Here is a 142,921-nt window from a genome sequence, read left to right as displayed (position 1 = left end):
GAAAATGCCCCTGTCCTCAGAGTTTGAATCCAAACTTAAATTGCTCGACATTCCTTGTTTACTTTCTTACCCGGTATACCTTCCACGCAGGTCACGATCGGAAGCTAGGGAGAGATTCGACGTCGCACTATCAGAGAGGAAAAAAAATTCGGCGTCGCCGACCCAAAACGTTTTATGCCTAGCCATCAACAGCTTCGGGGTCGAGGACCCGAAGTCATCTGGCCATTTTTCCACTCTAAAAATTTCCCCAACGCCCAGCTGCGTTGACACCGGTGCTGCCGTTGTAAGTTGCCGTCGTTGTCCTATTGTGGCTTTATACCAGTTTTTTCATACATTAATGTGGTTTTTGTTTTTAGGGTTTTGAACACATCTATGGTTGATTTTTGCTTGTTGGATTGATTGTCATAGGCTCCGGGTTGTTATTGTTGATGGGTGGTAATCTATTTCAAATAATTTTTTTTTTGTTTGTTCCATTTGTACAAATCGTGTCTTATTGTTACTGGTTGATTTCCAGGTTTGACAGTGAGTACATGTATTCTCAATTGTCAATTTTGTTAGAGCATTACAATCCACAACTAATCATCATGAATTATGTTAAGGAAATCTCTGTCACATATGTTTCACATTGGATCAATTGGTGTGGTCATCAAGGTTTATTGGAATCACTTTGATCATTGTTTTCAATACCATTGAAGATAGATAATTATGATTAGATCAAAATATATAATTATGTTATGAGATGCTTGCTTGTTTGACATGCTTGGTTAGTTGGATGATTAGTTATGAGGTACAAAATGTTATGTGATTGGTTGGACGAGGTACAAAATGAGATTTTTGCTTTTGTTGGTTGGTTGGTTGGATGATATGTTATGAGGTACAAAACGTCTTTTGCGTAGGCACGACCAAATGTCGACAAATAGTGATGCGGCAACTGTACGTCCGTTATGTTATTGTGGAGTACCTGCACGTGTAAGGTACGTTTGGACTACGTCTAATAGCGCTAGGAAGTGGTATGGGTGTGAAAATTACAAGGTAATTTCTGAAACAAAGATTGTGTTATACTTTGTTCGCTTGTCGTATGCTCAATCATTTTTGCCTTTCTTTTTTCATGTAGAGAGATGGTGATTGTGATTTTTTCGCATGAGCTAATAATGAGATGTCGCCATACGTGGTGAAAGTAATGGAACATTTCAAACGCATGGAGGATAGACACCAAGCAAATATTGATAGACTTGAGCAGTTGATTGAAACAAAATGTAATGATCAATATGTTAGACTAAGGCGGGAGTTGGAGCTGCATCAATCTAATTGGAAGATGTTTCGGGCATCGATAATAGTAGTCATTTTGCTTGTAGTTTTTTACCTTAGTGGCTATGGCCAACCTAGAGGCACTTACTTGATGTTAAACTGATAGTAGTTGAATTTGATGTTTTGTAATTTTGTTGTAGACATTAGTGTGATTTTAAAGATGGTCACACTTGTAATTGAGAGTTATGCAAATTTTAGTGTGATTATTAATATGGACTTGTAAGGGATGTAGAAAATTTACAATTCAAACACAAACACAAACTCAAACAATTCAAATACTAAAAATAGTTGACAGCAAATACCATAGCCATTCCACTTGCAATCCTCAAAATAGTTGTTTGTCAACAAAACATATCCAAAACATACTTACACTACACCAAAGCTATTCCACTTACAATCCCCAAAATAGTTGTTTATCAGCAAAACATATCCAAAACATACTTACACAAAAAATATGTTGTGTCATCCAACAACATACAAATCACACCGCAACCCAACAAACTGTTCCATATAAGTTAACAGTTGCATATGTAACACCACATAAGTTAAAAACAAAACAACATTGATGCTTAATCACTTCCAATCCGGCCTTTTTCTCTTGTTCGTCTTAGCATCAATCACTTCCATTGCTTTGTCTACTGTTGGAACAATATTTCTAGATCTAGTCACCGGCCTTGATGAAGGCATGTTAGAATGAGAAGAACCTGATGCCTGAGAACAACCTAATGTTTGAGAAGAGCCATGTGGCTGTGAAGAGCCAGGTGGCTGTGAATGTCCTGTTGTCTGAGGAGGTCCATACAATTGTACTGTATTGACAGTACCCTGGAACTGTAAATTCAAAAGGAAATCAGTGCTCACAATGAGTAAAAAATAAATCAAAATCCAACACATATCATGGGGAGTTTGAATGCTCACAATAGCATTAGTATGACGCTGAGACTGTGACTGATATTGGCTCCTTATCTGTGGAGGTCCATATAGTCTTACTGTATTAACAGTACCTTGAGACTAAAATTTAAACCATTAATTAGGGTATTGATTTATATAATCTAAAATGCAGTAACAAACTGAAATAAAAAGCAGGTTGAGTTAAAAGATGAGTGCTTACAAAAGAATTGGTTTGAGGCTGTGACTAGCATCTTGGTTGTTGAGGTCCATACCACTATACGGTATTGACGGTACCTTGTGACTATAAAGACACATTAATTGGTGTAGGCCAATATTACAGAAAGCATATAAAAAAAATAAAAATGTAATTGTAAGAGATGCATGTTTTTGAGTGCTTACAATCACATTTGTTTGAGTATGAGGCTATGACCAAGGCTGACCGATCGTTTGGGGTCCATACCATCTTACTTTGTTCACATTACCTTCAGGCTGTAATTTATTTCAAAACAAAATCAGTATTTTGAATAAGAAATAATTAGAAATCAACACATAAGAGAGGAGTGTAGATGAGTGCTCACAATGATATTGGTTCGAGTCTAATTCTGTGACTCATATTGACTTCTTGTTCATGCAGATGGCATCCCTTGTGGGGTAGGTTGACCGCTACCCCTACCCCTACCCCTACTAATACTCATACCCTTACCCCTACCTCTAGATGAAGCAACAGTAGTATGTGGGGCATTATGGGAAATTAATGGTTGCAAAATGTGCACATGTTTTCAACATTAGTGTAAAGTGCAATGTAAATGGTGGGTCAAACTATGTGTTTTGAAACTCACCGGTTTAACGTCAATTGTAGACTGGAGATCAGATGTTTGACCACCATCATCAACTTGTGCCTATCACAATAAAAATTTCAAGGGGGTGATATACTTTTAAGTAGCCCACAAAACTGAAAAAGTAGTAAAAAAATATAAATCAAACATGATATAATTTCACCTAAGATGCACTCCTGCCCTCTCCTCTGTAGTTCTCTTCTTATCCGAGGACATATCCTTGCATTATGTCCAACCCCCTACATCTAGAGCATCTCATAGTAACCCCACCCTTCCTCATCCTATACTGATTTTTAGGCTCGTTTGGTCCCCTTGTCCTTACTTTTCTCGGCCTCCCGGGTTGTATTCTAGCCATTGGAGGGTCTACATGCTCGCCGTTTGTCTTTGTCCAATGATCTTCTCCAGGCATTGGATAAACAATATCATTATATGCCTTCTTAAGCATATCCACAGTATACCAATCATCAACATAATCAAGAGGGTCAGCATTATCACTCCAAATTGCACAGATTGCATGTGCGCATGGGATACCTGTCATGTCCCATTATCTGCAGCCACATGTTCTCCTCACTAGGTTCACCACATATTGTTTCTCCTTGTGTGTGACTTCAAACAATCCATCCCCAGCGTATGTGCAGTAGCAATGACTAGCATCCTGCCCGCATTCATCTAACCGTGCCCTTATTTTTGGACAAATCCTACCGTCCATGGTACTGATGCCTTCCCTCTTCTTCTGGTATTTTTTCATCATTTTCTTCCTCAACATCTCCATCATCGATATGATAGGCAAATCACGCGACTTCAAAATCCAGGCATTGAAGCCTCTGATAGATTGTTCAATCAAATCACATTTGGGGAATGTGCTAAACCAAGCTCTAGACCACGTACTTGGGTCTATCTTCGACAAGTAATCGTACGCATCCGGGCTTATCCCCTTTAATACATCCATTTCCCTAAAAAAATCAGCCTTAGTGTAGGCTGCAGCCGAGCCCCATAGCTTGTCCTTCAATGCCAAACCACGATGTCTTGAGTCTCTGTAGTTTACATACAGATGTCTTACGCAAATCTAATGTTCAGCACCAGGAGCAACCAAATCCAAACTCGGAACTAGACCCTGCATACAATGAAATTAAAATGTCAAACATTCATAGCAAACCAATCAATGAATGAAAAAGTAATTGAAGTGTTACCTTCTGACGATCAGAAATGAATGTCCATTCTTTTGCAGAACCATTGCCAAGGTTCGATAACAAAGCCTCTAAAAACCAAGTCCAACTGTCTTTTACCTCAGCTTCTACAACTGCGAAGGCCACTGGATACATCTGATTGTTGGCATCCCTCGAAACTGCAGTCAACAGTTGCCCCTTGTACGGACCCTTTAGGAAACATCCATCTAATCCAATGATTGGCCGACAACCAGACATAAAACCGCTTTTCATGGCAGACAATGAGAAATACAATCTCTGGAATTTTGCAGGTAGATTAGGTATAGGTCTCTCCAACTTCATCATTATACAACTACCAATGTTGGTTCTCCTTATTGTTTCATAGTAATCCCAAAGCTTCTAGTATTGAAGATTCACTTTCCTACGAATCTTCTCTTTCACAAGTACTCTCGCTCTATACAACCTATTTTTTTTTACATCCACCCCCCAACGATCCTTCACCTCCCCTAGGATTGCCTTTATAGGCATGTTAGGTTGTGTCCTGAACTTGTCGATTAGTTTATCTGTAATCCATGATGATTTTACAATCGAATTCTTATGATTCCTCCGGCAAGTGTGTTTAGGCTGGAATGATCGTATTTCAAACGATTCTTCCTCCTTGCATTTACGACCATGCAACCTATACTTGCATTTTGGATCCCTACATACAACTATACACTTCGCGAGGTAATTCTTCTTGAATTTAATATCCTTCCCCATATTTAAATTACATTCTCTAACAGCCGTTCTAAAAATTTTAATGGATGAGAATTTCTGACCCACCACGAACTCTGGGTGCCCCAAGTCAGCCATCTGGAACTCAGATGACTTTGTAACATACTTACTCTGAAGTGCTACCTCTTCCTCCTCATCACTGTTGGGAGGAGATATTAGAATATCACTGCGCGCCATGTCTGAGTTGGCGTCATCGTCGTCATCATCATCCTCAACACCATTTTCACTCTCCTCGCTCTCTTCACTCTCCTCACCCTCCTCACCATCCTCATTGTCTACACTGCCCTCCCCCCGGACATCTTCACCCTCTCTCATGCCCCCCCACTAACATGTTGACCAGCTCCTATGCCACCACCCATGGAAGTCTCAGGAATATCATTATCTTCAACAAAAAGATCCGGTTCATATACCTCATCCCAATACGGATCATCTCTCTCAATCCTAGAATACCCGCCATCATCACCATCATCATCATTGTATACATACTCACTGTCGGGTACAGGCTCATCAAATGAAACAATGTACAACTCCACAATTGGCAGACCTTGGTAGAGTTTAACCATTTCAATTACATCATGGTTTGATGTAATTAATGTCAAACCATTTCGAATAGTACTACCCGGCAATAAGTAGTACATTAAATCCCCTAATTTATATCCATAAGTTTTAGCAATATTTTCAACCATTGAATATGACATCTTACCCTCCACAATGACTTCCTTGAATACATCAACATCCCCCCCAACATATGAATTCATAAGCCGCCTATCTACATGACCACCAAAATGCACCTCGAAAACAAATTCTCGTACAGCCATCTTAACAAAAAAGCATAGTAAATAAATTAGCATTAGGCAAATATATAAGTAAAAAACTAATATTTAGGCACTGATATTTACATATCGGACGACTGCATGCATGGTGTGCATTTTTAATATGCACAATGACTCACCATGGCCCTCATATTTACTTTGGCAAAATTTAAAAGTGCACTGCCAGAGCTGGACCACACACAATTCAACAGATATTCAATTATTAGTGAACCACATGAAATGCACACTCACTTGGTTAGGGGACCACCAAACATAGACTTAGTACTCACACGGTTAGGGGACCACCCAACACAGATTTTTCAACATTTATTTTACTCACAATGCCTACCACAAATCAAACAAAGCACCAGACAAATGGAATTTGTCCCTACCCGAAATAACAGATTAAACAATGTCTCAACACCCAACAGGTTTTTACATGCATAACATAAGGAATCTGTCTCTACCCCAAAAAGGAGTTGTCAAGTAGGCCAACATGCCGATACAAATCATAAAAAACAACAAAAAAAAATAAATAAATCAAAACCAAATATATTGGACATTATATAAGAATCGGTCATTGTTATTTTTGGTGACCGAAAAACCACTTTCTTCTCCAACCAAGCACTGCAGCGAAAATCCAGCAAAGTAGGGGAACTTACTCCGGCAAGACGACGCAAGGCAGCTCCAGAAAAGCGATTCAACTTCGGCGAGGCGATGCAACCCACACGATTTTAGGTATTTCACGAAAGAGGGCTAAAATCACACCACAACAAGTACACGATTTTGGGTTTTTACCGAAGATGATTTCCGACTAGCACAACAACACCCACACTCTGGCGAAGACCCAGACTCCGGCGAAGATTTTCAGCTGGTTTTTTCACAAAAGAGGGCTAAAATCACTGAGCACCATGTCCACGATTTTGGGTTTTTATCGGAGACGATTTCGTCTACCACAACAGTACCCACATTTCGGTGAAGACCCTCCAGCGAAGATTTTTCGGCCAAACCCTAAACACCCACACTCCAACAGCAGCTCCGGAAACTTCTAGGTGTAAAATGGTTCTAGGTTAAAAACGATATGGCCATCTATTTACCTGAATGGCATTTTTGTAAAAACATTTTACCAAATACCACTGGATCAGTACAAGGGTAAGCGCTTGTTTTCTTTAGAAGGGTAATTTCGTAATTCAAACTCTGAGGACATGGGCATTTTCAGTGGTTTGATTCCTAAAATATCATGTCCCATGCACGTGATGTGTTTTCCATCCATTTTGACGGGAAGAGCTAACAAAGTGGCTATTTTCGGAGTCAATGGCAGTTTGGGGGGCTGGAGTTGGAGTGTTGGCAATTTAGGGGGCTATCCGCAAAACGAGTGGTAATTTGGGGGGCTAAACTGTAATTTTTCCAAAAATTTAAAACATCTACAATTACCATTGATTATCATCGATATAAACTCAGAGCTTTCAAATGAATATTTCTACAAATCACAACTGCTTTTTATCTACACAAACTAGATAATGCGTGTCATTTTGCTTGGCATATTCTTCCCAGCAAAATGCTCAAATCTATAACCTGAGAAACCCGTTAATCTGCAAAACACTAAGGTTTTTTACAATAAAAAAGTTACTGCATAAGTCCACGACTTACTAGTAAATGAGCATGGAACTTACTATGCAATTAACCCTTGGTAGTCATTTGAAATCCTCATCTTTGGCAGCCAGAATGTCATATGTTTTTGCAAAGTTAATAAGTTTTGCCTCCGTTATTACTCCAATAGAAAAATTAGTTTGTTTTCAAGGTAGAGTAGACATAATATCGGGAATAATTGACTTTATATTTTAAAGCAAGTAACCATGCATAATCAGTAAATTATATATTTGATGGTCATAACTTTCCTATGTATGGTATTCAAGCCATCCCCTTCTTGATAGGGTTGGTGGCTTGGTTCTGTCCCGAAGGACTTGCGCACCCCCATCATCCGTACATTACAAACTACACAATATGTTCAATTATTATAAACAATAATATAGGCAGATATTTGTTTTGAAGCGTTTATAAACATTTGATAAGTCATTAGGCTCATGGCCTAATCTCTTAATTGAAACATGAAATTAAAGTATGCTCAGTTTATTAAACATATCGCATAGTAAAATAAAAACAATTTCGTAAACATTTACTTACCTCGGACAATCATCGTCATTCTCGAACATCTTAACATCCATATCACTACAAATCTTACTCTAGTATTAGACATGTAGCACACTAAAACCCTGAACTTATGAACAAAAACCCTAATCATGCATTAAGCAACCCTAAAAGCAGTTATTGCCTTCATCGATCGTTCACTCTTGAGGATTGATTGTTCGATTTATAAGCATCAATTTTTTAGCCTTAGTGATGGAACGTTTGATGACTGCCATAATGCATAAATAACTAGAATTTCCATACAAACCTATTACCCAGCTCAACCATAACTCTTAATGATCCTAAAAGGCTTAACAAAAATTGTCAATGTATTATAACGTGGAAATACAAGCAAGTTTAGTCCTTTTCAAAAATATAACCAACACATGCATGATTCAACATCAAATCTTATGATAGTAAACCTAGATGTTTTAAATCCACAAGATGCATGCCAATTTATGATAACAGTAGATTATGTATAACATAGAAGGATAATATTATTAAAAGAACGAGGTGGAGGACTTAGGGGTGACCTTCCTCTTGAACATGAAGTCCCAAGAGTCACCTTCTCTCTCTTTAGAACTCTCTCTCTCTCTCTCTAGGGTTTCTGGTGTGAAGGGGCAATGAAAATAGCTTCATTGATTGTAAGGATGGTTATATACGATTTCATGCATGCTCACTAGGACTGAGGTGTCAAAAAATTAGATGCTTCCACACTATGTCGATCGTTCAAAAGGAAAGATCGATTGTGGAAGTAGGGTTGGAAATGTATAGAACCGTTACCGAACAGGCTCAGATCAGAATCGATTCATTTATTAAATGAACAAAGCCTAAACAAAAAAATTAGGCTTATTCATACAAAAAATTATTTTTAATATAATTTTAAACTTTGCAATGAGAACATTTTAAAGTATTGTAATTATGAGTCTCAATATAAATATATGTGTATTTATGTGTATGAGTAAGTTTATGTGCATGTATGTGTATATATATATATATATATGTGTGTGTGTGTGTGTGTGCGCGCGCGTGCGCATGCAAACTTGTGTGTGTAATTAATGTATCTACAAACTATAAGATAAAAATATAAATACGAGATTAAATTGTTTAATATTCAGGTTAATTTATCTAATTACTCAATAATAAATCTTAACAATAATTGAATAACAAATAATTAGTATGAACTTACAAAAAATAAAAATTCACAAAATTTACTTTATATATGAAATGAATAACTGTAAAATAAAAATAAATAATGGAATGAATAAGTTAATTGTGTAGCTCATGAACAAGTCGAGCTTGTTCGAAAAATAAATGAACATAGCTTAAGCATATTATCTAGTTCGGTAATAAACTCGAGCTCGGCTCATGTTCGGAAAAAAAAATTAAGCGAACTAAACTCGAACATTCAATACTCGGCTCGACTCAGTTACAGCCCTATGTAGAAAAATACAACACTCAAGGCAAGTAAAACATATATTTAGAGAGAAAAATGAGAATTTTTTACTTAAGCATGAAATGTAATATTTTATTCATGATGTGAGCCCTAAATTACTTGGTTTGGAAATATATGTCTTCAATTACTTTATTGAAATCACCTGTTTTGTATGCATATTTCTTAATTAAATAAAAGACTTTAGTATGACTTGGTACAAATTTTTATGCTTGAACATGTACATTCTTCTTATACCATACAAGCATGACCCTAACGCATATTATATTTACATTGTATCCGCTTCGTACATATTATATTTGATATATGTAGCCAGTTGGCACAACCAAAATATGGTGTGAGGCTACTTTATGTGTATCCTAAGTTGTGTGAGCCACCCAATGAGAGCATTGGTTGATCAACTACGGTATGCGGTAATATGCATTCCCCGTGGCACGGGATGTGCCAGAGGTCCTATAGGAAATGTCAACCTCAATTGTACCAGGGCTAATGTAGGAGTAGGCGAAGGGGAAAAGTAACTTTAAAATGTCGTAACTCATGCCTTGTTTGTATAAATTATGTTGCCTTACATTTACAAAGGATCCATAGGAGTACATTTGTGAACTTGGAAATTATAGCATGAAATGTTCATTTACGTGATTATAATAAGGGCTCATCTCATAAATTACTTCCTTATGGTGTTTACTTATTAAGTCGTGAACTTTTCCCTTCCACCTGTAAATCATTGTTTTATAGAGGACTCAACATTAGAGTTTGGACAAGAGGAACATAAGTTAGAAGCAACTACCTAAATTGTTACGGTTATTTATATGTAATGCCTTTTGGGGACCTAGTGTAGTACTTCAAATATTAAATATGATTAAGTGGGTTTTATTTGGAAACTAATTCTACTTTGACATTTTGTGTTGATTGAACGTTTGCCGTGAATAGGGGTGGGCAAAAACCCGCCCACTAGCACCGATTTGTTCACCTCGCCCCGCCCCTAAAAACACAGTTTTTAGTGTTTTTTTTAGGGCTACGGGTTGGATTTTAACCAACCTGTGTGGGGTGTGATAAATGCTGAATGTTATACATTCAAGCCCTTTAATTTACATATGTTATGCTCTTAGTTTTGTTATAATTTGATGTTTTGTGTTGTTTTTGTGTTTTCTTATATTTTACAGGTTTTAGAAGAAAAACCGATCAAATTCCAAGATTATAATGAAGTCAGCAAACTCACTTTTGGATAGATTCAAACTCCAAATCAATTTTGAATTTAAGGAAAGAGAAGTTGGCAAAAATTCGTTATCTTTGGAAAGAATCCAGAATGAGCACGTCTCAGTAATTTAATCATAACTTTCGGCTCAAGTATCAGATTGCAACAAAATTGGTGGCGTTGGAAAGCTAATAAGAAAGGAAACAAATATGTCAGAAATAGGTTTTTCCTAATTCTGACGTTTTCCATGCCACAATCGCCCTGCAATAAAAGACCACAAATCTGTACGAATTTTGGAATCCTTTTCCTACTTGGATAGAAATTTCAGAAAAGGAGAAGACTTGTAATTATTCTTTTTGGACTAGAAAACCTACTTAGAATTGTAATAGGAATTCTAGAGCTTCTAAAGCTTCTCTAATCCCTATAAATAGGCCTCTAGCCTTTGAAGAAACACATACAAGCTTGGAGGAAGAATCAAAGACTACATCAAGGAGGTTCTTTCTAGTTTTTATTTTCTTCCTTTATTTATTTTCTGTATGTATATAATTTTTGTTTATATTAGTTGTAACTAATACTTTAGTTAGGGCTCGATTGAAGCCCTAATCATGTCTTTTTAAGTTTTTCAATTTGCCTTGCTACAATTTATATATTGATGTTTAACTTGATTAATTCTAGTTTCTTGAATTCCTCATATGTTTATGTTTGGTCATCATATGCATGTGGTATGGATTTGTTATTTATGTCAATTTGGATGACCGAGTCCTGGGCATAATAGAGTAACAAAAGAACCCCGACACAGGTTCTTGGATTAATCAACATAAAGACAACTGGAATAGATACCATATTTCAATCTGAGTGTGTTTACCGATTTCCATAGATTTATGCTTCCTTGAAGAACAACTTAGTAGATACCATGCTAAATCCTTTAAGGAATAAAAGAGTTAGAGTAGATACCATGTCTAACTCGTTGTTTAGGGAAATCAATAGCTTTAGGAGAAGATACCATTCCCTTGTGGCTGGTAAGCATTAAGCATCATGTTATGATTGTAGTATTGTGCATATTGCGAATCTTATTTGAGTATGATTAGCGGTGTATATCGAAGCCCTACCTTTTCTTCATAGTATTTTTAATTCAATCTTTTATCCTGTCTTATTCAACATATCGCTTTTAGGAATTTCTCTTTAAACACAATTTATACCAATCCTCGTGGGAATGATCTCGTATTTGCCTGCTATACTATTGTTTTGATCTTGTGCACTTGCGAGTAAAACGTACAAGTATTTGTCTATTTATTTAGGTAGATATTTGCACAACAGGGTGGGGAGGGTTGCGGATTGGAGTTTTAAAAAACCCCTGGGACCCGCCCCGACCTGTCCCTCCCCGCATGAAATAAAACACAAACATAAAAAAACCCTAACCCTAGCACCGCACGCCTGCACCACCCTCTTCATTTTTTTCCTTTTTTTTCTTCCTACTTGCTAACGTTGCACCCCGCACCCCTTCGCCTCTTCTTCTTCTTCACGATTTCCTGCATCTGCTCTAATGGTGCTCCATATCTGGGTTGACGAGGAGACCACGAAGATTGTCGACGCTGGCTTCAAGACCTTCGGTTGTGGATCCGCGAATCACAATTGCATCCTCTATGATATGTTGGTGTTTCTCTGAATCTCTGTTGCTATAAGTTCTTTATGATTTGGTTGGTGTTTCTCGTTGATTTGTTTGGGATTTGTTTGGTTACTTGGTTTCTCGTGCTTCTAGACTTCTAGGTATTGAATGAATCTGGCTTTGCTAGCTTTCTAGGTATTGAATCTAGCTTTGGTTTAATGGTTTCTCATGTTTTGGCTTGAATCGTGGACAACCACACACATTCTCCAATTCCCGCTTGACAACATTGGCCAGCCATTGAGGGTAGTCCACTTCTCGGATGAAACCGGCTTTCAATAGTCTCTCCACTTCTTCATGTATGGCTTGGTTTCTTTCTGGAGCAAACCTTCTTCTTTTCTGCTTGGTGGGTCGGTAGTTTGTGTCGACATTTAGCCTGTATGAAATATTCTTTGATCTCCAGAGATAACAGAGACACGACCTTTACTCTTCTCTCTTTACCCCCTACTTCAAATTCTTCCATCTCCTCGGTTGCTTCTCCTGGCTGTGATTGCTATTGCTCACCTTTCTCCCTGCAATTACCCCGTGAAGGGGTTCCTTTCATCGTTATGTTGTAGCACTGGCATGCCATGCCCTGCTCTCCCCTTACTTCCCCAACCCCTCTCTCGGTCGGGAATTTGATCTTCAAATGTGATGTGGAAGTAATTGCCTTCAGATCATTGAGGGCTGTCCTTCCAAGGATCGCATTGTAGGCCGAGGGTCTATCGATCAACAGAAACTTAACCATGATAGTTTTTGTGACCGGATAATCTATGGCTGTTACAGGGAGTTCGATAGAACCGACCGGCTGGACTTGCTCCCCGGAAAACCCCACCAAAGGGCAGGTAGCCGGGATCACTTTTTTTCGGGCTAATCTCCATGTGTTGAAAGGCCGACCAATATAGGATATCAGCCGAGCTCCCGTTTTCGATGAACATTCGGTGGATTCGGTGGATTCAGTGGTTAGCTACCTGCAGCGTGACCACGATCGCATCGGTATGAGGAAGTGAAACTCCCGCATAATCTTCATCTGAAAACCCCACCACCATGGACTCCCTTCGGTGGGATTTGTGGGGTCTTTCTATAGTCATCACCTCCTGATGTTTCTGGTACCGAGCGTAGGCTTTTCTATCTGCGCTCGTTTCTCCTCCCCCGCCAAAGCCTCCAAATATGGTTCGGATGTCGGCGATAACCGGTTCATTACGTGGGTCACGACCTCGTGTGCCTCTGCTGTTTCTTCTGCTTCTATTTCGTCAAGGTTCTTCCCGACGGGGTTCCTCCCTTCTTCTGTCTCGATGATTTTCTTGGTGCTTCTGAGGGGAGCGATCTCTGTGTCTCGGCTCTTGGTCTTGATGCCTCCGAGATTCCTGATTCTGCCGAGGCTGGCCTTGGTTATCTGCTATAAAATGGAGTAGTTTCCTGTTTTTGATGAACTTCTCGCTAAAGATTCTGAGGTTTGTGCATTCCTCGGTGATATGGCCTCGTGCATTATGGAACGCGCAGAATTTGTTTCTGTTTTCTTCTTTCACGTACTTGTTGTGAAGTGGATAAGGCTTCTCGTACTGCAAGTCCCTTTTGATTTCCTTCAACACCTTGTTAATGGGAGAATTCAAAGGAGTCCATTCATCTATGGAAAACTGGTAATACTTTGCAAGCTCTTTTTTGGTGTCTGTCCGTTTTTCTTCCTTTCGGGCTTTTTCTTTCTTCTCGAGGTTGCTTGACTCACCAATCTTTTGTTTTTGAGATTCCCTCAAAGCCACGAGGATTTCTTCTTGGTTTACGTATTTCTCAATCACATCCGTGAGATCAGCCAGATTCTTAGGATGATTGAGAGCAATCTCGGACATGAGGGGCCCTTCCACCCGTAATCCTTGGTAAGGAGCAGCATAAACCATCTCCTCAGTTGGGTTATCAACCGTGAGCTTTGCTTGATTAAATCGGATCATATAATCCTTTAGAGACTCGTCCCCCTTTTGGCGCATCACCATCAATTGCCCGGACGATATGCGTACATATCCGGGGCATCAGCATTGTATTACAAGTCCATTGGGACAGCGCCAACCCTGCTGAGAACGGCTTAATATCAAGAGTAGACCATATGGTATTGAACTTTGACATGATCATTTTGTTATAAGAATATATTTTATCTCTATTATATCCATGACTATCTTATGAAATGAGAAACTATAACTGTACACTACTGCATGTGATTAATATCTTGACATATAAGTTTGCCATATGATAACATATACATTATACGTATTATTACTCACTAAGTTATAGACTTACGCTTATATCTTTTTCACCTATGAAACATGTGTTGTTTTATAGATAGTTTTGTAAATGATGACCCCTGAGAAGCATTTGGTGTTGAGACTGGTGTCCAAAACTCCAATTGCATTAAAGTCGTTTTTCTATAATTATATAATATTGAACATTGGACATATATAGATTATTGCTTTGCATGTACATATATGTTTTAATATTTCATATAATATACATGTAAGGTCCCTAAGTTACATTGTATTTAACTAAGGTGTGAGTAATAAGATTATCACACAGAATATCATAGTCATAGGTCCTTGTAATTTACAAAAGATTGTTCGTGGTCATAAATGGAACTGGAAAATCCATCTAGACTATAACATGTCAATCTTAACGATCTATCTTGATTAAGAGAAGCCAGAAGGGCTTCGGGTTGATATGTTAGTGTAAGAGAAAAGTAGTGCCATGCATCGAACGGACTACGTAAGTCATCATTCTTTTAAGATTGTGATTAAAATGATATACATGCACGACGACTTATAACAGTTACTCTAAATTCTAAGAAGATTGTTAACTCATATAAAGTGTAGGTCACTTTGATAAACAAGAATGTGATCTTGGTGAACACTTCTCTGAATTGGGAGATCGCATGTACTATTGTAGGAACACTTTCTTTAAGAATGAATCTAAATCATTTGTCATGCAACAAAACGATAAGGAATATTCTCTTTGATGTAGATTTAATGAGATTGATTATCCTAAAGCTCAAACCTGAGTATTTTCAATGGTATTTACAGAAAATTTGTTTTGTGCAAGGTAAGATGAAAAACTTACAAAGTACAAAAAGAATATTATGTAATTAAATCAGGAGTATCAAGGAAAAGAAATAATGAACTAAGTAACATGGTATTGAATTTGGTTTGACTACGAAATAATTTCTATGGAGGGATAATATATAATAAATAAGTATAGGCCCCGTTTGAAAACCCCCTTACTCTCCCCTCCCCTTGTGTTTTTTTTTTTTTAATGATTGAAAATTAAAATTGATGTGATATAAAGTTGAAATAATTTATATGGAAAAGTAAAAAAAAAAAAAAAATTGGATTGTAATGAGTTTTTTATTTAAAAAGTAATAAGAAAGTGTTGATGTGATATAAAAAAGTAAAAAAAGTTAAGAATATTTTGAAGTTGATGTTTTTTGGGAGAAGTGAAAGGAAGGGGATGGGAGGGGAGGGAGAAGTGGTTTTCAAATAGAGCCTATATCGCGAGGATTGATTCATTAATTTGAAAATACATATTAGAATGCATTCATATTTATTTAGTAGAATCAATTAAATCGTCACAATTATTAGAAAGAGACATATCTACCTTCATCTTGATAATACATCGACAATTTTTGATAACTTATTGGAATAATTTGTAAAAAAACGTCACAAATTTAGTAATAGTTGGAGGGTAGGTTGACTTGTCCAATATATCTTTCTTATCTTTGTTTAAGACAATATTCCGTGTCAACTTACGGAAAGCCCAAGACCGACCGTTTTCGGGTAGCAAAATGTTCTGTTGTGACACGTGGGCATCGTCCAAGTGTGGTGTCGAATTCTCATCGTTTCCCTTTCCTACATATCTTTCCCTCCTTTTACTTTTCCTTGCCAGATTCCTCCCCCTATTTCTCTCTCTCTCTCTCTCTGAATCTTTCCTCTCTCTCTCTCTCTCTCTCTCTCATGGCGGAAACTTCCTCTCTGCGCTTCTCTCCATTCCCATGGGTCCCGTCGATTTCTCGCTCCAGAGAACCCTCTTCTTCCCTCCCCGCATTTACTCCCTCTCCCAAATCCTCAGCTTCTCGTCCTCGGCCCTCCCGTCTCCTACGTTTCGCAGCGAAAGCTTCCGATTCCGGCAACTCCTTCGCCGAAGAATCTTTTGGCTTCTTTCCATGGAATGAAGGTGATAGCGGTAAGTCATTCGAATATTTGATTTTTGCTTTGTTTTGTTTTGGTTTGGTTCCTAGTAATCACACGGCTGTCGGATGATTTGATCCCAAGCCTTGAAGCCCTCCAGCTATTAGATTAGAAACACAGAGGATTTTTGTTGTGGTCAATCAAGTTTTGGTTATGGTAGAGAACTCACCAATGGCAGCTGATTCTGCATGGGTTTGACCAAAAATGACAAAACAATTTATTTCTGCTCTCTTAATTTTTCCGACTTCAACGAAATTGATGGCTTATGATTCTTGGGATACAGAAATTCAATGGGTTCCTGAGGAGAGAGTAACGTTGTTCACTGCTGATGGTCTCATTCAGATTGGAGGCTCCATGGTCCCTCGGCGTGTCTCTTCGTCGGAAGTATGCCACTTTTATTTAGGCAACTGTAATACTTTGAAGAATATAAATAAAATTTTATTGTAATTATTTTTCAGAAGAATCAGTTGTTTATTGGCTGTTTGTAAATGGTACATGGTATTTGGTACCTCTTCATTACCCCCATTGATATGGATACTTGAGCATGATGGATATTGGCTTGGATGCTTATATTTCAATTGCTATTGTGTACAGTCCATCTTAGTTTCGAATGCATTATTGGATCAGCTAATAAATGTGTATGCTTCACAGAGGAAGCAAGGAGGATCAAAAGCTGCTCAAAGATTTCAACGCTTTCAAGAGAGCGATTACATGGATCCAAAACAGGGCCTATGTCTGGGGGCACTCTTTGATATTGCGGCTACAAATGTAAGCAGAGTACCCTTTGCTGTTCTCTTACCAGCCTCAGTTTATCTCTTATTAATGTTGAAACTTTTCATTCAGGGACTTGATATGGGCAGAAGACTTTGTATCTTTGGGTTTTGCCGTTCCATCGAGATGCTAAGTGATGTTGTGGAAGACACTGTCTTGGAGCATGGTGGGGAGGTATGTCATATATATATTTCCCCGTGAGTTTGTTTGCATACTGTATATACAAGTCAATTTTATCTTCCATTTGATCGTTGTAGATGTTGTGCAGAATAATCCTAGTTTGGACTTGTGGCCCCATCAACAACTGTAGGCCTAAGATTATACCAAAGAGATTCAGGAGATATTTTAGGATTGTAACAATTGTAGGCCTAAGATTATACCAAAGAGATTCAGCTATCTTCGAATTCTTCATGTTTTTGTGGTACTTCTTAGTTTTTATACTTGCCAAACATATATTTATTCAAAGATAAAACTTATTCAAGAAGGAAGATTATGTTGGACCACTGCATTTCTAGTTGGATCACTTTTCCTTTCAATAGATTAAAGTTTTATCGGCATTTTTGAGGAACGAACTCAACTGGCCGGCCCCTTGTTGATGGAAATTAGGATTCAGCCTCATCTTTGCGGGTCAGATTTGTTTCTCTACTTAGTTTCCATAAATTTTGTAATGTGTTGGGCTCTCAGGGTCTTTAATATTTGTCAGGGCTATCTAGGAACAAAACTGGTTTAGAATTGGTTGCCCTAAGGCGTTGTTTAGGCAAAATGAAGTGGTTACAATAGCCATACAAATGTGGATCTGAGACATCTGGGCAACGTATTTTTATTCGGTATAGGTGATGGGAACCATGCATTAGTGGCTCAACCTCTGGTTCAGGTTATAACCACAGGTTCTTGTCTACTTCTTCAAATGGTTCTTTCACATGTTTAACAGTGGGTTGCATTTTTGTGAACTTTGCAGATCTGCTTTTTAAAATATGCGCAATAGCTCATGTTTTGGATTATGTTGGATTAGTGGTTAATCTGAATCATTTGTGAAGTTCAGGTTGTCGCTGCCCAGAAGGCAAGCAAAGGTGGTTTGCATGAGAAGCTAACCATGACAGTTGCAGTGCCATTACTTTGGGGGGTTCCTCCTGTGTCTGAAACGCTTCACCTTGCTGTCCAAAGTGGTGGAGGGATTGTTGAGAAGGTCTATTGGCAATGGGACTTTTTGTAGATGCATATATTTGAATTCTTCCCACCGTCATTTGTGCATTTTGTACATAGATTTGTTCTGTTCCTACGCACAAAACCCAAATGTTGTACTGATCAGTTCTTATTATCACATGCTGTCAATATCTAATTGATTATTTAGTTCGTTCCATCAGCCACCTGGATGTCTTGGAAGTGATATGTTTTATGTTTTATTTGACAACCTCATACTTCCCACTGAAAATGGAAGAGATGCCTTTACTCATCCAGAAACGGGGAAAAGAGGAGGAAGGATGCCACACAACTAGTACGAAGGCAGGAGTAGAAGTAATGGGATAAAGGAGTATGTCACCGGATGAGACTTTTGATTAGCTATTTTACATACAAACCCAAAATACATAAGCCATTGGGAATATTCTAAAGACTCAAGAAAAGTGTTAGGCACATCTGTACTATCATTTTAAAATAACTAGTCAAGTTATAATTTAAGCTTATTAAAAGTGCTTATAAAGTATAGTCTCACCTACTAAGTAACTAATGTGGGACTTAGCACCCATTAACTTTTATATTATTCATTTACTCTATGTGTGTTAATCATCTTCCCAAGAAGAAACTTGGGATCACAATCTCTACTACTTAAATCCTTAACATCCTTATCAGCGCTACGTCATGCAGTACTCTAACACCACATGGTGTAACCAGGTTGCTCTTATACTATTTGTAATGACCGAAAGTGTTACTAAAGCCTAGTTTTACCTAGTAAGAAATCAATGTGGAATTTGGTACCTATTAGCTCTTTTATAATCCACCCACTTTATCTGGGCTAATCATCTTCCCAATGTGAGATTGAGGTGTTTAGACCCACTTGTAACACCCATAAAATTAACCAATTAATAATTAACTCGATGCATCTCTCCAACCTTATTTAAGTAAATAAGACGAAATGATAATTAGAACCCTCGTCAAAGGGAAAACAATGGAAGTCTAAGTCACTTGAACTAAGAGATCATAGCCATCGCTACATCACATTACAATAATAATCAGAGCAAATACTAAAACATCATAACATAAATTAACCGAAGGATAACATCAAGTATCTCGGTCGAAGCCCGATCTCCAAGCTAAATATTAAAATATTGCAACCAAGTCTACACGTCACCCAGTCATCAAATACCAAAGATAGGAAATACTACAACCCAAGTCTAATAATCAGGTTCACCAATTCCAGCAGATGACCACTCCAAATGTCGATACACAACACAAATAGTACCACAACATCAAAAGAATTATGAAACCATCACTAAGAAGTCCATTGCACTTAAACCATAAGAAATCGAACAAGCCAGGCTCCAACTCATCAAAGACTAAGCCTCACAAGGTCATCAATGTCCTGCTCGATTCCCCAAATTCCATCTTCTAAAAGGTAATCCCCTCTAAAATAAGAATGTTTTACATGCAAAAAACATATTACAGTTAAGTCCACGACTTAGTGAGTAAAGTACACAAGGAAAATATCATCAAGTGGTGAACTCAACAATATATAAAAAGATATATAAAACTCATGCAATATTATGCAATATAGGCATTGTAAGGATAAAAATGTAGAAAATCATGCACATGTATTATGAATCATATGAATAAGTCATAGCTACTATTCCATATAATCTATATGTACCCTTAACCCTTTTACGGTGTGATTTGTGGGTTTTCGAAAGAACCTTTAGTACAACACCGATGCCTTGGTGAGATACAATAGACAGCCACCACTAATGTTCCAATCGAGCTTGACCTGGGTGGCCCACACCATAACAAAAACTCGAGACCATAAGGTCATGCCTATATAATGTGATACATATGCTCCAGATGCTTCACACATTTTTTACATGGAAGTCATGTCATACAATGCAATTAATCATTTTATGTAACATTTATGCATTTATAAAACTCGCATGATGAATTATTCATTTTCCAAACAACCATTTACATAAAATAGAGTTCACATTGTTATACAAAATATTTCATGTGAGTATAAGGCATGCAAGTTTGATAATAAACGTAGCACCCCAGATTTTAATTCCCAAATATAGAAGTCTTAATTTTGAAGATTAAGATAGATTATAATATTTTATATAGGCAATGATAATTCAAGAAGAATTTAAAAGATTTTATGGATATTTACAGAGATTAATATTGATTGATCGAGTCTAGTTTATAAGCTCTGACTTTGTTAAAAAGAAGCTTATTTGAGGTCTTAGTTTTATTTCGAGAAGTTATATTGAGTTTGAATAATAAGGTGTTTAAGGGGGTGATTATTGGTAAGCGGTGAAATTGAATAATAGCGATTGATTTATAATAACTGGAAAAAAAAAAAAAAAAAAAAAAAAAAAAAAAAAAAATCAAAGTATTTAGAGCATATTATTATTATGTTCTCTTTTGGTTGTCCAATTATTCTAAAAATTTGAAATTAATCAGGATGGGTTTAAAGTCGTAAAAGAGATGAAGTGAATATTTGCTCGGAAACTTTGATCACATGAAATCTAGGTCAAACGAACTCCAAATTCTTCGAGTAATATATCAAAACGTTTAGCTCAAAGTCATCTAGATACTCTTAAAATTTCAGGTCAATTAGATTTCTTTTAAGGGTCAAAAATAGATTGTAAAGGATAGGTGTTGGCGGCTGGCCCTGATCCTTTAAAGCAAAGTCGTAAGTGAAAATATTTCAATTTCCACAATACATTAGTACATATATCAAAGATTAATAAATCTTGTAGCATAATATTTTTTTTCTTATGATAACCCTCACAAAACATATCAGATTTGCTGTATAAACATCTATTTGAATAAATATTAACATTGTGCTATCACATGGTTAAAATACACACTAGTGCATTGCTCAATAAAAAGTGTCACAAGCGGCATATCGACATATACATATCAAAAGTAAAATCCTGGAAAATCTAGAGGTAATCCTAGAAAATCTTCCAAGAACACGTCTGGATATTCCCTCACTACTAGAATCTCTCATGACTTTGTTTTTGTAACGCCTAGAGAAATTAATTAACTAGTAATTAATTTGACGGTTCGCCTTCCAGTCTCATTCCAAAAGGAATAAGACTCAAGGACTACTTCTCAAAAGAGAATACTACGCAGCAAAAACATAAAATATTTCTGTCAATATTAATTATTACAACCAGAGCATCTACTAAGAGTCATCACATTAACTAAAATGACACTATACATATCATCGATATAAAAGATCCAAACTAAACCTTAATATACAATCATGACTCAAATTTTAAGTCTACAACGTCACTCAAAAGTACTAATTACCATGAGCGGCCTTCAAATATATGCAATCAGTCCTCAAGTATTAACCGGATTGGTATCATTATGCTAAAAGGCCGCATCAGCCTTACGATCTATCTCAATTCTGACATCTAAAGGTAGTCTAACTATAAAACAACACATGTTTCATAGGTGAAACAGATACAAGTGTTAAGTCCACAACTTAGTGAGTAATAATATACATAGTGTATAGGTTATCATGTACTGAATTCAGTTATTTATAAATCACATGCAGTAATGTTAGGTAAGATTATCAATTTAAAGATAAATGACATAGCAATACAGTGTAGATATAAAACATGATAATTAAGACAAACGTGCCATAGTTCAAAACTATATGGTCTACCTGATATATTAACCCCTTCTCAGCAAGGTTGGCGTTGTCTCAAGGGACATGTAGCATAACACCGGTGTCCTGGATGTTGCAACCTACTGTCCATCACTAGCAGCTCGACTGAGTCCGGCCTTGGGTGGCTCACATTGCTAATGATGTTCGTCTGTAGTGACCACCAATCAAACATAGTTGCGCCAGTTATAAAACAACAATTCAATCCAAGGCTAAATAATAAAAGTAAATCTTTGACCATATGGTTAACCTGTACAGTAAGCCTATGGTCGTTTTCCCGCACATACCAGTATACCATGTCATACGATGCACTTTAATTCACAGTCTTTTACATGCATGCATTTACAAATCGTCATTTTTATCATCTTATTTATTCATCACTCATTTTCACAAAATAAAGTTCATAGTAATAAAATATACATTTCATGTGAGTTGTAAACGCGCATGTTTGGAACACAAAATAATCATGATATGCGAGAAAAGTAATAACAAGTATCCATGTGAGTTTTACTCACTCATGTCGTAGAGCTCCTCCACAAAATCTACCTCAAGCCCCACAACTTCGAAATCTGAGAAAAGATTTACCATTAGTTCTAAACCTGCGCTAAAACAAGCCCTAAATCTTAATATGCTCATAGTAGACTTTCTGCCTGACCATCGAATGTTCGGCCATGACATCGATCGTTCGTCCAGATGAGGTCGAATGTTTGTTGCTGGCAAGAAACCCATTTCTGAACCTTTTTAGGAAAATCCTAAGGTCTTAACATGATCCCTGACAAAGTCCTAAGCCACAATGATGAACCCATGCAGAAAAAATACGTCCAACATCATAAATATGATAATCTGTCATTAAGCTAGTGTTAAGGCCAACAAAAACATCTAGAGGATTAAACCTACGAGCTTATAATATAAAAACAAACCAACAACATAAGAACAACAAATGAAGCGAGTTGGACTAAGAAATTTACCTCCTTAGACACACAAAAGCCCAAGAACACTCTCTAGAAGAAAACTGACTAGAAGGGGCAGAAATAAGGTGAAGGGGCGAAGGGGTGAAAGGGAAGGGTATTTATTGATGCCCAAGGTTCTAATGATAAGGATGAAGTGTTTTTCATAGTACTGCCACCTGTCAAACATTCGGGATGTACCTTCAAACGTTCGGTGTACTGTTGGACCAACGATCCTAGGGTTTTGAGCGAGCGTTCAACTGTTTGATCGAATGTTCGGTGTACTCTCCAACACACGGTCTGATCGTCTGGGCTGTTCTACATGACGTAGGGTTGAATGTTCGAGCACCCAACATCGGTTGAAACTAAAGTCAATATTTTCTCATACGTTTGGTTGAAACTAAAGTCAATATTTTCTCCTTAAAAGAATACTAACAATCCTTATTAAACTCATTAGCCCATCTAAAGCTCACTGAACCCTAATTAATAATCGATGTATTAGAGTTTTCGTATCAGGCTTTATAAAGACACAAGCCAAGAAAGCTTGATTGTCATCTTCTATCCACTTTATTGCTTACAGCGCAAACAAAAGAGCCTCAGAGCTTGCACTCATGCTTCTTCAACTTTGAACTTCGTGTCCTCAGGTGGTCTGAATATTACTTCATTTTTTCAGCAATCGATACTTGTGTAGTGCTTTGATAGCCAATCCATACTAAGAGCATTCCCAACAGCAACCCAACCTTTTTCCCTAAATGTAGGGAACAAAATCACTTTTTGTTTCCCTATCTAAATACACCCCACAACAGCTTCCCTTTACATTTCCCTATACCATTAAAATGATATTTTTTATTTTACTTTATTCCATAAACTTTTTTTCTCTCTTTACCATCTTCGTCTTCTTCCTCTCTCCTCTCTCGTCTCTCTCTCTCTCTCTCTCATCTCCGCCTTCTCTCGCCTCTCTCTTCTCTCCACCGCGCCTTCCCTTCCGGCGTCCACCGTGATTTTTTGGCAATGGATGCAACAACAAGACATGGTGGCGTTGTCTGCAGTCATCAAAATGCTATCTGGGTAGTGGGCTGATGGTGGATGCTGGAAGGTGAAAAGGCGTGGTGGCTCTATAGTCGATGGCGCATTTGGGTTGCTGGGAGCACAAGCAGCGCATGCTGTGCAATGGGAAGTTGTTGTGCGGTGGTTGGTTTGGTTTTGGGTAGCAACAGCATGGTAGTGGGTTTGGGTGGCGACCGCGTGGTAGCGTGATGGGATTCCAATGGGGGGCAATGGACTGTTTGGGGATTTTTTTTGTGTATTTTGGTGGTGGTTTCCTGTTGGGATAGGGTGTTTGTATGTTTGTCGTTGATGGTTGATTGGTTGTGATGTGGTGGGTTTCGGCATGGAGGAGGTTGGAGTCGATGGATTGTTTGGTTTTGAAGGGTTGAGACCCCTGGGTTCCACACTATGAGAGGAGAGAGAGAACTGTGAGAGGAGAGAATAGTATTTATATAATATAATAAAGGATGGGAAAGCTACGGTGCTTCCCAATGCATTGGGAAGCACTGTAGCATTCCCAAGGAATAGAAAAATATAGGGAAGCTACTGTAGTTGACTTTTTGTGACTTTCTTGAAATTTTTCCTAAAATTTAGGGAACATAACACTTATAGGGAGACTGCAGTGAATGCTCTAAGGATGACGTTAAACCCAAGCATCTTGAATAGCACCAAAATTTTCGGAAGTGTCCTCCACTCGATATTGATGGGCCAATCTTTGACTTCTTTCCTATACGTAGTATTGTGCTTCCTATAGGTGTTGCTACCAAAATGTTTTTCCCTAGGAATTCAATGCTAATACTGCTTTGTTTTGCATATGGTTGACACGAAAGAATGTGCAGTATCATAATCAAAAAATATGTTGGCACGACTATTTAGTAGGGTGATAATACTTGTCACAACTTTAGCCTCATCATCCTCTGTATTGACCTCCTCATGGGTAATTGCATTAAATTCAATTTTGTCTATGCTGTCTAAAAAGACATTGTTTGAGTATACGACCGTATTTTTATTTTTTTTGACATCATATGAAGACAACCTTGGTGGCGTTGGAAATCTAACTCAAATGGATACAACTTTGCATTTCAAGAATAGTTTCCAATTATGATTTTTACTAGTTCACAACAGGCTACCAATAGAAGTTTGAAAAATAGGAACAGAAAATTCTATGGGCTAGCCCGTGCGCACATGTCTAGACATGATTAGTAACAAAGAGTTATGTGCACTGGTGCATGCGCACATGTTCAAGCAATATGTCTGAACAGAAAGTTCCATCCACTGGTGTCCAGACATGAAGCTGTTATAAGGACTGAAATCCTAAGGATGTTTGGACAACTTATTAATGCCGCCTGCTGAAAATCTGAAAACCCTAACCGAATTAAATTAAAATTCTATGTTTTCTCCCCCATCTAGTAAGTTTCATAGCACACAATTTCTAGGGAGTTAGGAGGCTATCTCTCAGCTATTTTGGAGGTGTTTCACATTTTTCTTGAGCATAAATAATTCTAAAACTTCTCTTTCATGTTCCAAGAAAGCCTTATGTATTGAGAAAATTTATTGTCTATACTTTTGGAGTTTTAATCAAACCACATTTGTTCTACATCAACAACAACTTGAAGTCTACTACTAGGTTGATAAAGAGATCACGGAAAAGATTAGCCAATGAGGAGATCGAAGTATGATTCAAACGTTCGAAGTTGCCAAAAGATCTTGTTTAAAATTTTGAACACCTCAACCCTTCTTATCCCTTGAGCTCACCTATAAGAAGAACCTTACGCCCCTTAGTATCCATTTAGCGCTTTTGCAGTCCAGAAACCCTAGGGTGGGGGGGGGGGGGGGAGAGAGAGAGAGAGAGAGAGAGAGAGAGAGAGAAGGACAAGGAGAATCTTGAGGTTGTCTTCAAGGAGGTAATATCCTACTGTAATCTCGTATCTAATATCTTTTCAAGCATATTTCTCCTGAGTTTATTGTATGTTATTATCCTTACAGCATCAATTTACGTTTGTGTTAGTGGTTGTTTTATTTTGATATTAATTTTGAGTTAGTGATTTAATAATCATGGACGAACTTTTTGTGCATGAGCATGTTATTTGTGTTTAGGACAGTCTTAAGCTTGATAATAGGGCTTTAGATTGTGTTGGGTGGGGTAAAGTTTGGATCTTTTATAAGAATTTGAGGTTCTGCCAGACTTTCGAACATTCGCAAGGGCTGCTAAATGATTGATGGTCAAACATAATTACCACTTTGCCTAAGATTAGGTTAAAGGGTTTTTATATGCTTGATTAGGCTTTCATTAGGGTTTTAGTGTAGGTATGTCTAATATTAAAGTGTAACTTGCAGAATCGTGAAGTTGAGCTTTGAGATGTCTAGGTTTGAGGATAAGTGTTATGTCTGGGTTTGAGGATAATCGTGAAGTTGAGCTTTGAGATGTCTAGGTTTGAGGATAAGTGTTATGTCTGGGTTTGAGGATAATCGTGAAGTTGAGCTTTGATATTAGGTATGTCTAATATTAGAGTGTGACTTGCAGAATCGTGAAGTTGGGCTTCGAGATGCTTGGGTTTGGGGATAAGCTTTGAGAAAACTCACAATGGAATTATTAATAAACTTTCATGCATTATGTTGCAAATGAAAACCGAAGATATTATTATAGCATGAAACGATATAATTTCCAGACATGGTGTGAGCCCTGATTGCATTTCTTTTGTATGATGACATTTCAAATGCTAAATTATTTTTTACCTACCAAGCATGTTTTAATTATGAAATATGATGAAACAATATGGATATGTTATATGAAATGAGTTATGATTACTCTTAGAAGGGAGTACGGATTACAAGGTAATGGGTTCCGATTTGAGTACGGCTACCTTGTAATGAGGTGTCGATATGAGTTACGGTTACTGGATGACGGGTCTTTGATATGAGTTATGGTTACCTTGTAATGGGATGCCGATAAGACAGCCTAGTTGGTATCTTTATGGTCCCTTGTGGTGAGGGAACCAATACGATGTAGATTACCTATATGGAATCTTGTATGTTTTTGGCCAACCTCTAGAGTACGAGGGTTAATGTACTAGTGTGATACAATGCCTTGTGTACCAGTATGTTTACAGTCTCTTATGGCGAGGGAACCATACGATATAGATTACTTATATGGAATTATTTATATTTTGCCAACCTCAATAGTACGATACGATTCCTTATGTACCGGTATGAAAAAGTAGGGAAAGACTTGATAAGGTGACCTAAACCATATGAGGGTAAGGTACGGGTATGATGATGCAGAAGAATGAGGAAATGATGTGATGAGATAAAGTTATGGTTTTAAATTAAATTGAATGTACAAAGATGCTATGTTTTAAACTCAAATGTTTTTAAATACCTCAAAGTGAAATTGTCATGAAACGATGACTTGTTGTATGAATTTGTTACTTGACATTCTTAATCAAATATTTTCTCAAACAATTGCAAAAACCTTCTAAAATTGTATGGTATTATTTCATGGTATATTTTCATGTGATGTTTACTTACTAAGTCGTGGACTTATGTAATTGCTATTTTTTTCACTTGTGAAAGACCTTGGTGTTTTGCAGTTTAGCAGGTTCTAGATTGAGTTAGAGCTTAAAGTCTTTCTCCAGGCTTGGATGTGGAGCGAGTCGTAGGCAGTTTGATTGTATTTCGGTATTCGTGGATCTTAATATTGTATTTTGTGATAATTAGATGTTATCTTTTATGGATTTTGGGTTGTAATTGCTAAGATATGTTTTTGAGGTATTACTTGGAGCTCAAATCATTGTTTTCCATTATTTTATTCACTATGATAGATGTTAAAGGTTAGTTTTTTCCAGTTAATCACGAGTTAATTAATTTGAAAAGAATTGTCAGTAACTCTCCAATTTAATTATATTTTGTAATTAAATCTGAGGGTGTTACACTATGCATGTGTACTGAATATTTCTTAATGTTGATTTCATGGATTTGGCTACTCCTAAGTAGTTTACCTTTGAGGTGCTCGAAGGGTTTTTACTTCATCAACAAAATCTCGGTGTGTTGTTGTGTCGATGTTTTATGCTTCTTTGTGTGGTTTGACATATCTATTTGCTGTATAATTGGTTATTGTGAGCGTTGGAGTCGACATTCCGCGTCTCAACCTTAAAGAAATGGTTGGGTTGCGTAATCATGCAAAATGGAAGGGTAGTGGTGTATGCTTCCCAAAAATTAAAGGATTATGAACAAAACTACCCTACACATGACTTGAATTTAGCAGCAATTGTCTTTGCTCTTAAGTTATGGAGGCATTATCTATACGGCGAAGGGTACAAGATATATATGGATCACAATAGACTCAAATATTTATTCACTTATAATGAGTTAAATATGTGGCAGATGAGCTAGTTGGAGTTAATTAAGGATTATTGTGGCACAATAAACTATCATCCTGGCAAGGGGAATATGGAGGTGAATGCATTGAGCCAAAAGTCCATAAGGGATGTTACATCCTTGATGATCACAAAGTCATAACTAATTATGGATCTTAAGAAGCTCATTTTACATATTGTAGAAGAAGGGAAGCCATCATTTTTGGTTAGTTTGGACATCCAACTAGGGTTAATAGAAAGGATTAAAGCGGGCACAAGAAAGGGACCCAAGGTGCACAAGACTCAAGGCCATGATCAAATGGGGGGAATCATTGTACTTCTATTCCATGAGCAAACAGATACTAAGATATCGCAACCAAATATGTCTGCCAAATGATGAGGAACTAAAGAAGGAAATCATGGAGAAGGCACAGTACTGTTCTGTTTGCACGATACATCTCGAAAGCACCAAGATGTATCGGGATTTGAAAGAGTGTTTTTTATGGAGCAATATGAAACGAGATGTCGCAAAAATTTTAAAGTAGTGTCCCAATTATTAGCGAGTCAAGGCAGAACATAAGAGGCTTGCACGGCCCTTCCAGCGACTTCATGTACTAGAATCGAAGTGGGAGAAGGTTGCTATGAATTTTGTCGTGTGATTACATATAGCACCATCGGGGGAGGATGCCATCTAGGTGGTGGTTGATACACTGCCCTTTCTATCCTGATCAAGGTGAAGGATTCAATGAGGAAATTGGTAAATCTATATATCCAGAACATAGTTAGACTGCTTGGGGTGCCAACTACCATTGTTTCAACTGTAACCCTTGGTTTACTTCAAGATTTTATAGAATTTGTTGAAAGCGATGAGAACACATTTTTTTTTTTTAGTTTTACCCCCTTTTCTTAAAACCATAGTTCCGCCCTTGCATCCAGCATTGCGCTTTGGTCTGTATGTTGAATTTTTTGCACTTGCTGGTTTGATGCCCCTAATCTATTTCTATATCTTGTGGGTCCCTCAGGAATTGACCATTTGACTAACTGTCATATGTTGATAAGAAGGTAAGATAGCACGATGTGTTGAATTTTAAGGTGGTGATTCATTGAAACTTAAGATTGGATGAGCAGTACGTTTGGGTGTTCGATTTTTTCGTATTATATTCTACTACGTGAATGCCACGAAAAAACTAGTTTGAAAAAGATGTTTGAATAATTTAGAGAATTTGAAACAAAATTTAAAAAAAATGTTTGAGAGTGTGAATTGAATATAATTGAGAAAAATATATCTAATGGGAGTAGCTGAGCCATCCCTAACAGCTCTTTTAGGGGTGGTTAAGCCACCCTCGAATCAGACAGGGGTGGCCAATCCACCCCCAGACACCTGGGGGTGGTCCAACCACCACCCTTAAACGCCCAGGGGTGGTTGGACCACCCTTGGGTTTTTATTTTATTTTATTTTTTTTGAATTTGATTAAATTTTTTTGAATTGGGTTAAAAACGGGTTGAATTCGGTTAAAAACGAGTTGAATTCTAACCATCCAAACGAATTTTTGAAATATAATATAATATAATTTGAAAAATGGTGACACTCAAATACTGCCTAAATTTTTTAAAGAAAGGTGATCAAATTAGCTGCAAAAAGAGACTTGTACTATATATATATTTTTTATTTTCATGATTGCATTCAGAACGTCATGTCCTTCTCTTTTAAAACAATTTGTATCGAATTATTAACTAAAATAGATTGCTATCTAAAATTTAGACAACTCTTTCAAGAAGCCCCCACATTCGATTTGTTATCCCCAAATTTAAAACAAGTGGAGCTATAGTGATTCTCCAATCTAAAATAGACTTAATTAAGCTCACTCTAAAAGTTTTTTATTTATCTCTCTTTCTTTAATAAATTTCTTTAATAAAGTTTTTTATTTATCTCTCTCTTTCTTTAATAAAGAAACAAAAGGTTTTGAGTCATTCTTTTTTTTTTTAAAAAAAAAAAAAAAAGAAAAAAAAAAAAAAAGAAAGTAGTTTGTCAGTAGGTACCACACCTTTTGACCTTTTAACTCCACTAGAAAAGACATTCCAAAACCTGGCCTAGCTATCCCATTACCATTAGGCATTAGCATCAAGACAAAAAATAATTTTCTAATCTTTTACATAAAATGCCTATAGCTGGCAAACCCCATTAGTCTAATCTCTCTCGTACGAGAATCAAACAAAATGGTGGAAAGGTCAATGCGTTTATCTTCAAACAAAAATAAATTAAATAATAATTAATTTGTCTAAAGCTAAAATATTCATTATTATTATTAATTATATTATCTTGGGACCATATATTTTTGGAGCCCTTGGACTGCTTCCAGCTTCCCCATGAGGATTCTATGGATGTCTTGTCTTTTGTAAACTCTGTTCCCCAACTTGGATTTCTTTTTTGTTATTTCATTTTCTAGTCTAAGCTTCTGCCCCTTCTTATCGCCCGGGCAGTCCTTGTCCAAGGATAACTCAATTATTTAAATCCCCCCCCCCACATGTTTCATATTCATCCTTCTTTTATTTTTATTTTTTTTGGTAGGTGCTAACGTATGTCATCACAGTCATCATCAAGCATTGAAAATCTGACATGATTGCTAAATCATCACTTATTTAATTTGGTTTTAATTCAATATTTTTGTTTTTGATACCATTTCAAATATTAAACTTATATAAATTTAAGGACGGAACTAAAAAATTGATTTTAGGAGGGGCAGGCTTTTAGTAAAATTTTCTTATAAATTTAATTACGAATTTAATGGCTCGTTTAGGTGTGTAATTTTTTGAAAAATTACGAATACCGAAAGAATTTGTTTTTAAAATTATATTTGGATGGTTTAAAAAATCTGAGACAAAATTAGAAAAAGTTAAATAAAATATGAATAGAATTTGAATTTTAAAAAACAGTACTTAACAAATATTTGAAAAATGAATTTCACCCAAACATGCTTAAACTTTTATTATAAGTCATCATGATTTAACAATGATTATATGTTGCTTGACAGCAGCCTAACATGATAACTTTAGTTTCAATCATGTTCTCATCTTCATACCATAATCTATTGCACCAGATCTACAATAACAAAGTTAGCCATGTTACTTGCTCCACTTGATCATAATTGTATAATATTTAATATCCACAGGAATTAATAGAGATTAAACCAACAAGATATCGATTTTGGTCTAATGCCTGCTTTTCGTTCTATAATTGTGCTGTTTATATATTATACTTCTTTAATTAAGAAGACTAAGATTAGGATTAACAATAATTAAGTCCCTTTTTTTTTTAATTGTTATCAGGTGATGATGCCGACAAAAATCCAAGGCCTTCACGTTCCTGCAGGCCATATTCGAGTTAAAAAAAGAAAAAGAAAAGAGGATAGTACGCAAGTAATTGGGCAGTCATGGCTTCTCTAGTTTCCATGAAATTTATGCCTAAAACCAGTGCAGTTAAACTGTACTAAAACATACATCATTTCCCAAAAAGAAATGCACAAAGGAAACTTTAACATGTACTTTCAAAAGATTGTTTCCATGAAGAAGACAAGAACATTAAACCCCACTTCCACAAATCTGAGGCTTGAACCTTTTCGGAAAGTTAAATCTTCAAGCCATCCCTTCCTTACCCTTCAAATCTTTTTTGTGATTTTACCCACAGTCAGCATCAGTAGTACTGTGTTTCCTCTGTCTTGTGTTCATCAAACAAAAGGTGGTTGTTGCAGCTACCACTGCTAATTAACCGCTTAATCTCCTCAAAGCCATAATCCAATGGAGTTTCTCCCCACACACCATTGGAGATCATGAACCTCTGATTAATCCCTTCAACTTCATTGTAGAAACAATTCTGCAGTAATTCACCATATTGATCATACTGATCTCTGTCGTTGCTACGGCCAATCAGATTGTTAGAACTTCCATCAGAAGAGCTGCAACTAGCTGGTTCACTCCCAAAGACGAGCAGATTAGTAGAATAATTGCTGCTCAAAAGGCTTGATGTGAAAGAAATGGGCTCTAGACCTGTGAATGAACTGGCTGGGGTAGTGTAGTATGCACTGTTGCTGCCTTGGTATGATGATGTAGATGTTGATGATGAAGGTGATGATGAAGAAGCTTGAAGGGTATTTGAGAGAGTCATGACTTGGTGGGATTTTCTCTGAGATTGAGGAAATACACCCATTAGCTTCTTCTTCAGCTTGGTGTTCCAGTAGTTCTTAATATCATTGTCAGTCCTTCCTGGCAACTGAGCTGCTATTATTGACCACCTACACTTAAAGAACTCACTTGTTGTGAACAATTACTTGCATAAGAAGAAATGTAAACTGAGTAATCATGTCATGGAGATCTAAACTTGGCATGCATGCAGTTAAGGGAAATAGAAAAAGAAAAGAAAAGACAGGAAATAAGCAACTTTTCTTCTAGCTCAGGGGGAAAACAAAAAAGAAAAGAAAAGAAAGGCCACTGAGTTCCCAAAATAATCAATATACTTGTTGGGTTGATTAATTTACAAAATCTTCACGGAAGATATGGAAGAAAAAGCAATCTAAGCCAGATCCAAATATTATAATATGTATAAGAAATAGAAAATTGTGAAAGTAAAAAAAAGGGATGAAATTGGAAAGAAATATGATTACCTGCTTCCTATGGTAGCAAAGAGGCTGCATATTATCCTATCTTCATCATCAGAGAATTCACCATGTTTAATGTTGGGTCTGAGATAGTTAAGCCATCTTAATCTGCAGCTTTTCCCACATCTCTTAAGACCTGATGGAAACCAAACCATTGAAGATAACAGAATATATAAGAGATGATACAAAATAAGAGAACAGAAACCCTACTATCATTTCAATGAAGAGATCAGCCTCATTTCTGTTAGAATTATTTTACCGGCCAGCTTTCTTTTAAGAACAAAAAAAAAAAAACAAAAAAAAAAAATAGACAATCTTACCAGCTTTCTGAGGAAGAGCAATCCAATTCCCTCCAGTCCCAGATTTTTCTATATACTCTTTCAACTTTGCATCTTCTTCAGGTGACCATGGCCCTCTTTTCACGTTGGCCTTGTCACAGCAAGGAGCCCTTCCCATCTCTCTTTCTCTCTCTCTCTCTCTCTTTCTCACTCTCAGATATTTCAGCTGTGATCCAAGTGGGTGCTTTCAAAACGGCAGATGCTTCTGAGGGAGGTGCCTTGTTTCCTCACAATCACAAGACTTTGGTTTTGGACACTAGAGCTATATTTATTGAGAGATGCCAGAAGTCAAACGATAGCCTCTCTAATTTCAATCATCACTCTTCTTTTTCTTTTCTTGTTTTATCCAGAGGATTCCAACCTTATTTATTAGCTGAAAGAAGTTTCCATCACATATAAACAAATCAGTAACAGGGACGCCTTACCGGGTATCTCTCACACAAAGAATCCAAAGTCTGCTTGAGTAAATACACACAATTTGCTATTGAAAATGACGGGCCAATGCTGTGTTTTCCAAGCCATAGACCAAGTCATAGGTTTACTGTTGTCAAACTGGAGGTCCAATTATGTGCCACATTAAAGTCGTTTCTCAGTGTATATTCACTTGTACATCATCAGTAGATGTTATGTTTGCGACCGGCCATACGATGGCTGACATACATACTCTGAACATGGTGGCGTGTCTGAGGGGCTCTCAGCGCCCGTTCGGTAAACCTTTTTAGAATATCTTTTAATTTTTTTTAGCGAAAAAATAAAATAAAATAATTAACAAATAATTTAAAACATAAACTACTTATAAAACATAAAATACTTATAAGATCGAACACTAGCACTAGCAGTTGTTTCCTTAAAACTCATATTCTTCCTTAAATGTAGAGAAAATTCTTAAAAAAAAAGCTTGAAACCGATTTCTTAATTTGTTGTTTCTTAAATTAAAGAAATCAAAAGTTGTACCCTAAATCTATGGAAACAAAAACGGTTTCATTAACATTATTTTAATATAAAAAGTTTTTTCTTTTCTCTATCTTTCCTATATATATCATTTATTTGAAATAATGTGTAAATGATTTTTCTTTCCGTTCTCTTTCCTCTTAGAATGAATTTGTAGCGTAATGTATATATATAGGAGTGCTGAGTAACGGTGGAATGGAAGCATTTTGGCCAATTGAGTTTAAATAAAGGATATTTCAATTGTTGTAACAATCGTATAAGGTTATTAGTAGTTGAGTCTTATTTATGATCTTTAATTTGAATGGGTTGTTTATAAAACCCTATTATTGTTTAGTAAAAATCATTGTGGGTTTATTATCTATCATGTAATTTTGCATGTAATAGGAGGACCGACTCCTTCAAAATAGCCAAAAATATTATCTTACCTACTTTCCTCATTGGGTTCCCTCAACAAAGGGCCAAACCCTCTTCCACATATACGTAAGTCCATACCAATGTGGTATCAAAGCCTAAGCACGGATGATCGAGTTGACCAACTCGAACAGAGTATCAAGTGATCCCTTTCTCACGAACATCAGCAACTGGCGAATCGATTGACTTATTGAATTGTTTCAAATGTTGTCTAGTTAAGAAATTGTAAGTCAAGAATATATATATATATATATATATATATATATATATATATATATATATATATATATATATATATAACTTAGAGAATCATCAACAGAGCCACAAGAATCTAGGGTCGGTTTCGAGGCCATCATCGACCTCTCGCTCCTAAAACAATCAAGTTGAATTGTCCTTGCTTCAATGGTGAAGAAGATCGAACCAGTTGGGTACACTGCAACATCAAATACTCAAATTCACTATTATTGTAATACCCCACCCAAAATAAATAATAAAAACCTTAATTTAAGAGAAAATCATATAATTTAAAAAGAAAAGAAATTGAGTTAGAAGGTAATAATAAGGAAGATTAGACTAATAATTAAGAAAACAAAGGGGGGGGGGGGGGGGGGGCGGATGCAAAAAGACCTAGGAATTTCTGGAATCAAGTGCCACGTTTGAACGACTTGTTAGGACGAGGAAAGTAGGACTCTATGTCAAAAATGATTTGAATCGATTGTTTGAACGAGACACAAGCCGTTCGAATAAAGACATTATACGTGTGTATTAAATACATCCAAAAATAAAAGAAATGGAATTTAAAGCAAGAAAACCCTAGCCACCCCTCATTTCTCCCATTCCACTCATTCAGAAACCCTAGGAGGAAGAGAGGGAGGGAGGGAGGGAGAGAGAGAGAGAGAGAGAGAGAGAGAGATTCCACTTGAGGGAGGGATTTAAGGCTACAAGAATAAGATTCAAAAGCCCTTCTCTCGATTTCATGAAGCAAAATAATGTACATGCTTGTTTTATTTTTGAAATAAGGCAAGTGAGTATGTAAGAAAACACTTTAGAGTGTGTTGGATAGGTTGCTGAAATATTTGAGGGAGAATTGTTGAAAAGACTAAAGCTTTCTTAATAAATGTCAAGTCTTTGGGTTGTGTGAGTGTGTAGTTAGTTTATATATTAGAAGTGAAACGTGTTGGGAAGCTATGTGAAACATGGTTTTGGAAAGAAATGGAAAATTAAGGGAAAAAGAAAAGGTGAGATCTTTAAGCTTAGATCATAAAAATCATAACTTTAGGTATATATATAAATGGCGTGTTAAATGATGAAATTGAACATCTTTGATGTTATGGAGTGGTTGGGAGCTTAAGTCGGAGCTTGAATGGAAGAAAAATTTATAGAAAGCAAATATGTATTGTTTTCATTTGAAAATGAGGGAAACTGCATTATAATGAGGTGCATGCAAAGCCCTATTATAATGAGTGCACCATTCGAACGAGACACGGTCTGTTATAACAAATTAGGTCATAATGCAAAATTAAGGTTTTGGAGTATTAGATTTGGATTTGCGATTTAAAACCTAACTAACAATAAAGAAATGATTTGTAGGCAGAGGAACTAAGGTTATAAGGAGACTTTAGGAGGAAATTTGTGCACAAGGTAAGTAAACACACATGGAGACCATGGAATAATATTTTTGCAAGTATGACTATTTTTGGTAAATTATAACATGTATATATGTTTTTATAAGCATGAACTTCCCTATGAAATCATATGTTGTAATTAAGCCTAAAATTTTGAAATGAAATGTGTTAACTCGTATGTTACTCAAATGCATAATTTATAGAGATGAAAATGAAATATATGAATATAATTTGTATGACATGGCCACCATTAAATTGTTGTATAAAAATGTTGAAAAATAGATTTGTGTCATGTACATACCAGTTTATATAGAGTACTTGACCTTATTTGTAACCAGCTCAATCACCTACGGGGAAGTCACCACAATATGAGTATCATTAGTTTAGTGTCACTCGGAGTTAAACCCGGGTGATCAAGTAGGTGGTAGCTCACTATGTGCATCACCTGTTAGTCACATGGTTGTACCAGAGGTTCTACGAGACGTACAAACCTCACCGTAAAAATGTTAAGGGTATGAATAGGTCATATAGAAGACGGTTACGACTTATGAATATTTACCTATATTTTATAATGATCATGTATTAATTGCATAATGCTTATATTAAGGAATTTTTCTCAATATGTTACTTTTTCAAGTCGCATCTTGGGAGAGAGATATATAGAACCAAGCTCAGATATTATATACATTTCTATTATTTAGAATCTGATATCGATGAAGTGATAGTATTACACCAGGTTAATTACAAGTATAACTCTCAACAAATAATCCTTTTGTTTAAAATTATGAAAACTTAAGGAAATTAAAGCATCTTGTTGGTAATTATCTCAAATGAACTTCTTTCTAAGCACCTTTCGCATCTTGAATGAGAAAAGAGAAAATTGTTCTTCAAAAAAAAGCCAAAGATTTAAACTTATATTTTCTCAAACTTGAATGAAAAGTAACACAGAGTGTGCCATTATATAGGTTAAGTTTGGAGTGTTCTCCCAGTAGAATACTTGGAGAAAAAGGAAAGGATAAAATAAAAATACCAAAATAACCTTGAAATTTAAAAACAAAGCAAAATACTTAAGGCAAAACGAAAAGAAAAAGCTCTAAAAATGACCCTTCTACGTCATAAATTGTAGTCTCATATATATATATATATATATATATATATATATATATATATATATATATATATATATATATATATATATATCCCTTCGGCTTCTAATTGATTGACGTGTATATATGTTCGATCATTGTATTTTTCTTGCTGGACTTCATAATATATTAGTACTCAATTTTCTAATAAAACAATATTAATGTGTAGTGGCATTGATCGAAGGGAGACTTTCAATCCTATCTACTTATGAATAAAGAACTAAAAATGACTCCCTATCTCATATTATTAGTCTAGCTAGCAATTAGGCATCTTTTTCGTCATTGCCATTGTCATTGTGATCATGGTCATGGGCATAGTCATGCATGTTATATACATAAGCGAATAGACTATATATATAAGCAAACAGACTTTAGCAAAAAAAAAAAAAAAAAGCAAACAGACTAAAAAAAGAACATAATCCTAAACAGCAATTTAAAGCAAGTCATTTCCACAACCCTAGAGAAATCCTTGTTGGTGGAGGAAGTAAGCGGGAAAGTTGTCAGCATAGCTGAATGATATATAATATTTTGTCACTGCAAGACATAATTAACTCTTGACGACTCCTCTAGCTAGTTTTAGGACTTTTTTTTATAAAAGAAAACAAAAAGTAAAAGTTTCCAAGTGAATAAAAGTGACTAGCAGTTATGTTTTGTGATGACAATATATCATATCTCATAACTAGATGTAATAACCATAGTCATGAGTGTTATGGGTATAGTTAAAGACGGGAGCGGAACTAAACATTTAATGGTGGGGGACTTTAAGGGTAATTTTAAAAACTTTGGAGGACGAATGCCCCTTCCCCCCACCCCAAAAAAAAAAAATTAAATAAAAATAAAAAGAGAAGAAGAAGTGATACCTAGTTCTACCTCTGGCTAAATACATCTAAAATAATCTTAGTTTCCATCCAGCTTCTAGAAGAGTTGGGGAGAGAGTAAGAGATAATATATATATATATAACCAGTAGAATATGAATTTCCTTCAAGGATTAGGCAAATAACATTATAGAAATCCAAATAAAAAATTTTCAATGGACCAAAAGAACTCCACACAGAAAAGAGAAGATCGAGGAGGAGAAGCCTCAATTAAACATGCCGTAGGAATGAGGATACCCAAAGGGGCGGGGGCTAAATTTTCTAGGACAACCAAAGCTAGTCTTGTTGTGTGTGCCCAAAAAAAAAGTCGAGGTTGTATATACTTAGGTCATTGCCTATTGTCTTCCTTGATTATGACACTTGAAAGTTGAAACCACGTGATAATGTACTTTATATTTTATCACTATTTGACTCAATACATTGCACCATTTTTCATCTCCAAAGACTAGCTTTTTCATGGACAAAAAGCAAAACATAGGGAAGACTATATATTAAGACATTTATAAATCAGGGCCCACCTTAAAATATATTTATTTTAAATAAGAAAATTTCCATCGCTGACCTTAAATTAAAGGATACTTAGGATTCGGAAATATCTGTCCACACATAAAGATTTCTTTTTTCTTTTTCTTTTTCTTTTTTTTTGGTGATATATAGAGGTTTCTAATATATATATAAAATAAAATTTTAAAAAAAAAAAACAAAAAAAAAAAAAAAACGGTGAGTTGCATCAGTAAGTTTCTAAATAAGCTTAATATAATTTAATTGAAATATGTGGTTGGTTCAGAATTTGCTTCTGTCAGGACTTGGATCCCCATGAGCAGGATGTTTTGACCTCTGTGCCTTTGGGTTCAAATTTTCTACTTTCACAATTAATTCTTGTTGCTGACTCTAGCTAATAAACCCATTTCTTCCAACCAAAGTTTGTATTCAATTGATAAAAAAAATAAAAAAAAAATGCACCAATGGAATTACAAAACAGAACCATGTCGATTTCTCAAACAATATGATTGGATTGATTGATGTTAAAAGTAATTGGGCCTCATGTGGATTACAGGTAGAAAACATATGTATTTTTGAAAATATTGCTAAAACATGCTAGGGCTGTTTTTTCTACCACTTTTAAGTTGATGCTAGAAATTTGTGATTTCTTTGTCCACTTCTCTCTTTTTTCTTTTTCTTTTTTTCTTTTAAAAAAAAAAGGCAAGTAAATTATAATTTAAAGTCTATTTGGATTTGTGATTTCAAAATATACGATTTAAATATATAATTTTTGAAAATATAGTCTTTAAAATCGTGAGTTTTTAAAGACACGTTCATTTGCTTGTGATTTAAAAACGCAGGTTTATTTTATACGATTTGGTTTAAAATCGCACTTTTAACATAGAAAACCGCAGTGTCAAACACACTCATAGTATGAAATTAAATTTAAAACTTGCCTGTTTTTATTTTCCATAAACGTACGCATACAAACAAAAAATTTCTATATATCGATGTGCTTATTTCTTTACGTAGGTCGGATCTACTCATAAAATCTTGGTTTTACCCTTGAATCTATATTACTCGTCAAAGGAATTACACCTAGCTAGGGTAGTACAAAGGGATAGATTTTTTCTAAAATAATAATAATAATAATAATAATAATAGATAATATATATATATATATATATATATATATATATATATATATGTTCTTATATTCCGTAGACATGCAACTCTCTTATGAACATTTCTTCTTTTAAGCATGTAACAGTGAATGTTTGCTCGTTTTTTAATATCAGCAATATTTAAACAGTACTGAAACTGGAGGAATCCCTTAGATATATATACAAGTCAATCATCAATTAATTAAGCATGCATGCAAGATGGTTGATGAGATTGGTTAAGCTATAATGCTGCAAAAAACCATTTTTTAATCTCCCTTTTATTACCGAACTTTACCCAACATCACCCTTTTTTCCCTAAATGTGACCTTCTTTTTGAAAATCAGGCTCTTAGCCAAGATATATTCTGCCAAAAAGTGAGAAATCTGAGGAAGTGGCATTCAAAAAATTTGACCAATTGATCAAATATATATATATATATAGACACACACTCACATTAGACTTATTGTGCAAATTTTGATGAAAAATTGGCATTTTTTATGCTAAAAAGACATGAGGGGCGGTCAAAGTAACTATTTTATCTCGATGGGACCATAGTAGCACCTGTCAGTTAAGAACCATACAAAAAGGACCTAAATGATGAGAATCGTAGGCGATCTTTTAAGTCCAATTGAATCATAACATGACTCAACACATTCATTGAAAGTTGAAACCCATTGTAATTTTCACAAATTAAATATGAAAATTTTCATCGTGGGATTCATGCTTTGAGAACCCTACTTAATCACCACCCTAAAAGGTATGAATAATTGGCCTTGATTCTGAGACCATGACAGAAGACAGTTGCCATCCTATATATTATAAAATGTGGGTTATTAATTAATGCTTACACAGCTTGTAGACATGCTTTATAATTCGGAAATGCAATACGCATTCTTTTTTATCTGAATTAAATAAAAAATAATAATAATAATAAATAATTTTTTAAAAAAAGAAAAAGAAAAAAGGCATTCTAAATTTAAAAATCACGCTTTACAGACGTACCCAAGTGGGTGTTGTATAAAAGTAATAAATAGTGCATTATGCAGAAGAGAAAGAGCAATTGACTCGTAAATCCTCATTAAAGTTGGCGAAGTTAGGTATAAATCAAGCTCACTTTTTATTGCCTTGAATCCTTTGTTTCGAGTAGTTGAAAACAAGGCCTAACGGAAACTTCCTATACTCACCCAAATAAAAACAACAAATTAAAAGAAAAAAGAAAAATAAATGTTACGTTGAACAGGGTTTTATTGCCCAACAATCCCCCCGAAAAGAAGAGAAATCACGATCAATAGCTATCGAGTGGTTCGGCCAACCCTAGATATGCTCAAAGGGAGTGGCCGAACCATTTTCAAGGCCATCGAGTGGTTCGGCACCCCATTTAGCAAATTAACGGATTTTGTCAACTTCTTTAACTGCAGGAATTAAATTTTTCTTTTATTATTTATCCCAATAACTGATTAATCACTCTTTTAAAATTCAGAAAACTATTTGTCATATTTTGCGTCACATACGTATTCAAATGTGGCATATGTGTGTTTTTCTCTGTGGGCCAATATTTATGTTGCTTCTAAACCAATTTTAATTAAATCGAAAATATATGCTTAAATTATGTGATCATTAATTAGCGAAGAAAAATTGTCAAATGGTCCGTGACTCCTATTATTTAGGTAAGATGGGGGGGCCATGTAGCAAGTTCAAAAATATAGATTTACTGACCAATATATAGATTCACTGACCACGGTAGACTTCTTTGCATCTTACATCCTACCATAGGATGGGCCCATCCAATGGTCAGAAAAAAAAAAAATAAAATAAAATAAAATTCAATAATGATTATTGATAAATTAAATCTGTCTTCACTACTCTTACAATTCGATTAGGTTTACGATTTCAAAAAATGCGACTTAAAAATAATAATTTTAAAATGTCTGAATTGAAAAATCGCAAATTAACCTTTAAAATTTTATATTTTTTAAAAAGTTTTATCTTGCCTGCTATTTGAAAAAACAGTTTTTTACGTTTTAAAATTGCAATTTTTTAAAATTGTAATTTTCAAACGATTTATTTTATTTGATTAGATATAAAATTGCACCCTAAACTAATTTACATAATAATAATAATAATAATAATAATAATAATAAAAAAGTAACACAATTTAGTTTCCAAAGAAATGATTATTTATTATTTACTTGGGAGGGCTAAAGCAAATCTGTGTGCATGCTTTTTGCGTGCAATTGCATGTAAATATGTAATTGGACAAACACTACCTAAAAGCTTGATAAAAGACAAGCTTCTCCACTTGTATTGACTTTTGTGTGAGGAGTGTGAATATATATATTATAGGACGAAGATTCCCAAACGTTACTCATATTTTAATCATTTGATGATTTCAAAAGATATGATAATTAGTGATAGGTTTGTTGGGCTACCTAATTGATTTTTTATTTTCAAAACTAAGTACAACAACACACTCTTCGTATCTCCGATCCTTATGGATCCACAACTTAATCATTGTTCGTAAAGTTGTTGCTCGGATGAGATCGGCTCGATAGGTTTTGAGGTTTAAGATAATAATTTTAAGTTAAGCTTTTGAAAAAACTTCACTTATAATCTTTAAGTTTTCATCATTTTTCAAAATAAGGTATCCAAACTTTAAGACGTGTCAATTTAGGGTATTAATCCTTTTATTTTTTTCAATTTCAACCATCCGTTAGAATATTCCGTTAATACTCTGTTTGTTTTGAAGTAAAATATTTTTCGATGTTTGGCTCGTACGAAAAAAATTACGAAATGCAAAAATCAGAGTTAATAAATATTACGAAATGTAACAGAAAATTTTATTTTTTTGTATGAAATAAAAGGTACACCAAAAGATATATTTTAATGTTAAATCATCAATTATTTTATAACTTTAAGTTAATAAAAATGAGTGAATTAATAATTAAAAATTTTAACATTTTTTTTCTTACATTGATGATAAGTGAGGTCTGACCTCTAAAATATTTTAAACTAAAATAAAAATAAAATAAAATAAAATGGTAAATCAAGTGGTGGAATTAAAAAATTTTCTTCTGACATAGTATTAAATTACTTTTTTATTCCAAACACTTAACCTAGTAAAAAAATATTATTGTATGACTTCCCATTTTTTTAAAAAAATAAAAAATAAAAAATAAAATTATCCCATAAACATGCACGATAAACAATAAGGCTTCAGTACGGCCTCAAAATTATAAGAGTCAGACTGACATGATCCGACGGAGTTGTCGAGCTGGCAGTACAATGATTCAATCGGTCCACGACCTCTGCCATCAGCCATTGGATTAGGAAAAGGCATCATTTCACTCATGCGTGTGAGATGGGACAAACATGAATATGACAGAGGGATAGGCTGGGGGGGCAGTGGCTAATGATGTTTATTTCCCTCAAACAGGAGGACTATTTTGCTGCCAGATCCGACAAATGTTAAGCTGACAATCTATGTTCGTGTGCTTGATTTGGATCTATAAAACTGTAGTGGTAAATTATTATATAGATCAAATTTTTTAATTTTAACCTATTAATATATATATATGGGTGAAATGAGAGCGAATAATAACGGCTTATATCCGCTATTCGCACTTATCTATTATTCGTATATTCTGATTTGTAATGTTATTAAATTTCCCTGATATGATTTGTTATAGCTGCCTTACATGTTCTTTCTCGATTATTATTATTTTTAATATATTTTAAATTACCAACTACAGATGGATAATGCAGGAAGTTAAATAATATATGCGATGAAAGTTTCATTACAAAATAATTAGCAAGTGTGATTTGAATAATAGTTTTAAACTATAGAATGCATTGTTGTCTTTATTAGAAGCAGGAATTACAATTTCAATGCCCAGAACCTCCATTTTCTCATATGCGAATAATGAATAATAACCGCATTTAATAGTCGCACGGATGCGAATAATAATTACATGACGCGGATACGGATACTTAAATGCGATAATCACATTATGCGAATACGAATGCAGATATAGCTAATAATCTCATCCCCATCAGCATTTTCACTCCTACTGCTAATCTTGTTAGGTTTGTATTTGATTCGTAAGTCGTATAAAAACTAATTAGCCCTTATTTCGCATTTTGGGTTTAAATCGTGTCGAGGCATGAAAATAAAACTATATAAGTCAATTCTAACTCGGTCCATTTAATTAAACGAGTCAGACCCTTTAGTCCTAATTCACTAAATTCACGTTGGATTCATATCAAATTCACAATTCGTGTAAAAAATTAGCAGTCCTACAACAAGTAATGATAAAAACCATCTTTTTATCTTATCAAAATTGTGTAATTTTTTAAAATCACAATTAAATCAAAATTTAATAATAACCCACCCCAAAATCAATTATAATTCTAACAGCTGCACTAATTTGAAACTGCTCTTAACGTTACTCGTCCGACAACACGCACCACCAGAGAGCGTGTGATGATAGCGTTAGGAGGCGCGTGGGAGGTTTTTACCTCCGAACAATGTTTCAGCGAAAAAGGGGCGAGATGAGTGTGGGCCATGGGTTTGGGTGATAGGGGCCCACAAGTGTTGGGGGTAGAGCCGATCTCAGTACTCAATTGGATATGTTCTTGTTGCCTCTCCTCAGCGTTGAGTCCGATGCACGCGTTTTTGACAAAATAGTCTTTTTACGCGTGAGAGATTACTATTTACGACTAATATTAATTAATACACTAAAATTAAGGGTTAAATATCTTATTAGGACTTGAGTTTTGACAATTTTATTTTTTGGTACTTGAGTTTTAATTTGCATCACAGATAGTATTTCAGTTTTAAGAAAAGATCGAATTGATACCTCAGTCAAATTTTTCATCTAAAAACTAACCGCCCATCACGCCACTGCCATTTAGCACTACTAAGAACACGACACATATCCCTTGCGACATGTCAACACCCACATAATTGTCAAATAAAAAAAAAATTAAAAAAATTAAATTAAAAGAAAAAGCATTTGTTAAAAAAAACTTTTAGCTTCGAAATATGTTGAAAAAAAAAATATAGTTTTTCATTTTTAATAGTGGCCCCTAGAAACAAAATTCAATGCAGTCCAGCCCCCCTCAAAATAAAATTTTTAGTTCCTTCCCTGTATACCAGCTCAAATAATATATGCATACTAAGTTCTAGGTCAGAAGTTAGCTTTGGCCTAACTATATAATTCAATTAATTAATCATATTGGCAATCAATGAATTTGATTGTTTTCTTTTTTCTAAGGAACTGACTTGAGTGTAGTGCTTATATTTTTTACTCTTTTATTTTTATTAGTTAATATATATATATATATATATAACTTTGTACTTCTTTAAATTTATATATTATTCTCACATTTTTAAAAATAAATAATATTTTATTAGAAAATATTATGATATTTTTCTGATGTCACTTTCTGATGAAAAATGACATCAATCATAAATTATTTTACGATATGTAATATAAAAACCCTGTAAAATAGAGTTGAATGTAATTACTATAACATTAGAGTACAATATTCGGAATCATATAATATAAAAACCTTGTAAAAGGCATATTATGTTTGTCTCCTGTAGTGGACTATCTTAATTTATATATATATATATATATATATATATATGTTAACATGGATAATTTAGCATGTTTGGTTGTTGTTTTGAAAACCTTTTTTTTTTTTTTTTTTTTTTTGGGCTTTTAAAACAATAAAACACGATTTGCCACTGTTGTCGTGCATTTAGCAAAGGGTTTTGGAAATGAAAATAAGTGAAAATATAATTTGTAATATCCATAATATTGAATAGACTTCTATATATATATATATATATATATATATATATATATATATATATATATATATATAAGAATTGGGTTTGGGGAAAAAGTAAAGCCCAATAATACCTGGGCTGGGCCTTTTAAGTAGTCCAGTCCTTATCAGTTGGCGCATGCTATTTTCATGTAAATCAGTCCACGGAAACTTATGAACCATAAGCCCAATCAATTTTCTTAATAAAATTGTATAATAGTAAACCTCAAAATCAATGTAAAAGAAGTATCCTAAAACTCTCACCAATTTCTTTTCCACAACTCTTCCTACTTACCAAAATATTATGGGACATAAATTTCTTATAAATTCAATCTTAAAGACTGACATGTGTCATGTGAACATATGAGAAACATATGTTGTTTTACCAATCCTATTCACATGCTATTAAAAAAGAGAAATGATGGGTTTCCAATTTTTTTTTTCCTAAAAATTTGGTTCCTAAATGATCTATCACCATCTCATGTAATCTATTGTTTTAGTGAATAGAGACATAAGAGCATTAGCAGAAAGCTCGTCAAAGTAAAGGTTTCGCCGAATTCAGTTGAGTTTTCTCAAAATCGCATATATAACAAGCTCATCAGTGCTACAGTAAATTTGCTTATTGTCATACTTGGTCGTTTGGTCTGCAGTGTAAAATTTCTTTCGTCTCTTCATATTTTTCTTTGTTTATTTTGTCTCCCCGCATTCTCTCCTGAAGCCGTAGCAGAAAAGATCTTTTGCGCCTCATAGATCACCTCTTGTAAGCTTTTGAAACCCATGTTTGATTTGGTTTATGGATTTTGATTCTGAATCTAAGATTTGATTTGGTTTATGGGTTTTGATTCTAAATCTTAGATTTTGATTTTGGTCTGCGGGTTTTGAATTTCTTGCTCTCTCTGAGTGTATCTGATAGTTTCGATTTGGCTGAGTATCTGGTAATTTCGATTTGGTAAATGGTTTTTTTTTTTTAATCTATTTTTTGTGCTTCCATGTGATATTTCTTGGAAGAATGGCAGCAAATTTTGTTAGCTAGGCTAGCTGATCTTAATTCTGATAAGGCACCAACTCCTACCATTATGGACAGCTCATGTGGGGCTTATAAGCAAGGAAGGTCAACAACCTCCTTGATTGAGCCTTTGATTCTCTAGAAATGATTGATTATTGTCTGGAAATACTCTCAAGCGATATTTACCTTATGCATGTTACGTGATTCTCTAAACTCTTCATGACTATTTCTTATAACTAGCTGAGAGAGTTATTGTTTGTATTATCACTGGTTTGGAAAGATTAACCCAATGGAATTTCACCACCATATATAGCCTACTGTCTAGTCTCTATAAATTATAATGAAAAAGAAGTAAAAGACAATTTTGCTAGCTAGGTTTGTGTTGTAAATGCTTTGTAAATTTCCGTATAGATTAGAAGCAAGAGGGGATAAATGCCGAAATAAGGGACTTGAGATTTTAGGCTCATCAAATTTAGTGCTTCAAAACTTGTTAAATAGTGCATATCAGATTCAGTTTATTACGGAAACACGATATGCATTCAATTCTTGTTTGTTCAAATGAATTGTTAGATACTTCAAAGCTTGTTAAATAGTTGATGTTTGATGTTCAATTTTGGGATATGTTAATGTCCTAGGTGAAGGAGACCATCAATTGTGTAGAATTTGGATTGGCAAGGCTAGAAAACGATCAAAAGTAAGTGTAGAGTATCTTTGGTGCAATTTGTTATTAAAACTAAGAATGTAATTGTGTCTCAAATACTGCTGTTTGTCCCATGTGTTGTTTGTTAATGTCCTAGGTGCTATTTGTGTTGATATGTTAATGTCTCGGGGGCTGTTTGTTATCAATATCCAATGCCTTCACCTAAAAAATTATCTTTTGATTTTAGGGATGGATTCAAACCAAGTCTTGTACTTCACCAATCTTCTTAGTGTTGATAGTGTTGATGAAATTTGCATAGAAACTACAAGTACAATGTTTGAACACCAAGAACCTCCACCCCAAATAGAGGAAGAGGTTGAAGTCATTGTTAAAAAAACCATTGCAGGGTGGCAACTTCAACATAAACGAAGACAATATGCTAATATCGTCGTGGATTGAACTTACCATGGATGCGATTCAAGGAAATGAACAAACACATAAGAAATATTGGCGTATAATTTAAGAGTACTTTCATAAGCACAAGACCTTTAACTCCCACCGTAATCAGAACTCTTTAATGAATAGGTGGTTTGTGATTCAACAAGCAGTAAATAAGTTTTCTGGTTACTTAGCCCAAGTTAAAATAAGGCATCAAAGTGGTCTAAATGAGCAAGACAAGGTATGTTCTAATTATGACTTTTTATCAATATTTTTGGAATATGTTCTATTTATTCCAAAAGATTCTAATTATGCTAAATTTTTTAATTTTTTCAGATTTGAAGGCAAAAACTCATGTATCATGAGTTTCAAGGAACGCCATTTCACTTTGAACGTTATTGGTTATTGTTGAGGTTTTATCCAAAATGGCTTGCTTATATAGAAATTACAAAACCAAAAAAAAAAAATGTTGTGACATCTCATACTAATACTCAAGATTCAATAAATCTAGAGGAAGACAAGGCCTCACTCGGAGCTTTTATAAAATTGGAGTGACCAATAGGCCGAAAAGCCGAAAAGAACAAACGAAAAAATACCGAAAAAATGAATCTGGGTGTTGTTGTGATACTGAATGACATAAATGAAGATAAGAATAAGAAAACAAAACTATGGGAGGAAGCAAGTGAGCATGACAAATAGATGTTTCTTCTTAAAAAAGAAGTGTGCCTTAAGTAAGAGGAAGTGTACTTTAAGCAAGAGGAAGTCCGCCTTAGAGATGGAGAATTGCGCTTGAGAGAAAAAGCGCTTCGATTGAAAGAAGAGATAGAGGAAAATGAGTTTATGTTCATGGATACGAGTCTATTATATGAAGATGGGCTAGAATATGTTCGTCAACGCAAAAAGGCAATCCTTGAAGGACAAAATATCACTCTCTTTTTTGTTAGTTCTTTACTTTTGAAGCCACTAATTTTAGTTTAAGTTCCATTCTATTTTGCTAGTGCGCCCTAGATGCCTAATTTTGTAGCTACTTGAAGGCCTAATCAGATTGTTCTAATTATGTGATTCCCAATTAAATTATCTTATTGTGATCATGATCTACTGTTTTTGGTCATTTTGTATTGAATGAGACTTGACCATAGTTGACCACATTTGTTGCTCTGTACATTTTGTATTGAATGAGACTTGACCGTAGTTCACCACATTTGTTGATTTGGACATTTTGTATTGAATGAGACATGATGATAATGCAAAAGAAATAGAGCATGATGTTGACATAATCATGATGAACTATACAACATATATAATCGACATACATTTTCATTAACTCCACATTCATCAATAAGACTCATATGCCGATTCAATGCAAACTAGTACATATTCATTAATACAAACCAAATGTGATTATGACAAGTTCCTAAATAAAAAAAAGTGTTAGTTTGTTATTGACTACATTCTGTTGGACAAAATCACTTCTATGTAATGATGCATTTAAACAGGGATTCAGTAATTCAGAGTTCTTCTAGAAGATTCTGCACAGTCTACAAGTCAGAGAAATCGGATCCTTTGCAGCCGTTCGGACGAAGTGATATATCGTCCGGACGCCTAACTGTCCAAAGCATTATCCGTCCGGACGATGAGAACTTTCCATCCGGACCTTCCTCTGTGTTGAGAAGCTTCGAACTGCTCCAACTTGCATCCGTCTAGACGTTTCAGCAGCACGTCCGGACGCCATTCAGTGTTCGATCAGCTATGGGATTTCTTTCCAAAACACAGATATGGGAAGACAGCTGTAACCATCCGGATGATGTGGATTCCTGTCCGGACGCACTCATCCATAAGGCAAGTCGTGCATTCAAAATTCAGACGTCCGGACGACGGTCTTCATTGTCCGGACGCGCGAACTTCAAATATGGAAATTGCGTGCATCAAATTCACCGTCCGGACGACAGATGTCATGGTCCAGACGCCCCAAGCCTTGATATGGAAATTGCGTGCAGCTAAAGTGTGACCGTTCGGACGACAGGGCAACACCGTCCGGACGCGGCTCAATTCAGGAAAGAATTTCTGTGAAATTTGGAAAGTCGATCGCACAGTTGTCCGTCCGGACGCCTTATGTATACCGTCCGAATGACGCCTAGGTATTTCAAGCCAGACGCTCATTTGAACCTGCAGCCTATAAATAAAGGTCCCTAGGCTTGAGAATTGCAAGAATTCGGTATTGAATTCCGTAGTGCTTAGAGAGTTATATTTTAGAGTTGTTGTGGATCTCTCTCAAACTGTTGTCGTTGTGTGCTGTTGCTGTGCTAATTTCAAGTCTATCTTAGGGGTTGACCCAAAGGTAAAGGATTCCATTGAAGACCTTTTAAAGTAGGAGATTTGGTTGGGAGGCGTTCGTGTTGGGTTACACGTCAGAGTTCAGGGTACGACCACTACATAAGGTTATGTGAATGCTACTGCTTTGTAACTAGTCTTGTCTTCTGAATAGTGGATATCCTGGGTTGGCTGCCCTGGAGTGGATTTTCTCTTATGCTTCGTTAGTTTCGACGTAATTTTCATCGTAAAATATTTTCAACGAAATTATTTTCAGAAAAAATGATTTTCTCGAAAGTATTTTCCGGCGTTTGGTACGCACGAAAAAATTACGAAAGGCGAAAATGCAACTGTTGCCTGAATCCGGCAACGTCTGGTCACCGTTGCTGGATTCCGGCACCGTTGCTGGATTCTGGTGAGCATGTTTGGCTGAATCCAGCCAACATGACCGGATTCCGACCAGACTCATCCGGATCCGGCCGGCTTCTAATCATGGCCGGAATCTGGTCCACCGGCATCCGGCGACGGTGGCCGGATGTCTCCGGATTTCGGCGCCGTCAGTATTCCGATGGTCGGATGTTGCCGGATTCCGGTGCCACCTAGATTTTGTCGACCGACCATTGCTGGATTCCGGCAATCAGATATCAAACATACGTGCAAGGACCAAGAGTTTAATTTCGGAAAACGATTTACGGTTTTAAAAACCGTAAATCGTTTTTCAAAAATTGGGAAAGCTTTTACAGTCAAACCGAAAATGATTTTCGTTGACCATTATTTTCGCCCTTACCAAACACTGTAAAATGCCGAAATCATTTTCCAGAAATTATTTTACGCCGAAACAAATGGAGTATTAACTGAATTTCCACTTCATCAACAAAATATCTGTCTCCTTTAATTCTGCATTTTGATATTTTGTTGCACACATTTTTGCACACACTTGTTTTTATTAGAAGTCATTTATTTTTCAAAAAGTTTGTCTAAATAACCAGTAACTCAAAATTTTGTCTAAATAACCATTAATAATGATCATAACAAGTTCTTATGCCTCGCTATGTAGTTGCTATAAGTGCTCGACGAGATCCAACTGGAGTTGAGAATGAGTTTCCTGATCTCTAATACAATGATGGCGTTGAATGAACTCACTAAAGTAATTTGTAGGCCTAGATGTCACTGGTTCAAGTGGTTCATTGAATTGTTCATATTCGAAGTCTTCTACTCCATTGTCATCCCGCTCATCTTCAACGATCATATTATGTAAAATTACCTACGCATGCCATCATAATGTCTTTGAGCGATTCGAGGTGAAAAAATCGTGCAAGCCCACGTACTATTGCAAATCGTGCTTGAAGTACTCCGAAGGCACACTCCACATCATTCCTTACCAACTTTTGGACTGCAGCAAAATGTTTTCTCCTATTGCCTTGGGGAGATTAAATTGTTTTTACAAATGTTACCCATTGCAGATATATGCTATTAGCAAGGTAGTATCCCATTGTATAGTTATGATCATTAATTGTGTAGTTGACAGGAGGAACACGTCCTTGAGTTAGGTCAGAAAATAAAAAATACCTATCTAGCACGTTTATATTATTATGAGACCCGGGTAACCTAAAAAAGCATGTCATATCCAAAGATCATATGAAGCCATTGCTTCCAAAATAATAGTTGGTTTGTGGATATGACTAGAATACATACCTTGCCACGCAGTTGGACAGTTCTTCCATTTCCGGTGCATGCAATCAATGTTCCCCAACATGCTTGGAAATCCACGCTTTTCACCTTCCACTAACAGTCTAGCGATGTCTTGATTGTTAGGTGACCTTAAGTATTCTTTTGAAAAAATTGAAATCACCGCTTTAACAAATCTTTTTAGACTCTCTATTACGGTGAGTTCTCCAATCTTCAAGTATTCATCCATAAAATCAACGATAACACCACATGCAAGCATCCTAAGTGTCTCAATAATCCTCTGAAGGGAAGAAAAATTTAGTCTTTTGGAACCATCTATTCGTTGGACAAAATAAATATCGTGAGCTTAAACTGAAAAAGAAGACAATTCATCCGAAACCTTCTTCGAAAATATTTGTGAGGATATAGTGGTCGTTCAGCAAAATAGTTGCGAAAAAGATCTTTCTTGGCTTGCAAGCAATCACGCCTGATGAATGTGCGACATCGTTTAGAAGGACCATGTTGTTGATCTTTCTTCTTCCATAACAAGTTTTGCAATTATCTCTAGCTCTTCATCAGAGTCTGATTTGATAAGAAGCATTTTTTGAAAAAGAGAGCGAGCCATAGAGAGAAAACAAAGATTGAAAGTGAAAGATGTATAATTTCTGAGTATGTTATTGAACAAACGGTTGTGCACCATAAATAAAGTATTCAATTGAATTAATTAACTCTTGCCCATTGTTGAACAAACCAGGAAAAAGCATTCAATTGACTTCAATTGAATGCTTTTCAAATCTAGCCTTTAATTATACGTACCAGATACAAATGCTTTAAGTTACACCAGATGAATGGAAATGTTCAAATTGTCATTAATTCTCCACATTAATTCATGGTAGTTGGTTTGTTTAATTGAATGGTCAGATACGAATGGAAATGTTATATTTGTCATTAATTTTCCAGATACACGACGTTCAAGCAAAGTAGATTTTTGAGATGATTGATATTGAAGTGGTTGATGTTTGATATTCAATTTTGGTTTCATGATAGTTGAATGATTGTAAGTGGTTGCTCTAAAATCAATAAAAAAATAGAATTTATTTAAAGTAGAGAATATTTAGAGAGTTTGATATTTGATGCTTTTAAAAAGTGAATAGCTAAAATAACTAAAGTATATTTTTTAGCCAAAGTTTGACTAAACTTTGAGGAGTTCACTAGGAATGCTCTAAAGTAATTGGATGGTGACACATCATTTGACAACCAAGTTTTTGAAAAACCTAGCATCTCTCATTTAAAAAAACATATGCTTTACTTTTAGAGAATGAGTTGAAATAATTTTCTTTTAACCCAATTGATAAGAAATTTATGTCCAAATATTATTTATGCCACAAATACTACTTCATGAAACTAGTTTGTCTCGAAAACACGACGCCTTTAATACACATCCCAATATAATAGGAAAATTACAAAATTTCCCTCAACTTTCACCCCTTTTGAAACTACTCCCTTAAAGTTAAAAACTCTTAATTGAACAAAAAAAATAATTATATAATTCAAAATAAGGCTAATGTTAAAGAGTAACATTTTATCTTCATATAGAAAAAATGTTGCTTCATGGCACATTTTTAATTATTCATAGCACATTTAATTACAAATGTGTTATAGAGCAGCACTTTAAAAATAAAAGCCAATCTTAATAACTATCCAGTCACAGCTCTAAAGGGATCTTCGAAAAAAATATAAAAAAAAATGCACCGCAAAGGTCGAGATAAACTAGTTACATAAAACTAGTCTTTTACCTGGATCTGGCTTACATCTTGTAAAGAGAATAACATGACATTTCCCATAAAAAAAAAAATGAGGGGTCCAAATTGAAAAGCAATTTATTAAAAGCAAACGGCGTCGTGAATTTAGAGCCACCATCAGACCTTGTTGTGGGTCTGGTACCCACGATTGGGTCACAAAGCGTGGGTTAGAAGATCTCACTGTGGGTCATGGGTGACCATTTTGTGGGTTGCCATGAGTCAGAGTCTAATTTTTTTTTATTAAATGAGAAAGGATATTTTTGTCATTTTCAGGCATCCATTAGAATGTAATGGAATGGGACAGTGCAACAAATGTGATGTTTGCTTTGTACTTGTTCTTACTTTTTTTTTTTGAACACTGAATAACTTCTCATTAAAAGGAGATGACCAATTACAGTCTAGAGACCGAATAGTCTCTATAAGAAGCAATAGAAATAAAATGAGGCATTTCCTCAATTCAACAATTAGATAGACATTTTAAGGAAGCTCCTCTAGCTAAAACATGGGCAACATCATTAGCTTCTCTACAACAATGAACCCATGTACAAAAAGAAAAACTAGCAGCTTTTTGTCTAATTGTCTCCATATAGTGCCCAATTCGAACAAGAGGAGCATCCGGATCACACATTCCTTTAATCACTTGCAAAGAATCACCTTCACTCACAATTTTAGAAAAGCCCATATCAATGCAAAAATCTAAAGCAAAAAGGGCAGCCATAGCTTCTGCCAATAAAGGATCAGCCTGAACCTTACATGCACTACATTTAGCACCCACAACCAATCCTTCATCATTCCTTATAACACAACCCAATCCAACAATACCAGCATTCAAATTTAAAGAGGCATCCCAATTAACCTTCATAAGCCTAACAACAGGAGATTTCCAAAGTTTGCTTCTATTTAAAGTATCAACACAGGAACCCTTACCAATTGTTCCTTCATGTTAAACATTCTAAAATCTTCAATATACTTATAAGCTTCTTTGAACACCATCATCGGGGAAAAAAACTTCTCTTCAAAGATCATCTTGTTCCTTCTCAACCAAATGCTACGAAAAACAGCCATTGTTAAGCTCAAAAAATCATCATTCAATCTATTAAACAAAAAAGAAACAAGTTCCACCATACCTTTAAACATTGAAGGACACTTCTGAAACAAAATAGGGCCACAACCCCACACATCTTGAGCACTAGGGCAATTCCATAAAGCATGGATGATAGACTCCTCCTCAATGTTGCAACAAGGACATAGATAATTTTCCACCACTCATTTCCTTAATAAATTCTGTTTAGAAGGAAGCAAGTTTTGACAAGCTCTCCAAAGAAATGTTTTTGAAGAATTAGGAGCTTTAATTGCCCAAAGTTTTTTCCAGAATTCACTTCGATTAGAACTGGAAGAACATTCCCTTTTTTTACTTCTCAACAAATCCAACCCCAAATGATAGGCACTTCTAACTAAAAACAATCCATTAAAAGTACCATTCCAAATAATTTTATCCGGAGGCAAGGAAGGGCACAAAGGGATGCTTTTAATTATCTTTGCTACATAGGCAGAAAAAGAACTATCAATTATAGAACAGTTCCAGCCCTTAATAGAGACATCAATAAGATCTGATACTTTGGCATCACAAAGAAAACCAGACTCAGAAGAAAAATTCAATGAACCAATATTAGGCAACCATTTATCTCCCCATATTTTAATAGAATGCCCATCGTCTATTCTCCATATAATACCAAGAGAAAGAAGCTCTTTTGCTGCCATAAAACTTCTCCAAATAAAAGAGGGTCTTTTGCCTAGATCTGATTCCAAAAAAGAAGAGTTAGGATAATATTTGGCCTTAATAATCTGAGAAATCAAAGAGTGGGGATGCTGGATTAATCTCCAACACTGCTTTGCTAAAAGAGCTTTATTAAACATAGTCAAATCCCTAAAACCAAGCCCCCCAGCGGATTTTGATCTACCAATTTTTGACCAACTCATCCAATGGATTTTAAAATCATTATTTAAATGCCCCCACCAAAAGGATTGCATTGGCTTATTTAATTCTTTACAAAGGCTGACAGGAAGAAAGAAAACACTTATAGAATAAGTAGGAATGGCCTGCACAACTGCCTTTAAAAGAACTTCTTTACCCACCAAAGTTAATAATTTAGTCTTCCAATTGTTCAGTTTCCAAATAACCCTCTCTTTAATTTCTTTTAAAGCATGATTCCTATTTTTACCCACCAAAGTAGGAAGACCCAGATAAGAATCATATCTATTAGATTCAGAAAGGCCAGACAAATCCAAAATCTCCTTTCTTCTAGAAAGACTTGTGTTGCGGCTGAAAAAGACAGCAGTCTTGTTTAAATTAATTTTCTGGCTGGATCCTCTTTCATAAATATCAATAATATTCAAAAGTCTTCTCCATTCCACTTGGTTTGCCTTGCAAAAAACCAAACTATCATCAGCAAAAAACAAGTGAGTGATCTTGGGGCCTTTTTTAGAAGTGGGGATACCAGAAATAATTCCCTTCATTTGAGCATTTTGTAAAAAGGAACTAAAAGCTTCGGCACAAATAATAAATAAATAAGGAGAAATTGGATCTCCTTGTCTAAGTCCCCTAGAAGGAAAAATTTTCTCCACCACATTTCCATTAACCACAACAGAATAATTAACAGATTTCACACAAGTCATAACCATTTTAATCCAAGCATTAGCAAAACCCAACTTATAAATTACAGCCTCCAAAAAAGACCACTCAACCCTATCATAAGCTTTACTCATATCAAGCTTTATACCCATATAACCAGTTTTACTCCACGATCTAGTTTGCATAGTATGCATAGTCTCATATGCAGCAATAATATTGTCAGTAATAAGCCGACCAGAAATAAAAGCACTCTGAGAACCAGAGATAATTTGAGGCAAAATCACCTTTAACCTATTAGCAAGAATTTTTTATAAAATCTTATAAACCACATTACAAAGGCTAATAGGCCTAAATTTTGTCATCGAAATAGGATTTTTCGTTTTAGGTATGAGAGCAATTACAGTGGAATTTATAGAGGCATCCAATTTACATGTTTCAAAAAAATACTTAATTGCATCACATACCTCTTGGTGCAAATTTTTTCAATTTTGTTGAAAGAAACAAGCAGGGAATCCATCTGGTCCAGGAGCTTTAAGGGGATCCAGTTGATTGAGAACTTTTTGTATTTCTTCCATAGTGACAGGAGCAACCAAATTTTGATTCATTTGAGGAGTGACTTTCGGAATAATAGTACTAGTACAACAATCAATTTCCACAGCATTTTCAGCCCTATACAACCATTGAAAATATCTAACAAAAGCCCCTTCAATACACTTTTGGGAATACCATTTCTTACCATTTAAATCAACAATCTCCTAAACCAAATTTCTGCGGTTCTTTTGAGAAGCACATGCATGGAAATACTTAGTATTTCTGTCACCAAACTTCAGCCAATTTTCTTTGGCTCTTTGTCTCCATTTAAGATCTTCTAATTCCAACATATGATCCAAATCTTCCTTTAAAGATTTCTCCAGTTCAACTTTCCTTGGATCCCCTTCCTGTTGCACAGCTTGTAAAGATTCCTCCAATTTCTGAATACTCAGATTCTCCTTTATCATCAAAAAGTCGAGCCCAACATTTTAAATCTCTTTTGCAATTGTCTAACTTTCCCCTTAGAACAACCCACTTATCAACAGAATTATTTTTAGGGTTAAATACATATTTGCCACCTGTGTTTTACGACCTTTATTTTTTGCCCCCTCAGTTTTATTTTTTATCAAATTTGGTACCTGTGGTATATGAAAAGACGGAAATGGTACCTCCGTCTGATTTCCCGTCCAAAACTAACGTCCACTCACGTCATTGGGTACCTAAAAATTTGAAGCCCAGAACCCAATTCTTTACACATCGTTTCCAACAACATCCAGACAACAACATGTCAAAAAATGCCGTGGGTGGACGTTAGTTTTGGACAGAAAATTAGACGGATGTACCATTTCTGTCTTTTCATATACCACAGGTACCAAAATTGATAAAAAGTGAAACTGAGGGGGCAAAAAATAAAGGTCGTAAAGCACAGGGGGCAAATATGTATTTAACCCTTATTTTTAACCTTCCAAACTTTCCTCACTATATTTTTATGATCCTTATGTTTCATCCAACCAGCTTCAAAATGAAATCTCTTATTCTTTTTCCAAGGTATTCTGCAAAAAGGATCAAAAGAAATAAATAAAGGCCTATGATCAGAGTAAAGTCTAGGCAAAACATTCACATCAACCACATCAAACACCCCACTCCATTCCAAATTAGCATCTACCCTATCCAATCTTTCCAATGTAAGATCCCTTGCGTCCCTTCCATTAGACCAAGTGTACTTTTGGCCTTTATAACCTAAATCCCACAGATTACACTCTTTCAAAGTAGACTGAAATAAAGACATCTGCTTTTGAGATCTTCTAGAAGAACTAGATTTCTCTGATAAAGAGATGATTTCATTAAAATCACTACAAACTAGCCAAGGGGAAGGATGTAAATTAGCCAGAAGCCTCAGTAACGACCATGACTTCTCTGTTTTCATTGGATCAGGGTTTCCATAAAAACCTGTAAATTTCCAAATGAAACCAAGATCGGGAGAGTTGATGATAGCATTCACATGTAGTTGGCTAAAATTTTGAATCTCCAAATCAAGATCAGAACTCCAAAATAAAAGTAATCCACCACTACGCCCCTTACAATCAACAGAAAACATATTCTAAAATCCAAGTTTAACTCTCAGAAATTTTGCCTTTCTCTGAACAACTTTAGTTTTCATAAAAAAACTAAATTGGGCCTCTTAGTTTTCACCAAACGGCAAAGTCTACGAACTGTCCCCGGCAGTTCCAACGTAAGACTATCATGGTGAATGGCGGGGCTACTCAGCAGCCACCACTAGAACATTTTTAGCCTTCTTAGTAGGACCTGCACCATCAACATCCCCCAAAGAAGAGAATGATGAGGTTGATTCTTCATCTTCAAGGACTAACTCATCACTTAATTGTAACTGACCTCTAGCTCTTTTCTTCCAATTTTTCTTACCACTTTTACGTGAAGAAGAGAGCCTACTACGATCAGCTAACAACTCCTGATTAGAGTTCTGAATCTCCCGACTTTAAACTAAACTCAGCTGGGAACCTTCACCATCCACAGGAAAAGTTTTTGAATTTTTTGAAGAAATGAACTCCTCCACATAATCATCAACATCTCCAACTATTTTAGACCATTCCATACTACCCTTTACAGAACTCCAACAACCAAGATATTTTGTATGAGCAATGTCTTTTTTCTCCCCAGATTTCGGATTATCATTAAGGGCAAAAGTGGAAACCTCCAGACTTTTAGCAAGACGAGACTGGTCATCTGGCATTACACACGCCGTTCGGTCTTTCTTACTTGCTTTCAGTCTCTTTTCAAACTGCACATCCTGCTGTTTGTCCGCCAATACCGCCGAGCTTAGAACCTCCTCCACACACCTGTCCCCTTGCTCCGGTTTTCCCCCATATTTTCTGACTTTTTGATCATACTTCTCAGCACTTGTCATTTCAATCTCTTCCCCATACTTTTCCTCTCGGCATGTGTTAATACTATATCTTTCCACTCTCGAACCACGAAGATCATCTAGGACCTTTGATACCACTGGATACATTTGATCCCCACCATCCATTTGTTCACCCATATTCAACACATTGGGATTCGAACTTCTACCACCAGAACTCAAAGAACCATGAGAGGAGGAGCAACCACCACTTCTAGCATTACCACCTATCTTCCCCAGTTCATTTTCCCCACTGAACACAGAAAATACACCATCGCGTTGTTCAGTCTTCTTTCCACCATTCTCCTGTTTCTTCCATTGCAGTTCAACACTACCCCCTTTTCGGCTAGGATAATAAACCCTTAACCATTGACCAAAAGGGTAATCCATTTCTTCTCTTGGTTTATTTTTGTTTTGTACACTAAAATAACCTCCTTTTCCATGCCTTATCACACCACAATGGAAACAAAACTTAGGTAATCGTTCATATTTAAGATCAATCCACAACGATTTCTCTTTAAGATGTAACATACGACCTCTGGCTAATGGTTTCGTTAAATCCAGCATCACTCTAACCCTCAGAAACTCACCCCATCCAGCTTCACCTTCAGACACATCCACCTCTTCCACAGGACCCACTGAGCTATCAATTTTTGACTTATTTCCTTACCCACACAAGCAAGAGGAAGATTATACATACGAATCCAAAAGGCAGCTCCATCAAAATTCATTCTGGAAGGGGGTGTAGTTCCATCAAAATCAACAATTGAAACTAAATACCCATCAAAAAGCCAAGGTCTTCCTTCTAATACCCTAGCCTTATCCCATTCATTTTCAAATTCAACAATAAATAAATTTTCCTCAAGAGTTTTGAATGAGATGTTACCTTCCTGCCTCCAAGCACGAGATAAAAGGCCCCTTGAATGAGTCCTTAGGAATCACTCGATCAGCAAGAATCTTCCCAACAACACAGACTTTCCCCCTCACCAACAATGGATCAAGTTCTTCATTATCAACAGAAACTCCCAGACTTTCTTCTTCCATCAAAGAAAACTTACCCCATAAGTTAGCTAACATTTCTGCCATAGATAATCTCAACACACAAAAGAATAACAAGACAAGAAAGAGAACATAGACTCTCAACTGTTAAGAAGACAGTCAGAGAAATAGCTTCACCTCCAAGTCTACTTGAGCACTCAGAGAGAAGAACCTTATTTCGAATTGTACTTGTTCTTACTTGTGTATATATAAACAAAAGAAAAGAGTCGGTTGATGGTGAGGAAAAGTTCGATGGGATCATTGATGATAGCCTGGATGACATTCGAATAAGTCGGTTAGTCTTTTCTTTTTTTCTTTTTTTTTTTTTAATCTTAACCCCCTACGTTTCTGGTTAGGGGATAACTTCAATCAGGCATCGGCAAAAACCAATAGGTTTTTGCCCTCCAATGAGAGATTCACACATCATCATCAAACAAAAAAAGTAAATTTTAGCAAAACTTAGCAAAACACCGGATGAAACCCTTTTTTCACTCTTTTAGTCTTTAAAAAAAAAACAAAAAATTCCCAGCCACTGTCACCACGCTGCCGCCACTGCCCCACACTGGGAACCACCGCCATTTCCGCCACTCCTTCACCGGTAAGTTCAACCTCTGTCTCTCCGACAGCATCCTCTAGCTTTAGTGTTTTATTTCTTCTGTTTGGTTACTCAGAAAAGTGTGGGAAAATAATTTCAAAACTCAAAATTCGCCGGAAAAATTCACAACAGCCGCTGTAAAACCACCGAAAATTTCCAGATCTCGTTGGCCACCTTTAAATCATCTCCGACCGGTGAGTTTTGGAGCTCAAAAAGGGTCCAAAAAAAGAAAAGAGAAAAGAAGATATTTGGTGTGTTGAGTTTGAGGACATTGGAAGCAAATGGTCCAAAGAGAGCGGCGGTGGAACGAAAAACAACCAAAATGCCTCAGTCCTTTGGGAGTTAGAGGTTGTCAGCGACAATTTCCAGCGACTACTTCCAAAACTCCATGAGAGAGAGACCCACGCCATGAGAGAGAGAGAGAGAGGGTTGAACTTACCGGTGGCGGAGAGGTGGAACCGGTGATGGAGCGGCGGTGGCGGCGGCGGCGGCGTCTGGGGTGGGCGATGGCTGGGGTTGGAGGTGGCTAGTAGATTTTTTTGTCCTGTTATTTTTTTTTTTTCATGCTAAAAGAATGAAAGGAAGGGATATGATCTAGTGTTTCGCCAACACTTGTATTTTTTGTTTTAAAGTGATGTGTCAATTTCTTATTGGTGGGCATAATACCCTTATATTTTGCTCTGACCGGACAGAAGTTGCGCTCTTCTGGTTATGGCCATTCAACTTTCAAGCACCACATAGTTTAAGGATAAGTTTGCTTGTCTGGAGGCTATTTTTAATTTTTAATTTTTTTTTTAAATTTTTTGTGATATGAAAGTAAAAACAATTTAAGTATTTTGCTTTTTAAATTATTTGTTAACGTCTTTTTTTGTCTTGAAAACTGAAAATAAAAGTGAGAAAGAGAATAATTTAACAACTCAAACTTATAGTTATCTAGCTTATCATCCATTTTAATTGATTAGAATAAAATTAATGTGTTTTAAGTGACTTTTTATAATAATTATTTTTAAGAAAAAATATATAAAAATCAGTATGATGGGTAGGAGGGCAAGATTACTTTTTTTTCGTTGATGGACTTTGGGCAGTGCACCACTAAGAGGTCTCTCTCTCTCTCTTTTTTTTTTAAAAAAATTAAAAGAAAAAATTTCCATAGCTCTCTAAGAAAAAGAAAAGGTTAATCTAACAATTATTTTGGATAAAGCATCACGAAAGGACATTTGGTCATTTAAATTGTCAATTTGTTACAACTTAGTCCTATTTGTCAGTCTTGATCGTTATGTTGCATGAAAAATCAAATTTGACAAAAATATTTTGAAAATACTTTTATTTTGATCATTGAAAAACCAAAATTACTCTTTATCTTTTCTACTAATTAATAAATAAAAAAGATAATTTTAGTTTTATAATAGTCAAAATAAGCATATTTTTGGAACATTTTGGTCAAATTTAATTTTCCATCCAAATGCTAAATAATAACAAATTGGCAGTATGAAGGGCCAAATCATGACACTTGTCAGTTCATAGTGCTTCATAAAAAATGATTTTTAATTTAAGGAGATATATAATATTTAACCCAAAAAACAAAGGGAAACAATTTTTCTACACCACATTACCCTACATCAATTCTTCACCAAGACACATTGGGTGTGTAACCCATGTATATGAGTCTCACATATATAAGACCCACATGCATGGGTCCCACACTGTGTCTTGGTGTAGGATTGATGTAGTGTAATATGATGTAAGAATAACACATTCCTTTTTTAGGTCCTATATATGTGGGTCCTATATTCATGAGTCTTACACTCAATATGTCTTAGTGTAGGATTGATGTAGTGTAATGTGATGTACAAAAATCATTTTTTTGGTCTCATATACATGGTTCTCACACTCAATATATCTTGGTGTTAGATTGATGTAAGGTAATCTATAGTAGAAAAATCATTTCTCAAAAAAAAATATCTCTAACAATGATTTTTATTTTTTATTTTTAATTTTTAATTTATCTGGATAAGCGTAAAGGTAAGCCAACTGATAGAATTCAAATAGTTATTCCCCACTTCAACTCTCATCAATTTCTCTCTGAAAGCCGGAGTTCATATTTTTTTTTTTGCAGCAAACCAGGTTTTACAATTCGAATTTCGACCCGAAAGTCTCAATCCTCTTGAACTCTCAATGCTTCAAAATCCCATATTTGTGCTCTCTCATGGCGACCCTCTTTCACTTTCCGAGCTTCCTCTCACTCTCTTCTCGTAAGCTGTTGTTTGCTCCACAACAAGAACAACTCAAGCTAATCTGGGAGACCCAGGAACACCCAACTCAGAAACGCTTTACAGTATGTGCTTGTTCAAATAAGAAACCCAGGTTTGAGTTCCTATGCTTATTGTTTCTTTATTTCTGTCAATTCTCATAATACCTCTTTTATTTTATGGGTTTCTATTTATTTAGTTATTCATATTCATTTATGGACGGTTTAGGGGTAGTAGAAAGGTAAAGAGCAATGCAGAGCTGTGCAATGACATTCGGGAATTTGTCACTGCGTTTGGGCTTCCAGAGGATCACGTGCCATCGTTGAAGGAGCTTTTGCTGCATGGAAGGTTCTTTAATTCTTACTATCTATTTTTGCTTCTTGGTTGGTTGCTAAATCATCATTTGTGGCATAATCTTGAGCTCATACGAAATGTCAATTTTTAATCGTTTAATTAATAGTCCATCACATACTAATAGATTGATGTATTATTGTTACCTTCTTTATTTTCCATGTTTTGTGTCATGGAAACAAATCTTCATTAGGGGACATTAAGTGAGATTTGTGATTTTTATTTTTAAGTCTATTTGGAATTACGTTAAGAATCTTAAAAAGTGATTTTTGTACTTAAAAGTTAATGTTGGTTTGGAAAAAAAACTTAAAAAAACATTATTTTTTGCTCTAAAAAAGCCCAAAACTGTGTTGTGAGGAAGCTTGAATATGAAGTTTTTTTTTTAATTTTTTTTTTTAGAAAAAAAACTCTTTCAGGCTTTTTCTATAGACAAAAGCTCTATTTCCCAACGTAATTCCAAACAGGCTCTAATTTGTACTGTTGGTACTGAGTGGAACAAATTTGTGGCAATGATTATGCGATTGACTCTTTAAATCTATACAATTTACAAATGCAAATATGAGTCATGAAATAATCTCTCTAGAAGAAGAAGGTTATGTGTTTGTGTTTATATTTCTATTTTGAGTTAAAAGTGCTAATTCCTTAACCCACTTCTTTTATCTGAGTTTTATTAATAATAATAAAAAAACCTTTCCTTTTGGGATTTCAAAATATATGACTCTCCAAAAGTGTCAAAATTCATATGTTTTCACTTTCTTGTATTAGCCTTGCCTTTTTTGAAAAGAAAATAAGCTTTTTATAGTAAAGGACACGTGCGAAATATCACTATATTTTGTATTTTTATTAAATTTCAAACCACCTCATTTGTTTTGAGAGGGAGAGTAATATTTGTGTTAATCTTTTATAGGAATGACCTTGCAAACGTTGTTAGACGGAGAGGATATAAACGGATTAGAGAACTTCTTGCTAACTCAACAAAATCTGATATCGATGGGCTTGATCAGAAAAAAAGCTTCGATGCAAACCAAGATGCAGTCAGTGATCATGAAGACGTATTAACAGGTCGATATCTGTTTCTATTAAACGTGCTTGAATTCTCATTGTAAAGTACCTCTGCCTGTTATTGATAGCCTTATATGTTTTAAAAGGTCAGGACAATAAGGTGAACACTGTGGTTGAAGACATCTCCTCATCTACAGAAGTCTTAATCCCGGGGAACTATTCCGGTAGTTCGTGTTGTGATTCAGATCTCAACTCTGCTGAATTTAGGTGCGTATCTGTAGAATCTTCAGCCAATTCATTCTTGGAGGAAAAGGCATCATGTGAAATGAAGGGTCACAATGAGAAGGTAAACAATGTGGCGGAAGATGTTTCCTTGTCAACTGAAGTTGCCACCATGGAAAGCAGTTCAAGCATCAATCCATGTCTCAATACTGCCGGCCACAGCTGCACGCCTGTAGAATATTTAGTCAACTCATCTCTGGCAGAAAAGGATTCATCTAAGTTACAAGTTCTGGATGAGAAGGTGAACAATATTGTTGAAGATATGCCCTTTTCAATTGAAGGAACGGAAAATTATTCTTGGAGTTCAATTCCGGATTTGAGTCTCAATAACCTTAAAAGCATGCCTACAGAATCTTTAGCCATTGTATCCTTGGAGCAAAGCCCCCCATACAGTTTGAGAGATCAGCATGAGAAGATTAAGAATATTGATCAACCTGTCAACTCTGGTGATGATAGTTGCATGCCGACAGTATTATCAGCCAACTCATCCTTTGAGGAAAAGGTGGCAAAGTTTATTCAAAATGGAGATTTGGATATTATCGATGGTAAGATTCTCTACAAACCATTGTTTTATGTTTACTCCATCAATCAATATTTAAATGTATGTTGACCTGTGTATGAGAGATAGGAATTTGCATGCAGAATGTCGCTATTTCCTAGGATAAATATGCTAAAAATGTTACTGATGTTTTGTGCTCTGCAGTGGTTGTATTTTAGGTGTTCTCTCATCTGCCTCTATACTTTCACGTCGTTCCAATATTTTTTTAGTATGTTTGAGGATTATGTGTCAGGTGAGGTAATTTTGATACTATTTTTTTGTGAATCCATGGATGATATGATGTAAATGGATTTGATAGTATGAGTAAGGTGAATGTTCGGAAGTTAACGAGTCTGAGGAGTACCCAAATTATTAAGTTGTTTGGACTTAATATTTGTTACTTCACCTGATCCAGGAAATTAGACTCGTGATAATCTTTTTTTTATGAATAGACTGATGTTTATCTTTGTGAACCATGTTTTGATCATCTAGCCAGAGTTCTGGGCACTATGCTCCGCAGTTATGTGATTTGACTACCATTACTGCAGTATTGCAGTTGCCAAGCTTTGGGTCTTAGAGCCCATGGTTTTGCAGTATAGTAGAAAAGACCCGTCAGTCTGTTGGTTCAGCAAATTGTATTTATTTGAAGGAAGTGCACCTGATGAATGGACAGGCAGCACCTTCTCATCATCTTTATCATGACTTGGCAGTAAAACTTGAGTTTTACAGGAACAGCTGGGGGGCAGTACTGTAGTGTATTTTTATCTTTCATATTGTAGTTTCATAGTTGATGAAGTTCAGATAAAGGGTCTGATTGTTGTTTTCGGAAGAAAAAAAAAATTATAATAAGGTTTAATTAAGTTAAAAAGGATAAGGAATAAAAACAAATTTCTTCAATTCCTTTCAATACCTATAAAATAATTTTGCTTGTACCATGAGAAAAGATGACCAAGAATGCCTCCACCTTATGAATTCTAAAATGTTAAACATCATCTTTGAAGTGACAATAAGTAAATTGCTTATGCAAATCTTTCAGTCATAGTATTTTTCACGACACCATTTGTATGTGTCTTTGCAGAAAGGTTTCTATTTTAAGATTGAATTTGTTAACTTTTATTTATCTGGTGCTTTTGAATATTGAAGTTGAGTATGTGGAGCTGCTTGATGCTCAGATAATGCCTATGGTCTATCAAATGAAAGTGTTGATGAAGAAAGCGATGAATTTATCCAACCACAGAATATGGTACTGCCCCGTGGTGAAGAGCACTCTGAAAATGTGCTTAATGGGGCTAACTCTGCTACGACAGTAAATGGCAGTACACTGACATCCAAGGATGTTGCTCCTGCAGAAACAGTCAGACGCCCTCTTAGGTTTGTAACTTAAAATATTCTGTAATATATGATAAAAGTGCCAAAACGTACAGCTCTTATTTATTTCTCTTCTAAATTTCTTGTAACTATTTCAACTAGTTTCATAAATTCCTGAACAGTTAGTCATGCCATTTCCAATTTCTAATTAGTTGCTCCATTTTTTGAGCCATAATTATACTTCTTGATGTTAATCCATGGATTTATCACACTTGACCCTTTTTAAAAAAATTATACGAAGCAAGCAAAGTAATATTCTCCAATTCTTGTTTTATATAATAAATGCCATATCCTTTGTGAGAATTGGATAGATGGATTTTTATTCAAACTCTTCTTCCCCCGGAAAAAGAAAAAGAGGCTTGGGAGACTTGGCCATTTGGTTGTATTCCAAACAGTTCTGTTTCCGTCTTGATTGCATTGTCTATGTGGCAACTAAGCCGCAAATCAGATGTTTCAGTTAAAAATTGGATGTTACGTTTTATTAAACTTCAGTAAATTTTCTTGTCACTTTGTGTTTGTTTTTTTTGGCAGGCTATGGGCTCTGATGTTTACTTTAACAGTATTTCTTTTGGTGTTTAAACTATTTATAGGGATGATCTTTTGTCATCTGAACGACTAATGACTACTCGGTTGGACAAGGATTTGGACACAGAGGTCATACTGTATATTGTTTGTAGGAAATCATTCCATTGGCTGCATGTTTGAAATTATTCCTTAACTTTGGTGTTTTCTTTGACACAGAGTAGCAAAAGGGAGGAGCAAGCTGAGATTAATCATCTCAAGTTCATGCTGGTAGTAATATCTTTTTCTACTTTTGTTACCCATATGGAGTTCTGTTATAGAGGCTTATGAAAATAACTGATAGATTATTTATTTTACTTTTTGTTATGATTAGCTTCAGAAGGAGTTGGAATTTTCACGGTTGAAAGAACAGATTGAGAAGGAAAAGGTATATGAGCAATTCAGGATGCTGGTGTTATAGTGAGACCTTGCCAAGGGGCTGCATTTCTGTCTTTTACAATATTCAACACCTAAAAATTGCCAGATTGGACTAGTAGAGTGCTGACTCTATGCATGCATTATGGAATATTTTCTCTACTCTTTGTTCATGCAACTTAACTTTTGTGATTTATTATAAGAACTGGAGTTCAACCTTGCTAATAACAACTCTAAGAAAAGTTGTTGCACCCCTAACACAGATAAATTCAAGGGGTCATTCAGCCCTGCAAGATCTAATTAAAAAGGCACTGATGGAAAACCAAAGTGAAAAAACTACTGCTGCAAAAAATTTGAAAAAGAATGATTGAACTCTCCAGTTGAATTTTCCTCTATCTCAACGCATAATCTTTATGGATTGCATGGAATTATGGGAATATATAAACTGAAAAAATACATATTTTTTTATATCCTACATGACATTAATATATTTTCAAGGAAACTTCTTTTAGTTTATATTCACAATTCAAATAGACATGAAATCTTAATTGTTACTAGTGCACTTGTTATTGGCCACAACAACCCTTTTTTATTTTGCATTTAACTTCTGCCTTCAGCTTGCATTGTCTGATTTGCAAACCAAGGCTGAAACTGAAATCAGGAATGCCCGAAAGCTTATCTCAGAAAAAGATGCAGAATTACATGCAGCTGAAGAAAGCCTTTCAGGGCTGGAAGAGGTACTGCATATGCCTTTTGGCTTGGACAATTTTCATGTATTTGTATAATACATAGTCCCAGTCTGTTGACAGGTAGTCAACTTCAATGTTTTATGCTTACCTTGCTGGAATTGAAGTATACTTTGTTGTACAATACTCTTGCAATTTCTTCAGCAAACATGATCAGAACCTACCAATTGTGCAAATTTCTGGATTCCACAATTGATGCCTCCAACAAATCTTGAAGGTAAAACTGAAAGGAAGTCCAGTGGAAAGAATAACTTTATGTGGCATGACTGATTCAAGGATCCGTTCTTCCACAAACCTTGCACAGTTGTTGGACATGGTGATATGAATCAATCACACAGTGGATCAATAGATCCTATTAGTGGAAGATGACTGTGATTGTTTAAAACATAGATATTATAGAGGCACAGAAGGAGCAAGAAACTAAGCAGTGATATTATGTTACCTTTTCATACCAGAACTGTTCTGTCCAATTATTGTTGGTATACCATTTTACTGACACTATGTATCAGCAACATGAGTCTTTTTGGACTTTGGCTGAGACTATCAGTTACGTCTGCTGACCGGGATTGATTCCTTGATCCTTTTAGGTTCAAATTCAATACTGTGGGGACGGTGAAATCGTGGAGGTGTCAGGTAGCTTCGACGGTTGGCATCATCGAATTAAAATGGATCCCCAGTCATCATCAGCTATCATAGGCCCCCTGGGATCAAGGTTTTATCAAATTCTCTCTTTACAATCAAGCATCGCTGTCAAGATGTTTGATTTTTTTGATTTTTGATTTTTATTTATTTTTTTCCGAAATTAGTTTTGCCTATCTAGGTTTCAGATGTTCAACTTGTTTTATCTAAGTAGGTAAAGATTGCTTTACTAATTTATCAGGAAAAAGAAAAAGAAAAAGGAGAAGAACAACTATTTTCCTGATATTTTCTTCACTCGTTGAAACAGTGTTTGTGTTATGTTGTCAGTTTAATTCCATTTCAGTTGGAGCGCCCCCCCCCCCCCCCCCCCCCCCCCCCAATTCTCTTACAGCCTAAAGTCTGGCTGGTCTTGAGCTCTTTTGTTATTCTTATAGAGCTCTGGCCATTGGAGAGTTTGTCTCTGGAGGTATTTGATTGAGAGTTTATCTCTTAAGGCAAGAATATTGTGTCAAGTCACTTTGTTATTTACATTATGTCCATGGACAGTCATGTGGTAGAAAAGTGATCTTATGTGCCTGTGTAAAACAGAGGAATCATATTCTGTGGTATCTGTCTACATGACTGATGCTCAACCAGCCAACCTTGAAAAAATAAACCCTGATACTTGTAGGTGTAATATCAACAATATTGAAATAGAAAAATAGCATTTGAATAAATAAACATGTATTTTTGAGGATCACATTACATTACACTTCCAATTAGCACAGTAGCTGCATCTCTTCTGGCTCAGTATTGTTTAATTGGGTTTGAATCTGTTTCCAATTAGCAAACTATAGATGCACACTAGATGCATCAGTGAGACAGATTTTGAGCTCCTATGAGGATGACCGCCAAGATTCTATTAGGTGTGTTAAGAATGATCCAATTCAATGTGGAATCTATTGCAAGATAATAAGTGAAGGAGTTGGGTTTCTTATACAATGATTCTGACATCTAGGACATATTACATGATTTACTGTGCGATTCCCTCAAGCACTGAAGAAATCTGCACTGTTACATTTTCTGTCTGCTGTTCTAGTCAAATGGCCTTTCTGTTCAACTCTTTGTGCGGTATCATGACGTGTTTTCATGCATTTCCTCTCAACTTCAATTTGTTATGTTTGTGGTGCAAAGTTTAATAGATCAAATGATGAGCTTACTGTCATAACATGTTCTTCCAGGAAATCCAGAATTTGGTCAACAATGTTGTTGCTTTATCCTGGGATATATGAGGTGTGAACATCTACCACCTAACTGCTGTAGCAATTGCTTATATGCATCTTTGAACAGAATTAATTATTCCAGCTCCAATGTGTGCGCGCTCACATATGCATAAAATATGTTCTGTTAATGGATTCATAACTTATTCCCTAGGAGTGACATCCTGTTTATTGCAGATAAAATTCATTGTTGATGGCCGCTGGAGGATTGATCCTCAAAGGGAATCAGTTACCAGGGGTACCATAAGGAACAATATTATCCGAGTTGAAAAATAATACAGTTTTGGCTGGGAGGACTTTCTTGCTATCTGTCTACCCATGTGGTAAATTCTACTTACTTACCATCAATAAGGGTATTGGTTCAAAATCTTAAACATGCATGTTGGGCCTATCATACTCCATGTGAATGTAATCCTTATCAACTTGTAAAATTATATATGGTCTATCACTAGACAGTCACAAGTAGTTTTGGTCCCCAATTTTATTGTTTCTGACAGTTTTTCATGAATTTGTAGATATTTTACTTCTCTTTTTCAACTCATTTTTCTATCTAAAATAACTATGAAATATTGTGGTTTAATATCTTCCAATTATAGAAAGGTTAGCATTGGCTGAGTTTCAATATGAAGTGTCTTGATAAATGGTATCTTCTATATGGATGCCATGAATGTCATTATTTTTGCAGATTTCATTTGCTCCAAATAGCTAATTAAATGTTTTTTTGGGTATTTGCTGATCTTCTTGGTGTTGTCTTGATTTTTGTAAATTAAAGATACCTGTAGATGGTTAATAGTAGTCATACCACAAAAACCCAGATTGCTTATACTTATTACGTTGTGGTACTGATTAGTGTACAGAAAGCAATGCTGCTATCTTGTATCATGGAAAGTAATGGGGCTTGCCATATTCTGTGAAATATAGTATTCATTTACTATTTTTGCTTCCTTTTTATTTTTCCATATTCTGTTGGTAAGTCAGCATACAACTTTTGCAAGAAATCAGGTGTTTCCACCAGAAATTCACACTTCCCATGTGTGAAAGATTAGAGTTTAGATCAAGTAGAAGATGCTTGAAAAGATATTGGGAGTTAGATTTGATGCTTAGGTTGTGGAAGGATGCTAGGGAAAATAGTTATCCCTTTAATCGACAGAGTTTGAGATTTCAGACGTTTTGGCTCAGTGTTTTTGGCGGGAGAGATTCAGCTTTAATTTCAGTCTCCATTTTACTTCCATTTTAAAATTGATGAACAATGTCAATGTGTAACAAAACAAATCTCAAGACTAGTAGCTTGCCACATCATTGAATGCTGATGGAATCGTTCGTACGCCAACCTAATCAGGATCTGCCAACCGAACCGCCCGCTAGGATTTGCCAACCCGTAAGGATAATGGGTGGATATATATGTATGGGAGACGCAATCATTTTTTAAAATGTGTCCAAAACGGGTAGATAACAGTTTTAAGGTAGGCGGTTGTGGAATACTTGCTGGCCCGTCCATTTAATATTATAATATTATGTATTATATATAATAAGTTAATTCCTTCTCTCTCTCTCTCTCTCTCTCTCTCTCTCTACTTTGATTTGATCATTTGAGACACTTTAGCAAAGGTTATGGAGACAGAGAGAAGAAATGAGTTGAGAAAGATGGAGAGCACAAAGATTGTGCTTTGTGTTTGTAATTTGAATTACTTGTAATTGTGATATTTTATAATGGATTGATTTATTGGGTTTGGCTGCCCTTTACATTTTGAGAGTTCTTCAAAGGGTTTTTACTTCGCCAATTGTGTGTTTGTTAATGTTTGTTTTAGTTGATTCTTGTTATTATTTGTGGTTGATTACTGTTCAATTGTATGTGATTAAATTGTTTTTAAAATTGGCTATATTTGCGATAAACACCCATTCACTTCCATCTAGGTGTTGTTTGGGGGTCTCAGGTTTGGTTAACTTCATCCTCCCAATCAGAAATTGGTAGTTGTTGCAGCCGATAAAGTTGTTCTTCCACACTATGCCACCAAACTCTATCTTAACCTTTCAACTTCATCTTCATGAACCGCACTTCACTCTCCACCAATAGCCCGAACAAATCAAATTAGTCTTCTAACGAAGTAATGCAATCTTGGAAATCATATGGGTCTAATTTTCCATGGAAATCAGGCACGTCTACTCTAACCCTCTTTGTAGCATACTCCATATGGTCCATGTATGGTCTTACGAAGAGACGGGTATCAAGCACGTCACCGATTTGAGACGGGTAGCTCCATACTATCTTCTGCTTTGAGTGCTAATTTGAGATGGGATATAGTTTATGAATAAGAACCTTTGGCTCTGATGCCAATTTGACGACGTAGGACTAAGGACTCAAGTAGGAAATTTTGCAGTGAAATGCATAAACACACTCACACACACCAGCAATGGAGTCTTACCAATGCAAGTAGAGAAGTCTCATATCTTAGAACGTTGGAAGAATTTGAATAATTTTTTTTTTTTGGTCTAGAAAATGGATATTACAATCCCAATAATAGTGTTTATCGGGGACATTGCACAAATTAAAAGTTCAAAAAGGGATCGCAAATTGTAAATTGCATGAAATTAGTAGGATATGGTTAAGAAATATGACTCGTTTAATTAAGTAGTCTGGTAGGATTGTGATTGATTTATATAGTCTAATACTTTTTATTGATACGATTAAACTCAACACATGACTTAAAAAAAAAATAAATAAATAAATAAAAAAGGAGTAAAAAGGAGAGTAGGGCAGGTAGAGGTTGGTGCACGGACCACGTGGAAAGTTGCAATACTATGTATTAGGCCTGTGGCGTGTCTCTTTCCTTGCCTTTCCTCCTTGCTCGTCTCTCTATCTTCACATTCTTCCGTCGACGAGACTCCAACTCTTACAAACAAACGACACCCTTGTCTAGTTGTCTTCCTGGTTGCTGTCTTGGTGTACGTCTACAAATGGCGATGCTCAATGTCTGTGCTGGTCATGGTATGAGTATTTATCCCGCTCTGCTTCCTTTCTCACCAACTCTGTCCAAACTATACACTGGCCCATGGGCTGCTCCGAGAAGAAGACTGCTTATCAGTCCGGCTTTTGCAATGAAGAAGGAGACAGCTGCTACAGTTATTGCTGTGGCTGCTGACAAAGAAGAAGAAGAAGAAGAAGAAGAAGAAGAAATGGAGGAGCCCGGTGAGACCCTATTGTACTCCTTCACTCCTTTGCCTTTGCTCTTTGTGGCTGCCCTTCCTGGAGGTAATTGTTGGTAATTTCTTTCTGAATAAATAATTGAACTCTAGTTCTAGGTTCGAGTGTTGAATGGTAGGATGAAGAACCCTAGCTTCTGAAATTAAATTACAACAGATGAATTCAGGAGCTTTATTTGGCGAACTTAAAGCCTTGATCAATCATCAATGTTGCTGATAAAGACAAAGACCATGAGGTTTTGTGTAGTAGGAAGAGAGAGAGAGAGTTTTTATTTTTTATTTTTTTCTTTTATGCTTTTCCTTTATATTTTTTTAGGAGAGTATTTTTGAGAGTTTAGTTGGTCGAAGGTCACGTATAACACGTGACTAATTTTCGACAAAAATATAACGAAAATGCTAACTTTGTCACCGCTTGATAGTTTGTGGAGTCAAATGTTATTTTTTAAACTTTGGAAGCTAAAAAAACGCAAAAATAGTAAAATGTACTCTTTTTTTTCTCCTAATTTAGTCATTGTTTTGGCCTCGTAAGGCGGAAAGAGAGGAGAACAGATTTGAACTAATTACCTCTGCTCATTATCCCAAGCCGAGTATATATGCTAATCCATAGAGTTTTGAGCAAAATTGAAGTTTTAGTTTGTCACAAAGTATCTACTAGCCTATTTACACAATTCACCTGCTGGTAAGGCAGGCATAAATACAAACTACTTTGCTGGTTAGCTATGAGTTTAACCTTAGCCTGATATATATATATATATATATAATGCTTGTTAAAATGTCATAAGAAATTTGAATATTTCTGAAAAACTATAACAAGTTTGAAAATCTGGAAAACAGGTGGAGCTGTGAGATCTGTGTTTGGGCCTTTTGTTGAGCTTGTTAAGTCATTCAATCTTCCCGACTGGCTTGTACATTGGGGTCACCCGGGAAACATGGTATATATATAAAAACTTTACTTATAAGTTCTGATCTTTTATTATTTTTACAAAAAGGTACCCAAACTTTAAGAAGTGTCAATTTAAGGAATACATCTTTCGATTTTTTTTAATTTCAACCCTCCGTTAGAATTTTCTGTTAAATTCTATTAAAATTTTTAAAATTCCATTTTTTTTCTTAATTCAAAGATTTAGGTATGGGTATTTTTCTAAATTCCGTTAAATTCTGATCAACACCTAAATCCTAACAATATATTTTTTTTCTATTTTTTTCAAAAAAAAAAAAAAGTATTTTGAGAATTTTGATAGTTCAACAGAAAATTCTAACGGATAGTTGAAATTGAAAGATGAATATTCTAAATTGATGCTTTTTAAAGTTTTGATATCTTTTTACATAAATGATGAAAAATGAAGGTTATAATTTATAAATAAAGTTCTCCCTATATATATATATATATATTTTTTTTTTTTTGATGGTTTGATATTAATTCTTGTAGGCAGTTGTGCTCTTTGCAATGGGTGGGTATGGAACATATCTAGGCTTCCGGATACGATTTTCTGATGATGTGGTACGTAATTAAATTAAGAAATTAATACCTTAAAATATGTGTTAATTATTATTGTGACTAAAAATATATTGATGCTTTTTTTTTTTTTATTTTTTTTATTTTTTTTTTTTATGGTTATTATATATATATATTTTAATGTCATGATTCAGGAAGAGAAGGCTAATGCCAAAAACTTGCACCCCAAGCTTCTAGGTGGGATGTTCTTCTTCTTTGCTCTTGGAGCAACTGGTGGAATTACGTCTCTCCTCACTTCAGACAAACCCATCTTTGAGAGGTATTTTAACTATTTACCTTTCTTTCAATCTTTTTGGTGAAACTTCACTTTAATCTCCTTAAAATTCAATTTCTCTCAATTTATTGTATTCATTTTTCAATTGTTTGCAATGTCACCACTCTGTTAAGATTTTTTGTTAAATCCCATAAAAAATTGCTAAAATACCCATTTTTTTTTTTAAAAAAATAATTAATTGTTTTTTTTTGCAAAGATCGAGGCATGAGTATTTTTGCAACTATTGTTAAATTCTAACCAAACGCCTTAATCTTTGCAATTTTTTATAGAACAAATGTGAGTATTTTGAAAATTTTGACACCTCTCAATTAGGAGTTAATAGAAAATCCTAACGGATGGGTGATATTGCGAACAATTAAAAGATGGATGCATTAAATTGAGAGAAATTAAACTTTAGGGGGACATTACAAAAGTGATGATGATTCAAAGGGGTTAAGTAAAGTTACCCACATTCTTTCTTCTTTTTCTCTTTAAGGCCAACTGAAAACTAAATATGAGAGCATGCAAAGTCTTTACACAACTAATGCACAATTCTTACATGCAAAATCGTATATCCGAAATTTATCTAATAAGAATAAGAAGTGATGAACTTCCCCTGATCTTTCATCACTTTTGAAAAAATGTACACAAATTTTAAAAAGTGTCAGTTTAGAGTCTTCATCTTTTATTTATTTATTTTCAATTTCAACCCTCCATTAGATTTTTTTCGTTAGCTCCTGTCAAAAATTTTAAAATACCCTTGTATTTATTTTCTTAAAAACAAATTATAAAAATTTTCCAAGATTCAAGCATGGTTATTTTTTTAAATTCAGTTAAATTTTGACCAACACCTAAATCTTAGTAATTTTTTTTCTCTTTTTTAACCAACACCTAAATCCTAGCAATTTTTTTTTTTTTCCTACAAAAAGAATGGGTATTTTGAAAATTTTGACAGGATTTAACGGAAACTTTTAACAGAGAGTTAAATTAAAAAAAAAAATTGAAAGATGGATACCCTAAACTGATACTTTATAAAATTTGGATACGTTTTGTCAAAAGTGATAAAAAATCAAGAACTTTAAGTGAAGTTTTTCCTTTTTATGTTATTTAGAGAGATTTAAGTGATGAATATGTATCTTTGTTTGCAGTCCTCATGCTATTACAGGTTTCATTGGCCTTGCTCTCTTGACCGTACAAACCATATTACCTGCACTTTTTGAGGTGATTATAAGTTGTGAAAACTCTTTTATTATTCTTTCTTTAATTTGTTTGTTTATATTCCTCAGCTTTTTAATTAATCTCTAATTTTTCTTTTTTCACTTTAATTATGCAGAATAATCCTGGATTAAGAAACGCTCATGGTATCTTGGGTAGCGGGATAATGTCATTGTTTCTCCTGCACGCTGCCCTTGGACTTCAACTTGGCCTCAGTTACTAATCATATATGACCTTCTCCACGCCTACTCCTCCCCACTTTTGTTTTGTAATTCATTTTTCTTTATAAATTAATAGTCCACATTTAATCTTTCCTCACTTGATTCATAGTCTCCCGCCCTAACTTTAAGACAAGCCGTAAACGAATCGAGTGAGTCAAAGTATTGAATGTTTAGGTTCGGTTCAGTTTGTTTATATATATATATATATAAACTTAAGCCGAACCCAAGTTTATTATCAAGCTAAATATTTTCTTCAAGATGATATATTCATTTATTTTTCGAATGAGCTTAAGTTTGTTCACGAGCTACTCCATTAATTTAATCATTCTATATATAAAGTAAATGTCGTGATTGTTTTTTTAAAAAAATAAAAATAAAAAATTAATACTAATTATTAGTTACTAATGATTAAAATTTATTGTTTGAGTCATTAGAGAAATTAACTCAAATCTTAAATAACCTAGTCTCTTGTGGTGAAGTAATGCAATGCGACTCTACTACTGAACTGAAGCAAGTAAATCATAAATTTAATTAGCTTCATTGGTTTCATCATGTTTTAAAGTTAATGATAATGAAAAAAATAAAAAATAAAAGAAAGCAAAAGGAAAACTTCACTTACCTACCTAATCTTTTATCACTTTTACAATTATATCTGTAAACTTTAAAAAGTATAAATTTAAGATTACCATTTTTCAAAAATTTGTAATGTTAACCTTCTCGTCCAAATTCAGAGTTAAATCCTAATGTAGAAAGTGAAATCCCTAAAATACACATATTTTCAAATAATAATAATAATAATAATAATACCACAATTGTGGGTCTAGTGTGACCTGCCATGGGTTTTGTAACCCCCTTCCCCCCACCTCACCCCACATTTTGGGATAAGTTTAGTATGAGTTTTAACCGGAGGTCTTGGTTTAGATATGTGAACCAATGTCTTTGGACCTAATGAGTTTAGTAAAGATTGGATCAAAGCCCCCTTAAGAGATACTAATTTCATAATTTAATGATTTAATACATAACATATGACATATAAGGTAATGAGATTAGAATCTTATTGTTTCAACTTAACATAATTCTAAGATTAATAAGGCATTTACATACCATTAACCCTAGTTTAATTTATTTACCTTTACATGATTTTGACCCTTTATTTGTGAGACTAAAACATATCATTAACCATTAGTTTTTGGATACTAAACTTTACATGGCTTTATCCTTTGATTCATGAAACCTTTTCGTGCATACTCCATCTATTACACCATAATTTTTCTCTCTTTTCATTATATTATGAGTAATATTAGAAATTACATTTTTATCTCACAATGTGACGTGATAGTCTCAACTAACTCTTAGATCAATTATTGTTAAAAATAATAATAAAAAATCTAAAAGTTGGTTGGGACTGTCGCGTCAACATTGCGGGATAGCTGTAGATAAAAATGTAGTATATAACATTACTCTTATACTATTTATTTTTCTAAAAAAAAATTATTTTCTTTTTCCATTCTTCTTACACGGGTGCTTGTTGGACTAGCCCGTGTGGAAAAAATGAATTATGGGTTGGAGCCAAACTTTGAGCAACATTCCCATGTGGGCCAAGAGCCCAATACAATATGATATGAGTCATGAGCTCAATAAAATATGAGGATTATTGATGGAGATCTAAAATTACAATTTAGCCCCTCGAACTACTAACGCTTGGACTTTGACCCCCCAAACTACCAATGCCTTCGAAAAAGGCTCATTTTGATGAAATATGACCATAATACCCCTGTCACGTGTCATTTTTCAATTAAAAAATAATAAAAATAATATATATTTTTTTTTTAAAAAAAAAAAACTAATATTATGCCCAGTGGTGGGGGGTAGCCACACGGCCACCCCCAGGGCTTGTATTTCGAGGTGGCTTGAAAGCCACCCCAGGGGTCCAGGGGTGGCTCGCAAGCCACCCCCTCCCCAAGGGTGGCAGCCACCCCCAAATAGGGGTGTACAAACGGTTATAACCGATAGTTATTGACTAAAACCGCTAACTGCCTAAGCGGTTATTGAATTTTACCAACCGCAACTGCTAACCGCCTAGGCGGAGGCAGTTATTTTTATAACCTCCGGTTAGCGGTTATTGAGGAAATAACCGGCGGTTTTATAACCGCTTTTCAATTTGGATTTTGGGCCGGTTTTGAACCCTTTTTGGGCCGGTTTTAGACCTGTTTTAGCCACTTTGGGGCTGGTTTTAGTCCAGATATGAAATCCAAAAGCCAAAACAAATACAAATACAAATACAAATACAAATACAATCCGTATTCCTCTCCTGCGGACTCCTTGGCGCACGGCCTGAAGCAACAGAAAACCAACCAAAATCAAAATCAAAATCAAACAATGTTAAAACGAAAAAGCATACAAATCCAAACCTCGGCCTGCCGACATTAAAATCAACCCAAAATTTCTATAAAAAAAACTAACACCCACTCGGTTGGAGCTCAAATACACAGAAAAATGAAACCCTCAATCAGTCCTCCACAACCGAAACCCTAAAACAAACAATTTAAAATCACATAAATCAAGATTGCACAAACCCTAAAAAAGCCGAGACAAACGTAGCAATGGAAAGCGAATCGCTAGGATATGGCGATTGCGAATGGTCGTTTCAGAGAGTTATTTTTCGAGATATCGGGAAAGAAAGCGAGAGAAAGAGTAGAGATGCTTATAGACTACAGAGTAACGGCGACGGATACGAGACGAGGCACGAGCTGAGCGGAGAGGAATAGTGCTGGAGAGGCTAGAGGCAGAGGGACGAGCGGCGGCAAGGTAAGGAAATGAAGAATGAAGTGAAACCCTAAAGGCTAAAAGAAAAAGATGTTTATAAACATTGTCCAAAACGACGTCGTTTTGGGCATTGCTGAATGCCCAAAACGATGCCCCTCTTACTCTACTAGCCTCCAGGTTTTTTACTTTTTATTTTTTTATTTTATATATATATATATATAAAAGCGGTTAGCGGTTATTAAATGCTTTTCCCAAACCCTATAACCGCTAACCGCTTCTGCCTAGGCGGTTAGCGGTTATTTATAACCGCTTTTAAAAGCGGTTGGCAGTTATAAGCGGTTATAACCGCACCGTTTGTACACCCCTACTCCCAAACACCCACTTTCAATTTTATTCTTTTTAAATAAAAAAAAAAATTACTTTTTTTTAGTTTTTAATTTTTTAATTTAATTTTTATTATTTTTAATTGAAAAATGACACTTGGCATGAGCATTATGGACATATTTCGTCAAAATGAACATTTTTTAGACGTTTTGATAATTTGAAAGGTCAGAGTCCAAGCGTTAATAGTTCGGGAGACTATCCGTAAAACGGCTGATAATTTGAAGGCTAAATTGTAGTTTTTCCATTTTTAAATCTAAACCCTTAAAAAAAAAAAAACATAATCACATAAGCCAAATGTTGTTAGGTTAAGTGAATAGATTTGATAATTACATGCTCATTTTGAACCTTGCTTTAACTCGTTATGTAGGCCCTACATCGGAGTTGGTCAGTTGGGATCCTGGATCTGAGATTGCGCAGGTTTAGTCACAGCCATCAATTTGTAGGTGGCTGTGCCCTGTGGGATCCACAAACCAACCAGAAACAGAAATTACAGGTAATTGAAGCCAACTGGAAAGCCACAACCGCCAAAAGGAAGCCAGCGATACAGTAGCCAAGAAAGTGTTTTTTTTTTTTTAAAAAAAAAACAAATTATTTATTTTTTTAATTAAAAAAAAAAAAAAGTGATAAAAAGCACACCATTAACAACCCAGCACAAGCAAAGCCAAAAAAAGGAAGGCAAAAATCGTTTGAAGTTGGTTTTGCGGGAGAGGGAGCCTCTACGTCTCCCTTACCCGGTGGTGTGTCTCCTTGATAGTGTTTAGTTTCCTCTCAGCTTTTAGAGCTATAGGGTTTTTGTTCCCCCGGTTTGATCTGGTTGGGGTTGCTGTTCACCTAGCCCTTGGGCTATGGTGGTTTGTGCTTTGTTTGGCTCAGGCATTAAGTCTCAACGCTAGTTGTTCCGGTTGGGGGAGTGGCCGATTTGTGTGTCATAGTCGGAGTGTTTTTGGTCGGTCTTTTCTTATTTTTATTCAGCTTTTTGATGCCAGATCTACGCACGTCCGCCGATTTCTGCTAGACACGCGCCCCTCAGCCGAGTTCTCCGTCGCCGTCTGCTCTTGCTGCCGGTCGCACAGGTCACGCCGTATGTCGGAGTTCGGCGCGTAGCCTGCACGCGCCAGAGAGTCCTTTGCTCTTTGGTGGGTGTGACGGCCACGTTCCGCGATTTTCGGGCCTTGCACGGTGGGGATGGGGTCTCCGGCGGCTGATCTTCGGCTGGGTGGTACTGGTGATGGCGCGTGTTTCCCACGCGCCGTCGTCTCCGGCGGAGTCCGCCTCTGTATCTTCTGCCGGCACTGCGTTGTTGTTTCCTGCTTGTGTCTTCTATTTCGGTTTACCTTTGTAATTTTTAGACATTATGGGACTGTTTGATGGCTTGTTGCTAGATCTGCCTCTTTTCTTTGTAATCGGTTGTGCTTTATTGTTAAAAGAGGTTTAAAGATTACTTCTTGTAATGTTTATTTATTATTTGGGTAGCTGTTGTTATGTATATTCTTGATCTTTCTCACAGTCTATCTTATTTGATAGGCTGCTTTAAGTCAGATTTTTCTTGACTTAATGGGTGGAGTTTCTATATCTCTAGTCAAACTAGGGCCTATGGGCAGTGGTTTTTGCCTTCGGGCATGTATGAGTTCCTATTGTATTTCTATTGGCCTTTGGTTAACTGTATTTCTTTTTGGGGCTCATATTCAGTAATGAAGTCTTCAGTTTCATTTCAAAAAAAAAAAAAGCCAAAAAAAAAAAAGAAAAAGAAAAAGAAAAGAAAAATATGTATTTTTACTCTTTTGAACTGAACTACCATTTGATCCCCTTAAACAATCATTTCCTTAATTAATACACTTCGATAGCATTTGAAATTGAAATGGATAGAAAATTGTGCACATGACTTATACTGACTTATACGTGATTTGTTTTTTTTTTTTTTAAAAAAATAAAAAATAAAAAACAAAACAAAGATTGAGGGGTGCTCGAACAACTCCTCGGCAAAAAAACAAAGGGGGCTAAGGAGGTGACCTTTAGGAGTGTTTTTTTTTTTTTTCTAAGTTTTTCCTGTTATCGGGAGGTAGACAGTTTAATTCTATAAAGCAGGATATCTTGAATTATTTCAAATATTAAAAAGAAAAAAAAGAGGCTTGTGGATCACGTACAGTATTTTACACTCATTTTAACGTTTAAGGTTAATAAAATGGACCAACCGCAACAAAATATTGATATATAGAAGCGAGTGTCATAAATAATAATAATTTTTTTTTTAAAAAAAAAAAAATTTAAAAAAAAAAATTTAAATAAGACAACATGCAAATGGGGTTGAAAAAAAAGAAAAGAAAAAGTCACTTATAATTCTTGAATTTTCATCCATTTTTAAAGAGGGTACTTAAATTTTAAAACGTCTCAATTTAGGGTATCTATTTTTAGAAAGTTTTAATCTCAATCCTCTGTTAGAATTTTTCGTTAAATTTTTCGTTAAATTTTGTCAAAATTCTCAAAATTCCTCTTTTTTTTTTTTTTTAAAAAAAAAAAGAAAAAAAATTGTTAGGATTTAAGTGTTAATTAGAATTTAACGGAATTTACAAAAATACCCATGTCTAAATCTTTGAAAAATTTTATAATTTTTTTTTTTTTTTTTAAAAAAAATAAACACAATGGTGTTTTTAAAAATTTTAATAAGATTTAACGAAAAATTCTTAAGGAAAACTGAGATTGAAACTTTCTGAAAAATGGATACCCTAAATTAAAACGTTTTAAAGTTTAAGTACTTTCTTTCAAAATTGGTGAAAGTTCAGGAGTTATAAGAGAAGTTCTCAAAAAAAAATGAAAAAGAAAAGAAAGAAAGAATTGTTTCGTTCATTCTCTTACACATTTGTTGTCAATTTTCTTATAAAAAATGTGCAAATCTAATATTAAATTTATAAGACCACACGTAAATTTCACAATTCAAATATATATATATATATATATATATATATATATATATATATATATATATATATTAAAATTGTACAAAAAATAGTAGTTGTTGACAGGAGGTAAATGTAATTTGGCAGAAAAAACAGAAAAGAGAGAGACAGAGAGAGAGTGGACGAAACCACCTCCCCTCCACTATATAAAACCCCCCACCCCTTCTTCGGCTTTGTCCTCTCCTCTGCTATTCCACTTCCTCCTCTGCCTCAGCCTTATAAACATCCATACGCCTCCAGGCTCCAGGTCTGTCTATCAATCTATCTATCTATCTATCTATCTACGCCATTTCTCTGCAACATCTACCGTTGTCTGTTTCCCTTGAGTCACAAAATCTGCTTCAACATTGTTCTCTATATATATGTCGATATCCATTGACCATTCTTCTTTAATTTTGCATTTGTTATTATTGCTATTAATGTACTTACATTACGTCCATTCGGTTGTGCCGTTAGTTATTTTGAGTTCCCATTGCGCTCAGTTTTAATGGGTTTTCCTCTACTTTAGCTAAGGAGATCGGCTCCTTTGTTTGTGCACCAATGGGTTGTCTGTTTATGGTGTTTGATGTTGTTTGCTTTGGCATTCGACTGGATCTATGTGGGATGTTTTTGTTTGTACCGTTTGTTTGCATTTATGATTTGGTTTTTTTTTTTTGCTTTGTATTCACTCCATAACATCAACCTTTTCAAAACCAATATACTTGGGTCTCATCCTCCAATGTGATGTTAGAGCGGGATCTGGATTTGGCTTAGATGCTGTAGAGCATATGTGGTATAATTTTTTCAAGGGTCAAAGAGCGTTTGTGAAATTAAATCTGGACCATTGAAAAAATTACGGGCATTTTCCTAAGCCAAATCCGCGGGATCTAGATTGGTACTAATGATATGATGGGATTGCAAGTAGGGGGAGTTATTTTACATCTGACATTTTCGTTCTCTTCTGCTGATGTCTTTATCTTGATCTGCCATAGCAATCTACCTTAAGGATTTGTGTCATAGATATATCCTCGGTACAAACTTTTCCTTTACCATTTAATCTTGAAATTTATGTATAGTGAAGATGATGATCATGATGTGGCTATTAATGTCAATGATGGGTAATCTTGTTGGTTCCTTAACTATATATTTGAGAAAAGTAACACTTTAAATTTCATGGATGTTTCCATGTAATGATACGCCATACATTGTTGTTTACAAGTTAAACCTTGAGATTTCAATCTTTTGTTGTGAAGTGTGGAGGATCACTAACACATCTTATCCTTTTTCCCAGTCTAGAGATGGATACCTTCCTCTTCACCTCTGAATCTGTCAATGAGGGCCACCCTGACAAGCTCTGCGACCAAGTCTCAGATGCCATCCTTGATGCTTGCCTAGAACAAGACCCAGAGAGCAAAGTTGCATGCGAGACCTGTACAAAGACTAACATGGTGATGGTCTTTGGTGAGATCACAACCAAGGCTAAAGTAAACTATGAGAAAATAGTTCGAGACACTTGCAGAGGCATTGGGTTTGTGTCACCAGATGTTGGCCTTGATGCCGACAACTGCAACGTTCTTGTGAATATCGAGCAACAGAGCCCTGACATTGCCCAAGGAGTTCACGGCCACCTCACCAAGAAACCTGAGGAAATTGGAGCGGGTGACCAAGGCCACATGTTTGGCTATGCTACTGACGAAACGCCTGAGCTCATGCCGCTTACTCATGTGCTTGCTACCAAACTTGGTGCCAGGCTAACTGATGTCAGGAAGAATAAAACATGCCCATGGCTCCGGCCTGATGGTAAGACTCAAGTGACTGTCGAGTATAAGAATGAGAATGGAGCAATGGTCCCTCTCCGGGTGCACACCATCCTCATCTCAACTCAACATGATGAGACTGTGACAAATGAGCAGATTGCCAAGGATTTGAAAGAGCATGTGATTAAACCTGTTGTCCCCTCCCAGTATCTTGATGACAAGACCATTTTCCACCTCAACCCTTCAGGTCGGTTCGTCATCGGCGGACCTCACGGAGATGCAGGACTTACTGGCCGGAAGATAATTATTGATACATATGGTGGGTGGGGTGCTCATGGTGGAGGTGCCTTCTCGGGAAAGGATCCAACCAAGGTGGACCGGAGTGGTGCATATATTGTTAGGCAGGCAGCAAAGAGTGTGGTGGCTTCAGGGCTTGCTCGACGCTGTATTGTGCAGGTTTCTTATGCAATTGGTGTGCCGGAACCGCTGTCGGTGTTTGTGGACACATACAAAACAGGGAAGATTCCGGACAAGGACATATTGGCTCTGATTAAAGAGAATTTCGACTTTAGGCCAGGAATGATTGCCATCAATCTGGATCTTAAGAGAGGAGGCAACTTCAGGTACCAGAAGACTGCTGCTTATGGTCATTTTGGCCGTGATGATCCAGATTTCACATGGGAGACTGTAAAGCTTCTCAAGCCCAAGGCTTGAGTCAACATGCAAGTTTTTGCAAATGGTTATTATCGTAGCCATCATTAATGCCTGCGGAGAAAATAAAGAACATTCATTGTGTGGGAAGAGAGGTGTGCTTCAGGTTGAGGTGTTTAGCAAATCTAGGAACCTTAGTATTTGGTTCTCTGTCATTTGTCTTTTTTCAGTTTTTCCCTATCTCCATTCTTCAAGTATTGTTTCTCCAACCAACCTGATGTCATTTGTTCGAGTTGATCTATTTCAATTTATTATATTGTTTCTTCCAAGTAGGCCATTGTGAACAAGTTTATCATCTGAGTAGGTAAACTGCAAATAAGATGATAAGCTATCAATTTGTTTAACCCTGCCATATAGAATTTGCAATTTATATTTACAAGATAATGATCCAGAAAAAGCGCTAGTTAAATCAGTCCTATCACTCTAAAAAGACTAGTTAAGTTGCAATTAGAGCTTTCTATTATCGCTCATTAAACTCAGTCTTACCTAATAAATAACCAATGTAAGACTTACCACTCATGAGCTTCTTTATAATCCACCTACTCTATGTAGGCTAATCATCTTCTCAGTATAAAAATGGAGTGCTACATCGCATTTATGGTTTTAGATGCGACCCTTACAAGCAGAGCAAGAAAAGAAAGAATTCATTACAAAAGGACTTTACCGATAGCTTGTGACCCAAGTACACCTGCTAAGCTTAAGAAATACAGGAAATTGTTTCTACAGCTAAACATTATATGTTGATCCTGAAATATGTCTTTAGGAGTGCAACCACAAGCGATCATGCAACCGCTCTTCTCCAGCACCAAACATCTCATCTACCCTTTCGCCGTCTCGGTAAAACTGAAATGTAGGTGTATACCGAATGTGCTGAGTCGTCTCTGGACATTCATCAATGTCTGCATATATGAAAGAAAGCTTTGGGAAATTGTTACTCAACTGGCAGAATGTAGGGAGGATCTGGCTACAAACACGGCACCTGAAAAGTGAAAACAAACCAAGAATTGTTCCATATTGTAGATTCTGTCAAGAATTTCATGGGTGATAACCTGCTATTAGTCATCTGACCCTCTAATCTCTCACATTTATTTCTAATCAATGACAAATCTAGGAAATTCTATGTCGTCCTGATAAGGGGTTATTAGCGACGACTCATAGTCGTTGCTGATAAGGAGTTATCAGTCACTGATAATCACGTATCAGCGACGACAAATGACTTTGGTGTTGTCGTTAACAACCTTTCTCGACGGAGCAATTGGGACGACTTTTAGACTTTTAGCAACAACTTTTTTTGTAGTGAATGTAGCAAATAGATTGATAATGGTCACCAACAAGCTCTATAATCCCCCAAATCGAAGCCCACGAGAAAGACTAGGATTCATGTATCCCACAACTTCTATGAAACAGGAACCAGTTTCCCGGGAATAATGCGTCTAACCCTTAGATATGCAACTCACTGTGTCAATCATCATTACATCAAACATTTTGTGTTCAAACAAGAAGCTCACAAATACCGCCTTTTTGTGAAGGGCTTGTGCATATATGATTTTGATAATTAAAACGAGAGATCAGGAAAAAGGCTTTTGAAGAACTTGTTACGTACCAAGATGCACCGTAATTGATAACTGCCTGCAAGGATTTCAATAAAAGGAAAGAATCATGAAACTGACGCCATTCAAATTACACACACAAAACAAACAAACAAACAAAAAAAGAGAGTAGATTTTTCTTGGTGTGGTAGCTCCATGTCCTAGAAATTCATTTTCAATTCTTTAGTTTCTGAGCAGCAAAATGGCGGATAAAGAAGAACCCATTTGTCAAATTCTCGGACCCATTCAAAAGAAAAAGCAAAGAAGCCAGAAGGATCCCAAAGACAAACAAAAAAGTAAAAATTGAAAAATAAGCTGGGTGCTTACAGGGGTTTTGGAAGACTTAATCTCCAGAAGAATGTTCCCAAGGCTTTGATCGCTGGAAGCACTTTTCAAGTTTCCGTGGTGATTCAGTGGGAGATCCAAACCTGTGCCGCCCAACCCTTTCTTTGGGCTGTCTTCACTGCCACTCATACCAGCTCCACCCTCCATATCCTTTGGCTTCCGAAGCTCTAGAATTAGCAGCGAGTAGATTGCGGGGGGTTTTGGACCTTTTGTATTAGGAGTAAGTCGCAATTAGACGACTTGTAGTTGCATTAAAATGTCTTGCCGTATTTCTTAAAGGCTTGCCGACTTGCTCCTAGTCCTTGGTATCAACGGCCTCTCTTTGGATTGATTCCAACTGCTTACCGTTTGGACTCCAACCGGTTGACATAGGTGTGACTTTAATCGAGTCTAACCGAGTTAAGCATTGGCTGCTCGGACTCGGTGCAGAAGTATTGTTCATATGCTCGAACTCGAGCCAAGTTTTCAAACATTGATTGAATTCGACTAGCCAGCACCCTAATCGAGTTTCCAATCGAGCTTGATTGGAATTTTTTCAATGTCCAATTTTAACGAAAAATAAAAATAAAAATTAATAAACAAAAATAACAATTTTTATTAACTTAGTATTAAAAATTATACAACTTTACACATTTTCAACATTACTTTGAGGAGTATCAACAATCTTGCATTGCTCACTCAACAAGGAAGGTTGAATATGTTGCACTTTGTGAAATGGCAAAGGAAGCTATTTGGCTTAGAAAATTCTTGATGGATCTTGGTGTAATGAAGATGGAGTAATATCATATCACGTTGTTATGTGACAACAGTGAAATGGTTGCATAACCCAAAGAACCGAGAAACCACAAGAAAAAGAAGCTCATTGAGCGCGAGTATCATCCCATTTAGAGAGATTGTAACGTGTGGAGATGTGGTTGTGGCAAAGATAACTTCGGCATTTAGAAGACTTTTGAGTCTCACGTAAAGGGAATGGGTGTCAAATGTATGCTAAATTGAATTTTAGGGCAAGTGGGAGATTGTTAACGATAATTTCCTAAAACTAAATTTGTTTTGTATGACATTTTCGGTTTAATAATGAAGTTGTTTATTTTCTGAGATAAATAAGAACATTGATCATATCTTTATATATATGTGTGGAAAATTTGTGTATATGTATTCCTTAAGTTATATTAAATATAATTTACGTGTTAATAATCACACAAAAGATTTAAGCCATAATGTCTTGTGACTTATAAACCCTAGTTCATAATCGGTGATGAAGTTGATCATTCCATCTGATAAGATTATAACATATCAATCATGATGATCTATCTTGTTCATGAAAGTTGAGACTTCTAATTGATATGTTCGTATGGTTACAATACACTAAATTGGACTACGTGAGTTATTATTTTATAAATTATTGTCAATTGAATAACTTGAATATATGACTAATTATAGCATTGACTCTTAATCATGAGGGGAATGTGAACTCAAATGTGAAGTGTAGGTCACTTAGATACATTTAGGAGTGAGATCATTCATGGTCAAAATCTCAAATGTGTTGGGTGATCACGTGTAGCATTGTGGAAACACTACTCAAAATAGAATCTATATTCACTTTGATTGAAATCAAAGAGATAAATTTAATAAATTAATTATTCTAAATCTCAGGCATGAGCATTTTAGTACGAAGTTACTAAAATTAAATGTACTCAATGAAATATGATTTCAAGAGTATGAGAACAATCAATAGATTAAATCGGAAATTCAATCATTAAAAGAGAGCAAACTAAAGTAATGTAAATTTATTTTGACTTTAATTTCGGTATAAATATTTCGTGGAGGAGTCAAATGCAATTCTAAGAAGTCAATGGAGATCTAGATTAATCAAAATAAATATTAGAATGCAACTACAATTTTTTAGTTGAATAAGTTGTAATTAATTGTAACTTGTAACAAGTCATGAGATGACAAAGTGTTTAGGCCCATTGAGTCTAGCTTTATTTTTCTTTTAGGTCCATTCTCAAACTGATCATTATCCTTTTAGGCTTAACCTAATTGCACAAGAAGCACTCGAACTTGGCGTGTGAAATGGTGTTGGTGTAAAACTTGGTTTTCCAAGTCCCATTCTAACTAGGATTCACATGTCTATTTTAAAGGAATCTTGTATATTTGAGCCCCGCACTCTTTGATCACAAATCAAAATTGAGGAGAATATCATAAAGTCTCTAGAGTGAGCCCTAGTCGTGCACTATCAAGAGGAGAAAGAAAAACCCTAGTCATGCAACCCTAAGGTATGTGATCATACCTTCTCTTGCATGCTATTTCATGTTTTGAAAAATCTAGTACTATGCTTGCATGGAGTTCATTATTTGGAAATCTTTCGTTGTTTCTGATGTGATTAATTCACATACATGTTCCCAACATTAATTATATACTAACATGTTATATCACCATTCAATAATATATTAATGTATTAACCTATTAATATACATTAACATATTAACATTTAGTATACGAACTAATTATGTATTTAAGTTATAATTATTAACTAGTAACATATTAATATATGCTAATTAGGTAATCAATTAATTTATTGACATATGTTGCATAGTATATGTATATAGTAAAGTAGGGTATATATATAATACAATACTAATATAGTATACATAATTATATAATAGTATTAGCATACATGATGAGTGCCAAAAAGTGTATATTTGGACTCCTTAATTTACATTAGTTAAACTTTTATCTTTGTTATTTTCTGATATTTTTGGTTAATTTTTGTGTATTAGTGTTTTGCAGAACCTGGAGATAAAATGATGGTATTTTAATTAAAAGAAGTGGAAATATATATATATATATATATATATATATATATATATATATATATATATATATAAAATATAAGGATTTGTGTTTGTGCTGCCTTACCAAATGTTGGTAGAGGCTGTTTGTATATATAGAGAAACTAGAACATAGTTACATGAGTTTAGGAGACTACAATTCTGATAGGAATGAAACACTACAATCTAATCTGAGTATTTGAATTCAAAATATTATCTTATCACTAGTTCCTATAATCTAGGTTTTATCTTCATCTTGAGAGCGCATAGAATTAGGAACTTTATCTTGAGAAGACATATCTAGCTGAGGGGTAGATATGTCTTTAACATGCCCCTGCAATCTCAACGGTATAGGGAGAACGTTGAGATTGGTACGAAGGAAAGCAAAACGGGCGGAGGAGAGAGGCTTGGTGAGAACATCCGCTAGTTGATCCTTGCTGGAGATGAATTGAATGCGGATGGTCTTCTTAGCAACCATGTCTCGAACAAAATGAAAATCAATTTCGACATGTTTTGTTCGTGCATGGAAAACTAGATTTGAAGATAGGTAAGTAGCTCCGATGTTGTCACACCATAGTGTAGGAGGACGTGTAAAGCTGAGCCCAAGTTCAGAACATAGAGACATAATCCAGGAGAGTTCAGCTGCAGTGTTTGCTAGGGATTTGTATTCGGCCTCGGTGCTGGAGCGTGCAACAGTGTGTTGCTTTCGACAGCTCCATGAAATAAGATTTTTCCCAAGGAAAATACAATATCCACCCGTAGAGCGACGATCATCTTGGTCTCCAGCCCAATCTGCGTCGGAGTAGGCCTCAATGGAGGCTGTTGGGGCACGGTAGAAGTGAAGACCATACTGAACTGTTTCCTTGAGATACCTTAAGAGTCTCTTTACAGCCTGCCAGTGTAGATCCGTGGGATTATGCATGAATTGAGCAAGTTTGTTCACACAGAATGAGATGTCCGGTCTTGTGATGCAGAGGTATTGCAATGCACCTACTGTGCTGCGGAATAAAGTTGGATCAGAGAATAAATCACCTTCAAAAGCCGAGAGGTGAGTAGAAGATGCCATTGGACAGTTGATCGGTTTGGCCTCAATCATTTTGGTCCTTTTGAGAATGTCCAAAATGTACCGATGCTGAGACAGGATAAAACCAGTGGAGCTTGGAAGAACTTCAATTCCTAGGAAAAAATGGAGTTTCCCAAGGTCTTTGACAGCAAATTCCTGTTTCAATGTCTGTAAAAGTGTAGAAACTGCAGATGGTTTAGATGATGTGATTAGAATGTCATCTACATAAATGAGTACTAGAGTAGTGTAAGCAGCCGACTTATAGATGAAGAGAGATGTGTCTGATTTGGATCCATGAAAACCAAGCTCCAATAGTTTACCACTAAGTCTGGAGAACCAAGCTCTTGGGGCTTGTTTAAGGCCATATAAAGCCTTTGTGAGTTTACAAACATGATCTGGAAACTGAGGATGAGGAAAACCGGGAGGCTGAGACATGTATACCACTTCAGAAATATTCCCATGAAGGAATGCATTTTGTATGTCAATTTGATGAATCGGCCAGCCATTGGACAGAGCAATTGATAGAACAATGCGTACCGTAGTAGGTTTGATCACAGGGCTGTAGGTTTCACCATAGTCAATGCCCGGTTGTTGATGAAATCCCTTAGCAACTAGCCTTGCTTTGTACCTTTCAATCGATCCATCAGCCTTCCGCTTTATCCGAAAAACCCATTTGCAGCCAATTATATTAGAAGCTAATTCAGGAGGAACCAGGGTCCAAGTCTGGTTCTGTAGTAAAGCATCAAATTCGGTGTTCATGGCAGCTCTCCAATTTTTATCTTTCACAGCTGTAGAGTGACAAGTAGGCTCAATCTCAACAGTAGAGGACTCGGCAAGCAGGGCTCTCGGGAGGGGGTACCGAACTCGACCATCTGTAAACTCTCTAGGCTTGGAGATGTTATTTCTAGCACGAGTAACCATGGGATGTGAAGAAGTAGGTGGAACTAAAAGAGGAGTTGAAGAAGCTGAAAAATCAGCTGGAAGTGGGGAATCAGCAGAGCTGGAAGATGCTGAAGAGAGGGACTGCAGTGATGGAGAGTGCAGAGAGGGAGAGGAAATTGGAGAGGAGGGCTCTAGGACAGGTTGTGGGAGCTGTGTTGTTGACTGTGGTAGGAGAATGGGCAGGGAGAGCTGTTGCCGAGTATTGCAAGAGTTTGACTCAAGGGAGGATGAGGGAGGAGTATATGGAAAAGTAGATTCATTGAAAATAACATCTCTTGAGATGTAGAGGCGATTTGTGGGCAAGTGGAGGCATTTGTAGCCTTTGTGAAGAGGACTATAGCCGAGGAATAAACAAGGGACAGAACGTGGCTGAAACTTGTTTGAATTATATGGACGTAAGTTGGGCCAACATAGACAACCAAATGTGCGTAAGAAGGAATAATCCGGAGAACATTTGAAAAGTGTTTCAAATGGAGAATGATTTTGTAGAACTGTGGTAGGCATGCGATTGATTAGATAGCATGCAGTGGAAAAAGCATCATCCCAAAATTTGAAGGGTAAATGAGCATGAGAGAGTAGTGCTAGACCGGTTTCGACAATATGTCGATGTTTTCGTTTGATAGCACCATTTTGTTGGTGAGTATGTGGGCAAGACACACGATGCTGAATGCCAAGTTGCTTGAGTAGATTATTGACAGGACGGTATTCACCACCCCAATCGGATTGAATTGCTTTTATTTTGGTCATAAAGAACCGTTCAACATATAATTTAAAAGTGCAGAAAACTGAAAGAACATCACTCTTTAAGGATATTGGATAAAGCCAAGTATATTTGCTATAAGCATCAAGAAAGGAAACATAATACTTAGCACCAGACCTAGAGCTAACTGGGGCTGGTCCCCATACATCAGTATAGATTAAATCAAGAGGACAATTTGCAGAACCGGAAGCTGAAGAAAAAGGGAGTTGCTTGCTCTTTGCACCAAGGCAGGCAGTGCAAACAGTGGAGTCATTTGGAGAAGCAACTGGAAGCTGAAAACGAGAAAGGACATGGCGGACAACCTTCAAGGTGGGATGGCCCAGCCGTGAGTGCCATTGAAAAGCGAAAACACGTTCACCCACCATGGCATGACGGGGATGTTTATTTGTGGGAAAAAATTGATAGAGTCCATGTTTATTCGGCCCGTGGAGGAGGAGTTTCCCCGTGCGACGGTCCTTTAAGAAAAAATGGGAAGGATGGAATTCAAAGAATGTATTAGTATCTTTGGTGAATTTCTGAACAGAGATGAGGTTCTTGGAAATTTGAGGAACATGCAGAATATCAAGGAGATCAAAATGAGAACTAGGAGTAGAGAGTCGAGTTGTACCAATGTGTTTGATTGAGAGCCCCTTACCGTTGCCAATACGGATTTGATCTGAGCCCAAGTAGTCTTCAGCCTTGATATTTAAATTGGCGAGATCAGATGTCAGATGGTGTGTAGCGCCAGAATCTGGGTACCAGTTCTGATCAGTGCTGCTGGATGGGGCAGAGAGATAGGCCTGAGCCTGAGAAGGCTGTTCTCGAGTGTATGCCTCATTGAACCTATTGTAACAATCCAAGGCAATGTGACCATAGCGGTTGCATACCTGACATAATGGTCGGTTGGAGGAGGATCCACGGCCAGATGAGGGTCCTCGGCCTCTGCCACGAAATGGCCTGGAAGTGCCAGAGAAGCCACGGCCAGAAGAATGATTACCGTGGGAACCACGCATGCCACGGTTTGAGTGTGGAGAAGAGTTGCCCCGGGAGGCAAAGTTTGCACCAGCAACAGAGAGATCAATAGAGGCTTGATGCTTCTCTAAGCGCATCTCATGAGAGAGGAGATGGCCGTAGATTTCATCCACAGAGAGTGGTTCGGCTCTGGTTGTAACAGAGGTTACAAACGGATCAAAGTCAGAGCCGAGTCCAGCTAGAAGGAAGGACACCTTCTCAAAGTCATTGAGAGGTTGACCTACGACAGCAAGAGCATCACACAACGTCTGAAATGTGTGGAAGTAGTCAGCGATGGAGGAAGATCCTTTCTTAAGAGTCGCCAATTGATAATGCACCTGCATGGTGCGTGCCTTTGTCTGAGACGTAAAGAGGGTCTCCAAGGTCGTCCATGCTTCGCGGGAGGTGGCACAGCGAGTAACATGGGTCAGCATTTTTTCCGAAAGAGCTGAGTTAATAGCTCCGAGCAGCAGTTGATCTTGCATGCTCCAATGGAGGAAGGCCGGATTGGGAGACGTGGTTGAGACACCATCTTTGGTGGATGTCACAGTGGGAGGAGGGCAGGGTGTGGAACCATCAACATAACCAAATATGTTGCCGCCTTTGAGGTGTGGAACGATCTGAGGCAGCCAGACCGGATAGTTATCAATGGTGAGTTTGATAGGATTAAAATTGGTGAAGGTCACCAACGAAGGGGATTGTGGAGGTGGGTTAGAGGCAGACATGACCGAAACTTGGGAAGGAAAAAAAAAAAGAGAGGACGTGAGTCACTGTTGTGGCTCTGATACCATATAAAATATAAGGATTTGTGTTTGTGCTGCCTTACCAAATGTTGGTAGAGGCTGTTTGTATATATAGAGAAACTAGAACATAGTTACATGAGTTTAGGAGACTACAATTCTGATAGGAATGAAACACTACAATCTAATCTGAGTATTTGAATTCAAAATATTATCTTATCACTAGTTCCTATAATCTAGATTTTATCTTCATCTTGAGAGCGCATAGAATTAGGAACTTTATCTTGAGAAGACATATCTAGCTGAGGGGTAGATATGTCTTTAACAATATATAAGACAAAAGGTGAGCTGGACCATCTTGACTTTAAAGTGACCAAGAAGACCACAATCTTTAGAGACAATTTCCAGCAAGCTAATAAATGAAGATTTGGCATCACGTGAGATGTCTTGAGGAAATGGCACAACCTTTTCTTTTTCCCTTCTTTCCATGACCTGCAGCACGGCTTGCTATGTTTTGCTCCCTTGAAATCACGTGGATCTCTTGGAAATCAAGCAACAACTCTCCAGCAAGTCAAGAAAGCATGGGCAACCAAACTGCTGGATATCAGCATCGCAACGCAATTCCCTGTGGGATTGACTTTGCACTTGCATAACATTATATTGCAAACGATTCGTGCACTTGCGAGTTAAATAAATTTGCACAAGTTTTTGGCGCCGTTGCTGGGGAATTGTTTTGTTTGTGAAAATTGATTTTTGTTTGAATTGATTTTATTTTTCTACTAGTTTAGGTAGATTTTTGTTTTAGTTTTATTTGTTTTGCCTTTCGTGTTCTTCCAAAAAAAAAAAATGAAAAAAAAAACGACGGAAAGGCATCCATTCTCGTTTACATTCTTTTATGTTTTTGTTAAGATTGTCTCTTTTATTTTCTTAACAAAAATAAAAACTGGCGCTGGAAGGAACAAGTCTGATGCTTAGGAAACTAGCATCAATTTCCAACAGTTTTGTTTAGTACGTATTTCAACAATTTTTAGTTCTGATTTTTCATTAAATATATATATATATATATATATATATATATATGGAATCGGCGCAATGAAGAGGATTAGCTAGATTTTTTTTTACAGAGAGAGTGAGTTCTCTTGCCATGTTGTTCTTTCACGATTTTCTTTTTAAGATCGTCTCTCAATGTTTATGTTCTTAACCCAAAAAAAAATAAAAAAAACTAGCGCTTGAAGGAATGACCTAAAGTCTGTTGCTTAGGAAAACTAGGTGTGATGTCTAGGCTTGTCTCATTTATTTTTGGTCCTTTTTTTTTTTGGTATTTTTGTTTTGTTTAATGTTTTTGTGTTAGTTCTCATTTTTGATTTTATTTTTGTTTACTTTATCTTCTTGAAAAAACAAAAAAAAAACTTGGTTCATTTCTTTGGTGGGATAATTGCATGCTATAGGGTGCGAGTGAAGTATGAATTTTCATTTTGATAATTATAGTAATTTTTCTGCACAACATGCTTCACCTAGTGGTTGGACACCTGCTCCAACCAACTACCCTTACAGTTTCAACCCACATGAACCATGTTCATATTGCTCCGATCCTTATCATAGTGCTAGTAATTGTCTATCTTGGGGTAATTTTGCAATCTTACTTGTGAGCAAATAAACATCAATTTCTCCAGCCCAGGGTTTGATTCAAATTCAAATTTTTACAATTCGGACTGGAGCAACCATTCTGATTTCTTGTGGCAAGCTCAAGCCATGGGAAATTGTGCTCCCCAATTTCAGGAACTGCACCATCCTGAATATCTGCAGTTCAATAACCAATCTTCCCATTCTTCATCCTACAATTATCTAGCTTCTTCTTTACGGTTCACTTTGGAAGACACTCTCAAGGTCTTCATGGAGCTCACAGGCCAAGCTATTAGTGACATGAAGAATGCTGTTATGGAAAACACTCAGGCAATTGCCAGGATAGAAGGACAATTTGAATATCTGGTTGCTAAAGTCACCAGAATAGAGGAAGAAGAGTTTTAAAGTCTGCTGATGGCTACAGGGCACTACATGATTGATGAGGATGACTCTAGCAATCCTCATTATGAGCATGTCCAAGCCACCACCATACTTGGGAATATGGTAGTTTTTGAGGAGCCAAGTCTGGAAGATTCTTTTGAAGAGAGCTATGCTCAATTCGAATGTGACCTTGACTTGGTACCTGAGCAAGATGAGGCGCTATTGGCTTCCACTCTTGAGATACGACCTGAGAATGGGAAAACCACTGAGATATCATCCCCCACATCTTCAGCAGCTGAGGACGAAGAGAAAGAAGAGCACTTAGAGTCTGTTGAGCACCTGGAGCACACAGCGCCCCTGTCAAAGCCAAATTTGTCCAACGACAAGGAAATGAGTACTGAAGCTCATTCCTTCATCACCATCCCTCTCGAGACATTTCATGAGCCCCAAATTTCAATTCTTAAATGTCCCAAAGAGCCATCTTGTGCCAAAACTGTCAAGGATCCATGCACACAAGGTCACAAATCTAGGAACCATCGTCCTACGAAGATCCTTCGAAGCAAGCAAGTTGGCTACCTAAGAAGGCGACCCATTCTACCATAGGGATATCAAATTATAAAAAAGAAATGGTGGAAGGGATTGGTTGGACATCCACATGATCGTGGAAGGCGCTGTAAATTTTATTTTCCCTTTTACTTTTTGTACATTTGATTTCTTTCATTTTTTATTTGATTTCTTATCATTTACTTTTATTTATGACAGCAATTAACCTTTTGATGTGTGTTTCTTGTGAGAAAATATTGCTGTTAATTTTTGTTGACAGGTGTTTAAGTTTTGGTGTTTAAGTTTGGGGGACGCCTTAACCTTTTTCACACCTTGATATTTCCTTACTTCTGGTAATATATTTCTACACTACACATTGAGGACAATGTGTAATTCAAGTTTGGGGGTATAGAAAAACACTTTGTCTGTTTGTTTGTTTGTTTATTTATTTATTTTTTCTGTTTGTTTGGTTATTTTTAGTTGTCTTTTTGTTCTTAAAATGTTAAAAAAAAAAAAATTGTCGTTGTCAAGTTTGAGTTAAACCGTAACTATGGTTTGTGTTTCATTGGCTTGCTTAAAGTTTTAAACACATCATGTTATTATGAATCTGAGTCTTTTGACTTATTTTTGGGCTAGAGAGACTTCACTTGTTTGAGTCGAATTATCACGAGCACATTAGCACGTAATCTGTGAGATATGAATTTGTGCTTAATTGTGTATTTTGAGAATTGTTGGATGATCTATTGATAAATAACCTTGGCTTGCAAGATATTTATATATTTTAAAAAAAAAAATTATATATATCTAGAATAAAATCATTTTGAATTTTTCACTGAGTAACCGGACCTCTTGCCTCACTAAGCATTGAGTGTTCGCGTCAAAAGGGAGAATTTCAATTTGAATGTTTGTATGGCTAGTTTGATTTTGTAGCCTTTTTTACTTGAGTAATTAAGCCCTTAGGGATGCTTCTACATCTAGTGCCCTGAGACCATCTGATTTGAGAGTTATTGGTCCAACACTCGTTACATATATCAATTAAAAAGTTTAAGGGAGCCGAGCATTGCACAGCCTACACACACAAAAACAAAACAAAACAAAACAAAACAAAAAATAATGTGCATATCTTGCCTTGGTTGTTTCATTTGATAGAGATTCTAATGATTTTTTAGGTACTTATCTTGAGATTAAAATGAAACCTCATAGTTGGATGTTAATTTCACTCTACACTTTTGAGAAAATGTGAGGTGTTAATTGTCAATTTATGAGTGATTTGATGTTGGACCCCCTGTTAATGTTGATGATGAGGTTTTGTCTTTTTAAGCATGCTAATGACGTATGAACCATAGTTTGCGTAAAAATTCTTTCTTATTGACAACATAGTATTTCAATGTTTGTGGGTATCATCTCTGGCAAACCCTCACGAGACTTCACTCGTCCACTAGGGAGTCCTAGGGGTTTAAAATGCTTGTTGCATACGCTAAATGCAATCGTTTCTCCCACGAAAGAAGATTTATGTTTCATGCCTTGATTTTGTTTTTCATTTTGTTTTTGCTAAGGGACTAACAAAATGAAAGTTTGGGTGTATTTGATGAGTGCCAAAAAATGTATATTTGAACTCCTTAATTTATATTAGTTAAACATTTATCTTTGTTATTTTATGATATTTTTGGTTAATTTTTGTGTATTAGTGTTTTGCAAGACTTGGAGATAAAATGATGGTATTTTAATTAAAAGAAGTGGAGAAGTGTATATATATATATATATATATATATATAAGACAAAAGGTGAGCTAGACCATCTTGACTTTAAAGTGACCAAGAAGACCACAATCTTTAGAGACAATTTCCAGCAAGCTAATAAATGAAGATTTGGCATCATGTGAGATGTCTTGAGGAAATGGCACAACATTTTCTTTTTTTCCATAACCTACGGCACGGCTTGCTCTATTTTGCTCCCTTGAAATCACGTGAATCTATTGGAAATCAAGCACCAACTCTCCAGCAAGTCAAGAAAGCATGGGCAACTAAGCTGCTAGACATTAGCATCGCAACGCAATTCCCTGTGGGATCGACCTCGCACTTGCATAACACTATATTGCAAATGATTCGTGCACTTGCGAGTTAAATAAATTTGCACAACAATACATATTATGCAACAAATATATACTAACATATGGTTACTACTAGTAGAGTAGGCTTAGTAGTACACATATTATCCAATAGTTATTATAATATATCATATGTATGGCACTAGTAACCATATGTTACATATATATATATATATATATAGGTTGCTTAAGTTTACATATATGTTAATATAAGTAATATCCTATATAACGTTATATAATATAGTATATAACTATACTTCTATAGATGACCATAAGTTATTATATATATAAGTTATAACTATAGTCTATGAGTAATATGTTATTATATAGGGTTAAAAACATTTTTGGTACCTGTAGTTTGAAAACTTTATTTTTTAATACTTCAGTTTCAATTCGCATCGCATATGGTACCTGGGTTTTGGAAAAAGACAGATATGGTACCTTCGTCCATTTTTTTGTCCAAAATTTAACAGATTGTCACATGTCTACTCTCAGGTATTGACACATGGCACAATGGAAAAAACAAATTAAAAAACAAAAATCTTTAAAAATTAATAAAAAATTTAAAAAAAAAAAAAAAACTTAAAAATAAAAGAACAACTATTAAAAACTTTTTTAAAAAAATTGAAAAAAAAAAAAAAAAAAGAGCCACCCCCTTGGCTAATCTGACCTCGGCCACCCCCAAGGGTTAAAACCTTCACATTTTTTTTTTTCTTTCTCTTTGGCAATTGGGGGTGGCCGAACCACCCCCATGGGCCATAAGAGTGGTTTGGCCACCCCCAACGCCAAACCCTCTATTTTTATTTTTATTTTCATTTTTCTTCTTTTTTCTCTTTGGTCATGGGGTGGTTCGGCCACCCTCAAGGGCCAAATCCCTCACAATTTTTTTTTTTTTTTAATTTTTTTTTTCTTCTCTTTGGCCACCCCATTTTGCCCAAATGGGTGGCTCAGCCTCTCCTTTTTTTTTATTTAATTTTTTTTTAAAAAAAAGTTTTTAATATTTTCTTTAAGTTTAATTATTTTTAATATTTTATTAATTTTTAAAGATTTTTATTTTCTTTTTTTTTTAATTATTTTTTTTTTTTTTACACATTGTGTCAAATATCAACACCTGAAAGTAGACACGTAGCAATTCGTTAAATTTTGGACAAAAGTATCATATTCGTCTTTTCCCAAAATCCAGGTACCATCTGCAATGGGAATCGAAACTGAGGTACCAAAAAATTAAGTTTTCAAACCATAAGTACCAAAAATGTCTTTAACCCTATTATATATAATTAAATAGTACATGCTATAATATATGTATAATGTGAGTAAATAGTAAGTCTAATAATATTATAGATAACTAATTAACTACAGGACAAGTATATAGTTATAGTTAATTAATTATAGTATAAGCCTATAACTATAGGAATAATTGTACCACTAGTCTCTGGGGTTGGCCTAAATTATGAATCACTTCCTATGGTACTATAATTACAAATCACTTCCTAAACCCGTTTTCCGTCCATCAAGTAAAAAAAGTCTGTTAGTAGATTAAAATACAAATGATATTTAGAAGTTGTCTCACTATTTATATGACGTGGCAAACTAACGGATTCTATTAATTTGGTGGACAAAAAACAAGTTTAGGGAGTGATTCGTAATTATAGTTTACCACAAGGACCCTTCATGAATTTTTGTTCCACATGGAGTGATTCGTAATTTAGGCCATCTCCAGTGCCAGTGGTGCAATTATCCCATAACTATATATAGTTAATTAACTCATTAACTATGCCATATGTTAGTATATTGACTAACTAGCTAATAATACCTTAATATGCACTAATACATTAATTATTAGCATATAGTTACACAGTTAAATATGTTATAACTAGTTAATAGTATATTAACTATAGTTAGTATATTAAGTAACTAGTTAGTACTTAGTAGGAAATAACTAATACACATACTTATATTTATAAAACCTATTTTTATTAAATGTAAGTATGTATATTAGTGGGTTAATACATATTTACACTGTTGTGTGTAGTTGATAGGCTGCTTAGATGTATTATTGATGACATGATGATCATGTGTTTGCTAACAAAATACAAAACATGACCTGCAAGTACTCCTACATATCAAGAAATACATTGCAGATAATTAAAGAAATGAGCATTGCAATTGTAAAAAGAAACTAGAGTTGTGAGATTCCTTCCTACTTGGTCCATAGCTAGTAGCTTGTCCATATGACACCTCTGAACATTTTCTTCTTGAATTACAAGGGCATTGCCCAGTTACACAACATTTATATTTTTGTAAATTTTACTTCTTGCCCTTCTCATTTCCCTTCCAGTTCTTATTCCAAGGATCTTCTCATCAAGTAAGCTCCCTAGGTTCCTAAATGCTAAAGCTTGGGAGGCAATACCTCCAAGACAGGTGCAATGATCAACTTAGTTCATTTCAGAGAAAGCCCCTGGATGGAACTTCTTGCTCAATGCTTCTACGGCTGATTCAATCCGTGCTCGGTCCTGCAACCGAATTTTTGAAAGCTTAGATATTATTGAAATAACTTCTTGTCAAACTTTAATGGCAAAGCTTGAAAAATCCTTGTTAAGTATCATCATACCTCGCCTTTGAAACTAATTACCAGAGGTCCATATCTAGATTTGCGATAACACCCTTGATTTTGCAGAGGGAATCACAATTAGAATGAGATAAAGAAGATGATCATATACTCCAGAAAACCCACACTGGGTAAAAAGACTCTTACCAATGTGTAGGTCTGGGAACTGAAGACAAATTTTTGATAGAGGTTGAGCAGTTTCTAGCTGAATTTTATCAAAGAAAGATAACAATGAGATGATACCACCAAAACAGTAGAAATGAAATAGCTCAAACAATTTGTTTTCCTTCCAAAAGTCAAAAGAAAATTTGACAATACGTGGTAGTGAAAGAGTGGGTGAATTTTTTTCTTCCCCAATTCAAACACATACTTGTATAACTTCTCCACTGTATCTGCATATTCATCCCCATTTTTCTTCTCAACTTTCTTCCCCAATTTTAAAGACCATCACCTACCCAGACACTAATGGTTAGCCAACGATGGCCAGTGGTATTGTCAAATAGGCCAACCGTATTCAGCTTAACATAACTAAAATGTGATTCACAGTGAAAGAGATTTTCAGTCTGTAAGTACCTATTATTCTGTCCCATTTAATAGGATACAATGTTTTAGATGTAACTTGCCTAGTGCATCTGCAGCCAGACGGCTGCCTACAGCAAAAACCAGAAGTAAGAAAGAAATCAAAACATATCCATACTTGATGAACAGCTAATCAACAGAAACAGAACTGAGGAAAAAAATAGAAAAAAGGAAAAAGAAAAAGGCTGCCCTATATGTACTGAACATATAATTAAGAACAGGAAAGTTCAGGTCAGAAGTACGAACAAAAACAGAAAAATCTTGAACTCTAGCAACACTTGCAACGGCTACCACAATCAATAGTTAAAATGTTAAATTATAAACAACAGAAAAAAAAAAATTAAAAAAAAAAAAAATGACTTTTAACACATACATCTGAAAGCTGTGTTGTCAGGCACTTCGATATGTATGGCTCCATTAATACTAGCAGGCCACTAGACCTTGTTAATTCAATCAAACACTCCCACTGCTTGTCCAGCTCCATAACATTTGTTGCAGTAAGAATGATCACATTTTGACACTTTATCTACAAATAAACAATCATCTGATACTAATTAGCTCAAACTAACACTCGATAAGTTCATTTCTCATTTGTTGATGCTTCAATATGGTGAAGTTCTAGCTGACGTTACATATCAAGAACAACTATGAGAACTTATAGAAACATACCAAGGGCACATCCAGCATCTCATGATGCAACAATTCAGTGATACCTTCAGGCAACAGAGCCATCTGAAAAGAAATATGCAAGGATGAGCTCAAATTCTACATCAAATACTCTAGCACCAGAATTTACGTCTTAACATTTTATGCAATGTGGTAATAAGTTCATGTATATAGATAAATATAGCATGTCAGCGCCATTGGTTTAATTTTCCCACTTAATGGCGAAAGTTCCCCAGTAGCAATTTATCAGGAAATTATACAAATATGAGAATACCACTCGATTTAATAACAATGCATTCATGTAATTATTTTGATGAGTAGTTTTTCCTAAGATAAGTAAAAAATGTATGTGGTGTTTCCGGGATCAAATGGCATTAAAATAGCCATTCATCAGGACAGCCACACTGATAAATATAGCGCCCAAGCCATTACACCCAATGCATTCATGTAATTATGTCATCCTTTCACATCAATTCCCACATAATTTCCTTTTTTTCCTTTCTTTTCGACAAACATATAATCATCAAGTCACCCTATTTATACCCCAAACAAAATATGTGACGCTCTCAACTTATGACAAAACCCAAAAGTAATTAACTCTTGAAATCAAATACCTCATTCTTGTCACCAGTGCATTGATCACCTAAAAGATGCCGAAGATATTCTTCAAATTCCTCATCAGGAGCCTAAATTGTAGATAAATAACCAACATAGATGGAGTTAGTGCAACAAATAAACTGTAAAGCCTGCAGAAACCATGACATCTCGTGATATGCTCAAAAACAATCACTAGTGAATGGAACAGGAACTAGAATAGGAACCGACACAAAAAGGAGAAAGAAAATAAAGAAAAAAGAAAAGAAGAAGAAGAAGAAACTGACACATCTTATAAGATATTAATAACTTAGGATTGAAAAAAGTTCACTTGAAATTAAACAACCCACCAGGCGAACCCCAAAAGCCTTTGCAACACCTGATAACGTAACATCTGAATGCAATGGGCCTACCCCACCATATATAAAAACCTGTATGGCCATATCAAGAGCATACCCATTGAAGAATAAGAACTTAGGAAGAAAAAACTGTCATTCATTTTATGTCATTTCACTAAACCACTAAAAGAACTCTCTAACAGTTTGCAACAGGTTACCATATCTTTAGTTGATTTTTGTCGTTCAACTTCGTCAGCCACAGAATCTACCTGGTACAAGAAGAATGTCACAGAAAATGAAACTGTATTAAAAATGAGAAACAAATGCAACATTTAGAAATCTATACGTAACTCCACATTCATCATTCAATGAAGAACACAATGCTTATTATTCATGTGCATATCTCTATCACTATTATCAAGGGTTCCACCCTGCACATTTGATATGCAAACAGGTATGTGGTAAAAGAAAGTACATAGGCCAACTATGTTTACCAAGATGATTTCAGCAAATAGTAACTTACATCATTCCGAACAACAGTCGTTTGTGATACAGACCAGCCAATTGAATGAAGCTTTCGACACAACGAAGGTCCTAACTGATCCTCAATGGTACCAAACCTGAGCTATGCAACAGATAAAAGAATACTAGAAACTTCAGGAGTAACAGTAAATAGGAAAGACAAATAGAAACTACCAGGGTTATTCCACACACTAACATTTGATAAAGTTCAAACATTTTGCATTACAAACGTTCTTTCCTTCTATCAGAATGCCACACCAAACGTCTTAAACTATGTTGCACTGATGCATGTGTCTGTGTCCTTGTTTCTTGAGTGAAATGCGAAAATTCCTTTGTTGACATAAAGCAACATAAATCCATTACACAAAACAGCTAACTTCTAGTGCTTAGCAATTTCCATGATGATGTCAAGATAATTTTAAAATGGTTGGTGAAGGATTAACTTACAACCCATAACATAATGCGATGATTCATGAATCATAGCTAAATATCAAATTATAAAAATAAAAAAAAAATTAAAAAAAAATTAAAAAAAAAAAATGTAATTTACAATAGAAGTTCAACAGTTGAACAAAATAACATATCTTTTGAGAGGCCATCCAAAAGCCTGGAGTGCTTACGAGTAGAGAGAATAACTGACCAAAGAAATCAAGAGAACAGAAACCATTTGCATTGAAACAAGAATGTAATATCAACAAGGGACTTACAGAATCTCCTCCCCCACAGCAATAGCTGATGCTGTGAGCATGCTGTTTTTATGTAAATCAACACTATCTGGACCATTGCTACCAGCAGAAAAACTCCCACAAACTGAAGAAGAAAGCTTTTTTGATCTCCCTGCTCTCTCTGATCTTCCATCGGAAAGCAGATATGCAGGTCTAAATGTTTCTTTATTATTAGAGGAACCAGGGATGCGCAATAATGTATTTGGAACTGTGTCATATATGCTGCCGACTGAAGTATAACTGTGAAAAATTCAAAGAAAAAAATACCCAAATCAAAATGCTTAAATAAAAAAATTATAACCCTGGTATCAATTCACATGCATGTCTCATTTATATTTGCATCAGGGACCAAACTAGTTAGTTAAAGTCAGAAGTATAGCCTGCACCAACACAGTTGAGCAAGCAACTTCTAAAGAAAAACTGAACCAAAAGCCCAATATTTTAAAATGTAAAAGAGTAAGACTTACCCTTGATCATAAAGAGTACAGTACTGGACCTTGCAAGTCAAAATGAAGGCCCAAACATCTCTGCCAAAGAAACATCAGTTAGAACCCTCAAATTTAGCCTAAGTTGAATTTAAGTGGTACTTTTAAAATTTCCAAACTCCATAAGCATCACCATATGGAGAGAACTAAATAACTACTTAAAACAGATACACAAACTTGTGCGTGCGCGTACACACACAAACAATCATATATGTATGTTTGTATAAGACCCTGGTCCCATATTGGGAATGAGTAGCCCACATAGAGAGTGAGTGGTATATAAGAGATGCACATGGGTGTTAAGTCTCACATTGTTAACTTACGAGGTAAAACTGGCTTTATAAGTGATTTTAGAAAAGTTCCAAATTGACTAGTTATTTTGAGATAATAGCACAGATATGACTAGCACTTTTTCTTAGATCATTACAGTTTTATCAACGTATGTAAACTTTTAGTCCATTTTTCATGAGCTGCCAAGGCAACCAAAGAGAGTTTGCTCTCAGACAGCCCTTGACATTTGAGAAGGAGAGAGTAGCTAGGGGAGACAGCATATAGTAATTGAGATACCTGTATGACCAATCCAAGATAGGATTCACTCTCATGAAAGATGGCCATCCAGGTGAACTGGGAGAAAACTGTTCTTGGCCTACCTGTGAGATTAAGGTAAAAAAAGTAAAGGATTAAATGCAGCTATCCACCCTGAACTATGGGGTTATTTGTCATGTCCCCATAAACTACATTTTTTTTTTTTTTTTTTTTTTTTGCAATAAAGACACTTATTCAAGATTTGCAATGTTCACCTTACCATCCAAAACTAGTGTCAAAATTAACAGATTAGTGGAGTGGTGGAGTGGTGAAATGCACTAATCTGCCAAAATTAACAAATTAGTGCACTTTAATTTGTATTATCCACCCCATTAATCGGTTAATTTTGACATTGATTTGGACAGTGGTGTGAACATGGTGAATTAATCTCGAATTAGGGTGTTAATGCAAAAATTTGTGATTTAGGAGGGACATTACAATGACACCATAAATGGTAATGTCCCTCCTAAATTAGGGTGGACAACAGCAGTTAACCCAGAATAAAAAAATGACATCGGCTTTCGGATAGAAATCACAAAGAACTATCGAACATAATCTAGCAAGTAGGAAATTATTAGCTAAAATGTATCATATCTTGTCAACATAGAGCATGAAAGATACCGCAGTAGGATCACCAATTCGAACACCAAGGAAAATAGCTCTAATTGGTTTAGCTTTTAATAAAGCTTCCAAACCAGACTTGAAATCAGTGCGAATGATGTCCAGTTGTAAACCATAGCTGCTCAAATAAGAATAAACCACTTAGCAGTTAGATCCTTCAACATATACAGGGCCTAGAGGTAAAAAATTATTATCATCTCAAGTATACATAAACTTTATTAATCAAACAAGAAAAAAGGGAGGGGGGGGGGGGGGGTAACAAAAAAAAGAAAATAAGAGGAGCTTCTCTTACATAGAGGCTGTATCATGGGTAAATGAGTTGATTTCAGGGAAAGCAGAGGGGCTCTCAAAATATATTGTTCGAATTGGAAAATCTTTTAGACCCTCGTTAGAACAGCTATGCTCCCGTTTATACAAAAAATAGCCAGCCCTAAGTAGGTGCAGCAAAACCTATACATCCAGTTTTATTGTCACTATCAATGGGACAGAAGGTAACTGATGGATCAACTAAAGGAAAACACATGAAAACATACAGTTGAGTCCTTTCCTCCATTAAAGCTGAAGGCGACCTCTTCAATGCTGTTAAGAAAAAGAATATCAGGTGTGGCAAACATCAGCAAACTTACATGCTCCCAATGGATAATGACAGATAAAGATCATAACAGCTGCAAGTCATCAGAAGAAAAAAGAACAGAAGAAAAAAAGATGCACATTGAATACACAAACGGGCAAAATTTGAAAATTAAATCCAAATACACCATACGAAAACTCTTTGCTAATCATTCCTTGAGTTTTAGTAAGGAAAAGAAATGATGGGCCCCAGGAATAATACTCTAGCCTTCTCATTTCCTTCAAACTAACAAGAGAAAGTGGTACAGAAAGTATACATTGTAGCTATGCAACATCAAGAAAAGAAAGCTTAGGAGATCGGAATGATAAATTCATACGACATGACTCCAGTGTGGATCATGTCCCCACTATTGTTTGTCCATACACTTACTATCTGAAGCATCAATCATGTAGAGTCTATGTGAGACACATATGAGACCCACCTGGATCCCATGTGAAGCCACACACATGTATGGTTCAGATTTATGCAATGTAAACAATACATTGCAAGTGCTATGCTCCTTTTACTGATGGAATTAGGTGGGGTTATGAAGTATAACACGCGCATGTATTTACGTGAGTGTATGGGTGAAGAGAGGGGCAAGGGTGTATAGAAGGCGACTGGACAAAGCAATGAAGTATAATTCTTTTTTAAATGGGAATATAGGCCATACTTAGGAAGAATTTTCTTGCTGAAAAATGTACCAAACCAATAGATATCTTCGCTTCTTTCAATCACAGACCTAGGATTACTAGGATCAATCCCCCCACTTTCAATATGATTTGGGGTGAGGAGGCTTATGGTCCCCCTTTCGACTGAAAAGGAAATTAATGTGTGTGAGGAAACTTTTGCATTGGATGAGCTTCAGCAGCCAAGAAGTCCCGACCAACCATGATCATACAGCATCAAGATTCTAATGAAAGTGTTAGGAATTAGAATTTTCTAGTTAGCATTAGAAAATTTGAGCCATTGAAATTTCAAAATCCTATTATAAGAATAATATAAAGCACTGTAGTACACTAATCAAAAGTTTGACGTCACCAACATCAATTTAATGGATGAGCATGACTATAGACAATATTAACAAGAACTATCTCATAAAAAATTATTACATTTAATCCCTCAATTAAGTACCTAATAATGCTAACATCAAATTAACCCATTTGATAAGCTAAGAAGATTCTGTTCCAAAAATGGAGACCAGAAAATCAAAAACCTTACAGTGGTTACTCAAACTGCAAGAAAATTTCCATATAAAACAAAATTTCTTCTATTAAGCCAGCGAGTCAGCAACATTTGTCGTGTTTATCCTAATGCTCCCCCTCTCATCCCCAACAAGAAAAAAACCTTAGCCTCATCAATGCCCAAAAGATATACAGCGAAAACATCTAAAGAATCTCATAACAGAATAAAAGACAGAAATTATCTAGTAATATTTGTCGTATCTAACTAGCGCCCAAAAACACAACAAGAATTTGTCGTGTCTATCCCGGCCACCACTAACACCCCCAAAATTTTCTCATTGACACCCAAAACACTATCGACATATGGCAAAAACATCTGAGATCCTCATAAGGGAATGACAAGCAGCAATAATCTAGTAATCTTGTGGTATGTACCCTAATGCCACCCCCCGCCCTCAAGGAAATAATAAATAACTTAGTATCATTAACGCCCAAAACAGTAGTCGCATGCATGAAAAACATCTGATTATCTTAAAAGAGAATAAGAGATAGCAACATCCAGACAATAGTTAAAAAAAGAATGTGCCAAAGTACCCTCTGGATTGAGTAAGCATACCCATTAATAGGTAAACTTCCACACATCCGTATCTAAAAATTTTAATATGTCCTCCAATTATTAAGCTGAAACCTTGACTAATAGCTTGACAAAACACCACTGAATTAGTCCCAAACAAGTAAAATATAAATAGCTATTCAGCAAATCAAAACTAAATCATCAATTAATCCACATATCTAATTTTATTTTTCAAAAATATTATAGGTCAAATCACTTCGCAACGAGAACGTTTCTAAATACAAATGAACAATGTAAGAAAAACTATTACAATATTGACAGTAAAAAGCATGCTAAATCCGCGAAAAGTGTGAATCTGAGACAATGGATTGAGTATACCCTATTCAATTAAATGGTGGGCACAAAAGGCAAACCAACTGGCAAACAAATTCATAGATATAACAGTATTCGATATATTAGTTTCAAGATCGCCTGTTTCATCCCTAAGACAATATAGGGACAAAAAAACACGTTTTATAATTATTAAATTTCATTCTTCAGGGCCTGAGGAAACTTAAACCTACACTGAACTGACCCTAATACAAGCCTTAGTGCATTCTTCATAATATCAGATCAGCATACATGAAGTATAAGATTCAAAATGTGAACATTCTTTTCCTTTTTCCCAGTTTTCTAAGCAACCAAATGGAGTGTAAACTCCAAACCCTTGACGCCTAAAAATCCACAAACCAATTAATAACAAATACTTTGCACCACAAAAAAAAAATTGAAAAAAAAAAATGAAAATTACAAAATTTGAAACAAAACCCAAAAAGTAAGGGGAAAAAGAAAGAACTTACGAGTACAAGGCCAGAGCTCTCTCAATAACATAGATGGCGTGGTCGTACTTGGTCTTGAGCCGCCGGTCACCACTCTCTCTGATTGCCTTATCGATCTCCATGTGCCCTGACACATAAAAATTTATATAAAACCATCAAACGCGAAAGTAAAGAAAATGGGGTATTACAAATTGAACATATAAGCAAATGGGTCTTCCTAAATCCATTAAAAAAATTAAAAATTTAAAAAAATTCAAAACTGTCGGAATATTAGGCAAATGGGCCTTCAAAACTCGAAGAGATGTTGCCGTTTCTGGCAAGCTATGATGTGAAACTCACTTTCACGCACCTCTGAATGGACTGTCTTAGATGTAAAGCTTGGAAGAGAAAGCTGTGAATAAATAGGCCTACTGAATGAGATATTTGCAATGGATTCTTGGTTCTTTTCTCCGAATCAAAGCAGATTGCTGAGACAGATGCCTTGGACTTTGCATTACGTGTTGTTTAGATGCCACAGGTTCTTTATCTCTGAAACTGAAAGTAGTTTCTCTTCGTCTGCTTCTCTTTTATTTCACACAAAAAGCTTCGCACGCGGCCAAGTTTATTACTAAAAACGGAACCTGGATCCCGGTGGTGTTGTAAATTCTAATGCCAATATTCGGGAATTATTCCCATCATTTTTCATTTTCAAATATATTTCTTCTTCTTTAATTTAATTAAAAGTGCACCCAAATATGAAATATTATCCGCATGTTTTCTGTTGGAAACTTGGATATATATATATATATATATATATATATATATATATATATATATATATATATAAACAAAACAAAAAAGGATTTATTACCTTTTTTTTTTTTTGATCGGCTATATAATTATGCTATTTTTTTTTAAATTCAAAAGCGACTTCTCTGCCTAATTCAAACCATTCTAATCCAATCTAGCAAAGATCTAACATCCTATTAAGCATCCTAAAGCTGGTCTATACAAGAACACAACATTGTTGACTATTTGAACAAGAAAATAAAGAAATACAGCATTGTCGATTTTGTAACAGAATATTCTGTCCTGATGATCAGGTTGCCCCTTAAAAGAGAAGTACTAAATTAAAATGTGCTTAAATTTTTCAAGCAATAATCTTGAAATAGAAATATAACTTGACCTTAAATATTAATGCATATGTTAACGTGAAGAACTAGTACTACAACATGCATTGATTTAAACTGATTAATAATGTAAGGTGCCAAGTAGATAAGGAAATTAGAGATATATAATGTTCTTCATGGTTTTAATGTTGTTGTTTTAACTTTATCGCATCAATTTCATACCAGCTGATGTGGTGTGTTTTAGGTGACTTTGTTTTTCTTTTTCTTCTTTTTTCTTTTTTTAAGTGACTGAAATAAAAAATCACTTAAAATACGCCGCTATGTTAGCTTGTGTGAAATATGTGTGATAAATAGATTTGAAGAGTAACTTTGTTTCACAAAATATGTCGTTCCATAAGTTCTTTTTTTTAAAAAAAAAAAAAAAAAAAAAGAAGAAGAAGAGAGAGAGAGAGAGAAACTGTGCGATTGTGTTAGTGTGGAGGATCAAAAGCCGTTGCGCTAACAAACAAGCAACGGACGAGCATGCTAGTGCAAAAGCTGTTGCGCTAATGAGCATCAGCCATGTTTTAGGTAACTTTTTTTTTTAAAGTGACTAACATAAAAATTCACTTAAAATACGCCACTACGTCAGCCAATTTGAAATAAGTGTGATAAATGAGTGTGAAAAGTTACATTATTCAAAACAAAAACAAAAATGCCATTCAAAACACATTAACAAATAGAGTTAGTTCATTAAACTGAGTTGAAGGAAATTCTTTTAATTCAGTCTATTAAACTGACATCTGTTCTTAGAGCATGTAATTCTATTCTAAAGAGGTTTAATAGACTATTTTTTTAACTCGGTTCGAAGGAAAACTTAAAATAGGAAACACCAAAAATTTGTTTGTTAAATGAATACTATTAGCCATATTTGTTTATTGACTTGCTTCCTTACAAAACATAAAGTTTTAATGCATTCTAAAACTTAAGCTAACCATAGATTCATACATAAACATATAGATCCATTTTCAAACTTGTAAACAGAACATAAACACTTCCAATAACTCAATATCACAAGTAAATCGCATACCAAGGTCATCCAACCAACAAATCCAACATAACTCCATCAAAATCAACTAATAAACACAATCTACCGAACGTTATAGCAACTCTAGTATTTAAGGACTAAACAAGAAGTAGAACAAGTAGAATCAAACTAGAAATGACAACCAAAGGCAAGATTAACGAGATAAGTAGAGCTAATTACCTCCTCTTGTGTGAAAAAGCCCTCAAGATCCAATTTCTCTCTCTCTCTCTCTCTCTCTCTCTCTCTCTCTCTCTAAGGTTTCTAGAGTCTAGGAATGACGAAATGAGGCATAAGGATCAAAGAGAAGCGTTTAAAACAAACTCATGCATGCATGACAAAATAACATGACGCTCAGCTCATCCAATAGGCAGACATACCTCTATGGGCTCAAGGGCAAATACGCCCTAATAGGCCTTAATGGGCCCAATGGGTATAACGCCCTTAAAAATTAATTAATTGGCCATTAACTCATCAGCACTCCTCTTGTTTAATTCCCCCAAAAAATAAGACTAAAAGATTTTTACTCATCAAAAGAGAATACTAATCATCAGAAATATATGATTTCTATTATATTCTCAACATTAACAGTTACTACCAAAGCATTTACTAAGAAACATCACATTTATTGATTCCTTACACTATACGCATTACCATTATAAAAGAATATCTATACCAAAACCTTAATACACAAACATATCTAAAACTCCAATTCTTCAACATCATCCAAAAATGCTATTTACTATGAACAGCCTCCAAAATCCTACAACGAGTCCTCAAGCGATAGCCACATTAGTATCAATCTGCCTGACATCCTCATTTGCCTCAGGGTCATTCTTACTCAAATCCTAATAGGGTCCTCTATAAATAAAATAATCGAGGTGAAGGAAGTAAAGCGTAAGTCCACGAATTAGAAAGCAAGTAAGCTGGTGCTAGTGTGTGACTGTGAACATTTAATTAAGCAGATAAAAGTATCTTTGATGCAACGTTCTTTTCCAAAATTAACATTATAGAAATATTCCTCTCAAAACATTTTACTAAAAACATTCCCTTTGTAAGTATTATCATTTCATACGTAGAGTATCCATACAAACATTACTAGCTCTGTATAATCCCCAGAGTAAGGTTGTACTTGTCTTGCATATCACCTTTCGGCAGGGACTAGTTCGTTTAACCCCTCTATGTGGAACCCTATCAATCTAGCACCTTTTACTTAGGGCTAGCGGTCGGTGTGGCCACACCTCAACTAAGGGCGTGTTGATTGTCTTAAATTTATTAAATTACACACACACACACAACATCGATGTCACCATTCATTATTCTGTTTCACATTTCATCTCTTTTTCATAACATTTTACACATAACTTCATAAACATTTCATCACATATTAACATAACAAACAAGTCTTTAAAACATTTCATGCATCATTTGAGACAACATTTATAAAAATAATCCACATCACACATTTAATGCATAAAAATATTTTCATAGTCCTAAAAAGGTTACACAGGCTTTTCTTTGAAAATCTTGCATACATAAAATGCATTGGGTCAATATTTATAAAAATACTAGTGCAAGGGTAGCTTGCTTACCTCGTTCACTTAATTCTCCTTGAAAACTGTCTCCGGATTCTCCAACACCAAAATATGTGCAAGATTCTATCATTAGTTTCTAATATGAAACTAAAACTCCCAAATCCTTTATTGTTAAAAATAGGTGTATTGATCGTGCATTGAACATTTGGTCTCAAAGGTCGAACAATCACTATCGATCGTTCGAGAATCTTATCAAACGTTCGGTATTTGACAGAAACTCATTTCCAACAAAAGAGTCTACCAAACCTTAATCTAACACGTTCTAAGTCCTAAGTTTATGAAGCTAGGCCATAAGAGCGAGAGAGTCAATCACATCACCTATCAATGATCAACTAGCATTCTCTCTAATCTCAAACTAAAGCGAGCAAGCAATGGATTACATGAAAATCCAAGTAGAGTATTCAATGATATTGGAAAAAATAGCAGCATAATGTAACAACTAGTATTGAAAGCTTTTGAAGCGTTCGTCGGTAAGGTAACCAAATGTATCATTCCTGCTAAGGGTGTACAAGAGATTGCGGTTATTCCTTCCTGGAGACAATCGGTTTAGACGGTTATTCATTTTTAAATGACTGGAACCACTAGGCCGGTTAGCGGTTAGCCACAATCGGCGGTTATGTGGTATTGAAGGTTGGTTATTAATCAGTAATCGCTTTTCATAAAGATCCAAAACACCTTTTTTTCAGCCATAAATTGTTGTATTGTTTCAGTTCTTTTTTAATTAACTTAATTTAATGAATTGCAGGCTAGGACCTAATGCCCTTTCTTAAACCTTACCGCTGGGACCTAATGGTCATTTTAATGAATTGCAGGCTAGGACCTAATGCTCGTTGGTCTTCTAAATAAGGGTGCCATACCCAAGTGCTGCTAGAAAATGCATGCTCTACAAGGTGACAGAGCACTCTGTACAACCAATCAAATGATAGCAAAACGCGTAGGAGACTCTCATGCCAAGAACTTGAGCAAGCAACCTTTTTTTTTTTTTTTTTTTTTCTAATGATGTGACAATTGTTCCCATTGTCAAGTGATAGCAAAACATGTAGAGGCTCTCATACCAAAAACTTTGAGCAAGCAACTTGTTTGGTGTTGTTTTATAAGTGACCTTAGGAAACACCATAAAATGTATAGTTCTGTAGTTTCAAACATTTAGCGATTTAAGTAACACAATTGATAATTAAGAAACATAATTGAATCTGATGGATAATTGAAGGACCTAAATTTTGTTATGTGGTTTTAGGTTTTAATTATTATTATTTTTAGTTTATTTAATTATATAAAATATATATTATAAAACCGGTTACACGATTATTAACTGTTTTCCTCAATCCCTATAACTAGTAACTGCAACCATTGTAGTCAGTTATCCTATTAACCAATTGTAGTTATGTTGTTAACGGTTAAATAACCGCCCCACATGTACACCCTTAGTTCCTGCAATCACTTTGATACTTTGCTTATATTGCTTTTTTAGGTTATGCAATAGAAATAGGGCTTAGCTTGGGATTCCTGTTGCTTTCAAAAATGGAGATTGGATGTTCCTTGATATTAAAGTGTCAATTGATTCTAAGAAATATTGCATAAATCATAAATACATCGTTCCTAAGCATCTTAGTATGTCCATAAGTCATCAAATATACAATCTGTCAATAGATCTACCATAAATCCACAATATGACTGATGTGTCCACATCTAAGGTCTTAATCGGTGAGTTACCCATGCAAGACTACAAGATATCATCAACTTAACCATAAATATAACTACTCATGCAATATTCTATCATTAACCCTCCAATGTCAGGAGTTTAAATCTACAAAATAAGATGCTAAACTATGATAATGAAGCTGGTCAGTAGCTAAATAGTAGATGAAGCAAATGGGGGTAAAGGGGGGTATTTATAACATCCCATGCACGTACCAAAATGGCCGAGGTGGCAAAATAAAAGTTTTGAGACTGTCATCGAACATTCGTAATCCTACTTTGAACGTTCAGCCTGATCATTTGGGATCCAACTTCAAACGTTTAACCTACATAGGAAGTTCTTAAAAAGTCAAAGATCTTACACTTTACCAATTGAGAACCAACCTTAACATCTTTAAGTTATAATTAGGGCATACTTAACCCTAATTAATGTTCAGGGTATTACAATGGGCTTGTGATATTTCCTATCACCAGTAACCGTGGTTTTACTTCATTCAGCTTTACGACCTAGAATTCCATCTCTGCGAAGAGCTCAATTAATGATCACTGTAATCCCTGCTTGAAAGTAAATTATATGGCAGTCCAAGAACTAAGGTTTCTTTCTTTGTCTGATCAAAATATTGTCTGGCAATAAAAGACAGGAAGGGGAGGGCCGGTATTGGCCCTAGCCCTCTCCCCCCCCCCCCCACCTCGCCCCGCCCCGCCCCGCCCCGCCCTATTTTTTTTATTTGATATATAAATAGCTAATTTCATATATTTGAGCCAAAATAATTAAGCTTGGCTCATGCCAAAAAGAAAAAAGAAAAAAAAAAAGGGGCTAGGCCTTGGCCCTATTATAACAAAATATTTTATACCTAAACCTTAAACATCCAATATCTATCATGAGCAATAATCAAAACCTTTTATTAAAAAAATTAGGCATGAGCAATAGTCTCTAGGAGCAACGTAAAAGACTTTTTAACAGACTAAGGGTAGTAACGTGGGCTTACTTTTCTCGTTTCTACTGCAACTATAGAACAAACATTTTCAGCCATGAATATCATCAAAACTAGGCTTTGTAACAAAATTAAAGATGAGTTTCTGACTGATTCTTTGATGTTATATATCGAAAGAGAAATTGCTACGAAATTTAGCAAAATTCAATCATAGATGATTTTCGAGATCTAAAAGAAAGTTTGGGTTCCTTTTCGATAGATGTTTGAGTTGAAAATATTTTTTCTTAACACTTAATGGATATTAATTTAGTCTTCAATATAAATATATTTCTCATTCATGCTTTGACCTCCCTATCATATTATATTTGTCATTCATGTTTTTCCCCTTTTGATATAAAAATTCGAGCTTTGTCTCTGCTGGCAGTCTAAATTACTCTAAAATAAGCATATCCTCATACCGCTTAGAGCATCGTAGGAAAAGTAGGAAAATCTCTCATAATAGTCAAATTTGACTATTATGAGCCTTTTTTTTTTCTCTCTCTCTAGCAAATAGCCAAAATCTAAAGTTTTCTTCTAGAAAAGTGAATAGGCTGAAGAAGAGCCTATTCAGTATTCACACTACAAAGTTTTTTTATTGTTATTTTCTCTTTCCCTCTCTCCCTTTCTCTCAGGTTTTTTTTCTTCTTCTACTTCTCACCCCTTCCTCTCTCTCTCTCTCTCTCATTGCTAACCTAAACCAACGCCTTCTCAAGTTGAACCCCTTCTTCTTTGCCTTGGTTATTTGTTCTTCTTGCTTTGGGCGTGTAATACCCCAAAAATAATGAATAGTTATCCTTTATAAATTACGCTTTATAAAATAATACTCATATTGCTAAATTTATCCAACTAGTGCCATAAAATAATTTTCCTAAAAATCAAAACAAATAAATATTTTTAACTATAGTCAAACCTTCGAAATGGACCCCTTTGTTTCGAATGTTCGAAAGTATTTCTAGAACGTTCGAAGAAAACCCTAGGACCGTTGGTCTAACATTACACTGAATGTTCGAAGTAGTAAACTGAACGTTCGACCATGCTTAAAAAGCAATTTTAACCTACTATCCACATCATTCAGCCATATTCACTCTAACCCACGCCTAACAAAGCTACCCCTACGCCCTTCAAACTTCACTCAATTCCCATTGCATCCTATCCACCCCATTTCTTGAGAGAAATAGATTCTAGAGAGAAGATGTGGCTTTAGTGTTGTTCCGTCTTCATTAAGGTAAACTTTGAATCTTAAACTCGTTTTTCATGTTGTTAGTGTTCTGTTCATGTGATTTACCATGCTTTTATGAGTCTTAAACATACCATGAATAATTCATAATTTATCTCTCTTAAAAGGAAATAGTTTTCTAAAAAGATGGGAACTTGTTCTTATTTTTCATGAACTCTCACGTTGATATGGTTTAATATGTTCTTATAGAGTTATTATAAACTTTGGTTGACCTTGAATGTGATTTGGGTAGGAGTTTTAATCTTTTCATGCATTCTGGTACCCATTGAACGTTCACTGTATTTGGCCGAATGTTCAACCCTTGCTAGTCAAATGCTCGATCTCGATATCGAATATTCGACAATGACCAAAATTGATAATTAGGGTTTTAATGATAAATTAGAGTGTTTGGGTTGTTATTAGGGTTTTTATATGCTTTGTGTTAGAACTCTTGTTATATTATGTTTAATATTATGATATATTTTGCAGTAGCGGGAGTTCAAGATATCCGAGTCTAGTTTTACTTTAACGTGCCGATATGTTAGTGGACTGAGCATGTTTTACTCTTCTAAATAATATCTCATGAGCCTACTAATTTTATAACATGTTTAGATTGTTTCAAATGAACAAATTCCAATGTATGCTTTTCTTAAAAATAAATGAACAATATTTGCATCTTATAACATTGTACACCAGTATGTGCGATATTATGGCTATGAGATTACTATTATACGGGCTTAACCCTATTCTCATAGAGATTTACTTTTATGTTTGGCATTTGATCCAACGGTTGCTTTGTGACATGCACACCATGTACGGATGGGGTCACAGTTATGACTTTGCTAGTAGCGTGGGCTACTCGAAGTCGGACTCAGTTGAGCTGATAGTTATATGATGGTATGCATACAATATTTGGGGCACCGATGTTGTATTACAGATCCCTTGGGACAACGTCAATCCTACTAAGAAGGGGTTAAAGGCTTGAATAGACCATATGAATGATACTTATGATTAAATGAATATATATATATATATATATATATATATATATGATTTCCTACATTAAAATATCAGTAATTGTTATCGGAATGATGCATCGTCACTTCTTCCAAATAAAAAATACATTTTTAATGGCATAATAATGGAGACAATACACGTTATATTTGTGAAAACTCACGTCTAATATTTCAACGTTATGTTTTGTTAATTAAGGCTCGGTACATAACTGGTTTTGTAATAATTTACTTATCAAGTCGTGGACTTACATAGTTATTTCTCTTTCACTGTAAAACACCTCAGTATTTTGTAGATTTGCAGGTTGGTAGGCAGTAGAGTTAGAAATTCACTAGGATAAAGATACCAAGCGAATGACTCGTATTAAAAGGTCGATATAATTGGTAGTTAATTGTTATATTATAGTAATGTCTATTTGGAGGTTCTGAGTTTATAATTGATGATATGCGATTCTGTTTTATAGGTTTATTATTAGAAATCTCATATCATTTTATTCCGCTTCCCGCTTTAATATACTCCGATTATTTGTTTAGCGTAGTGTAATAAGCTAATTACCAATTAGTTGGTTAATGACACTGCGAGTAACACTCCAAATTAAATACATATAATTACTTAATTCTGGGAACGTTACAGGGTGAGAGTGATCCAATTGTGGAAATGAGTTGGCAGATGTTCTTGCTTTGGGTGGTGAGGGTTCTTTGCCGAGATGGATGAAAAAAATCAGTTGAGGGGAGAATGTTGAGCAAGAGTGAGAAAGAGAAGTAGAAAAAATAATTAAAAATGATGGAAAAGTAATATTTTAAGAAAATGGATAGTGAAGTAGATATTCTACTAGAATTTGTAGTGAAATATTTGTGTAATGACTCACCCCCAATGACACAATATTATCTGCTTTTGGCTCCCCTGAACCATACTTTTCAGGAGGTCACCCATCCTGATACTGCTCTCGCAGAAGCACGCTTAACTGCAGAGTTTTGATAGGATCATAGCCATCATGGGTTTAAAACGCGTTGTGTCAAGATGATGCGTTTATACGTATAAGCACATCCACATTCCCAGGCGATGTGGGACGTCACAATCACCCCATCTTGGAACCCAGCGTCCCCAGTGGTGACCCTCACGGGATCACCCCATTCTTGGCGTCCCAGGAAGTGCCCACCGGTGACCCTCATGTGCTTGTGCACGCTCCCCCCATCTCAGGCTACTCAATGGCTCTGATACCATTTGTAACGACCCACCCCTAATGACACAATATTATTTGCTTTTGGCTCCCCCAAACCAGATTTCACAGGAGGTCATCTATCCTGGTACTACTCTCGTAGGAGCACGCTTAACTGCGGAGTTTTGATAGGATCATAGCCATCACGACTTTAAAACGCGTTGTGTCAAGATGGTGCGTTTATACGTATAAGCACATCCACATTCCCAGGCGATATGAGACGTCACATTTGTAGCTAAACTAGAAAAATAAATAGTATTTTGAATAGCTAAACTAACTATTATTGCTAAAGATGTTTTAGTTTTCATGGTAATGGACACCCGCTCCACCATGTTCATGCATCCATTTTCCATACATATAGACTACAAGTTTACAACAATAGAGCCGTGGAGCCAGAAAGTTATTGGGAATTGAATTAAAATTGTAATAATTGCATTTTTTTTCTTTCTTTTACACATTATATTCTAGACTTCTAGTGTCAGTTTGGTAATAAAAAAAAAATTATTGGCCCTCTTTATTAATGTGTTTTCGGTTTTATTATTATTATTATTTATTTATTTGAAAAGGTGTTATGATGTATAAATGTGAAAATTGTTTTTGTGTTTGAATTGATTGTTAATATTTTTATTTTGTGAAAAAAAAAAACAAAAGATAAAAAAACAAAAATAGAAAGTGTGTGTATCCGTGACATATTCATGCAAAGACTGTTTTTATTTTTTTGAATTTCATGCAAAGGCTGTTCATCAATCGATCATCAATGGTTAGGAAAAAAAAAAAAGAAAAAAAAGATAGAAATAAATCGACAATAGTATAATAAATCAACAAACATTATAAAGGAAAATCAATTCAAATTTAAGCAAATATAAGAATTAATTAAACCAAATTATCCAAATTTAAGATCAAACAACATATAATATTTTCTTTTTCAAAAAAATAAAAATGATAAAGATAAATTTAAAAAGGAAAAACCTTGACAATTTGGCAATAAAACCACTAAAAGTCGTAATTCACAATTCGAAGAGATTGTCCATTTCTTTTAAACTTCCCAAAGAGACTCAATATTCTATTGTTAACAAAACACCCATGTGGAGTAGTAGACTTAGTAATTAGAAATTTCTTCTTCTTCTTCTTCTTTGACAAAGGATATATTATTGGATTTCTTTTCTTCCTTTTTTTTTTTTTTTTTTTTTTGGGGTGGCATAGGACAAATAGGAACTTATGGAAAACTAGTATGCAAGTCATCAATTTATGGGTGCAAGAAGTTGTTGATAAGGAAAATGTTTGAAGCAGTACTACAAATTGATGTGATAATGTATAATTGATGAAATAATTAAGAGTATTGTCCAGTTTTCCTCATAGGTACTGTAACTACTGAGCAAGTTGTTTATTAACCAGATTTTTTGCTTAATTATATAATCAATTATGAATAGTCACGTCAGTTTGTGAATAACTTTATAGTAAAAGTTATAATATCGGTCGTTCAACTCCATTGATGATTTATTTATTTAATTTATGTTAATGTTTCTTTTCTTGTTTGTCAAAGTTAGACAGGAGTAGAAGTAGCATTTGGTCCCGTCATTAACGGGGTTGAAGAAACTTCCAAGGAAAGAGGAAGAAAATATTAGGAATTCTTGCATTTGAATGCACGTCTAAGTTGGACCAGCAGCCTTAGTTGTCGCCTTCCTTTTGCCCACCCACAGAGGCAACAGAAGAATTCACACAAGTTAAGAAAACACATTTCAACATCACGTTTTAATTGCTCATTTTCTATTCTCTATCCAACTTAATCAACTTAATTCATACGTATGGCTTAGTGGCCTAACGAAATTAGCTGGTAGAAATACCTCCGATGCCTGAGTCAATTGAGAGCTTGGTAAAGATCATTCTCCTCGAGAAAGAGAGAGTTGCGACCCTTTAACCGCCTCAACAAAGTCTTAAGTAATAAATAAGAAATAATGGTAATGGTGAAAATTAAGGGTAACCGAACGATCTCGATGCCTAAAGAGTGATTTGATTACCCCAAACTAACCATTATTGGTGGCCAAACCACTATTATAGCCCGGGGCAACTCGGCTATAATAGTGTAATGTATTGGGCAGCTTATGGACATAATTATTTATAAATTTGTAAACCGTTATTCTGTCTTTTTGGATATGTTATGGACATGTATTATTTAAAAAAAAAATTGTTTTGTAATTATTTTGTCTCTTTTGTACATGTTATAGACGTGTTATTTATAAATTTTCAATGTAATGATGTAAGTTGTTAAGAATGAACAAATGATATAAATTACCCAAAATAAAAAGAAAAAAAAAAAAGAAGAAAAAAAAAAGAGATAAATGCTTTGCTTAGAAATGAACATGCAACCTAATACACATCATTTGAGTTGCTTAGATAAATTAATGGACTCGAGATCAAACTCAACTTCAACGAGATGCGGACATTTCCCATGCTGCCTGAGCCGAGTTCACACAAGGTTAGTCAAGCTCGACTCAAGCTCAACCTCATCTAATTATTTGCCGAACCGAATTCAAACATTCAATATTCCACTTGACTCGACTATAGTAAAGCTCTACTTCAACTCCAAATATATTTTAGAAAACTCGTATGATTTTGGCCCTTAGCTGATCAATTGAAGATAACAATTATTTGCATGTTGTTACTTTTAAAATAATAATAGAATAACCATATAAATGAATAATCTCGACACCTCCAATTACAATTGCAGAAGGAAAGAATTTCAAATAGAGCAAGAAGTAAATTTACCCCAAATCAGAATCAACCTTACTCCAAAACTGGTTAGTTAAAATACATAAATGTTTAGCTGGGGATTAGGAGCATGCTGAGATTAATAGTCCTCTAGATGTCCCTGAACTCTTAACCCAAATTTTCTGTGCAATAACTTCTACCAAGTAAACTCATAACAAGACAGATCAACTATAACATCACTAAATCAATTTCAGGGTTAAAAATTCTTATAACCTATGGCTGCTTCATCATCAATCTGCACAAACAAAACTGTGCAAAATTCTTCGGACCACTAGACAATTCCAATTAGCTAGTCATAGAGGCCTTCTTCATTCCAGGTGTCAACTAAAAAATCTACCATCTCCTGAAGAATCCATCCAGGAATAATGTTCATATCAAAATTGTTCCAAAAGTGAGAATGTGAGGAAGAATAAAGAGAGCATCTACTAAACTTACAGCTAAGGGTATTGGCTGCTGAAAAGGTTCAGTAGACAAAAGCAAATCTTCGTAAGTAGTGGTCCAGCTGCAAAAGATCATACGCACATTACATACAAGACCTATACACGAATATGATGCTGATTCTCCTGTCTCCCTTTTACCCGAAAAAGCCAACCTCTCAAGCAACTAAGAAAAAAGGCTTTTGACCTTCAAATATTAATAGATTTCATGTGTTTAAGGCGAAAAACAAAAGCAAAAGGTCAGTCAATATGCATTCAAACTGGGAGGGGATGCTACTGAGACTCTCAGAAATCTCTCTCATGATCCCCATTCTCAAACACCAAACATGTCAGAAAGTCCAGACCAGTTTTCTATTAAAAGAAACTAGAATCAAAGATTGATGGAAAAATTTGGTCAAGAGAAAGGTACAAACAAAGCCTGATGAATATGAGAGAGAATTTGGGAGCATTATTTTCCTTATACTAAAAGTCAAATCTTGAAGAATTCTTGTTATGATGATACAATACTTTGTTTTTTCACGTATGTGAATATATTTAAGCATGGATTTCATATTTATTTCCCACACAGCACATAGAAACAAGGTAGAGCCCTGTCAGAGGGTTGAGCTTCAGTAGGGTAAAAAGGGAGTTGGATGTATTGGGGGGGAGGGATTTTCTTTGGTGGGCATTTCTAGAGAGCAGGAGGGCTCAAAGGAGCTGTCCTCTTTTGTTGTCCCATCTTAATTCAGTTCTGAATTTGTGGAGGGTGGAGTAGGCGATGAGGTGGAGGGTTTTGGCCCGTTATCGGTTATGCCTTTGGCAGTGGAGATGGACAAGGATTCAAGTTCAAATGTGTCTCCTAGATGGGTGATGGAGAGGGTGAAGGGTTACTACAAATTAGTAGGAGTGTCATGTGACCAATATGAAGATAAATTGTTGGCATTGTTTGAAGAAATTGAAGCCAGGCGGGTCCAATCCTTGGCTGATTCTTTGGCTATGGTTACCACAGTTTCAGGAGTGAAAGGCCATAGGAAGATTAAGCGGCTGGATTGTTCCACTAACTATGACAAGAAGGGGGAGCAATCTAATAGAAGAAGAGGAAAGAGTAGGAGCGTGTCATGTGTTAATGAAGCTTAAAATACTATCTTGGAATGTAAGGGAGATTAATGAGCTGGATAAAAGATTGAGTATTAAAGGGCTCATTAGAGATTGGAAAGTTGATTTGGTGTGTTTGATGGAGACAAAAATGAAAGCCATTACTAGAGTGGTGGTTCGAAGTTTATGGGGTTGCCAACATGTAGATTGGTGTTATATGGGGGCTAGTGGGGCATCAGATGGGATTTTGATTATGTGGGATAGGAGGACTGTGGAGAAGGTGGATGAATGCGTGGGACGGTATACTTTAGCTGTTTCGTTGCATAACGCTGATGATAATTTTATGTGGGCGTTTAGGGGTGTGTATGGACCTAATGATGATGGGGAAAGGAGGGTGTTGTGGGATGAAATGGCTGGATTAATGAGTTAGTGGGATAGGCCGTAGTGCTTTGGGTGGTGCAGTTTCCAAGTGAGCGATCGGGAGCTGGTGGTTTTTCTGCTGCTGTGGAAGATTTTTCAGAGTTCATACATGGGCAGAGTTTGGTGGATATTCTTCTCCAAGGAGGGCTATTCACTTGGTCCAATAATTAGGTATGGCCTAAAATTGATAGGTTTCTGTTATCTCCGGAGTGGGAAGAACATTACCCTGATGTGTCACAAAGTCGTTTGCCTAGACTTTTATCGGACCATTTCCCTTTGATGTTGGATTGTGGAACGCAAGAAGGGAAAAGATACTTCAAATTTGAAAACATGTGGCTGAAATCCGATGGCTTTGTGGAACAAGAGCAACGTTGGTGGGAGTCTTATGATTTTTAAGGTCTACCAAGTTATGTGCTAGCTAACAAGTTGAAAGCTTTAAAGCTGGACTTGAAGAAATGGAATGCGGAGGTCTTCGGTAATGTGGGGAAGGAGGAATTATTGGAAGGTATTAAAGAGTTAGAGTGTTTTGAAGAAGATCGGGGGCTAGTGGAGGAGGAGCGGGTACAGAAGTCAGATATGATTAGGGAGCTGGAAAAAACACTCCTGTTTGAGGAGGTTAATTGGAGGCAAAAATCTCGGGCTTTGTGGCTGAAGGAAGGGGATAATAACACTAAATTCTTTCACAGGGTGGCTAATTCGCATGGAGGTACAATCATGTGGGAGTTTTGAGGATCAATGGGGCTATGTCTATTGATCCGGTGGAAATTAAGGATCATATTGTGAATTTTTATGACATACTGTACACTGAGCAGAGTTCGTGGTGGCTTAGGGTGGATGAGATTTCTTTCTCTTCCATAGATGCAAATGAGTGTCTTTGGTTAGAACGTGTCTTTGAAGAGCAAGAGGTGTGGGAGGTGGTGCGGGAGATGAACGGGGATAAGGCACCAGGTCCAGATAGCTTTTCTATGGCTTTCTTTCAGAAATGTTGGAGGGTTCTCAAAAAAGATATTATGGCAGTTTTTTCAGAATTTCATAATAGTTGCCAGTTTGAGAAGAGTTTGAATGCAACTTTTGTTTCACTGATAGAACAAATATATTAGGCTGTAAAACCTTACTCTATAGCTAAGCATTCATTGAATATTTATAGGAGAATTACAAGGTTCATAATAGACTAGGACTCCTATACACGCTGATCATAATAGATTAAGACTCCTATACATACTAAAAGTAGGACTTTTTAACTCCCATCTATTTAGCATACAATTAGACTTAGGACTCTAGCTTAGAACCAGGAGTCTGGATGAGACCGGATGAGATAGACTTCTTATCAACCACTTTCGGATAGAATTGTGCCGCACAAGACTCATACTTGGTATGAGAGTCTTGTGTTGTAGTTGCATTAATATCCTCCCTCAAGATCAACGGGGGAGATCGCACGTTGAGCTTGTAACAAAAGTTTTGAAACTTGGCGGAAACAAGGGGCTTAGTAAGAACATCAGCAATCTGATCCGAACTTGGAACAAACTGAACCACTAAGGATTTATCAGCAACTCAGTCACGGACAAAGTGAAAATCGATCTTCACATGTTTCGTACGTGCATGAAAGACTGGATTGACCGACATGTAGGTGGCTCCAATATTGTCACGCCAAAGTATTGGTGGAGTAGACTGTCCAATCCTGAGTTCTTGAAGAAGTGCACGTATCCAAAGAAGTTCTGTTGTGGTATTTGCAACTGCTTTGTATTCGGCCTCAGTGGAGGATCTTGAAACTGTCGGTTGTTTACGTGAACTCCAGGAGATTAAATTAGAGCCAAGGTAGACACAATAGGCACCTGTAGAGCGGCGATCATCTGAACATCCGACCCAATCAGCATCGGAGTATGCTTGTTGTTCGAGGCGCATCTCGTGAGCAAGGAAGTGGCCATAAAGTTCATCAAAGGACAGTGGGTCGACTCGGGTTGTGACCGAGGTCACAAAAGGATCATATTCGAAGCCGAGTCCTTTAAGGAGAAAGGATACGCTCTCAAAATCATTGAGAGGCTGTCCGACGGCCGCAAGCGTATCACTGAGTATCTTGATGGTCTGAAAGTACTCGGTGATCGAGCTACTGCCTTTCTTGACCGTTGCGAGCTGGAAATAAATTTGCATGACCCGAGCACGGGCCTGAGAAGCAAACATGGTGAGCAGTGTGTTCCAGAGAGAAGAAGCCGAGGGAGAGCCGACTGCATGGACGACATAGGGCTCGGACAGTGTAGAAATTAAAATACTAAGGATCATCTAATCCCGTTGATTCCAAGCGAGGAATTCTGGGTTGACGACGGTGGCTGGTGCTCCGACAATAGTGCTGGGATTGGGAATCGTCTGGGCAGGCGGTGGAGAAGAACCATCGAGAAAGCCATAAGCGTCTTGGCCTTTGATATACGCAAGAATCTGAGTTCGCTAGGCCATGAAGTTGCCTTTGGTAAGTTTAATACTGAGATTATGGTTCATATTTGGGACTGCAAAGATAACAGGGGGCTGAACGGGTGGTGGGGGATGCTGTGAAGCATGAGAAGCTGCCGATGTGGTAGAGGATTCGGAGTCGGAAGCCATGGATCACGACCCCAGTCAGATTGAACACTTAATACCTAAGAAGGCAGATGCAGTGGAGGTTAAGGACTTTAGGCCTATCAGTTTGGTGAGAGGGGTCTATAAAATTATTTCTAAGGTCCTTGCTAATAGGCTCAAATCAGTGTTGGGTAAGATTATTTCAAGCTCTCAAAATGCTTTCATTGGTGGATGGTAAATCTTGCATTCAGTTCTTATAGCCAATGAATGTCTGGATAGCCAAATGCAGTCAGGGGAGGCTAGGTTATTGTGCAAGCTGGATTTGAAGAAAGCATATGATTATGTGAATTGGGATTTCTTACTTTACATGCTTAAGAGGTGTGGGTTTGGGGAGAGGTGGAGGGATTGGATTAAATTTTGTGTATCAACGGTAAAATTTTCCATATTGGTTAATGGCTCCCCTAGAGGTTTTTTTCAGAGCTCGCGAGGGATTAGGCAAGGTGATCCTCTTTCTCCTTTGCAGTTTGTAGTGGTTATGGAAGCGCTTAGTAGGATGTTGAATGCGTCTATGCTCCAAGGATTGTTGTCATGTTTCTCGGTGGGAATTAGGGATAATGAAGCTTTAGTGGTCAATCATTTGCTGTTTGCGGATGATACCTTAATTTTTTGTGGAGAATAGGCCGAACATGTTCGAAATTTGAGGTGTACTTTCTAATGTTTTGAAGTGGTGTCAGGGTTGAGGATCAATTTAGGCAAATCTGAATTGGTCCCTATTGGCGAGGTGGAAGATGTGGAGTCTTTGGCACATATTTTGGGTTGTCGTATTGGGTCTCTGCTAATGACTTATTTGTGTATGCCGTTGGGGGTGTCGTTCAAATCTATTTCTGTTTGAAATGGGGTTATTGAAAAGGTGGAATGAAGGTTGGCTAGTTGGAAAAAACTTTATTTACCCAAGGGTGGTAGGGTGACATTGATTCACAATACTCTTTCTAGCATTCCTACTTATTATTTATCTCTATTCCCTATTCCTGTGAGTGTAGCTAAGAAATTTGAGCGACATCAAAGGGAATTTCTGTGGAATGGAATGGGGGATGAGACTAAATTTCATTTAGTCAGTTGGCATCGAGTTTGTACTCCAATCAAGGCTGGTGGACTGGGAGTTCGTAATGTTATTAATTTTAATCAAGCCTTATTGGGGAAGTGGATGGGGAGGTTTTCTCAAGAGCGCGATGGTTTGGGGAGATCGGTGATTGAGGTGAAGTATGGGAGTGTGAGGGGAGGTTGATGTTCATTACCGGTGACGGGCCTTATAGTATGAGTGATTGGAAGTTTATTCAAAGGGGGTGGGATACTGTTACCAAGTACTTGCGTTTCAAGGTAGGTGATGGGTCTCATATTCGCTATTGGCATGATTTATGATGTGGGGACAGGCCTATCAAGCTCTGTTATTCAGCTTTGTACACTATTGCAAGTTCTCCTGATGCTTGGATGGTGGATAATTTGTTTGTGGTTGCAAGCGGATGGTTTTGTGGAGCTGGTGAAGGGTTGGTGGAGTTCGTATGTGTATGAAGGTTCGCCGAGTTATGTGTTCGCTCGAAAGTTAAAAGCTTTGAAACTTGACCTTAAACAATGGAATGAGGAAGTGTTTGGGAATGTAGGGGCTAATAAAAAGAAACTTCAGTATGATCTGTGTGAGCTGGATTTGATTGCAGAGGAGAGGCCGTTATCTGACGAAGAGAAACTAAAGAGAGAAGAAACTTCCAGAAATTTAGAGAAGCATGTCTTTCTTGAAGAGGTGAGTTGGAGACAGAAGTTTAGGGCTTTGTGGTTAAAAGAGGGGGACAGCAACACTAAATTTTTTCACCGAATGGCTAATTCTCATAGAAGGCATAATATGATAGAGGCTCTGGTGGTGGATGGTCAATTGACTGAGGATAGGACTGTAATCAAAGATCACATTGTGGATTTCTATGCGAAGCTACATAGTGAGCAATTTCAGTGGAGACCAAGGGTAGATGACTTATCTTTTTCCTCCATTGATGAAGAAGATAGAAGATGGTTGGAACGGGAGTTTGAGGAAGACGAAATTTGGGTGGTTATCCAGAACTTCAAAGGGGATAAGGCGCCGGGGCCTGATGGTTTCTCGATGGCTTTCTTTCAGAAGTGTTGGGAGATTTTGAAGAATGATATTTTTGCGGTTCTTAAGGAGTTTTATTCTACCGGTAAATTTGAAAAGAGCCTTAATGCAACTTTTGTGTCGTTGATTCCTAAGAAGGCTGGAGCGGTGGATATCAAGGATTTTCGTCCTATCAGTTTAATAGGTGGTACGTACAAAATCATCTCTAAGATTCTGGCTAATAGGTTGAAGGTGGTTTTGGGGAAGGTTGTTTCTCAGTCTCAGAATGCGTTTATTCAGGGGAGGCAAATTTTGGATTCTGTTTTGGTGGCCAATGAATGCGTGGATAGTAGGATTCGTTCTGGAATTCCGGGCATTATTTGTAAATTGGACTTGGAGAAGGCGTATGATCATGTCAATTGGGAGTTCCTGCTTTATGTTTTAAAAAGATGTGGTTTTGGGGAGAAATGGGTTGGCTGGATTGCTCATTCCATCTCTACTGTCTATTTTTCCATTAATATTAATGGGTCGCCTTCGGGGTTCTTTCGTAGTTCTCGGGGTCTTCGACAAGGGGATCCTTTGTCCCCGCTCCTGTTCGTAATGGTGATGGAGGCATTCAGTCGGATGACTTACGCGGCAGTTGATAGTGGGCGGTTATCGGGTTTCTCAGTGGATTCGAGTTCCCATGATGCTCTGATGGTTTCCCACTTATTATTTGCGGATGATACGTTGATTTTCTGTGATCCTGTTGTTGATCAAATCCGAGATTTGAGGTGTTTGCTGCTTTGTTTTGAAGCAGTTTCGGGTCTGAGAATCAATTTATCCAAAACTGAGATGGTTCCGGTGGGTGAGGTTGGGGATGTCGAGGAGTTGGCTACTATCCTTGGGTGTGGTGTGGCCTTGCTGCCGATTAAGTATTTGGGCCTTCCGTTGGGTGCAAAATATAAAGATCCTAATATGTGGAACAATGTTATTGAGAAGATGGAAGCTAGACTAGCGGGGTGGAAGAAGGTGTGTTTATCTAAAGGGGGGAGGTTAACCTTGATTAATAGTACTCTTTCAAGCTTACCTACGTACTTTCTTTCTCTTTTCCCTATTCCTGTGGGAGTGGCTAATCGATTGGAGAAGCTTCAGAGAGATTTCCTTTGGGGTGGTGTTGGTGATGAATTTAAATTTCATTTGGTTAATTGGCGTACGATTTGCTCCTCTAAAGCGTCGAGGGGGCTTGGAGTGAGAAATTTGGTTATGTTCAACAAAGCCTTGATGGGTAAATGGTTATGGAGATATGCTATGGAGAGAAATGCTTTTTGGAGAAAGGTGGTGGATGTCAAATATGGTAGTTTGAGGGGTGGTTGGTGTTCTAAGGAGGTGGGGGGTTCTTATGGGTTTGGCGTGTGGAAAAGTATTAGGAGGGGATGGGATACTTTTGCTGCGCATGTGAGATATGAGATCGGGAATGGTTCGAAAGTTCTGTTTTGGCATGATGTTTGGTGTGGGGAAACTCCCTTGAAGATCCTCTTTCCAGATTTGTTCCTGATTGCTCGAAATAAGGATGCTTGGGTGGAGGATATCATGCAAAGACAAAATGGCACCATCTTATGGAATATGGTCTTTTCTCGTTCAGTTCATGATTGGGAGGTCGAAGTGGTTAGTAGGTTCTTTGGGATGTTGTAATCCCTCAAAGTTAGCAGCGAGGGCGAGGATAAGTTGTGTTGGGTGCCAGCGAGAAAGAAATCTTTTGAGGTTAAGTCATTCGATAAGTTGTTGTCTAGTCCTACTCAGTCTTCTTTTCCGTGGAAAAGTATTTGGAAAGTTAATGTTCCCTCAAGAGTGGCTTTCTTTGTTTGGACGGCTACTTTAGGGAAATCTTTAACTTTGGATAACCTTCGAAAGAGAAACATTATCGGCATGGATTGGTGTTCTATGTGTAAGACAGCTGGAGAATCTATTGATCATTTGTTTCTGCATTGTATGGTGGCTACAGATTTGTGGAGGGCTCTGCTGCAATTGTTTGGGGTGGAGTGGGTTATGCCGGGGTCGGTGATAGACATGTTGGGGAGTTGGAGGGGCCAGAAGGGTAATCGGACTGCGATTCAAATTTGGCGCATGGCTCCGTTGTGTTTGATGTGGTGCGTTTGGAGGGAACGGAATGCTCACTGTTTTGAAGATAGTGGATGCTTCAAATGCTGTTTTTGTGGAAAGATAGATTTAAGTTATTGTATGATTGTTCCTATTTAGATTTCTTAGATAGATGTTCTCTATGTTCGTTTCATTAGGGGTTCCTTGTATACTTCCTGTGTACTTTGGGTTGCGCCCCTTTGCGCCTTTTTTATATATTTTACTTATCAAAAAAAATAATTTGTTTGTGGTAGGAGGCGCAGCTCATTGGAATGTTCTATTTTCGCACTATGCTCAAGATTGGGAGGTGGAGATGGTGATGTCCTTCTATGAACAGTTATACTCTATTCGGATTCGGCATTGGGAGGTTGATAGGGTGGTGTCATCTTTCTAAGAGGAGGAATTTTGAAGTGAAGACTTTCTATAAAGCTTTAGTTTGTCACGAGGTGACTTCTTTTCCTTGAAATGATATATGGCGTGTTAAAGCTCCGAAGCAGGTGGCATTCTTTGTTTGGACAACGGTTTTAGGAAGAATTTTAACATATGACAATTTAGGAAGGCGTGGTATTGTGGTGGTAGAGTGGTGAGTTATGTGTAAGAAGTATGGAGAATCCGTTGATCACCTTTTTTTTCATTGTAACGTGGCACGAGTTGTTTGGAGTTCTTTTTATAGCTTGTTTGGGGTGGAGTGGGTTATGCCTAATAGTGTCTTGGATTTATTAAGTGGTTAGGGCACCTTGCTGGGTCGTGATCCTATTAACCGTATTTGAAAGCAGGTACCTTTATGTGTTTTGTCGAGCTTGTGATTTGAGAAAAATTCTAGGCTTTTTGAGGATGTGGAGGTTCCGGTTGGGGCGCTTTGTAGATATGTGGTTAATATGTTATATCTTTCGGTGCCGGTGCATAGCCCTTTGCTGATTTTTTACTTTCTTGTTCGTTTCTTTCCTCTGACTAAGGGCACTTTTGTATACTTCATATGTACTAGGGTTGAGCCCCTCTGCACTTTTTAATGAATTCTTATCCCAAAAAAAAAGATTTTGATTACATTAAATTTTATGGTTGAGTTTCTGATGTTTCACAAGAGGCCATTTGGTTTTAGATGATGCTTAACAAAGAATAATCATCCATGGACTACCCTACTGACGAACACATCTCATTCCAAGCACTGTCCGTTCAATATCGGCATACCTTTTTGTCCCTTTTCTCTCTCCCCAATTATTTTCTGATGAGTAATAAAATTTCATTAAAATTTATCTGTTCTCTGATATATCCTTTCTAATTGTTTGACTCCAAATTCCCTCACTATATGGTGGTAACATTTTTTATCCTTTCTGAAAATTTAATAAAGTAATCAGTCTTCAAGCTTTTGGATGTATATGAATCCATCTTCCTCTCAAAATTGCAAAGGGAAGTTAGGAACTCACAAGTAAAGTTCCAACCAAGATTGGCAGAACTACTAAGTTCACGTCACAACTTGAAAGGATAATGAATGCCTAACCCTACAACCCGGAAAGAAAATATAAATGACAACCAATGGTTAGTTTAATGGTTTTATGCAAGTAGACATGCACATGCATTAGAATGCTACATTTTCCTGATGTTGCTATATTGAAAGAAACCAGAAGCATATCCACATAGATCTCAAAGCAGGTCAGATAAAGTAAATTGTGGCAGTGGACTACAAAACTGGCACCTGCCAAAGTGTTTTAACCATGAACATCCAGTAAAATTTTTTTAAAAAAATTAAAAGATGTATATACCTCATAATCGGTTCTCTACGTGCTCTTTGTGATTTTTTAGACTGGTCCCCAATCCATTCTCTTCTTCTCTCATGCCAAGTTATCGCAGCTGCACAGTAAGGTCATCCATCAGAAGCAAAGGCTTTTACTTCAAAACTTCTAACGAGGGGGAAGGAACTTTTTGACAGCACTAAGCGCATTAAGTAGTAACAAGAAAGTGCATCAGCAAACCTCCAGCAAACAAGAAGTTCTATAAGTCAGCCAGATAAACGTCTTACAAGTCTTGTGGAAAAGCTCTTATCTAGAGTGCAACTGTCATCTCATACTCACCATTTTAACTAAAAGCCCATAACGTACTCACCCAAACGTTCATTCTCACCTCACCCTAAAATGAGCTCCATCATACAAAGTTCATTTTCAATCAAAACAAACAGACCCTTAGTATGTATTTAACACCATAAAACGCTTGCTGTTGAATAAAGTTCAAACAAGTTCAACCATACTCAGGATTACTTCGCTCAATTTCACAATATACCAAATAGCATCATGAACATAATTATAGCCATTCAATCAGCAAGTTCTCCAGTCTTAAATATAATTACAGAGGAACAAAAGAACAAGAAAATGGATTTCTAACATACTAATTCCAACATTTAATCACTTTATGTTTATTATCTATGATTCAGATTTCAGGTCACCCAGCTAAAGTCTTCACCTAACCATGCACATTGAAAAGGTCTGTTTTAGTATAAGTTCGCAAAATAACTTGTTCTAGTGGTAGACTGATAACTAATATCACAGTCCATGAAAGCAATTATACAGTATATATAACAGAGACAAGCTTTTCCCTAATAGACATACCATGGTTAACAAAGATCTCTTTCTCACTGGGCTTCTCTGTGCTAGAATTATTTGATCCTCCTGAAGGTCGATTGTCATGGGAACTAGAATTGCTACCATTAGTTTCCATTGTCTCCGGACTCAAGTCTCAACAAACATTGCCTTCAAAACACTCTGCACAAAAAGTTAAGGATGGAGAGCAAGTCTCCACGTGAGAAAGAATTCATCAGCTTACAAGAAAGAAATCCATTGTACTGGATATTGACCAGAAGGGAAAAGCATGCCATGCAGTGAGGTGAATGAAGTTCAACAACTGGAGATTGATCGGAAATATCACAATGAGATATCAATGTGCCTCGAGCTTGCTCATTCTTGTAACCAGGAATATCTAACCAACTAATTTGCAGCTTCTAGATGTCAAAAACAAGACAGATAGTATAGATGTTAAATGGTCTTTTGGGTTGCAGTTCAGAGTCCCCTGAACAGCCTTGAGTACTTATCTTTCCTTGCTATGATTAAAACCCAAACCCTACTCTTTCAAAACAATAAAACCTTCCCATCATTGAAGCCTAACCTTAACAACCCCAAAGCCCCTCCAGTACCTGCCATGCAGTTTCCCTGCAGTTATATTCTAAGAACTCGGCACTCTCCTTGAAGCTTAATCCACCTATATTTATAGCAGGCAGCCCTAAACAATATTCTTAAGGTCTTCCTGGCCATCTAACGTAAGTCTCATTCTTGTGGGAACCATTTTTCATGGGAAATTTTTTCAAAATGTTGGTAAGAAATCTGTTCACAAAACTAGATTTGTTCCTTTCTAATGTGACACGATGGACATCAGATAACTAGACAAATCTGTTCACAAAACCCACTCCCCCCTCTCCGCACCCTAACTGTTCTTTTTCTAGAAAAAAGAGCCCCATAATATTTACAAAGAAAGCAGCATACACTTTCTTAAAGGCAGCACATCATTGAAGATTTGACCATCCTAAAACCCATGTTTTGTTGATTAGACTCAATGTATCAGCTTTTGTCACTGAAGAATCCCACAAAATATGCTTCAAAAGACATGTAAAACAAGTAAACCACAACTATCTTTTACCATCTTTCTAATGAATATACAAGTGTGAGTATTAAAAGGTTAAGTCTCACATTAGATAGATGTTACAAGCATGAGTACATTTTTTTTCTTTTTGATAAGTAATTCAAATTCATTAAAAGGGCAAAGAGGCGCAACCCAAGTATATATGAAGTATACAAGAGAACCCTTAACGTATAGAAAAAGAAGAATAAAACTCCAAAAACAAAGAGAAATTAGAAATAGGCAATCTAATAAATGCTACCATCCTTACATAAAGGGAATCGAACAACATATTCTTCAACTCTAACAACATATTATACAGCTTCTAATGTTCATTTCTCTCAAAATACACTACATTAATCATAAAGAAGCCAACCTCCACAGTTCCAAAACATTACGCTTTCCCAATTGTACCTTGCAACTCATCAACAAATCTCTCACCCTTCGGAGGCATAACCCATACAATCCAAACAACTGAAAAAGTGAGATGACAATAAACTCCCCACTCTACTTACTCTTAATATAATATAATTTGGCTCAAACTTATAACTTGAGTTTTTGGGTTGAGATATCCCACTATAGAATATTACGGTCTCACTAAAAAAACTCTCAAAAGTGTGCATTTCCCCACGAAGTGGAATCAGAGCTAAGGTTTAGTTTTTAGATCATCAATTAAGGTAATTATGGTGAGTACCAAATATGAAGTAGAAAAGTTCAATGGCAAACACAACTCCTCTCTCTCTCTAGCATGGACGAATAAAAGATTTCCTTATTCAATAAAGAGTCTATAAGGCGTTATTGAGAAAGGCAAAGAAATCGCAGAAGATGGATGATGATGAGTAGAAGGAGATGGATGTTAGCTACTGGTGCAATTCGTCTCAACCTATCAGATGAAGTCATCCATAATATTATTGATAAAGAAAAACCTAAGACAATATGGCAAAAATTGGAGAACAGATTACAAAAAATATGTATGTAAAGAGACAATAATATAGTTTACCGATGGAGGAGGATATAGATATGTTTGAGCATCTTAACAAGTTTAACATGTTGAATACATAGTTGTTAAAACTTTAGGGTGAAAATTGAAGAGAAAGACAAAGCAATATATTTCTACTAAGATCACTTTCCCTTCATTTGATCACTTAGTTAGGACATTATTGTATGGGAAAGAGACTTCAAAATTTAAAGAGATGACTGGAACTTTCTTATTACATTAAACGAGAAGTAAACCTGTCAATGGTCAAGCTGATGGTGAGCGAGACAAAATAGTCACAAAAATTATACAGTAAAGTTAGGAAAAAATTAGGGCAAAGTGAGGAGAAAGAAGATAAGAGAAGAGAGAGAAAAAAAGAGAAAGAAGCTAGAGAGAGAGAGAGAGAGAGAGAAGAGGTGAGGTGAGGTGAGAAGACAAAGAGAGAAAATCATTTTCTCATAATTTTATTCTATCAAAGTCCCCTTACATTGGAGTACAATGCATACTTAAATAGATTTCGACTAAACTCTAGGGAAACACCCATTTATTAACTTACCTAACGTATTTTTTTTTTTATAAGTAATAAGCAAATCTAATTAAAAGCGTGAGGACATTAAAACACTGGAAGTATATAAAAGTAAACGCCTAACTAGCGAAACAAGTAAGGAAATCAAGAAAGCTAAAAGATAAGGAGAACACATAAGCCATAGACTATAGTCCAAAGATACAAAGTGTGATAAAAGGAGGATAAAAGTTCCTCAGGGATCTTCTACACGTCCTCAAAGCTCCGGTTATTTCTTTCCCTCCATAAGCACCAAAAGACGCAAGTGGGTGCCATTTTCCACACCGTAGTACTCCTTGACCGGCCTAAAGACCACCAGCAAGCAAGTAGATCGATAACCCATAGTAGCATAGCCCAAGACAACCCAAAGTGACTGAAAAGAGAGTACCACAAGGCAGAAGCCACATCGCAATGGAAAAGAAGATGGTCCACAGACTCCTCTGTCTTCTTGCACATGCAGCATCTGTTTATCACAATAACATGACGCTTCCTGAGGTTGTCTAAGGTGAGGATCTTACCAAGAGCTACCGACCACGAAAAGAAGGCCGCCCTTGAGGGGGCTTGGTTACGCCACACACACTTCCAAGGAAAGTGAGTACCTCTGGGACGAGTCCCTTCCAACCAAAGCTTGTCTTCGCCGCCTCTTCTAACTATAACTGAATCCAGCATCTGGAAGAAAGAAGCGAAAACATCCACCTCCCAATCATGCGCTTCTGTAGCAAAGCTCACGTTCCACTGGTAGGAACCACCCAAGAACTCTAGGTTATTTGCAATAGAGGCGTCCTTCGCTGCGGCTATACCAAATAGAGCTGGAAAAGTTGCCTTGAGAGTCATATTCCCGACCCACAGATCGTGCCAAAAACTAATCATGGTCCCATCCCCCACTTCGAATTTGATGTAACCTGAAAAAGTCTCCCAACCTTTTCGAATATTCTTCCATAGTCCCACCCCAAACGCTCCTATGGGAACGTGGGAGCACCATCCACCCCGTAAACAGCCAAATTTGGAATCCACCACAATTCTCCACTAAGCATCTCTCTCAATACCAAAGCACCACAACCATTTACCTAAAAGAGTGTAGTTGAACATTCTTAAGTTACAAATACCCAACCCTCCTACAAAGATCGAGGAGCAAACCTTAGCCCAGCTAACAAGGTGATATTTGAATTCGTCACCAATCCCTCCCCATAAAAAGTCTCGTTGGAGTTTCTCCATTCAATTAGCTACATTAGCAAGGATGGGGAAAAGGGACAAACAGTACTCAGGTAGGTTGGAAAGTGTGCTCTTAATAAGAGTGACCCTACCGCCTTTGGAAAGATACATCCGTTTCCAACTGGCCAACCGACGCTCCATCTTTTCCACAATGACATCCCAAATAGACTTTGCCTTGTAAGAAGCCCTTAGCAGAAAGCCAAGATACTTCAAGGGAAGAGAAGAGGTCCCACAACCTAAGATGCCAGTCAACTCACCCATGTTGTCCACATTACCCACCGAAACCAAAACAAACTTAGCAAGATAAACCTTTAAACTAGAAACAACTTCAAAAAATAAGAGTAGAACTCAGAGATGACGAAGTTGATTAGGGTTGGCCCCACAAAAAATCAAAGTATCATCTGCAAACAACAAGTGTGAGATATTTACGGCTGGAGGCCTAGAACCCACAGAGAAGCCTGAGAGAAAACCTCTATCAACAGTAGCAGTGATAATTTTGCTCAAAGCCTCCATGACAATAAAGAAGAGCAAAGGAGATAGTGGGTCGCCCTGCCTCAACCCACGAGAGCTACTAAAAAAGCCAGCTGGAGAGCCATTTACCAAAACGGAGAAGCGAACCAAAGATATGCAATGCGCTATCCAAGAGCACCATTTCTCCCTGAAACCACACCTCATTATGTACAAAAGAAAATTTTAGTTGACATGGTCAAAAGCCTTTGCAATATCCAGCTTGCAAAGTAACCCAGGATCACCAAAACTTGAGACGACTGTCCAAACATTCGCTAGCTATGAGGACATAATCCAAAATTTGCCTACCTTAAACAAAAGCCTTCTGAGGCTTAGAAATAATCTTTTCCATAATAGAACTCATTCTATTAGCAAGGACTTTAGCGATGATCTTATAAACCCCACTTATAAGACTAATAAGCCGAAAGTCAAAGATATCGATTGCCCTAACTTTCTTCGGAATTAAAGCAATGAAGGAGGCATTAAGGCTTTTCTCGAAAACCTTCATGAGATCAAATTTGATTACATCACAGTAGTCTTTAAAAAAAGCAATAGAGAAGCCACCAGGGCCTAGGGCTTTATATCTATTTATACCTTTCACCACCTCTAAAACCTCCCTCTCTTCAAACGAGAGCTCTAGCTGAGAGGCGGCCTCCACCACTAGAGAGTCGAAAGCAAGGTTATCTAATCTAGGCCTCCAGTTGTGATGTTCAAAGAATAAAGAGTCATAAAACTTAACAATGTGATCTCTGATAACTTAAGGATCAAAAGTAATTGAGCCATTGACAGAAAGCGACTCTATAGAATTGAATCTCCGGTTCGAGTTAGCAAGCTGATGAAAAAACTTTGTACATTTATCGCCTTCTTTAAGCCAAAGAACCCTTGATTTTTGCCGCCAACTAATTTCATCTTGAAGAGTAATTTTTTCCCGGTCAATGGAGATCAGACTTTTACTCAGCTTCTCTTTAGGGTCTAGCGCTCTTTCTGTCTCCAGTCGATCAAAAGAGTGTAGTTCCTCGAGGCAAGCCTGTTTAAGGGAATCGATATTACCAAACACTATAGCGTTCCACCTTATAAGATCGAACTTTAAAGCCTTTAGTTTCTGAGCCAAAATGAATTTGGGAGAGCCTTGAAAACTATAAGACGACCACCATTGCCTCACCCTATCCACAAAACCAGCCTCTTTCCGCCACATATTCTCAAATTTAAAAGGTTTTTTGCCCTCTTGAATACCACCACAGTCAAGGATAATAGCAAAATGATCCGAGCACAGTCTTGGAACCCTTTTCTAAAGGAGCCTAGGATAATTAGTTTCCCAATCCAGAGAGACGAGAAACCGATCAAGTCTGGACCAAGAGGAATTGTTGGACCACATAGATAGCCCCCTAGAAGGGGGAAGATCCAAGAGACCCAACTCAAAAATAAAGTCTGAAAATTCCGTCATCGCAGGGCGAAAACGAGCTTCCCCCGATCTTTCGCAAGGGAAACGGAAGACATTGAAGTCGCCTCCGATGCACCAAGGCAAATCCCACCAACTAAGAAGTCCAGCCAGCTCCTCCCAAAGAGACCTTCTACAACTGTCGATATTTGGACCATAGAACCCCGCAAAAGCCCAAGTGAAATCATCAGCAATATTTCTAAAGGACAGGCCACAACATACTCCCCCACATACACTTCAATCTTCTCCACAACCCTCTTGTCTTGTAAAAGAAGAATACCACCAGACACCCCGCTAGAAGGAAGGTAACACCAGCCAGCATGAAGACAACCCCACAAGTTTCGCACAGTGTTGATGGAAATAAATGTGTGCCGACCTAAATTATTTTAGGTAATTCAATAAATGGTGTTGCCTACTTGCCTATGTTAGGTAAGTCAATAAATGGGTGTTGCCCTAAGGTTTAGTCGTGAGTCTACTTAAGCATGCTTTGTACACCAATGGAGGAAAATTTGATGGAATTAAAATATGACTAATTGATTATTTTCCCTTCCACCTCTTCTTTCTCTCTCTTTCCCCTAGCTTCTTCTATCTTCTCTCTCTTTCCCATGTTCCTGGCTTCCCTCTTTCTAGCTTCTTCTCTCTCTTCTTTTAGCTTCTTTCTCCTCACTTTTCCCTAATTTCACCGAGTACTGCTGTGATCATTGTTTGTCCCACATCAGATCGGCAAGTAGAAAATAGAAGCTAATTCTTGCTAGCCAAAATTTCCTTTAATCATGCATCTCGAACCTCCATGGTTTGCCATCACTAACTCCTAAAATTCCAACGTCCAAGAAACAATTTCTTAAGTGGTGATTGCAAGACCTCTAAACAAAGTGAAAAGCTCATAATTTTTTCGGTCCTTTCCACATCCCACTTCGACATTTTCAAATAAAGACTCGGAAAAAATTTTGTGAGTGCATTCTTTTCTGCTATTATTAGATTATATTCACTTATTGTATTGGTAATGCACAGATAAACGTGCCTCACTATCATCTATTAATTCATGTAATATAAGATTTTTATGTGGCTCACTCTTCCCATCACAAACAATCTCGATAAACCAACTGACAATAGACCTAGTACAAGCAAAAACCAAAGGAACCCACAACTTTCATAGCATTAAAAATGCAATTAAAAATAAAAAATCACGAAATCTCCATCGATAATGAAACCCACATCAAATTGTGCAGAATATAATTCAAAGAGACAAATAATAATAATAATAATAACAAAAAAAAAAGATATAAAACAAGAAAAAATAAAAGAGTTTCAAGGGCAACAAAGAGAAGGATGGGAAGGAGGGCATACCTTTCTGTTCAAGTCTGAAATGTCTGGACTCTGAAGGAAGTGTTTTGGGTTGAACCCGAAGAAAAAAGACAGATCTTTTTTGAAGATTCGAGAATTTTGCAAATGGAAAAGGGAGTGATGTGACAATCAAGGGGGAAAAAAAGTATTTCAGATTCTTTCTTTTAGAGGGTTTATTGGGAAAGTCTTGCATCTTAAACCACTCGGAAGGTCAAACATATGCCATCTCCGTACTCTGCAGACGTGGCTAGAAGAGCACAAGAACAAGTGGGTAGGGTTGCTTGATGTTGCGATTTCAAAATTTGTGATTAGAAAATATAATTTTTAAAATCATAGTTAAGCATTTAGTAAAATTATAGTATTTTTTTAAGAAAAGAAATTCATTTCCTGCGATTTGAAGAAACAAATTTTTTGTGTTTTTCAAATCTCAATTTTTTAAAAACGCAATTCTATACGATTCATTCTCTACAATTTGGTTTAAAATTTCACTTTTTGTCTATAAAATCACAATGCCAAATGCACCTCTATTTTGGTTTGCGACTTAAAAAAATGCAATTTAAAAATAACAATTTAAAATCTGCGATTAGAAAACGTAAATCTTAAAAATACAATTAAGCATTTGGAAAAATCATATTTTATCCTTTAAAATTGTGCATTTTCAAAAAAGCATTACATAGCTTGTGATTTAAAAATGCATATTTTCTATGTTTTCAAATCATAATTTTTTAGAAACGCAATTTCAAATGATTCATTTTTTGAGATTTGGTTTAAAATGGTAATTTTTATCTATGAAATTGCAATGCCAAACACACCCTAACTCTTTTTGCTCTTAATACTTTGATTATATTTTTGAAGGTGTTGGCACATCATACTTAGTCATAAGGTGATACATATTTTTTTTAATAAGAAAATGAAAAAAAATATAATTATAAATATAAATTTAAAAAAGTAATAAAAAAAAAAAAAGGATTGGCCAGCGAGACCGCTCGAGCCACCCCACCTCTCATGTGTGTCTCCTTCAGACTGGGTTATGACATGGCAATATCATTAAAAAATTAATGGAAGATAAACAGAATGATCTATTTGTAACAATTGAAACTACCATCACTAATGTCCGATGTCCGGTCCTATAGTGTAAATAAAAAATTTAAATCTTTTAGAGTGATTTGGCAAAAAGTTATACCTCAAGGACCTCTTGAACAGTCTTTTCTAAATTGTTTTGGGGAAAATGTACTTTATACCCTCAAATTATCATCCTATGCCACATAAACTACCAAATGTTAAAATGTGACACTTTTCCCTTCAACTATTACTTTATTACAACTCACATCCTCTCTTAGCATTTGGCATTAAAATACACATAAAATCTCTCATAGGCACCACATGTGACTTTTTTTTTTTAATTTTAACTTCCCAAAATTGTAATACCCCAAAATATTATATATAGTTAATTAAGCTTTGAAATGGATAATGGGATTGATAAGGTTCGTTATTGATTGTTGGAAGTAAAAATTTTGACTTTTGTTCATGACAAACGTTGAAGTGGGATAGCCAAATGTTCGAGTCCTACCTTAATGTCGAAAGTTTGATGTTAGAAGTCCATACATTCGCATGTAACCCTAGATCCAAACGTTCGATGTTGGATGCCCGAATGTTTGAGCATTT

At 36.0% G+C, this 142,921-nt stretch overlaps 9 protein-coding genes and 1 non-coding gene across 13 annotated transcripts; 4 read left to right on the top strand and 6 right to left on the bottom strand.

The window, feature by feature from the left end:
* The first annotated feature begins 16,162 nt into the window (after positions 1–16,162).
* LOC133873506 (uncharacterized) lies at positions 16,163–18,618 on the top strand. 2 transcript variants are annotated; one of them, XM_062311215.1, is made up of 5 exons: positions 16,171–16,479; positions 16,768–16,868; positions 17,136–17,252; positions 17,328–17,429; positions 18,298–18,618. In XM_062311215.1, exons 1-5 carry the CDS (start codon positions 16,251–16,253, stop codon positions 18,466–18,468), a joined length of 720 nt encoding a protein of 239 aa, XP_062167199.1. In that variant the 5' UTR covers positions 16,171–16,250; the 3' UTR covers positions 18,469–18,618. The 2 variants fall into 2 exon arrangements, with proteins under 2 accessions (XP_062167198.1, XP_062167199.1); XM_062311214.1 differs by having other exon boundaries at positions 16,163–16,479; positions 17,136–17,429.
* A 13,286-nt stretch (positions 18,619–31,904) lies between these two features.
* LOC133873909 (transcription factor RAX2) lies at positions 31,905–33,807 on the bottom strand. The gene is made up of 3 exons (XM_062311712.1): positions 33,456–33,807; positions 33,142–33,271; positions 31,905–32,772 (listed from the first exon to the last, which is right to left on the bottom strand). Exons 1-3 carry the CDS (start codon positions 33,589–33,591, stop codon positions 32,175–32,177), a joined length of 864 nt encoding a protein of 287 aa, XP_062167696.1. The 5' UTR covers positions 33,592–33,807; the 3' UTR covers positions 31,905–32,174.
* Positions 33,808–63,087: 29,280 nt separating this feature from the next.
* LOC133872996 (protein PTST homolog 3, chloroplastic) lies at positions 63,088–70,988 on the top strand. 2 transcript variants are annotated; one of them, XM_062310697.1, is made up of 12 exons: positions 63,088–63,402; positions 63,516–63,635; positions 64,546–64,700; positions 64,787–65,467; positions 66,633–66,831; positions 67,419–67,482; positions 67,570–67,620; positions 67,724–67,777; positions 68,382–68,501; positions 69,098–69,222; positions 70,370–70,421; positions 70,586–70,988. In XM_062310697.1, the coding sequence occupies exons 1-12, from the start codon at positions 63,245–63,247 to the stop codon at positions 70,682–70,684; spliced, it is 1,878 nt and encodes a 625-aa protein (XP_062166681.1). In that variant the 5' UTR covers positions 63,088–63,244; the 3' UTR covers positions 70,685–70,988. The 2 variants fall into 2 exon arrangements, with proteins under 2 accessions (XP_062166681.1, XP_062166680.1); XM_062310696.1 differs by having other exon boundaries at positions 67,570–67,623.
* A 2,218-nt stretch (positions 70,989–73,206) lies between these two features.
* LOC133872997 (uncharacterized) lies at positions 73,207–76,907 on the top strand. Its single transcript, XM_062310698.1, has 6 exons — positions 73,207–73,658; positions 74,444–74,541; positions 75,039–75,110; positions 75,260–75,384; positions 76,527–76,599; positions 76,712–76,907. The coding sequence occupies exons 1-6, from the start codon at positions 73,364–73,366 to the stop codon at positions 76,814–76,816; spliced, it is 768 nt and encodes a 255-aa protein (XP_062166682.1). The 5' UTR covers positions 73,207–73,363; the 3' UTR covers positions 76,817–76,907.
* A 6,100-nt stretch (positions 76,908–83,007) lies between these two features.
* LOC133873693 (S-adenosylmethionine synthase 3) lies at positions 83,008–85,634 on the top strand. The gene is made up of 2 exons (XM_062311437.1): positions 83,008–83,165; positions 84,189–85,634. The coding sequence occupies exon 2, from the start codon at positions 84,196–84,198 to the stop codon at positions 85,366–85,368; it is 1,173 nt and encodes a 390-aa protein (XP_062167421.1). The 5' UTR covers positions 83,008–83,165; positions 84,189–84,195; the 3' UTR covers positions 85,369–85,634.
* A 378-nt stretch (positions 85,635–86,012) lies between these two features.
* Positions 86,013–87,492, bottom strand: LOC133873694 (thioredoxin-like 3-3). The gene is made up of 3 exons (XM_062311438.1): positions 87,282–87,492; positions 86,969–86,994; positions 86,013–86,344 (listed from the first exon to the last, which is right to left on the bottom strand). The coding sequence occupies exons 1-3, from the start codon at positions 87,444–87,446 to the stop codon at positions 86,125–86,127; spliced, it is 411 nt and encodes a 136-aa protein (XP_062167422.1). The 5' UTR covers positions 87,447–87,492; the 3' UTR covers positions 86,013–86,124.
* Positions 87,493–101,402: 13,910 nt separating this feature from the next.
* On the bottom strand, positions 101,403–110,840 carry LOC133874336 (uncharacterized). Of its 2 annotated transcripts, none has more exons than XM_062312233.1 (17): positions 110,528–110,840; positions 110,210–110,315; positions 107,536–107,581; positions 107,295–107,452; positions 107,003–107,120; positions 106,364–106,446; positions 105,779–105,838; positions 105,294–105,551; positions 104,588–104,684; positions 104,283–104,333; positions 104,077–104,157; positions 103,747–103,818; positions 103,136–103,198; positions 102,840–102,992; positions 102,035–102,092; positions 101,891–101,943; positions 101,403–101,792 (listed from the first exon to the last, which is right to left on the bottom strand). In XM_062312233.1, exons 2-17 carry the CDS (start codon positions 110,308–110,310, stop codon positions 101,715–101,717), a joined length of 1,530 nt encoding a protein of 509 aa, XP_062168217.1. In that variant the 5' UTR covers positions 110,311–110,315; positions 110,528–110,840; the 3' UTR covers positions 101,403–101,714. The 2 variants fall into 2 exon arrangements, with proteins under 2 accessions (XP_062168217.1, XP_062168216.1); XM_062312232.1 differs by having other exon boundaries at positions 110,538–110,840.
* Positions 103,474–103,579, bottom strand: LOC133874427 (small nucleolar RNA snoR80). The gene has a single exon (XR_009901287.1). It is a non-coding gene; the product is annotated as a small nucleolar RNA snoR80 (small nucleolar RNA).
* An 11,997-nt stretch (positions 110,841–122,837) lies between the features above and the next one.
* Positions 122,838–141,447, bottom strand: LOC133873495 (uncharacterized). Its single transcript, XM_062311195.1, has 5 exons — positions 141,260–141,447; positions 134,158–134,310; positions 133,318–133,405; positions 123,281–123,347; positions 122,838–123,188 (listed from the first exon to the last, which is right to left on the bottom strand). Exons 2-5 carry the CDS (start codon positions 134,264–134,266, stop codon positions 123,135–123,137), a joined length of 318 nt encoding a protein of 105 aa, XP_062167179.1. The 5' UTR covers positions 134,267–134,310; positions 141,260–141,447; the 3' UTR covers positions 122,838–123,134.
* LOC133873310 (uncharacterized) lies at positions 137,715–138,642 on the bottom strand. The gene is made up of 3 exons (XM_062311029.1): positions 138,397–138,642; positions 137,983–138,276; positions 137,715–137,822 (listed from the first exon to the last, which is right to left on the bottom strand). The coding sequence occupies exons 1-3, from the start codon at positions 138,640–138,642 to the stop codon at positions 137,715–137,717; spliced, it is 648 nt and encodes a 215-aa protein (XP_062167013.1).
* Positions 141,448–142,921: the final 1,474 nt, after the last annotated feature.

Source organism: Alnus glutinosa, chromosome 7 (genome assembly GCF_958979055.1).
Source record: "Alnus glutinosa chromosome 7, dhAlnGlut1.1, whole genome shotgun sequence".
Lineage (NCBI taxonomy): Eukaryota > Viridiplantae > Streptophyta > Magnoliopsida > Fagales > Betulaceae > Alnus > Alnus glutinosa.
Note: the sequence above shows the minus strand (reverse complement) of the source record. Positions and strands in the feature narration are given on the sequence as shown.

Excerpts from the sequence above, each read along its gene's own strand:
- LOC133873506 (XM_062311214.1), top strand. The coding sequence starts at position 16,251 with ATGGCGGAAACTTCCTCTCTGCGCTTCTCTCCATTCCCATGGGTCCCG. Across the intron at positions 16,480-16,767 it reads ATGGAATGAAGGTGATAGCG|AAATTCAATGGGTTCCTGAG; the intron begins GTAAGTCATTCG and ends CTTGGGATACAG. Across the intron at positions 17,430-18,297 it reads TCTTGGAGCATGGTGGGGAG|GTTGTCGCTGCCCAGAAGGC; the intron begins GTATGTCATATA and ends TGTGAAGTTCAG.
- LOC133873909 (XM_062311712.1), bottom strand. The coding sequence starts at position 33,591 with ATGGGAAGGGCTCCTTGCTGTGACAAGGCCAACGTGAAAAGAGGGCCA. Across the intron at positions 33,272-33,455 it reads TGCTCTTCCTCAGAAAGCTG|GTCTTAAGAGATGTGGGAAA; the intron begins GTAAGATTGTCT and ends GGTTTCCATCAG. Across the intron at positions 32,773-33,141 it reads TTTGCTACCATAGGAAGCAG|GTGGTCAATAATAGCAGCTC; the intron begins GTAATCATATTT and ends CTTTAAGTGTAG.
- LOC133872996 (XM_062310696.1), top strand. The coding sequence starts at position 63,245 with ATGGCGACCCTCTTTCACTTTCCGAGCTTCCTCTCACTCTCTTCTCGT. Across the intron at positions 63,403-63,515 it reads TGTTCAAATAAGAAACCCAG|GGGTAGTAGAAAGGTAAAGA; the intron begins GTTTGAGTTCCT and ends TGGACGGTTTAG. Across the intron at positions 68,502-69,097 it reads GCCTTTCAGGGCTGGAAGAG|GTTCAAATTCAATACTGTGG; the intron begins GTACTGCATATG and ends TGATCCTTTTAG.
- LOC133872997 (XM_062310698.1), top strand. The coding sequence starts at position 73,364 with ATGGCGATGCTCAATGTCTGTGCTGGTCATGGTATGAGTATTTATCCC. Across the intron at positions 75,385-76,526 it reads GACAAACCCATCTTTGAGAG|TCCTCATGCTATTACAGGTT; the intron begins GTATTTTAACTA and ends CTTTGTTTGCAG. Across the intron at positions 76,600-76,711 it reads TATTACCTGCACTTTTTGAG|AATAATCCTGGATTAAGAAA; the intron begins GTGATTATAAGT and ends TTAATTATGCAG.
- LOC133873693 (XM_062311437.1), top strand. The coding sequence starts at position 84,196 with ATGGATACCTTCCTCTTCACCTCTGAATCTGTCAATGAGGGCCACCCT.
- LOC133873694 (XM_062311438.1), bottom strand. The coding sequence starts at position 87,446 with ATGGAGGGTGGAGCTGGTATGAGTGGCAGTGAAGACAGCCCAAAGAAA. Across the intron at positions 86,995-87,281 it reads TTAAGTCTTCCAAAACCCCT|GCAGTTATCAATTACGGTGC; the intron begins GTAAGCACCCAG and ends AAATCCTTGCAG. Across the intron at positions 86,345-86,968 it reads ATCAATTACGGTGCATCTTG|GTGCCGTGTTTGTAGCCAGA; the intron begins GTACGTAACAAG and ends TTCACTTTTCAG.
- LOC133874336 (XM_062312233.1), bottom strand. The coding sequence starts at position 110,310 with ATGGAGATCGATAAGGCAATCAGAGAGAGTGGTGACCGGCGGCTCAAG. Across the intron at positions 105,839-106,363 it reads ATCTTGGATTGGTCATACAG|AGATGTTTGGGCCTTCATTT; the intron begins GTATCTCAATTA and ends TTTCTTTGGCAG. Across the intron at positions 104,334-104,587 it reads CGACTGTTGTTCGGAATGAT|GTAGATTCTGTGGCTGACGA; the intron begins GTAAGTTACTAT and ends TTCTTGTACCAG.
- LOC133873495 (XM_062311195.1), bottom strand. The coding sequence starts at position 134,266 with ATGGAAACTAATGGTAGCAATTCTAGTTCCCATGACAATCGACCTTCA. Across the intron at positions 133,406-134,157 it reads AGAGATCTTTGTTAACCATG|CTGCGATAACTTGGCATGAG; the intron begins GTATGTCTATTA and ends CTTACTGTGCAG. Across the intron at positions 123,189-123,280 it reads AGCAGCCAATACCCTTAGCT|GAGATGGTAGATTTTTTAGT; the intron begins GTAAGTTTAGTA and ends TGGATTCTTCAG.
- LOC133873310 (XM_062311029.1), bottom strand. The coding sequence starts at position 138,642 with ATGAGGTGTGGTTTCAGGGAGAAATGGTGCTCTTGGATAGCGCATTGC. Across the intron at positions 138,277-138,396 it reads TGGGTTCTAGGCCTCCAGCC|GTTTATCTTGCTAAGTTTGT; the intron begins GTAAATATCTCA and ends TCTAGTTTAAAG. Across the intron at positions 137,823-137,982 it reads TTTTCCCCATCCTTGCTAAT|GTAAATGGTTGTGGTGCTTT; the intron begins GTAGCTAATTGA and ends ACACTCTTTTAG.